The following is a 144,179-nucleotide window of genomic DNA, read 5'->3' on the forward strand; positions in this document are numbered from 1 at the left end:
CCGGGCCTCACCTGTAACACCTGGTAAAGAGAGGGTCACAGTGAATTTTCCAAGTAAGACATGTTCCTGGATCAACATTATTGTCCAAAACATAGACCTAACCCTACTCATAATGTATCCCTAAAATCAGAAGGATATGATAGTTGAATAACAAGGGTGTAGAAGCACCTAACTCTGGTTGTAAGGCTAAAACTGACATTTCCTGTAAACTTATCCCTCAATTCTGATTGGTTGCTTGGAATGTTGTTCCAGGATCAATAAACATGTTGATCCAGGAACATTTTGCACTTGGTGAAATTAGGGATGGGCGATATCTTATCGTTTGCGATATACCGGTAAAAATTTCCCCCACGATAAGAATTAGTCTTCCCGCGATAATAATGATAAAGTTTAGTTGTTGACATATTTCTGTGTGCGACAGTGATATCACGGAAGGCGGACATGAAATTGAGAAGGAGTTTATGGCTAAACGAGGAGCTCCTACACTGTAAAAAATTACTGTGATTTTAACGGTAAAAAACTGTGAAAATGCTACAATAAAAACCTGTTAAATGGTTAACGGTAAATTCCCCTAATACATACAGTGAAAAACTGTAATAGACATTTCAGACAATTTCACGGTGAAATACCGTATTTGGAAGTGAAAAATAATGTAAAATTTACCGTAAATTGATGATCCCAGAATTGTTTTTTCCCAGGAATTTTTTTTACAGTGTACAGTCTGGAACTGATTAGGGCTGTACAGTGCACACAAATCGGTCTGAATAAATGTACTACAGTAGCATGTGTGCGATACAGTTTTGCATGTGTATGAGCCTGTTTACAAACCTGTTGTCCAGCAAAGATATCATTTATTGACATGTTTTTTCTCCAAATTAACTTAATAACATTTAGTTAGTCTTTTTGTGACCAGACGTGGTTTCATATTACAGAGAATGATAGTATTATATACAGTGTGATAAAGGCTATGTTGATTAGCATTGCATTATAAATATACTTTCCTTATAAAAAGAAATACCCAAGATTGCTTGAATAACACAGATAAACCATATATTTCGTGCAATGGTATGTTTATTGTCTCATCAGGTTTCATCAGTTAAAAATCTCTCTATCTGCATTTTATTCAGCGATAACTGGGTACCTTTGTCCATATTAGGGATTTCATGGAGCGTTGTCAGTAGTATTACTTCTGCGATGCATGTGTGGAGTTTCTGTGCAAGGGTGCCCTCCGACTCTCAGTATGAATTAAACAGACATTACGTTATGTGTGTACTAATCAGTAATGCTCACAACACCCTATTTCGGGTAACCATAGGAAAGATAACACTTTTCTCTAAAGAAACAGGATTCCCTGAATTATCGTCATTGATATCGTTAGCGCAGTAAATACCAGAAATGATGGTGATATATTTTTAAGCCCATATCGCCCATCCCTAGGTGAAATCACGTTCACTGAAAGGGGAGAACGGGAATCTGGCCGTTTATGCGACTCTCTTCCTCACGGGCTGATATTATACCGAAGAGCCATTTAAAGGTCTATCTGTGTTGACAGTATCAATACGAGCACCGATATCATCGTAGCTCCGGCTGGGTGGTGAAATAAGGGAAAATGAAACATCCAGCTGACATCTGCACAGCCGCCAGCCTAAACAGGAGCATCCGTGCTCGCGACACCGGTAATCCAGCTGATGATGAGAAATGCTCCGAGAGGAAGGAGCTTATTGAATGAAGGGAATGTATATGGGCTCTTGGGTTCCCCTGACACCGTGATATATCTCCGGGAAAGGTGTGTTGTGATTGTGGCGAGTGTTCGCTTCTCATCTGATCGTGTTTAGAGCCGCTTCCACAGCCCTGGGGAAAAACCTTTCATCGCCAATCAGGACTCGCGGATACAGGCCGCGGCGGCTTTCTACACCGATTATTCGGCTTCGACACGTGCTAGAGTCTGCTTTATTATATGTGACCCTGGACACAAAACCAGTCATAAGGGTCAATTTTTTGAAATTGAGATTTATATCATCTGAAAGCTGAATAAATAAGCTTTCCATTGATGTATGGATATGACAATATTTCTATCTATCTATTATTTATTCATTCATATGCTAATTTATATGTTTAATTAATTAATTAATTTATTTATTTATCTACTCTTTTATTTTAAATTTTTTTGCTAAATCATCATATTAAAAATATTGGTTTGATGATATAGGAATTTAATTTATTCATTTATTTAGTCAGTCATGTAAGAATTTCAAATAAGTATATTTTTCTATATCATCAAGCCAGTACTCTTGTGCTAGGAAAGAAATGGATAGATAGAGTATTGACTTGATGATATAGAAAAATATAGACTTTTTGTTAATTAATTAATTAGTTTATTAGTTATAAATTAGTTTATTTATTTAGCTAATTATTTAGTCACACCAAGTGTGTGTGTGTATATATATATATATAAACCAGTCTTAAGTCGCTGGGGTATATTTGTAGCAATAGCCAAAAATGCATTGTATGGGTCAAAATTATACTTTTTTTTTTTAATGCCAAAAATCATTAGGATATTAAGTAAAGATCATGTTCCATGAAGATATTTTGTAAATTTCTTACCGTAAATGTATCAAAACTTAATTTTTGATTAGTAATATGCATTGCTAAGAACTTAATTTGAACAACTTTAAAGGCGATTTTATCAATATTTAGATTTTTTTGCTCCCTCAGATTCCAGATCTTCAAATAGTTGTATCTCAGCCAAATATTATCTGATTATAACAAACCATACATACACTTATTTATTCAGCTTTCAGTTGTTGTATGAATCTCAATTTCGGAAAATTTACACTTAAGACTGGTTTTGTCGTCCAGGGTCACACACACACACACACACACACACACATATATATATATATGTGTGTGTGTGTGTGTGTTTGAAATCACATACTGTATGAATGTGATTTGGGTCCACAAATACAACTTTTACATAAATTCATATTCAATTCATTATAATCTGAGTATACAAAAGGAATTCCTCAATATGAAGTCATTGTTGCAAATTTATGGTCTTCTGCTCTGAGCAAACATTTCTTGGCTTTAATAGCTCACATATGACCTCTGCTTCAGAGTCTTTTCATCATCTGTTCATAAAAGCTTCACCTTGAGAATTTCCACTGCTGTCGAAACACAGATTCATCATTATTCTTTAAAGAGCAACAGGACAGGTCTTAATGCAACGCCCACCTCGTTGAACGCCCATAAATAATTCAAAGTCAGCCCCGTTTTCTGATCACAATTGCGTGAAGCGAATACCGAGAATTCATCCACAGATAAGAGAAAAAAGATATTAATCAGCGTAACCTTTCTCAACTAACAACCTTGTTATTCCTCAAAGCCAAACAAAATGAGAATTTGACGGCATCGGGGTCTCGTTATTACGCCTGGCGTTATTGATCATGCCGCCGACGCCATAATGAAATGAAAAATGATGTTTTCTGTCCCTCTAGATACGTGCGTCCCCACTGAGACGCTTTTGAAAAGCCTGGCCTTTCCTCAACGTCTATCTTTGATTCTCGGTGGCGTCCGCTGCAGTTCTGGGCTCTCGGTCGCTGGAGTGAATCTCTGCGAAGCTCTTTAGTAGCTCTGACTCTCCTAATTGCTTGCATTGGGAGCTTTGGCTCCAGCGGTGCGGACGCTTTCCGCTCGGCTCTTCACTTTAAAAAGTCTGTGCTCCCGAAGCCCCGCGCCGGAGAATATGGATGTTTGTTGATAAATCGCAGTTGCGTCTCACACTGAGATATGAACAGCACTCGAGCGGCGAGAGAAACGGATATTGAAGCGAATCCTCGCTCTCTGCTGCAGGCCTGGTATTAAACACAAACCCAGTTTCTCATTCTTTACACGCAAAATGTGCTTTCTTCAGAGCGATTTCAGAGATTTCACTTCAAGGTTAGAAGGTCAATGCTGAGAGGGGCTTCATACATGATTAACTGAGAGATGTGATGTAAAATGATTTCATCAGTTTCATCTCAGCCCTCCATACTCCTTCAGGTTCACATCGCTGTGCTAAATTGAACCCAATTATGTCTGATTTTGTCTGCCTTGTGGTTTTGTGAAATGATGTTAGTCAGGATGCATGTATATCTTGAATGCACTGGAAGTTGCTTTGAATAAAAGTATCTGCCAAATGCATAAATAAAATCAAATTACAACAATGATAATCATTTGAATAATAAAACAAACATGCTGTGAGCTTTAGATAAAGTGTGATTTAAAATCCAAAACTAGAAGATTAGAAGGTGTGAATTCACTATATACACCGCTGTTCAAAATCAAATGAATGCTTTTATTTATCAAGGATGCATTAAATTGTTCAAAAGTGAAAGTAAAGACTTTTATAACGTAATCTGTGAATCCTAAAAAATAAAATGTATGTTTCCATGAAAATATTGTGCAGCACAACTGTTTTCAACATTGATAATAATCAGAAATGTTTCTTGAGCAGCAAATACTATATTAAAACATATTAGAAATATTAGAATGATTTCTGAAGGATCATGTGACACTGAAGACTGGAGTAATGATGCTGAAAATTCAGCTTTGATCACAGAAATCAATTACATTTTTAACATATATTAACGTAGAAAACAGTCATTTTAAATTGTAATAATATTTCAGAATTTGTACTGTATTTTTGACCAAATAAATGCAGCCTTGAATCAGATGCAAATGTAAATGAACTATGATCAGCAGTTTAGTTCATTCTTAGTCACTTCCACACACACACACGTCTGCTGGAGAGATGATTTCAAAGATTTAATCTCACATTCAGAAGGTCAGTGTTGTGAGAGATTCACTACATGAATACACAAGTGAACTAGCAGATATAAAAAACACAATGATTTAACCAGTCTCTCAGTGGCTGTCTATTGTTTTTTTTTTTTGGTTTTCTGACACAAATTCCTTAGCACTCATGGATTGTTTATAAATGATAAACAGATTCATGGATACACTGCGCACATGCAAAAATCAGCTGACCTACATACCACAGAATACATTTTACTGTGATCAACAACATGAATGTAAATGTGTCAGTCACAGGTGTCTGAAGAACTGACCTGTCAATCAAACCCTGTTTTATGTCATGGGAAATTTCCATCTACTCTAGGATTATTATAATTGTCAAGAGACAGACTTGTAGTGTTTAAAGGGAATATGACAGAAGAATGATTTAATATTTTAAAGATGATTTATTCAGCCAGTATGACATTTTTCACCAAAAATGACCAATATGCAATGTACACTATATTCAAAAGCTTGGGGTCGGTGAGATTTTTAATTTGTTAGAAAGTCTCTTCTACTTACCAAGGCTGCATTTATTTGGTCAAAAATACAGTAACATTTTTTAAATATTATTGCAATTTAAAACAGCTGTTTTCTATGTGAATATGTTGTAAAATGTAATTTATTTCTGTGATCAAAGCTGTATTTTCAGCATCATTACTCCAGTCTTCAGTGTCACATGATCTTCAGAAATCATTCTAATATGCTGATTTGCTGCTCAACAAACATTTCTGATTATTATCAATGTTGGAAACAGTTGTGCTGCACTATATTTTTTACGGAAACCATGATATATTTTATTTTTCAGGATTCACAGATGAAAGCATTTATTTGAAATATAAATGTTTGTAACATTATAAAGGTATTTACTGCCACTACTTTTGATCAATTTAATACATTCTTGCTGAAAAGAAGTATACATTTCTTTAACATATTATACGGAATATCTGCAGTCAAAAACAACTTCTAATTTCATTTAGACTTGAAATATTGATGTATAAATATGATTATATGGAAAACAGCACAAGCATCTGCTATACATTCTTTCTGTTATATTCAAGAAGGTGAGTAAAAGACAGAATGGTAATTTTTGGATGAACTATCCTTTATTTAATTGGCCTAAATGTGATTAGTATGGAAAATGTCTACATAAAAATAGAGTGATAAATTACCCTATTGTATCATGATGAGATTATTTCTCATTTACTATAATAGGTCTCGACACCTTGCCAGTGGGAATGTAAGATACAGGACAAAAGTGAGAGAGAAAGTGATGGGAAAGATTTCTCTTCAGGTTCCTCATCCCTGTTGCTCATAAGCCTGAGTAAACAGTGTAAACACAGAACAAAGACAAACATTTACTCTCATGTCACCTGGCTGCCTGTTCATCGCCACAGACAAATTACTCTGCGACACCCAGCGAGAGCCATTACCGTCAGGGGTCAACTCATATTTAGTGCTAACATCCAGCCGACAGCGTCTGTCCGTCCCGTGCCGTCTGAGACCCGTCTTTGATTTCTGCAGGGGTCTGATGGAAGGAGAAGGATTGGGTAGGAGATAGTCTGTCTAGCCTGAGGAATCCGCTTTAAACTGCATCATAATGTGGCACGTCGGAGAATACAGGAGACATAACACGAGTCGTCGCTCATATCTCTCCAGCGGCCCAGCGTGATAAATTATCCAGTGAAGGCAGGTGATCTGTATTAGGCAAAGACGATGCATCTCTCGCGGTCAGGGATGACCTTTGTGGAAATCTCTGGAAAGTGAAAGAGAAAGAAAGTGTTACGTGTGCATGCATTATGATCCTGTATAATACAGGACACATTCAATTAATCAAAAGTGACAGTAAAGACTATATACGGTATAAAAGACTATAATGTTCTATTTCAAATAAATGCTGTTCTTTTGAATTTTCTATTCATCTGTGAATGTATGACAGTTTCCACAAAAATATTGGGCAGCACAACTATTTTCAACAGAAATGTTTCTTGAGCAGCAAATCAGCATATTAGAATGATTTCTGAAGGATCATGTGACACTGAAGACTGGAGTAATGATGCTGAAAATACAGCTTTGATCACAGAAATAAATTACATTTTAACATATTCACATAGAAACCAGATACTGGGATTTGGATAAAAAACATTACTGTTTTCAAACAGGTTTCCTATTGTTTTTGCATATTAAACTGTGATGCGAGACAATATTTTAATGGAAAATGACAGCTTTAATTAGTCTGATTAAAGAGAAAGGAAACAGTCCAACAGTTCCTTTTGAAAGCATTGCATTATGGGATACAATACTGTATATATGCATACCAGGGTTATTATAGTTAACTAAAACTAGAAACTGAAACTAAAATTACTCAAATAAAATGATAAATTAAAATCAAATATAAAGCCTTATGTTAGCTAGTTGCCAAGGAAACATCTCATTTTCATTTAGTAAAACTCATACTAAAATAACTAAAACTGAACAAAATAACTAAAAATGACAAAAATGCACAACAAAATGTAAACAAAATTGAAAATGAAAACAGAAATATAAAAATAAAAACTGACCCAAAATATTAATAAAAACTAGTACCTCGACGATACTAAAATAACACTGATGCATACATAAAATTTGCATATGATATGCAAAGTACAAAACTAAGTAAGAATAGCACGCTATTGTGAACACAGCCGTTCTCTAATCTTTTTCCTCTGATTTCACTGAAGGACCCAAAAGGCTCATTCCATTCCCAATAATGCAGTGCGTGTCTTTAATTGCGGGATGCACATCAAAGTTTGAAAGGAGTTTAGGAGGGGTAATGGACTTTTCTTTAGAGAATAACGGAGGTGCGCAGATGGAAATGCTAGATGGAGCGTCGGTAATACAGAGGCTGCTACGTTCACAGCATTAGAGGCATTGTGTGGCCAATGATGTGCGGAGAAATTGCTTCTAACCTCCCCCAAAATTGCTTGCTCGGCTCAAATTAATCTTAATCGAATTTCTGTCTGGCGTCGTTAAAAAGCCCCAAAGTAATTCTGTCTTTCTGGGAGAGAGTTATTAATGTAAATGTGGGCTAAAACGCATGGCCAACACAGATGGAAACGCTGATAGATCACGGACGGCAAATCGGATCATCTCCCTCCATTACACAACGAGAGTTCAGGAAGGATATTACAGGAATATTCAAGCTGCTAAAGACACAGGTGAACGTTCACGAGCGTGCACGAGCATTCACAAGCATGCATGAGCGTGCACGAGCGTCCATGAGATATTATTACTCTTTCATTAGATGGTGCTTAAAAGACTTTATTGCGGTGCTTTTTTGTGTGAAGAGCTCCACATGCACAATTAAAGACATCTGCATTGATCTCAACAGATGGCAAATGGTTATAAAAGTTTAAATATTAATTAATTTTGCTTTGAATACTGCTTCATTCATTAAACATGGTTTCTAGTGTGTTTACTGCAGCTGTGTGAACCCTTGCGCTCACACACTTTAATTTATAGCCAGGAAAACAGGCAGCTAAACTTTATAGAATAATAATTAAATGTCTGTGCATCAGACTCGCAGCGCTGTCATATGCAGCAGGGCACTGGAAGAACGACTCTTACACTCCACAACTCAAAAGTCTTTCATCAAGAGCCTTAAAGGCATAGTTTACCTTGAAATAATATTAGTCAAAAGAGCATGCACAGATGCATACATCAAAAATACACCAAAAAACATAATCTGGGTGTCTTTGGTGACTAATTTCAACATACAAGCACTAAGTCTTACATGCTATTTATGACCATTAGGACACTATTAGGCACTTCATTAACCAATCAATGTCCTGAATATCCTGGTTCGCTCAGAAATGCATCACATTACAGAAGTACAATGTGTTGCAAATGCTGTTTTGGTGTAAATTGCAAACAAATGGACGGTATTAGAACACAAACATGCTTAGCAGTGTCTTTCTGCATCAAAACTTTCCTAGTAGGACCTTTAGTCAATAAGTTAAGGTAGCCTATAGATTCCTTTTTCTGTGGATGATGTTAACCATGAGAGCATGCACAGATGCACACTTTAAAAATCCACCAAAAAAGCAGATCATCTGGGAGTCTTTTGCATACTTTATTTAGACACTAAAATTTGTGAAGCACCCATTCTTGCATGCTTTTTACAACAATTAGGAGACAAACTGCTCACATGTACTTCATTAACCAATCAATGTCCAATTATTTACTCTCAAACTAATTACAAAAGGCATTTTGCCCAAATGCGTGGCTAAAACACCTGTAGACTAACATCCTGTTCTCATTGGGAATAATTCACCAGTGCATTTCATTCTACTTTTACCAGCATTAAATAGACTTGTGTTTTTTCTTCTAATAAAGACTGATCAGTCACATGACATTCACAGGTCATACCTCCAGTGCTGCATGTGCCAGATGAGCAACCACGTCGGAAAGCTTTCTAGACCTCAATTTCGGTACGTAACTGCCACTTTTTTACAACCAATCAGTCCTGACCTACATTTTGTCTAGTTGAATACCCTGTTTCGAAAGAAATGCATCACAGTTCAGAAGCACAGTGTGTTGCAAATGCTGTTTTGGTGTAAATTCCAAAGAAATTGACTGTATTAGAACCAAAACAAATAGCAGCAATAATTAACAGGTTTTTTGTTTTTGTTTTTTGTATCAAAACTGTCCTAGTAGAAACTTCAGTGCACAAAGAGTACAAATTGCAAATTATCCCAAAGAGCATGCACGCCTCAAATCCACCAAAAAACATAATCGGCAAGTCTTTTGCATACTATTTTCAGCACACTATGATTTAGGAAGCACTTATTCTTGCATGCTGTTTCTAACTATTAGGATGCAAACTTAAAAGTGCCTGCTCAAGGCACTTCATTAACCAATCAATTTCCTAAATATCACAATGCATCACATAACAGAAGTACAATGTGTTGCAAATGCTGTTTTAGTGTAACTTGCAAACAGATTGACTGCATTAGAACAAAAACATGCAGCAATTATGATTAATAGTCTTTTTACATCAAAATTGTCCTAGTAGAAACTTTAGTGCACAAACTGCACAGCTGTAGATTTCTTTTTCTGTGCATAATATTAGCCAATAGAGCATGTATGCTTTAAAAATTCACCAAAAATACCATATGGGAGTCTTTTCCATACTATTTAACACACCACGATTTAAGAAGCACTTATTCTTGCATGCTTTGTATTACTATTAGGATGCAAAGTTGAAGCACAGAGTGTTGCAAATAATTTAGTGTAAGTTGCAAACAAATTGACTATATTAGAACAAAAACATGCAGCATCATTGATTATCAGTGTCTTTTAACAACAACTGTCCTAGTAGAAATATTACAGGTATATATTTCTTCTCATAAAAAGTTTGCAAAGCAAAATGATCAAACAGCTCAACTCAATAATAGCAGAAAGGAATGTTTCTTGATGAACAAAACTGTTTTGATTTGAAACGAGGCCAATTAACGCTAAAGAAATGAGTCATCAGACAACAGTTAAACTTGAAAACGCACGCACGCCTGCCGAGACCCGTGTTACTATCACAACACCTGGCTCAACCCACGCGCCTGACTAACCCGCCCACCCAAGCCAGCTTCCCGCTAGTTAACGAGCCCTGCCTGTGAGCGCGTAACGCAATTTGTTCCCCGTGTGTCGCAGACCTCACAAATCCCTACATATCCCGAGCTAAATCTAAAGCGCTGCATCTCATCCGAATTGCATTGTCCGCTCCTCCATAAGCTGCAGCTGTACATGACAAACACCGGCTTTAACCTGCAGGAAATGAGCTCTTGTGGAAGCCCTCGAAGCCAAATGCATGCTTTCTCTGGCGCTGTTATTAAGAGCGTTTGATGTTCGCTGAGGGCGGTCTATGCTGTGAGCGAGCTCAAATTGAAGGTAATTAGTGCCGGGGCGTTTCCACGCCGGCCAGCTGTAACGCGGGATAAACAGCAGCGGAATTAAAGATGCGTTTGGTTTCTCGACCAAGAGAAACCACTCGCCCTGTGATCTCTCCGGCCTCCGCGCTTTCCCATGAGCCTCGTTTGTAATTCTGCCTCTGTGCTGCGCCGAACCTTGACTATGACCAGAGGAACTCCATATGCTGTGATGCACAATTCATCAAAAAACCATGAATTATTCAAAACCTGCAAATAAGGCTCAGCAGCATGCATGTACCTGTATGGGCATATATGTTCTCTCTCACACACACGAGGCATGTTGAGCGCATGTGTGCATTTAATGAGTGTATATATGCTGTGCAAGGCCAGTGTGGAAATGTCTGATTATATAGTAGGATGTTCGGATTGCATTGGGTTCAGTGCTTGAATGCTGAGCAGTGGGAGTTTGTACAAAAAGTACTTTACCATGGTACAGTGATGGTAATACTGTGGTACAATGGTATTTTCACTGTGGTACTTGTCAAAAACCAAGGCATTGCCATGGTTTGTGTACAAAAAAAAAAAAAAACAATGGTATTTATTTATATTATACTTCAAAAAAAATACTATGGTACTTACATATTTTTAGACATTTACCATAGTAATACCATGGTACTATCCTGAATACTTTAGTATGTGTCAAAACATGGTATTGCATGGTTCATATACAAAAAAAAAACAAACAAAAAAAAACATGGCATTACCGTTAAATGTCAAAATAAATACAATTGTTAAAATAGTTTTATCCCCCCCCCCCTCCAAAAAAAAGCTACTTGTATTTGTCAAAAGCCAAGGTATTGCCATGGTGTTTGCAAATCCATGGCATTTATGTGGTAGCTACTCCAGTGTGCTTCAAAGAATACCATGGTAATGTTTTCTTTTTTAAACATTTGCAGTACCATAGTAGTACTGTGGTATTCAAGGTAGTTCCATGGTTAATGTAGTAATGCCATGGGTTTTTGTACATATCCAAAGAAATACCACGATATTACCAAAAAAAAAAAAAACATGGTATAACCATTGTACTTGTCAAAAAAACAATGGTTTGTGTCCAAAAAACATGGTATTAATGTGGTATGTGTACAAAAAACATAGCAATACCAGTATACTACTTTTGGCCTATTTTTTGGGTAAAAAATGAATTAACTGTGCATTTATAATTAAAGCTTTATATTTAGTTATTTCTGTTTTAAATTATTTATCACTACAAGTGTTATTTTAGTATCATTGAGATTTATTATAGTTTTATTTTTGTATTTTCTAGTTTAATTTTAGCTTTTGTAATCTTTATTTTTTTTTGTCTATATAGTTTTTTTTTTTTTATTTCAATTTTAGTTTTAGTTATTTTAATACATCAAGTTAAACTAAATAAAAATGAGAAGTGTTTTGGCAACTAGCTGAAATAAAATTTCAACTAGTTTTTTTTTTTTCAGTTAAACATTTCAAGTATTTCAAGTAACAGAAATGTTCAGTTAAATATAATAATTCTGATTTCTTTCCTCGATGAGGTCTGCAGGGTGCAGACAAACGATGGACACTGTGGTGAAGCGGCTGTAATTAAGAGCAAATGACTCAGTCTGAGGCCACAAGATCACACTTTATCTTCTCATTTATCTCTCAAGGAAGCATAAAGTTATTTATAGCTCAAAGATTATGAAAACCTGAAAAAAAAAGTCACGATTAGTGCCTCCCGAGAGCGAAATGAGACATTAGCATCTCCTCAGTTCAGTGCTTTATACGTGAATTCCCAAACCTTTGAGAAGAAGGCGCTGAAGTTAACATGCACTACCTCCAGCTGCTAACAAAAGGCTGTGAGGGTGTTTCTTCCTTCAGCTCCAGATCTTAATTGTCGCATCACTTGAAAGGCTGCTGAGGCCGGTGATTAAGACTGCAGTCAGACTTCTCCACAGCGCTCCGGTCGGAGCGAGAGGCTCATCCGCCCCCGTCGGCTCCATTCACATGGCAAATTGCAGGCCAGCCGTATCAGAACAAGCGGCCTGAGCAGAAATAGCGCAGGAGAGAAGATAACACTCAATTAAAGAGGGGGAACAATCAACTTCTGTGATGCCAGAGACGTGAGGGAGGAAGAGAGGAACAGAGAAAGAATTCGAGGGAGTTTTGGACTGTCAGAAGAGTCGGATGCAGAAGTACATTTGTATATTTCCAGCAGAATTTTGCAAGCGGGGGTTTGCTTTCGCAAGGGAACTGCAGGGGGTTTGTGAGCTGAAGAAAAGATAATAATTAATTAAATCAAATGTAACATTAAAATAAACACATGGGGATCGAGAAAAAAAAAACACTGATTTAATTAAAGAAGTGTGTATTCTCGCTTCTCATGAACTCTGTGCAAGCGCTGACTTAGGTTTATTTACATTCACATTCGTATCATTTACAATATTTAGATTTTGTGAGTTTGACTTGTTAAAATCTTCAGGGTTTGAACATTTGAAAGTGAAGAATTGAATTTATTACATACATATTTGTATTATAACTTGTAGTAAGTTCTAAAGTATGAACTCAAGCATGAACACTCTTAAGTGTTTATATCTGTCGACACCAATAGACTGCTAGAGTTCTCTGGGTGGTTTCTAGATGGTTGCTAGGGTATTGCTATTTTGGTTGCTAGGTAGTAGGTGCTAGGTGGTTGCTACTTTGTTCCTAGGTAGTTCTTGTGCAAGCATGTTCTGGATGGTTGATAAGGTGTTGCCAGGGGTTTGCTAGGCCGTAACTATGGAGTTTCTAGGCAATTTCTAGAGTGTTGCTGTTCAGTTGCTAGGGTGTTCTGGATGGTTGCTAGAGTACTCTGGGGGGTTGCTCGGGTGTTCCTAGACAGTTGATATGCTAGGGTGTTCTGAGTGGTTGATAGGATGTTGCTAGGTGGTTGCTATGATAGGGTTTTCCTAAGGGGTTGCTATGCTAGGGTGTTCTGTGTGGTTGATCGGATGTTGCTAAGTGGTTGCTAAGAGTGTTCCTAGGTGGTTTCTAGGGTGTTGCTAGGTGATTGATATGCTAGGGTGTTCTGGTTGATGTGGTGTTGCTGTGCGGTTGCTACACTGTAAAAAATAAATCCATAAAATAACAGAAAAATACTGGCAGCTCATTACACATAACATTATCCATTAATTTTACAGACATTTCTGTTAACTCTAAATCACAATGCAATGAAGTGTAAAATTCAAAATACTGGTAAAACACCTGTAAAAAATAAATACGGAAACATTTCTTCAAATTATACAGTACATTGTGCCCTATTTTTACAGATGTTTTTTTTTTTAGATTGTAGAATATACTGGGTGGTTACTAGGGTGTTCCTATGCAGTTGCTATGCTAGGGCGTTCTGGGTGGTTGATAGGATTTTACTACATATGATATGGTGTTCCTAGGTGGTTGCTATGCTAGGTTGTTCCTAAGTGGTTACTATGCTAGAGTGTTTTGGGTGGTTAATCGGATGTTGCTAAGTGGTTGGTAGAGTGTTCCTAGGTGGTTTCTAGGGTATTGCTAGGCGATTGCTATGCTAGGGTGTTGTAAGTGGTTGATGTGGTATTGCTGTGCGGTTGCTAGGATATACTAGGTGGTTACTAGGGTGTTCCTAGTCATTTACTATGCTAGGGTGTTCTGGGTGGTTGATAGGATGTTGCTACATGGTTGCTATGCTAAGGTGTTGCTAGTGTGTTCCTAAGTGGTTGCTATTCAGGGGTAATTTGGGTGGTTGCTAGGGTGTTCTTAGGTGGTTGCTATACTAGGGTGTTGCTAGGCAGTTGCTATGCTATGGTGTTCTGGGTGGTTGCTATGACAGAGTGTTGCTAGGGTACTCTGGGTGGTTGCTAAGGTGTTCCTTAGTAGTTGCTATACTATGGTGTTCTGGGTGGTTGCTAGGGTGTTTCTATGTAACATTCCTATGAGATTCATGTGTCTACTGATGTTGACTAAAACTAGCAGCAGTCAAGTGTCTGGTCCATCAGGACAGCGGACGGAGGAACACTGATGTAACTGCTATCAGCTCTTGTGGATGTTCTTGTCTTACACGCACTGATAGCTCCGCTGGATGAATGACGAGCACATCAGCAGCCTCTGCGAAATGGTTTCACATGAGAGTGCAAACACTGATAATGGAATAATGGAACGTCTCCTGTGTGTGAAGTGCTTATTTCTGTTTGCGGCAAAGGCTTATTTTCCCCTTTAACCTTCTATTATTGCGAGAAGAAAACAGAGTGTGGCGTTTTTGGGTGATTTTTGTTATCTGATTAGAGCGCCATCCTCCTACGTATATTGATTTGTCTGTCTGTACACATGCCATATCCATTCCCAATTACAGGAAGACCCTTGGGTCCTCTACGCTTTCTACCTTATCGGCTGATATAGGATTGCAGCTTTGTGATGTTTCAGCATCTGCCAAGAGTCAAATAAGGGGAAAGAGGAAGAAAATGGGTCTAAAACAGAGTTGAATTATTTTTACAGTAGAATAAATCTACTAGGAAATCAACACAGCTACAATGTATGATGTTTCCTTGCCATTTTCACATAAACACAATGTTATGAGATAGGATTGCTATCTGAAAATATTAGTAAAAATAGTTAGTCTGATTAAATAGTTAAGCTTTTATACTATTTATACTATGCAATATAAGTAATAATATAGTGTGTGTGTGTGTGTGTGTGTGTAAAATGTTTTATTAAAATATTATATTTTATTGTTAATATAACTGTATAAACAAAGTTTAATATAAACTTTGTGTACTGTGTTTTTTTTTGTTTGTTTTTTTTTTGTCTTAGAGAATTACATCATTAGCTTAGCAACAAAGTTTAATGCCAAACTCTCTCTGAATGAATTATGAATCAAGTCTCCTGAGTGCTGTTTGTGTGCCGCCGGATTTGCTGTCTATGTAGGGCGCTTCAAATCAGTCAGTTATGAGGAGGTTCTATTTCAGTTGCGATGCAGCCCATGTAACAGCAAGGCTGCTCACTAGGTTTGGATCCGAGCGTATGTGTGACGTGACGTCTCGATCGGAGCGTGTCGTCTCCAGCTGGGCCGAGAGCGGCTGAAGTACCCTGCAAGAGTGTGTCCTACTTCAGACGTCAGCTCACAAATTATTCAGCTGCATTTCTGAGTGCATTCACACATCAGTGTCAGAGAGAGTTCATGACCCGCACATGTTCTGAGCAGGTGGATCATAACCTAGTTTCCATAAGAGAGCTCTACACATCTACTCCCTTCATTTGTGGGACCTGCGGATGACAAAAATATCAGAATGATCATGAAAATGCCCTGGTTTTGTGTATGTGCTATGGTGATACAATCAGGATTCTCAAGTTCATGGAAAAGCTGGAAATATCAGTGACATTTCCATCGTACAGTGGTTTTCAACCTTTTCCCAAAGGCCCCTCTCTGTATTATATAAGATACTGAATTAATTGACATGATTACATTTATTAGAAATATTATTAATTTTATAAATATATTTATTATACATATTTTTATTTACATATTTTACCTATATTCATAAATGTATAAATTAAAAATGTATTATCATTTGAAATTATTTTATTACATTTTTATATTATTGTTGTTATTATAATATGTATATATATTTAAAAATAAATGTATTTGTTCATTAACAGGGACAGTGCACATTAAATATATAATATAATATAATGAAGTGATTTTCTGTTTAATAGACATTTTAGATTTGGATTATATTATTTTGGTATATTAGTAATAATTTATTAATTTAATGCTTTTAAGACATCCTGGAGCCCTAAACTAATTATGCATTGACCAGTACATAATTGCTAATTGCTAATTGCTTTTTGTGAACATAATTTCCATAAAATGATTTTTAAAAATCCATATAGTAATTGATTTAACAGCACTTTATTTATTGATTTATTTATTTATTTTTTGCAGTGATAAACATTACTTAAGTAAAATTTACAAACAAAGAGTCAATAAAATTTACTGGGAATTCCCAAGTTAAGTTAACTTCTATTTAAAGCTACTAATAATCATGTTTAGGCTTTTACTTCTCAAATGTTTGTAAATTAACTAGCCTTTTCTGAGTGAAAATTGTTTCCAAACTTTTTTCAAGTAAATCCTATACTCCAAATGTTTTTCCGTGTGGGATGGGATTTTTTGTAAGTGATATGCCCCAAGTTAATGTGTATTGGGTTGAGATTTATGTCAATGTACAGTAGTGTGAGTGTCTATGTATTTTAACTGAGTGTGTTGAACACTGAGAACTAAGTTGCTGTATAAATATTTTGTGCTCAGTATTTATTGCCTAGTAAGACCCAGTTGTGTTTTTTATTAATTGACTGTTGATTGGATTGAGATTGATTGTTTACACTTGTGAATAATTGTCTATATACACCTCTCCCTACCATGCAAGAAATCGTACCTTGACAAAGGCTTCTTGCTGAAACGTTGGTGTTTAATTAAAGTAGTTTTATTTGCAAGTGAGTGTGCGGTCATATGTCCTCTCCACGCAAGATGGGATGGGAACCATGTACTATAGTATAAAGAATACATGTCCTAAACAAAAGTACTGTGGTGGTACCATGGTAATACTAGGGTACTTTGAAATATGCCACAATCCTGAAATCCATGTACCATAGTTTTTACTCCATGGTACTTCATAGAATACAATTGCACTAACATGTCCAAAATGTTATGGTAGTACTTCTCTATAAATGAAATTACAAATCAAAATAACATTATTTTTTCTCTCTGTGTTGCTAAGCAGTTGCTAGTGTGTTTTTTGATGGTTGCTATGTGGTTGTTAGGGTATCACTGTGGAATTGCTAGGGTTTTCTGGGTGGTTGCTAGTGTGTTGCTATGCAGTTACCACTATGTTTTCAGTGGTTGCTATGCTGTTGCTATGTGGTTGTTAAGGTGTCGCTGTGCAATTGCTAGTGTGTTCTGGGAGGTTGCTAGGGTCTTGTTGGTGTTTTCAATGGTTGTTAGGTTGTTGCTGTGCAATTGCTAGGATGTTGTGGGTGGTTGTTAGGCAGTTGCTTGGATGTTGTGGATGGCTTCTAGTGTGTTTCTAGGCAGTTGCTGGTGTTTTTTTTTTCATTGGTTGCTAGGGTGTTCTGTGTGGTTGTTAGGCAGTTGCTTGCATATTATGGATGGCTTCTAGTGTGTTTTTTCACTGATTGCTAGGGCATTGCTATATGGTTGCTAGTGTGTTGCTAGGCAGTTGCTGGTGTTTTTTCATTGGTTGCTAGGTTGTTTTGAGTGTTTGCTAGACAGTTACTACACATTTGCCTGTGTAATAACGTAGTATTACCATCTGATAACAACGTTATACCATGGTAGCACACAGTGTTTGCAGTTTCATCTGCATTAATCACCTGTATGTCTGTATCAGCGAGAGCTTGTACATTTTTATCCATTTGACAGTTAGCTGTTGTTGCATTTATCATCTAATAACGCTTTGAGAGACGGCGCTCTCAGACCTGTCACTGCCCCGTTCGTTTTCTACCTTGCGCTCTTTCCAAATTGCTCTGCTATGTCTTGATAGTGTTGATATCCATGTAAACGGTGTTGATGATTTCCAGTTGGACAGCTGTGTGCCGCCGTCTCTGTTTCCTTTGAACAACTGCCATCTGAAGAGCGTCTTATCCATCACGCCAAGAGTCCTCCCCACTAATTGCTCATTGTACGGATGGGCGGCGCTCATCGCCCGAAACTTTTCCCACTTTCAGACGTTTTCCGGGCGAGCCACTAAATACAGGCAAATTAGTAAGCTATGTGAGTTCATCTCTGCCAGCAGCTGCTCAACAACAACATCTGAATAATTCAGAGCAGCACAATACACAGCTATATGCCCTCCATACTGCGCAACAGCATACCGTCATTCGGCTACGCGTGCAGAGCTCGGACCTGGACTGGACTGATCTGCTGTGGAAAGAGCATATGAAAATAGTGGTGAAAACCAACGCGCATGCATGATCTGAATGCAGAATTGGTTGCTACTGGAATGAAACTACATAAATAAAGTTTGTCAGAACAAAGTTTATGTTGGCTTGAGAAAACCAACAGGTTGAAGTTTTAATATTTTACATTGAAGCATGTTTAAAAGTTTAAGTTTGAAGCAATTTTTAAATTAAGTTCTTTTAAAAGGTTAAAGGTCATGCAGTGTCTCAGATACATATGTGGTTGTTATGGTATTTTGGATGGTTTCTAGGGTGTTCCTAGGCAGAATCTAGTGTGTTTTCTGTGGTTGCTAGGGTGTTGCAGTGTGGTTTCTAGGGTATTCTGGTTGGTTGTTATGGCATTGCTGTGCAGTTGCTAGGGGGTTTCTAGGCAGATGCTAGTGTGTGTTTTTTAATCGTTGCTTGGGTTTTGCAATGTGGTTGTTAGAGTATTCTGGTGGAGTTTCTAGAGCGTTGCTAGGGTGTTTGCTAGGAAAATGTTAGGTACTTACTAGAGTTTTCTGGGTGGTTGCTTGGGTGTTGCTAGGCAGATGCAAGTGTACATTTCAGTGGTTGCTAGGGTGTTGCAATGTGATCTCTAGGGTATTCTGGCTGGTTGTTACAGTATTGCTGTACAGTTGCTAGGCTATTCTGGCTGGTTGCTAGGGTGTTGCAAGGCAGATGATAGTGTGTTTTTCAGTGGTTTCTTGGGTATAGTGGGTGTTTGTTAGGATGTTGTTAGGTTTTTCTGTGTGGCCGTAAGTGTGTTGCTATGCAGTTTCAGGTGTTGTGGGTGGTTGCTGGTGTGTTTTACATTGGTTGCTAGGGTGTTGCTATGTGGTTACTAGTTAGTTGCTAGGGCGTTGCTATGTGCCATGTTTGACCCCAAGTTCGGTAGTTGTAGCTTTAAAGCTCTTTAAAGAGTTAGGAGTCATAAATTTTGGTCTATAATAATATATATATAATAATAAAATATATAACAGTTATCATTTTAAAATAGCAATTACAATTTACAATTTTTACTTAAATTATAGTAAATTTAACAAATAATTTAATTAAACTTGATTTTTTTTTTTAAGTCGAAAGAACTACTGAAATAGTATTTTTTTTTGTAAAACAGGCGTTTTTTCTTTTTAAATTTTCTTTTTACTTTCTACAGTTTCCAGGTTAAAAACATGCATGCCAAAAGGTTAAAGCTCATGCATGTAAAAAAGCTGCATCATTTATACTGTACATGCATTTTACTTTTGGCAAACATCACTCTGATGTGATATTCAACTCCCAGCATGCTTTAGTGCATAAACTAAAGTGTATTTTCAGCATATTAGTCATGCGTAAAGTTTTGTCATCATCATAAACATGCAGCACATAGTTTGTGGACACCAATAAAATTCAGAGGATCACTCAAAATGATTCATAGAGATACGTGACTTCAATGTCTGTATCAATATGAGTTTCATTCTCTTTAAATGGTTGATATTTCAGTGTCAGTCCCCGATCTCGCCGCTGAACTCCCTGAGGCATGCGTGTGATCATCTCGTCTCAAACGTGCCACGTTCCTGTGAACTTCAGGATGCCTTGTGTTCTTCTGTGCATGTGAGGAAAAAGTTGCCATTTTCAGTACTTTTGCGACGCCTTAGGCCAGAAAAAACATCAAAAGCCTTGATATGCCAGAATGGAAACAAAAGACAGAGAATCACAATGCTGGAAAATGTAGGTTCGCAGCCACAGAATGAAAGCGTCACGGATAGATCTTTTGTTTTTTTTACAAAGATATCAGTTTAGTGGCATTGGCGGGCAGATTCAGAACTGTGAAGGTGATCAAAGCCGCGTGGATCGCCGCCAGACACCAGCAGATAACAGTTAGTTGGCAAGAATAATTTAGCATAGCAGCAGAATGCGTTTTGCTATGGAGACATTATTAATTCCATTGTGTGACAGCATGTGCGTTTGCGGGCAAGAAAGCGGCTAGCGTGCATAAAACATGCGAGATAGACACTAAAGCATGCTGGGGGTAGAATGTCACATCAAAGAGACATTAGCTGAGAGAGGAAAAAATGAAGATTATGCAGAAATAATAAAGCTTTAGGTTTGTGACAGGGATAGTCTATAGAAAAGAAAAATCACAGGTGTTTCCACCAGACAAACTCAACTTGACTCAATGAAGAGTGGAGACTTTTACTGGAGTCTCTTGAGAAAAAGACCCTAGTAGTCTCTCACATGTCTCTCTTCTGGAGTTTGTCATTGCCAAGATACCAAAGTCTCATTCAAATGTGAGAGATATCAATACACTCCGAAAGTATTTGGGCCTAAATTTAAGGTTTATGTATTTGAAGAGCATGTAAAATTGGATTACAAACCTAAAATCCATTTGGTTTTAAGAAAAGCAAATTAATAAATGTGATGCATATCTGTCAGTGATACATTAATGAAACAGGTCAGATTTCTGCACTCAAAATAATAATAATAATAATAATAATAACAATGGCATATTATGGGATTTATTATTAACTATTTGCATATATTTGTTTCTATTTAAATGAAATTTTCAAAATGAATTTATTCAAATTGCTTAGAATCAGCATACATCTGTTCATTCACTGTGAAAACAATTCAATTCATTCAGTTAAAAAGTATGAACATGGTTTAAATATGACTAGCTGTGGAACAAGCAATATTCAGTTAGTTAAAATAGGTTTTATAGATGACAAATATCCCTGCTTATTGTGTATCAATGTTATTTTAGTATTATTGATATACTATTAATATTTTCAATTAATAAAATTTCAAGTTTATTTAAAGTTTCTGTAATTTTGTTGTGTTTTTGTCCTGTTTATTGATTTTTGTGTTAAGTATGTCTATATAGTTTTTATTAAATTTATATTTCATTTTTTGGTGTCGTTATTCAAGATAAACTAAATAAAAACAAGAAATGATGCCTTGAAAACTAGGCAAAATAAAACAAGTTTAAGTTTGTTGTATTTAACTTTAATTCAGTTAACATTCATTCATTCATTATGTTTAATGGCTTTAGTTTTAGTTAACTATAATAACCCTGCATGTATCTTTTCATTCATGTATGATTGACAAATATGCATCACATTAAGTTTATAAGTTTATGTAAAAACTGTGTAATTCAAATAGATGAATCAAATACATTAATCTTAAATTTAGGCCTAAATATTTTAAGTGATGAACTCATCAAATTCGCCTAAAAGCAAATGTTCTGTTACGGTATGATTTGTCTATATATCTTAATACAATGTTTTTTAGGAGAAACGATTAGATTGATGTTGTAATGAAACGTATAAGAATCCCATTAATTTTCACTGAGCACTGAAGCTTTCCTCATGGAGGTCACATCTGGAGAATAATCTTCCGGCTGTCATGTTTCTGAAAAAGAACAAAGCAAGAAGAAATGTGATTAAAAAATAATGCAAAATATGTAACATAAAACAATGTTTGCCTCAAATGAATGAAGTGTAGATTTAAAAGCAATTTATCACCTCGGCTGCATGTTCTGAATGTGTCTAGCACATCCGTGAAATTATTTAAGAAGATGCACATTAAAATATTATGATACATTCATTCAGGGCTATAAAAATGGTACATTATGAAGGAACTCTCGCTCTGCCAGAGACAAAAACAACTGTATTATTATAATCAAGGGATGGTTTCTGTTGCACATGAACTCAAATGAACCTCACAACTGTTTTTACACGCTCATATCTTTTTATTTCTTTACCTGCTAAATACTTTATTACTTCATTGAAACAGAGTCTTTCATTATCCTCGGAGTGAAAACATGAACAGAGGACGATGGAGAAAATTCAAATCAGTTTTGAGTCTGATCTGCATGTTTGGATCCACAGATTTAAATCCATTATGCTGATCTTTCTTAAAACCACCACAGTATATGCAACAGGAAAAAACACTGTTATCTCAGCCTTCAGATGGATTGCACTGCCGCACAATTTTACATAATCGTAGCATTTATGTTGAATTGAAATTTGGTACAGTTTCACTTCATTGTTTTCCTCTTGCTTTAATCGCTTCCGCCTGTATTATTCTCATTTGTAAGTCGCTTTGGATAAAAGCATCAGCTAAATGATTAAATAAATAAATGTAAATGCAGGGATAAAGATCAAGCCAATATGACAGTGAAGTGCTTCCATCCTCTATAATATCCCTCATACGCTTCAGAATAAATGACTTCAGTATGAAATTCAAACAAATTTAGTCATTTAGAAGAGCTTTTATGTGCCTGCCTTTATTCAGTTGTTTATAAAGTACATTTAAAACTAGAACATCAAAGAAATAGTTCAGCTCCATTGTTTTCCCACTCTGTGTTTTTAATGAATTACTTCTGTTTTTTTTTTGTTTTTTTTTTTTTTTTTTAATATAGGGTGAGACGGAGATTGACCATAGATGGCATAAAATGTCATCTCAGCATTTTGATCGATGGCTATTTTGTGTGTGTGTGTGACTATTTGTTAATGAGGGAGTTGTAGGCACATTAATTTGTGGAGTAAAAATTATAGTTTTATGTTTTGAAATGAAAAGATAAAGCAGGGTAATTATAGTTAACTAAAACCACAAAAAATGTATCAGTTTAAATAAAAATATAGTATATGAATAAAATAAATAAATGAAATGAAATATAATATAAGTATACTTAAGCTTATTTTTTCAGCTAATTGCCAAGGTAACATTTCTAATTTTCATGTAGTTAACCGAATGTACTAAAATAACTAAAACTGAAATAAAATTAATGAAAACTATATAGACATAACAAAATGACAAAAACACAACAAAATGAAAATAAAAACTTTTTTGAAATATTAGTATAAAATACAATCTCAATTATACCGATTACTAGTGGTGTTATTTTTATTAATTTTTAATACTTATTGTAATTAATGGGGTTTTTATTCCATGTATTAAATGCACATTTCCCACACTTTTCATGAAAACCTATAGGCTAATTGAGTGAAATCAATAAATTTGCATTCATAGTGTTGCCATTATGTCTCATATTCATTTATAATATGGGTAATTAAACACATATGCAAATATTCATATGCCTGTAGATAAGTCATAAAATAAATGTACCTTTCAGATGAATCGCTTTTAATTACATTCTGCTTTGTCTGTGATCGTTATTCAATTTCTGAACTAAATTGTCAAAATGTATTTTAAATAGAATATATATATATATATATATATATATATAAGTCAGCACATAAACTTTCTTCTAAACTTCTGCTTTTGAAGAAAGAAAGTCATTATGTTCCTTTACGAATACATGCAGAAACGCTAGAAAACAAGACACTCGGAATGAAATGAAATCAGAATGAGTGACTCAATAATGGTCAGTAATGAAGGATGTTATCGTGACCTGCTTGACTTCCTCAGACTGTCATCTAGGATGAGTGCAATAGTCCATATAAAGCCTGGAAAAATATCTAATGTTACAAAAATACCTGCATTACTCAGGATTGTTCAGAAGATCGCAATGAGTCATTTGTTTATTGAAACAGGTGCACAAACTAATTGGTAGTTAGTAGAACTGAAGAGAACTTAATTACATGCGTTTTTGAGCTGCTGCTAAGTCTCCCTGAGCTCTATTACAGCAGTATTTATCAAAGTTAACTGGTCACGGTAGAGACGGCTGTTTAACCCTCGAATCATCCGGGAAACGGATCATAAAAGAATTGTTTCCCATCATACGTGTTTTAGTATGGAAATCACGCTTGCCAGGTTTCTTTTATCACAATATGACAAATACCTAAATATAGATTTACATTTAAAATAATTCTACTTTGGTTTAAGTGGAAGATCTGCATAACTAACAAAAATGTTACTTCCCTAATGACATCATCCTGCAGGAAGTGACATCATGTTTGGTGAAAACAGCAGCACAAGCAAACAATAAGTATTATCAATGGATTTGATCAAATAGTGTTTGATCACAAATCGGTTAAATAGTAGGTAAAACAAATATTTATAAAATGTTTAAAAATATAAAAATGAACCTCACGTTTACTGTCAATCCCTGTTGAATTATTAAATAAATAATTATATATCATAAGCAAGAGCGTAGGTTTGATTTTGACATTGGTGGGACGTAACAGCAGACAACACACCCCCACCATCCAACTACACCAACATTTCCACATTTATTTTTGGTAGGGACATGTCATAGCGTCTCTACTAAATTCTACACCCTCAAAAATCATAACAAGTGATGACCAACTTTGGAAACTAAATAGTTCTCTCCTTAAGTATGAAGAGGTCAAACAACAGATTATCGAGTTCATCCAAATTCCACAAAAAGCTTATGGACGTAGTTATTATATAAGTCAGACACTGAAGTGAGTTGCTGTTTTTGTTTCTCTTCATTCACTGGTTTTGTACCCAAACAGATACATTTTGGTCAGATGTTTTTTTATGTGTGCATTTATTTATTTTTTACATTTTTGTTAACCTTGCAACACATCCCTTATGAAAATTGACCATGGTTTTATTAAAACAACAACAACAAAAAAAAATGTTTACTATAGTTGTACCACAACTTAACCATGGTTTTGCTTCATCGTTCCTCCATTGTATTTGTAGTAAAACTGTGGTTATAAAAACATAGTTAATACACTTTTACTATAATAAAACCATGCTTAATTTTCTTCAGGGGTTTGCATTTTTGTATTCTTTCTTTCTTTTGTCTTTCTTTTGTTTTTAACTGTACTGCCTTAATGCTTTGTTTTGTACCGTTTCATAAAAAAAAAAAATTGCGATATGCGCTCCGAAGTCCCGATCTGAATAATGATTCGCAAACCATCATTCAGATCGGGGATTTCAAAGCGTGGATCATGAATCATTCAATTCACAAAATGATTTGTGAACCCACTCCGAAGTTCCTGTCTGAATCAAAAGATTCACAAACTCGTTCAGAAGTTACGATCTGAATCAGTTGATTCGCAATACGTAAAGTTCCAATCTAAATCAAATGATTTGCGAACCGGCTCCGAATTCCCGATAAAAACTCGCAATACCTGATTTGAAGTTCCGATATGAATAAAATGATCATCGATATGCAATCCGATTGGAAAGCTTCGAAACAGTGAATCATTTTGTGACGCAATGGTTTAACTAATTCAGAGGCCATTGCTGCGTCCCAATTCGCATACTATCCGTCCTAAATAGTATTTGAAAATAGAATTAGTATGTCCCAAATCATAGTATGTTTAAAGTATGCCAAAGATTCCCGGATGGTCTACTACTTCTGGTTAGAATTCGAAGTGCAGACCGATGCACAGTTGCACACTCTAACGGCTAATATTGCCCACAACTCGAGAATTCGATTAGAACTACAAACGCGCATACAAAGTGTTAAAAAACTACAAACATGGCAGATATGCGCGACTGACGGACAGGTAGAGAAAGGGATTTGAGTGATAAATAATCAATGAAAAAAATATTAATTTAATGTTATACACGATACACTTAATCTGCAGCAACACTGTGAACTTTTGATACGTTTAGTCATTAACTTTTAAATGCATATCAATTATGCAACACATGAGCAGAGTTCTCGGCATGAAAGACACGCGATGTGCCTCTTCATTTCTCTCCAATACGGTAGGAAATCTAATTAAACGAAATGTGGATGATGTTAACTGTGCCAAGATGATTGACAGCAGTTTAAACGGTTACAGGATGCATGTAACTAAGCAACAGAGCGTCCGTTAAAGAAGCAGCTATGAAGAAGTAGTCTGTCCCAAAGCTTGCCTACTATTCTGCTACATACTCAAAAGTATGTACTTTTTCTTCACAAAAAGAGTATGACTGATAGTTATTATTTTTTGCTCAGAAATTTTTTTAATAAAACAGGACTCATTCTAATGTAAAGAGAAAAAAAACACTAAATTTCAAACTATTAAACCTCTGCTGAACAGGAATGACACATGTATAAATTAATTTTTTAATTCTTATTTTATATTGTAAAGAAACTGATTTTCCTCACTGGTCTCACAGCATGCAAGCGGATGAAAGAGTAAATGAAAATTTCAGCATCTGCATTTACATATATTTACATATTTAGCATGATTCACACTTCTGGTCCGTGTTTCTTCTTCACATATGAATCTTGGTTTTGAAACATACTAAGAAGATTAACTTTTATCCCCATCTCTCTCTCCAACACAATTAGAACGGCATAAAGTTGCACTTAAAGTTAGTTTAAGCTCTCAAAACTGAGTTTAACTCATTTTAAATTGTTAAAGTGGCTTTCAGGAGGGCATTAGACTCTGAGTGCTTCAAATTACAGTCTTTTTTTGCTGAGTTTGACTCAGAAATAGCAAAACTGAGCTTATTTATTTGTTATGTAACTGAAGTGAGAGTAAATTTACTAAAGCTATAAGGACTGAATGAAACTTCAAAGGAAAAATGTATTGTTTGGATGTTGTGCTTTCAAACCTCATGAGACGCCTCCGATGCTTCATGCAGACATCAGATTTACTTCAGATGTTTCTCCTAAAACCCCTTTGGAGAAATAAAAATAGACGCAAAATGAGTCAATAGTTCATATACATTAAGGCAATAAAATTAATGCAGATAGAAGTGCAGATCACTATGGAAAAAAAATTGAATGAGCTCTTATTGAGATCTCATTTTTTTTGACTGCACATTTTGGGACCTTTGAGATCTTTTCTGAAACTCATGAGAAACATGAATGATTACTGAAATCTTTCTCAGAAGATCTGAGAAACAGGAGCCTTAAGCAAGTCTTAAATGTGCTCTCCAACTGAACTTATTTCTGTCTGAGAGCAATAGAGATATTAGAGGAACTGCACCGTAAAATAGGATTTTTCAAAGATTGTTGGATTGCGTTTTACTTGGCATTTCTTTTTAAGAATCTGAGAAACGTACTATTTTTGAGTGAAATTATTAAGTATGGATGAGCAAAACCTCTGTTCCAAGCTTCACATGACTATAAATGTACTACTGATGAACTCGATTCCTGTCCTCGAGTGCTTGTTGAAAACATTTTGAGTATACCTCACAAAGATAATTCAACATGTTATAGTTTGAAAAAATTTATTTTGTAAATAAATAGTTGTAATAAAACAAAGAATTGTATGTTTTACAAAAACAAAAAAAAACAAATTTTCAGTCTTCAAAATTGCATATTTAACCCAGTTTGTTACTTGCCATTTCTTTGTAATTATTTCAGAAAATTTACTAGCAATTTCCAAAAATAATAATAACAAAGTTTGTATGTTTTGCAAAAAAAGAGGTTTTAAAGATTTAAAATGACAATTAATTAGTTTCTGTGATCCTTACATTATACCAAGATTTTCTTTGGTATATACACTATTATTAAGCTGAATTATTCTAATGTAAATAAAAAAAGTACAAAATTTCAAACTATTAAACCTCTGCTGAACAGGAATGACGCCTACATGTATAAACTTATTTCTTATTTTTATTTTATATTGTAAAGAAACTGATTTTCCTCACTGGTCTCACAGCATTTCTTTGAAATTATTTCAGAAAATTTACTAGCAATTTCCAAAAATATTAATAACAAAGATTTGTATGTTTTGCGAGAAACACCATTTCAGTTTTTCGAATTTAAAAATTCATAAAAATGTGTAAATTTAAACATTTCTTCGTAAATATTTGTGAAATTTACTAGTAATTTCTAAAATAATAACAAAGATTTATATGTTGTACAAAAAAATAAAATTTCAGTCTTTCTACGTCAAAATGTTATTTAATTCAATGTGTTATCTGTCATTTTTCAAATAATTTGTTGTGAAATTTACTAGCAATTTCTGAGTGAAAATGTTTAGAATTAAATCCTACACCAGTTTTTTTTCTTCTTCAGGATACGTGACCATTAAAGTGAGAAAAAAAAGGAAATGAAGAGCGAGACAAGAGAAAAGCACAATAAATGAAAGTCTTGAAATGAGGGACAGACAGAAAAATCTATGTAAATATAGCTCAGGTCAGAGAAGAGAGGGGAAAATGAGGCGATGATTACATTCCTTCCCTGTCGAGAGGTTGATTCTCTGAGGCAGCCCATCGTTACAGACGAAACTAAATGAGTCTCCAGAGAGAGCAGCCATTACCTGACAAAATGACCCTCATTTGAGGCTGTAGGGCTGCTGCTGAAGGCTGCAGAAGCCAAATGCACCGTGTTTGGCATGACACTCGTGGCCACGGCTCAGGCTTTTATTTACTTTTCTCATTTTTTGACCCAACAGCATTCTTTGGGAAGCAGATATCCATAAAAAAGTTATATATTTAAAACACATTTATTTCACACTAAGTATAGTTCAAGGCCTGTATTCACAAAACATCTTAAGGCTGAAAGTAGCTCATAACTTGTCGATTTAGGAGAAAATCTTAAAAATAATGGGCGTGTCAGTCCTAAATTCAGGACTCCTACATTTTTGCTCTAAGAGTATTTCACAAAGTGTTTTAGCGCTAAAACTAGCTCCTAAATCTGTGAAACGTTGGGAGTAGTGAAGAGGACTCCTAAGTCACTGAGACCAAGCCAAACTATCCTAAAATAGCTGTTTCCGGCAATATAAACATTTTAGAAACATTTGATGATAATGAGCTTTTAACAAGGTTATCCCAACTCCAAATTTTCCTTTGATTATATACTTTTCATTAACCAGTTGGGCAAGAAGTAACAGCTGTTATTGGTTTTCTTTTGCGTTTGCATTTATTCTACTCTGTTGATTAAAAGGCTGTTTATATGCATATTCGCTAACTGTTTACGAGCAGCACACATGTAAGAGGCTGACAATTAGCTGAACATATACTTGTTTAATTAGTGACACTTAGCCTGCATTTTAAAATCTTTATTTAAATGCGGCAATTAACATTATTTTTAAACCTTTATTTGGATATGGCAACATAATATCATGCTCTACAATATTTCTATGAATAAATCTCTGACAGAGACTATCAGCCAATCACTGTGTGCATAGTTAATAAGCATGCTGACATCACCCATAGCAACGAGGTAAACCCCGCCCCCTTACTCTGAGCTTAAGACTTCTCTCTATTTCATAGTAAAAGTTAGTCTCAGCAGCTTTGTGGATAGGTTTTAAGAGAAAACTCTTAGCTAAAAGTGTCAACTTAAGGTTAAAATAAGTTGATTTTAAATTTCATGGCATCAACACATCTCAAAAAAGTTGGGACAAGGCCATGTTTACCACTGTGTGGCATCCCCTCTTCTTTTTATAACAGTCTGCAAACGTCTGGGGACTGAGGAGACAAGTTGCTCAAGTTTAGGAATAGGAATGTTGTCCCATTCTTGTCTAATACAGGCTTCTAGTTGCTCAACTGTCTTGGGTCGTCTTTGTCGCATCTTCCTCTTTATGATGCGCCAAATGTTTTCTATGGGTGAAAGATCTGGACTGCAGGCTGGCCATTTCAGTACCCGGATCCTTCTTCTACGCAGCCATGATGTTGTAATCGATGCAGTATGTGGTCTGGCATTGTCATGTTGGAAAATGCAAGGTCTTCCCTGAAAGAGACGACGTCTGGATGGGAGCATATGTTGTTCTAGAACTTGGATATACCTTTCAGCATTGATGGTGCCTTTCCAGATGTATAAGCTGCCCATGCCACACGCACTCATGCAACCCCATACCATCAGAGATGCAGGCTTCTGAACTGAGCGCTGATAACAACTTGGGTTGTCCTTGTCCTCTTTAGTCCGGATGACATGGTGTTACGGCCCATAACCAGTTTAAGGCTCATTAATTCCAACATGAAAATAAAAGGACAAAGGCCGAACATATTTGAAGAATCACAACACCTGATGTGAATTTCAAGACGCCTCTATTTAATGGTTTTACGGAGTTCAACTTAAACATTCCAGAAATAATACACAATTCACAAAGATACATGAACATCTCTACTAGATAGTAACAAAAAAAGAATCATTATGAATAAAGTACTCGCGGGTAGGAAAGCTAAGAAAACAGACTCCTAACTACACATGTCCTCGGGACAAAGTTCTTACCTGTCTCCCGAAATAAAAATAAGAACAGGTGAGTCTTCCGGGCAACTGCTTCCCTCGCTCAGTTCTGGCTAAATAAACAAAACGTGAACTAATAAATAAATACACTACCCGCTACTGATAAATAGAAAGACAAATATCACATATCAAACACAAATTTACAAGTTAAACCTAAGCGTAATAAAAAAAAAAAACATAGCCTCAAAGAGGCGATGAGAGAGACGCTAACGAGAACAATGGGAAGCGGAACCACAGAGAGAGAGAGAGACCGCCATTGTCGCCTCGCAGCCTTTTATCCGGAGTCCTTGCTGATGTCACGCGACTCTCGAAGAATGGGAATCTCCCCACAACGCCATCTATGGGCTTAGAATATAAATGTCACACAGATACACGTAACACATGGCGTCCCAGTTTTCCAAAATGAACTTCAAATTTTGATTCGTCTGACCACAGAACAGTTTTCCACTTTGCCACAGTCCATTTTAAATGAGCCTTGGCCCAGAGAAAACGCCTGCGCTTCTGGATCATGTTTAGATATGGCTTCTTTTTTGACCTATAGAGTTTTAGTCGGCAACGGCGAATGGCACGGTGGATTGTGTTCACGACAATGTTTTCTGGAAGTATTCCTGAGCCCATGTTGTGATTTCCATTACAGTAGCATTCCTGTATGTGATGCAGTGCCGTCTAAGGGCCCGAAGATCACGGGCATCCAGTATGGTTTTCCGGCCTTGACCCTTACACACAGAGATTGTTCCAGATTCTCTGAATCTTTGGATGATATTATGCACTGTAGATGATGATGATAACTTCAAACTCTTTGCAATTTTTCTCTGAGAAACTCCTTTCTGATATTGCTCCACTATTTTTCGCCGCAGCATTGGTGATCCTCTTCCCATCTTGACTTCTGAGAGACACTGCCGCTCTGAGAGGCTCTTTTTATACCCAATCATGTTGCTAATTGACCTAATAAGTTGCAAATTGGTCCTCCAGCTGTTCCTTATATGTACATTTAACTTTTCCGGCCTCTTATTGCTACCTGTCCCAACTTTTTTGGAGTGTGTAGCTCTCATGAAATCCAAAATGAGCCAATATTTGGCATGACATTTCAAAATGTCTCACTTTCAACATTTCATATGTTATCTATATTCTATTGTGAATAAAATATAAGTTTATGAGATTTGTAAATTATTGCATTCCTTTATTCACAATTTGTTCAGTGTCCCAACTTTTTTGGAATCGGGTTTGTACTTCAGCATTACTTCCACACAATTAAAGTGCGTTAAGTACAAAATTAGTTGTTCCAGTTTAGCAGACTTTAAGAATTAGTACAATTGCAGGACATTTTATTAAGTACATACATATAAAAATGTATTTGTAGTATACTTAGCATGGAATAAATGTATTTCAAATACATTTAAGCGTATTTATTTTTCACTATAGGATCACTGTAGAAAATAAAAAGTTGGGAAAACTTAAGTTTAAGGCAACCAGCTTCAGCAGATTTTTGAGTTTTCTCAACTTGTTTTTGTAGAAGATTTGAGTTTTCTTAAGTTTTTGTTGTATAAACTGAAAACAACAAGTTGAGAAAACTCAAAAATCTGCTGAAGCTGGTTGCCTTAAACTTTTAACTTTTCTCAACTTTTTATTTTTTACTGTAATAGTTCACTCAAAAATGAAAAATCAGTCATGTTGTGCTGAACACAAAAGAAGATATTTTGACGAATGTTTGTAACCAAACAGTTGCCGGTAGCCATTGACTTCCATAGTATTTTGGCTCCATATGAAAGTCAATGGGTACCAACGGTTTCATTTTTTTTCTGAACTATCCCTTTAAGGCCTACAGATGTGAAAATCACACCATTGAACGTCATCTTCACAGCAAGTGATATTTCCATATGAGGTTGATTGTTTGAATGACAAAGTATCGACTTACTCTTCATCTGTATTCGGCAGATGGAAAAACTGTCAGCTGCAAAATGTGCGAATGAAAACATAATTATACCTCTGGCACATTATTTGTTCAGACTGCAGTGTGCGATGGGTTAAAAAAAAAAAAACTTACATTAGCAACTTACAATAAAGAAAAACATATCTCAAATGAATTCATATTAGAAATCATGCAGAAAATGGTTTGTGTATCATAAGGTGCTTAAAAAATGAGACCTGCTTTGAGAAAAGCATTGAGAAACGAGCTTTTTATATGGTCTGAAAGTGAGAGGCAGTATTTTAGTATCACTGAGATACTATTATAGTTTTTATTATTATTTTGAATTACTTTTTATTTTTCTGTTTTCATTTTAATTTTTGTTTTAATTTTGTTGTGTATTTTTGTAATTTGTATAATTTTTAATGTCTATACATTTTTTTATTTATAATTTGTATATTTTTATTAATTATGATTTTAGTTTAAGTTATTTTAGTACATCAGGTTAAACTAAATGCAAATGAGAAATGTTGCCTTGGCAACCTGCTGAAATAAAATGTTTTTGTTTTTGTTTTTTTGTTACATTTGATTTGATTTAATTTATTTTTTTGATGATTGGATGGATGGATGGATGAATTAATTAATTATTTAATAAATAATTTTTAATTAATTAAATGGTTTTAGTTAACTTAGTTTTAGTGTTGCTTTTTAGTCTTTATTGATATTTTGAATTAGCTTTTTGGATTTTTTTATATTATATATTTATATTATATATTTTAATTTAAAGATTTAGTAATTTTCTTGTGTTTTGTTATTATTATTATTATTATTTTTTTATATTTATATATATATATATATATATATATATATATTATTTCTATTTATTTATTTTTATGCAAATAAATGTTTCCATGGGAACTAACAAAAATAAAGTTTTTTTTTTTTTTTTTTTTTACATTTATTTATTTGTTTGTTTGTTTGTTTTAGTTAACTTAGGTTTGGCTGTGCTTTTAACTTTTTATTAATATTTTGGTTTAGCTTTTTGTAAAAATTTTATATTTTCAATTTAAATTTTTTATAATTTTATTGTGTTTTGTTATTGTTTTAGGCGTTTTAGGTTTAATGAAAATCAATGTTGCCGAGGGAACTAGCTGAAAGATAATTTTTTAAAATATTTTATTTTATTTTATTTGAAATTCAATTTATTTAAATTTTTTATGGTTTTATTTTTTATTTTTAGGTTGCTATAATAACCCTGGTGAGTGGTTCTTGTCTGCTTAAAACTCACCATCAGGATGATCAGAATGGTTGTTAGTACGTTGCTATGTGGTTGCTAGGTGGTTTCTTATTGGTCTAAGTCAAAATACACCCAGGTTTATCAGTTCATGCATCCCCTTTACTCTCCTTTAAATGTCCTTATGCTTGATTTCATAAGCTAAGCCATAGTCAAGACAAGCTTTCTGTTGGTATAGCTTTCTAATCAAATCCGATTGGCTTTCCAATTGGCTTGCAAATGAAAATCTCTGTCTGTGATCTGCACTAAGACAAACTTCAAACACGGACCATGGTGTCATTCCTCCATTTGCATTTCCATTCACTGCATCTTTGGCTGAAACTCCACTAATCCATTATCTATTTTCAAAGTCTAGTGTTTATCTTTGACTCAAGTGTTTGTACAAAAGCTGGTTTCATCACGGTATCTCTGCACGCCACTGAAGTTTCATCTCACTCTTTCCTCGCTGCATTTGAGGTTTTTACAAGCATGTCAACTGTTGCACCTATAAAGCAAGTGCATATTGTGGCTCTCCTGGAGGACAGAAAGCTGGAGGAGCAGGTGTAAATGGGTCGTGTCGTGATGGAAGGTGTAAATGGGTCTGGAACTCAGATTTCATAGCACAGATCTCTTGCAGCAAGGCCAATATTCATCAAATATTCTCTCCTATGAAATCTTTGAACTCTTATGAGATTTATTTCCCATATAATAAATAAACAAATAAATAATAATAATAAGAATTTTTAAATAGAAAATCTATTTAGTTTCAACCTTCATATAACAAAATATATTTCAAAATACATATCAGAAGCAAGAGAATACATTTCCAATCTCTTAAACAAATAATGTTTTTCTCCAAATGCGACACATATGTGAATGTATTTTCATGGATTGAGGTATATGGAGGGCAAAATATATTTTTAAATGTTTGTAATTTTTTTTTTTTCAAAAGTATAAAAATAACTAAAAAAAAAAAAGAATTGATAGAAAATTTATTTGTGTAAATATATTTTGAATAATATTGAATAATAATATTTTTTGCTGTATGCGACATGTAACAATGCAAATTTATTTTCTTGGATTGAAATATATGGAGAGCAAAATATATTTTGAAAAATGTAATCATATTAAAAATAAGGCTAAAAATATATTGCCAGAAACATTTTTGCAAATATATTATTTGGCCATATTTTGTATATTTTGAAATCTATTTAAAAAATATATATTTATTTATTTTTTTTTTTTCAGTATGGGAAATGTGATATATATAATATATATTTAATATATCAAAAATAGCTACAAATATATTGGTAGGGATATATTCATGTAAATATTTTTTTTGTATATTTTGAAATATATTTTAGAGTATATTTTTTGCTGTATGTAACTAGACATCCATTAACAGAGTTTTATACACCACTTTGTGTGAAATAATCAGTACCTGCTGAGTTTAGATGGACAAATGTTTGTGGAGCTCAGCCACACAATATTCGATTACAGCCATTCCTTTAAGCCTAGTCACAATTTACCAATCCTGAAAATGACAACTAAAGCTGTATATAAACTATCCCCCAACATCAGTGAATTAAGATAGTAAAAACAAAGATGTGAATGACAAAAGAAATCCGCCGTGTTTCCCTGCAGGTACAAAAGAAGCAGAAGTAAATCTGTTTATGCAGATAAAACATTACTTTGAAGGTCTCTGACAACATTTATGTCCCATTTTGACTTCAGAGCCCATCGTACTGTGGGTTTCTTAGTCTATTTATGTTAAAGTCCTGAAAAATCGTCAAAGACCCTCAGTAGAGACGCGAGAGCGGCTTCTTCAAATCTAAAAGCTTCTGGAAACAAGAGGGAGACATAAAAACATTTGCCAGAATCTCCGAGGTCTTTTCATCCTCAGATATAAAGCATTAAATAAACATTCAATGTGGCCATTATCTGAGAGGAGCTTAAAGAAAAAAGTTGACTGCGGCCACAAACACCATCTATTTTTAATTGGCTTTTAATTAGACCTATATTTCAGCAGAGATTTACTGCTTAAAAACAAATGAAGAAAAGAAGGTTTAAAGAAATACAAGCTGATCTCTAAATGCATTTCATGGGAATAAAGAGATTGTGATTTACACCCGAGATCAACACGCGTAGATTGGAGTTAAAAGCATAATGACTGGAAATTACACTTTGCTTTTTATTTTCAATTAAGATAGCTTTAAGAAAGAGTGATTTAAAGCATAATTTAGTTACTAATTTTCATGGTATCAATGCACTCAAAAAATATTTAACAAACTAATAAACTTACCGATTCATTTTTTTTTTTTTTTCAGTCATGCATTAATAAAACAGGTAAGATTTACAGTATCTTATGTGTGTATAGACTGAATGGGTTAAATGCACCAGGTTTATATATTTATCATCAGTAAATTAAACATACATTTTAACTAAATAAATATAGCTTGTTCCACAGCCAAAAAAAGTAATTAATTGTGAGAAATAAACTTAGAATTAAGAGAAAATAAGTCTAAATTTTGAGAAGAAAAACAACAAAAAAAACTGAATTTTGAAAAATAAACTTTGAATTGCGCAAAAAAAGTCAAAATTGAGACATAAACTCTGAATTGTGAGTAAAATGTCAATTTCGAGAAATAAATTCTGAATTTTGAAAAAATAAACTAAATTGCGAGGAAAAAGTCAAAATTTTGAGAAATAAACTCAGAATTGTGAGAAATAAACTGAATTGTGAGAAAAGGTCTGAATATTGAGAAATAAACATAATTGTGAGGACAAAAGTCTAAATTTTGAGACATAAACTCTAAATTGAGTGAAAAGTCTACATTTCGAGAAATAAATTCTGAATTTTGAAAAATAAACTGAATTGTGAGGAAAAAGTCTGAAAAAAAAAAGTTTGTTTGTTTCTCTCTCTCGTGGCAGAAGTACGTTTCCATGGATTTATGCTGATTCTAAGCAATTTGAATACATACTTTTTGAAAAGACGATGACTTCAAATCAAATAGTTACAAATAGTTTAAACATTTTCATTTATGCATGACAGACAAATATGCATCCCATTAACATTAAATCTGTGTAATCCAAATGCATGTAAATTTGATATGCAATTCAAATACATAAACCTGAAATGTAGTGGTCAGACTCTGTAAAGACGTCTCACCTGGTTTCTAACATTGCCTTCCGTGCACTGCTTCTGGCCTGCTTCTCTCGTGTTTATGGTGAGCAGGTTTTCATTTCTGCGCTGTCAGTGTGACTCGCTCGCCGCGTCAGCTGTCATCTGTTTAGTTTCAGCCGAGCATCCAACTATTTATTTTGAGGGAGCTGAAATATGAAATGCTAAACAAAGCATGATTTATAGATTAATTATTTTTATGACTTATTTAGACGTCGAATGCATTGATTATATTGAATTGTAGGCCCACAGAATCATTCCCACCCACAAACTACAGCCTTGAGATTTCAACGAGGAACGGTGACATTCATCATGTTCTACATCAGTGCATGCTGACATCAGGCACACAGACAATATTCAATCAGATGATTGCTTTCTGAAAGGAATAGTTCATGTACTCGCCTTCTGAAATCAAACCTGATGCATAACATCTAGTTGCATCATCTTTGGTTTGAGAGCTGCATGTGGGAGAATATAAAGATAACAATATATACAGTATGTTGGCGTAGTATTTTGGATTGGAGTGGTGTCCTTTACAGGAGTTTAAAGGGATGCAAGTGCTGTCATCATTTACTCTTCCGTATGACTTTTCAGGCTTCATGAAAGCATCGAATGCTCAAAAGTGAACTAGAGCAGATGAATTATGATGTAAAAGACTTCAAAAAACTAGCTTGGACTAATATTATGCCAATTTTATGGTGATTTTGCTTCCTTTTTGAAGCTTTTGTCATTGCAATTTAATGGTAAAAAGGGACAATGTACAACTAAAAATATGAATAATAAAGCTGTAAAAAGAACAAACTTCACAAGAATATAAACACAGAACAAATCTGAAAGAGAGAAGCAAAATCCAATCTAACTTTTAAAAGAATTTAAAAGAAATGTGCATATTAAATAATCTCTGTTTTCTAAATTGTTTATTTTACAGTAGTTCTTTATTTTTATATGAGATGAAGTGTATATGACATTTAAAATCACAATATATGACAATAATAGTTTATTTTAATTATCAAATTAATTTAATAAAATATATTAATATAACAATATTATTAATAATAATTGCATATAACTTATTGGCCATATATATAACTTATATTTTTATTTATTTATCAAATTTAATATATATAATTAATTATATAAGAAAATACTGAGAAAGTTGTTAAATAGATGAAATATATAAAATGAATGACTTCAATTAGTTATTATTGATAATAATAATAGTTGTTGTTGTTATAAACTTTTGTTGTTATTATATATATATATATATATATTTTTTACGTCTTATTTTGTTTTTTTTTGCAAAAAAAGTATGGGAATCCCAGTTTTAGAATGTAAAAAGTGCCATAAAAAATATATATTTGAGATTGGACTGACATGACTGAGAGTAAATGATGAAATAACATTCATTTTTGCGTGAACAATTCACTTAAGACAGACTTATCAAGCCACGAGTGTCCAAAAGACGTTGTTCAGTTGCTTTGAACATGAAATACTCTTACGCAAACAGGTGGACCTCACTTTCACTTCGCTTGACGTTTTCCTGTCAGTATTTTCAAGAGGCAGCCATTAGAATGAGCAAATGTGTTCTCAGAGGTATTGCCAAACTCTGCCTGTCTGTCCGATGAAATATTGAGAAGAGCTGTGTGGAGCGAGGGGCTATCGCTCAAGACAGGGCCGGTCCTCCTGCTGCGACCACTGCGCCACGCCAGATCCGGTCACCGATCCATGCGAATCACATACAGCCGATGCATTTCATCAGCGATATCTCTGACAACAGCCTCGGGGAGGGAAAGACGCGTGCAGGAGGCCGTTATCTGCCTCCAGCGCTGCTGTCTGATGTGTGAGGCTATTACGGTTATCTGGGGTTTTCTTAATGCGTTCAGACCTCTGCGCGGCTGCTGCTTTGAGTATTTATGAAGCCTTCAAAGATTTGTATTTATCAGAGTGAATTATAACTGATCATCTCTGAACACTGAAATATTGTGGCATATAGTTCAGGCAAAAATTACATTTCTGTATCATTTACTCACCCTCGTGACAGTTCATAAACATAAGAGATGTTTAGCAGAATGTTCACGCTGCTCCTTTACACGCAACCAAAGCGTAGAGACCAGGAGCTATAAGAACAAACAAACTTCATAAGAATATCATAATAGTAGAACAAATCTGATCTACAAGAAATGTGTATATGAAATCATCTCTATTTTCTAAATTGTTTATTTAACAGTAAAACTGTAAACAGTAATACCTTTATTTTTTATTGAGTTAAAACTAATTAAAAATAATAATAAAGGTCCTGAAATAGGTCTTTCATACAGTATGAGATAAAATGTCATATCAGAGTAAAAATCATAATGTTTGAAAATATATATTTCTTTATTTAATTAATAATAAATGTAATATAATTTATTTTCCAAGTCATGCCACCCAAATAAAATAATTTTAAAATAAAAGCAATCAAAATAAAATATTTTATCAGATTACCTGCATTTGCCCAGTAGGACACAGCAATACAAATTAAATAAATATGGAATATAGTAATAAATATTGTCACATTCACAATATATAACAAAATAATTGCAATATAATTTATTGGCCAAGTTGTGCTACTGTATATAAATATTTACTTTAAAAAATATTTAATATTTGTTCACCTGCATGTTAAGTGACCATTAACCAACATCAGAGAATCATGAACGTGCATAAGTGTTAATTAATTAATTATTAATTATTAAATTCAAATAAATATTTTATGTCAAAGGGGTTCAGCTATCAAAAACGTTTGGAAATCCCGTTAGTAGGACACTGAAATGAAAATAAAACTGTTTTAGAGCATAAATATGGCCAGTAGGACAGAAATTAATATTGTCAATTTTTCTTATCACGGAACCTCGGTTCTCTATAGGACTCATTTCTGTCTGAAAAGCACTCTTACAACATTTATCTCAGCTCTAATATATTTTTCATTTGTATTCTCCTCTCCACTTGGCAGTCCCAGCTCTGAACGGGCATTTATAATGTACAAAATTTTCTCCCGTTGCACTCTGGTCCGCAGCGCCGACCATCCTCAGCTTTACAAACCTCGTACAATTTAAACCAATCAAAGTCTTTGTGATGTTACTTCCCTCGTGACAGCGGCGGTGTGCTGAAAAATGAATGTGGCCTCTGCATGGCCTCTCTCTGCCGCTCACCGCAGACGAACAGGCCGCCGTGTTTTATGACACACATTCCTTCCAACGCAGGGAACAAACACGGCTGAGGACGGGCAGCAAACAGCTGAGCTGGGCTTTAAGACAAGAAAGATGGAATATGTTATGAGATCACTCCCGGGTGCATTTGACCCCATTTGAAAGCTTTATTCACGGGCTTTAAAAAAAAAAAAGATGAATACAAATGCATTCATTCCGAAGAATATCTTTCACGTCCCTCCAGAGAGCATTTACAGTGCAAAAACCCTGGGATGGTTTTACTGTATGTGAATAAATGAATAAATGACAGTCAAAGACAGAAAGAAAGTACAGGTGCTTTGCTCGTTTATGATCGTAAACTACAGCCAAACTACAGAAAGAAAGACCAAATAAACTTACTGCAACTTTGCACTTGTTTATGATCATAAAACGAAAGAAAGAAAGAATGAAAGAACAAACAAACAGCTTTGCACTTGTTTGTGATCGTAAATAAATAAATAAAGAACAATTGTGATGATCATAATCTACATAAGAAAGAAAGAAAGAATGAAAGAATTAACAAAAGAACGAAAAGAACAAAATAATACAAACAAACAAACAAACAGCTACTTTGCACTTGTTTATGATTGTAAATAGAGAAATAAAGAACAATTGTGGTGATCATAATCTACATAAGAAAAAAAGAAAAAAACAGAAAGAAAGATCACAAACAAACAAACAGCTAATTTGCACCTGTTTATGAACATAAAGAACATTTATGATGATCATAATCTACATAAGAAAGAAAGAGAACATTCCACTACATTGCACTCGTTTGTTGATGTGTGGCGATGGAGATGAATAAAGGATTTGTGATGGGGTCTAAATTGGACAGGAAGGATATTGATCAATCGTATTGATTGATTTTGATATACACATAAAGGCTGAAGATTTTGTGTTCCTCAGATGTTAAATGAGATCCTGAATCTTGTTGATCTATTTTTACAGTCCGGGAGGCCTGTGTATCTCACAACGGCTTTACAAATTACAAACCATCCATGGAATGAATTTACAGATTCAATCTGCAGCCAGAGCTCACAGCATAATTCACAATAATCTGACGCGTGGATGATGACAGGGAATCTGTGTTTATTAATCTAGTCTAGTAAGTGTTTAGTTCTTGAATCAATAGTTTAAATTACTGGTGAATTATCCGTCTGTACAGCGGACAGTAATGCATCGATGCATGCTTTTTCCATCTATTTATTCTCTGGGTTTGCATTCGCTGCCACTAACTTCACATTTTAAAATTTGGCGCTATACTTTTCAGTTCTACAAAGAGCCAAATATGATAATTGTCAAGAAAGCATGACACTGGAATGCATTATTGCTGGAAAACGAATGTTTTAGTTTGAGTGACAGCTTGATTTGACTTGGTTTCATTGCTCTCCGTAGCCGATAATTGATTTTATGAGTGGCAACTTAAAATAGTTCAACTTTAATTTGTCCCATTGTGAGAGTGATTTGGATCAGTGTGGGGGAAATAAAGGAACTCTGACTATCAGCCCTGGTGATTTAACCAGATAACTCTAATAGTTTGTGAACTGTAATAGAATTGGATAAGTGGTTGGGTTAGTGAATATAACCTACCGTAGAAGGAAATAACATCCATTAACACGTCAATATATTACCCTTTACTGTCCACTGTAATATTCACCAGTCATTTAAACTGTCGATTTAATAAATATACACTTAGACATCCACATGTCAGTACATTTCATGGATGGTTTGTAATTTGTAAAGCAGTTGTGAGATAAGCAGGCCTCATGGACTGTAACAATTATAAACAAGATTCAGGATCTCATTTAACATCAAAATGTTCACATCACACTTTGTGTATCCAAGCAACAAATTTAGGTTACAAAAACGTTTCTAAAACACTGAAAACAACATTCCGCTAACTTTATTTTTAACCAAAATATAACGTATTTGAAATGTTCATTTTTAACATTCTAAAAACGTTAAAATGCCAATTTTTCTTGTCATGATTAGAATGTTATTTAAAGGTTACAAAATGTTTTTACAACATTCTACTAACATTTTAACCAAAAATCTAACATTATTTGAACATTTATTTTAAATATTCTAAAAAACGTTAAAATGTCCATTTAAAATTTAAATGTTACAAAAACGTTTCTTACAACATTCCACTAACTTTATTTTCACCCAAAATATAGCATTATTTGAATGTTTATTTATTTATTTTTTCTAAGAACATTAAAATAATGCAATAAGCCCCAAGAAGCCATGGTTTAGAGTGAATTTATAACAGCTAAGGGGCCTTAGGCATGACTCGAAGCGGAGTTTTGTGCTTTTGTAAAACAGTTATTCCATATATGTAACAAGGTTGCACAAAATAAAACAAGGTAAATAACATTTAATGATATTAAAAACATCATCCTTCCGCCAAACAATGTAGTTCCTCAGAAACGGTTGTGGTTGCAACAAAGTGGTTGCCGAGCAACACACAAACTCCAAACGCGACTCAACCAATCAGAATCAAACATTTCCTCTCAATGTTATGAGAATGTAGGCCCTATGCCAAATATTGATAAATTTGTTGAAACGTTCCTTAAACATTAGCCTACTTTAAGAACGTGTTGTTCTAAATTTATATAACGTAAAAAAAATTAAAAAAATAACCTTAGTGAGGATGTAACATTGTGAGCATGTTCCCGGTTAGCTAGGTAGATCGAAAACACCTGTTTAGTATCATTAAATAGCATCAGTTTATTCTAATCTCGTCAGAATTATTCTGTCAAGTTGAATATCAGGCTATAATAACAAATTACCAAGATCGTCGTCGTAGTTTTCACCTGGATATCTCGTTTTGCAATGTTTTAAGAAAGCGGTCATTAGTCCGAAAATTGGCGCGAAGGCGCATGCGCAGAGTGTGACATAGGCTACAGTTTGCGTTATATATATATAATATATATGGGTGATTCTTAGACTATGGACACTTATGTTCTTTGGTCATATTTTTAAAAATACATATAATTTTGGACAAATTCCTCTTTCTTTGTCAAACTAACAATAAAACCACCTTAAAAACTTTTTACTACCTTTCTATTATGATTTTTTCATGCTTTTCAACCTCCTTTTATAGGTGTCAAAATCACTGTTTTCTCCTTGTCGCACACCCAGACTTTTAAACTTCAACAATGAAAATACAGTTTAAAAATATGACTTATCTGGTAACTATTAATGTACCTGAATTAAGCACTAGTAAAACAATTAAAATACATTATAGTATTTAATGTGAGACCACTATCAATATTACTTTTTATACAAAATATAGCTGTCGCACAGTATTGGTGTCATTTCCACCACAACACTGTAATGTCCTTTTAAAAAGTTTGTGTGAAAGATTGTTTAGGTGATTTCTATGGAAATGTTCAGTGACATCAGAGCACATGTTGGACAAATTTTCATCAACAACAAATGAAAGGAAAATCAAGGTAAATATTGCTTGATCAGTTAATATATTTAGTCTACGTCATTTCCAAACATGCTGTACCTTCAAGGGTGTTTTTAAAAAGCTAAAAATTTTAAGTTACATAAGAGTATTTTGCCTAAATGAAATGCTAAGTATTAATTCAAAGCTAATCAGTGAAGCTATCTTCCATTTTTTTCACAAAAAACTACAGAAATGTCATTTCCATCACAGTCACAGAGGCAGTGTGGTGGAAATGACATTTATGGTTACAAAGTACAATTGATATGTTTAATGACTTTGTGAATTGAGTTTAATGAGTGTGAGTTTAAGACATTTTCTAATAAATATCTCTGCTGTTTCTCTACATTCAAGTTAATTCATTGTCATTTCCACAACACCCTGTCATTTCCATCACCACACATTTTTTAAAAAGTTCTCATCACACATTAAAAATGTATCCACAATTTATGAGATCATAAAAGATCATTCAAGTTATTTATTTTCTAATAAGCTCTTACCCAAACCAATATTAAATTTCAGAGTGTGACAGGTGTACAGTTCAGCATTTGGTCCTTAGGGCAGTTAATTTATCTAATTGACAAATGTATAATTATTGTACATTGTGCAAAAACTGGTAAAACTAGTTACAAAAATGATCTTAGACAATTCTTGAGTGGCATAAGTTATTCTATATTTAAATAACAGCTGTATATTGAGATGTGGTGGAAATGACATATTAACAATTTCTCTTGTAATCTAAGTTTGTCCTCTTATAGACCTTGAAACTAGACAAATTATTTAAACTTATGAGACTGTTACGTGAGTTTTTTTTTATTCAACCTCACAAGGCTAAAAGTGCCCCTAGTTGAAGAAACACCCATATATATATATATATATATATATATATATATATATATATATATATATATATATAGTGGGTACGGAAAGTATTCAGACCCCTTAAATTTTTCACTCTTTGTTATATTGCAGCCATTTGCTAAAATCATTTAAGTTCATTTTTTTCCTCATTAATGTACACACAGCACCCCATATTGACAGAAAAATACAGAATTGTTGACATTTTTGCAGATTTATTAAAAAAGAAAAACTGAAATATCACATGGTCCTAAGTATTCAGACCCTTTGCTGTGACACTCATATATTTAACTCAGGTGCTGTCCATTTCTTCTGATCATCCTTGAGATGGTTCTACACCTTGATTTGAGTCCAGCTGTGTTTGATTATACTGATTGGACTTGATTAGGAAAGCCACACACCTGTCTATATAAGACCTTACAGCTCACAGTGCATGTCAGAGCAAATGAGAATCATGAGGTCAAAGGAACTGCCTGAAGAGCTCAGAGACAGAATTGTGGCAAGGCACAGATCTGGCCAAGGTTACAAAAAATTTCTGCTGCACTTAAGGTTCCTAAGAGCACAGTGGCCTCCATAATCCTTAAATGGAAGACGTTTGGGACGACCAGAACCCTTCCTAGAGCTGGCCGTCCAGCCAAACTGAGCTATCGGGGGAGAAGAGCCTTGGTGAGAGAGGTAAAGAAGAACCCGACGGAAGCCTCTCCTCAGTGCAAGACACATGAAAGCCCGCATGGAGTTTGCTAAAAAACACCTGAATAAGATTCTCTGGTCTGATGAGACCAAGATAGAACTTTTTGGCCTTAATTCTAAGCGGTATGTGTGGAGAAAACCAGGCACTGCTCATCACCTGTCCAATACAGTCCCAACAGTGAAGCATGGTGGTGGCAGCATCATGCTGTGGGGGTGTTTTTCAGCTGCAGGGACAGGACGACTGGTTGCAATCGAGGGAAAGATGAATGCGGCCAAGTACAGGGATATCCTGGACGAAAACCTTCTCCAGAGTGCTCAGGACCTCAGACTGGGCCGAAGGTTTACCTTCCAACAAGACAATGACCCTAAGCACACAGCTAAAATAACGAAGGAGTGGCTTCACAACAACTCCGTGACTGTTCTTGAATGGCCCAGCCAGAGCCCTGACTTAAACCCAATTGAGCATCTCTGGAGAGACCTAAAAATGGCTGTCCACCAACGTTTACCATCCAACCTGACAGAACTGGAGAGGATCTGCAAGGAGGAATGGCAGAGGATCCCAAATCCAGGTGTGAAAAACTTGTTGCATCTTTCCCAAAAAGTCTTATGGCTGTATTAGATCAAAAGGGTGCTTCTACTAAATACTGAGCAAAGGGTCTGAATACTTAGGACCATGTGATATTTCAGTTTTTCTTTTTTAATAAATCTGCAAAAATGTCAACAATTCTGTGTTTTTCTGTCAATATGGGGTGCTGTGTGTACATTAATGAGGAAAAAAAATGAACTTAAATGATTTTAGCAAATGACTGCAATATAACAAAGAGTGCAAAATTTAAGGGGGTCTGAATACTTTCCGTGTGTGTGTATATATATACACACTGTGTGTGTATATATATATTCCACAACAATATATATATATATTCCACAACACTGTACCATGGTACTATTGATAGTACCGTGGTATTTCTTTACATACACTGAAGTACCATGCAAATGCCATTGTATTTCAGAACCATTATAACCAAGAAGCACAGGATTACGATGCCTTCTCTGTAGTGTACGTTACCACCTCGGTACTTTTAACAACGCTGTTTCTAGTATAAAACAAGTATATGTATATATATATATATATATATATATATATTTATTCTTTTTAAAAAAAAATTAAAATTTATTTTAGTTATTATTATTATTATTCATTTTTTTTAAATTATTTTGCGAAGGCCTAATCTACGCAATTGTTATCTAAATTCTGAATATTAGGTTTTTTTTTTAAATTAAGATTATTTATTATTTTTAATTTAGATAATTAATATTAAGCCACAATTATGTGTCTTTCTAAACTTGTGTGTTTTAACAAGGATAGTGAAATATTTAATTATACACTGAGATTTTTGGAGCTGTGCGCATCAAAATGACTCCTCCTTTAGACACAGAGAGAGAGAGAGAGAGTCTGTGAACTCCGCGCTGTGATCTTCAGTCTCGCGTTCAGCGCGTGCGGAGAAACAGCAGCTCCGCTCGTTTCCTCGAGGAGTGATGTGATTGACTTCAGCTCTTCTTCAGGAGGAACCGACACTTCGAGAGGAGACACGGCAGACAGTAGGAGAACCGGACCGAACCGAACCGGACCGATCTGAACAGTTCCTGCGCGCGGAGCGATGGATTCCTCAGCTCGGCGCTCGCGAGGAAACACAGGTGCGTTTCTGTCACCTGCACAACATTCATTATAGAGAGACGCGCGTGATTTTACTCTCATGTCTGAAAGAATTGCTTTAATTGTTTGTTTCATACTAGAACGAGCGTTGTTAAAAGTACTGAGGTGGTAACGTACACTACAGAGATGGCATCGTAATACTGTGCTTCTTGGTTATAATGGTTCTGAAATACAATGGCATTTGCATGGTACTTCAGTGTATGTAAAGAAATACTATGGTACTATCAATAGTACCATGGTACTGTATCCGAAAACCATTTTAAATCGCGCTGAGGTCATGTTTGCTATTACTTGTTAGAAGAAAGTAGAGTATTAGTGCTGTACTTTGATATATGTAATTATTTCCACATGTGTGCACCATGGTATTTGCATGGTTCTCCAATATATGTAAGGAAATGTCATAGTATGATATAATAAATATGGTAGTACCATGGCACAGTATCCAAAAACACTAAAGGTTTTTATCTATTTATTTTTTGCTGAGGTCATAGTTGTTTAGTATTAATACAAGAAAGTAGTGTACCATGGTGCAGTGATGGTATTACCATGGTACTTTGAAATGATTACCATGTCCATGTGCCTTTGTATTTGCATGGTAATTTAATCTATGTAAGGGAATTTTGCTGAGGTCATGATTGTTTTGAATTAATACTTACTGGAAAGGAGTGTAGGAGTATTATGACAATAATACCATGGTACTTTGGTATATTTGCTATGGTACTCCAATATATGTAAATAAATAAAGCGGCACTGGCAATGAAACATGGTAGTATCATGGTACAGTATCGGAAAACCATTGTAAATCACTTTCTTATAAAGGTAATGATTTTTTTTTCTTTTCTATTAATACTTAGTGTAGCAGTACCGTGGTACAGTGATGGTCATCCCATGGTACTTTTTGCTTACTATGTTTACGTATGGTATTTGCATGGTGTTCTAAGGTGCTTAAAATAATACATGTCCAATAAAACATGGTATTACCATGGTACCATGCCCAAAACAGCCATAGCCAATTATTGTTTTTTTCATGTTAGTCTTTTCTGTAAAAAGCACTTTGGCAGTACCATGGTACAGTACAGATGGTGTCAGGTGGTATGCTATTTTGATATATATGATGGTATGATTGTTATATATATATATACGTGCCATTGTACTCCAAAGTAACACAGAAATACTGTGGTAGAGCTCCTCTAAAAAGCATAGTATCGACTGCGTTGATTATTAAAAATAATGCTGAAAATAACATAACTTCACAACTATTTGCATATTAATTGCGGTAAATAAGTACAACGTTTACATTTTTTGTCTTTTGCATTTCTTTTCAATGCAAGTAAACATGTTTGGCATGAACCAATGACCTCCTTACATAAACGAGGATTTTCTCTCTATGGGAATTCACATCGATTCATGCAAGTACACTATCAATTGATTAGCAGTGAATGCTTTTTGTTTTGTTTGCCTTTGGTAGATGCAGTAGGGCACTTAAGCAATTTCTTATATGCCAGTTCAGCAAACCCGAGTAAGTGAAGTAAAACGCTTCATAAAGTAAGATTTGTATGTTTGTGCAAATGATTTGATATCCTGAGATATTGAACCTACAGTCTGGTATTGAGCATTGTGGTTTCAAGTGCGTGCTCAAGTTATTTTTAGATGTTTTTTTGTTGCTTAATTGTCTTTATTAATGTCTCTGGAATTCATCGGCATGTAATTGAAACCTGGACTGTTGTGGCGCTTTGTCTCGGGCTGCTATTTAAGGTCTAACAGGAAAGCGTGCACGAGCAGACGCAGTATTCCCGCGTCAATCCCTCACACCTCTGAGTCCATCCGATAGTTTACACAGAGCCATTCATCACACAGGTAGAGGCGATATGCACTGCATCAATTCTCATTTGTGGGTGCATTCGGTTTAGCCCTGTCTCATTGTTTAAGTCCAACTCGATTAGACGGGCTGCGATGTGACGGGAGCCGTGAAGTTTAACCGTTAGTGGCAAGGGTATTGAGAGGACAGGAACGGATGGTATGGACAACCCATTCAATACTCTTCTACAGGGACCCCGCGAGTCCTCTCCTGGCCCGTAACCCGCTGTCATCTTATATTGAGCTGTTTAAGAAAGGCTGAGTTTGGTTCGGGGCGTTTTTGCCACAGGCCAACTGATTCACCTTTAATTAAAAGAACGAGGTGCTGTTTATTTTTGGATTCCCTCTGGCTTGTCTCAGGAAGCCTGGCGGCTCGTGCAATTTTACTGAAGCAGGTTTTCAATTAAGTGCAAATGTTTTCGATTGCCTGGGCACTAGAGATCCCGATCAGGTGGCTGTAATGCGACTGTAATCGTATGGCTGTGTGGGTAGTAAATGTAAAGATTCCTGCCTGTGATTCATTTGTAGTTGAAAGTACTGGACTTGATCTGTCTCCGGGGGAAGCGTCAAACCGAGACGCGCGTCCCAGCGGTACAAGACGTCCACGAGTTGACTAAATGCTTAATGCACGCAGCTGTTGTGAATGCCGTAGGAATGCTTCAGATGTCCAACGCTTTGGCACAAAGAAACCAAACATGGCTGTGCTTCAAAGTCATGGCTTATCATCATACACAGCTGCTGATTTGACTAAACAAGACTATTGAGTACATAAAGGCTGTTTTTAGGGTTGTGGTTTACGGCATCAGTTATATCGAATCCTCGATTGCGTTAGACTAAATTTTGGCTGGGTTATTGCTTAAACGGCATGGGTTTCTGAACGCACGGCCAAGGATGTAGTTGTGCGGGCCAAGCGACAGACCGAACTGAGTAAACTTTACTCATTATTTTTATGCTTCACAGAGAGCTGAACGCTTCACAGTTTTGTAGGCAATCAAATGCCATTTCTCCTGTTTTGTTTACTTGGAGAGAATGAAAGAGTGCCAGAATTGACATCAGGGGAAAATGAATCGCATTTACTTTATTAGATTAAAAGTTTAGAGATTAGAAGCGCTAATTACCTAATTACAGAATGAAATTTGCTGCGTTTAAAAGAACACGCGGCGCTGAATTGAAAACGGCAACAAATGTATTTCTCTGTAAGACATGATTAGAGAGTGAAATGCATTAATAATGCCAGCCCGAACATAAAGATGCAAAGCTCTGCGCCCTTGATAAAATCAAATAATAATCCTTGTGAGTTCGTGTTCTGTTCTTTTGGATTCATTCAAATGGAGGCGTTTTTTGTTATTTGTTTTATTTTTTCATAATCGGCTCTCATTTTCTCTTCCATTCCGTCAGAGACAGCTCAAGAGCGATATTAATATTTGATGAGATTGTGTTAGTTGAATTAAAGGAGGAAAATTGCTAGCTGAGGGAATGGCACATTGTTAAGCATGTAAATGTATTCTGCTCTTTTTGGGAGAGAAAATCTAGACATGTTTCCCCTCAGGAGGTCCACGAGCTATCGTGGTAACGCGCGCGGCTTTAATGCGTGCCAGATTCAATCTGCAGGCCTTAATGTCTGCTGATAATTAATATTCTCCTGCTGGAGTTAGGACGTACAGACGTACAGTTGTTATAGGAGCAGATTGTGTTCGGAGGGTGTTGGGGAGTTCGCAGTCCAGATGTCTGCGGTTTTGGCAGAAATCTTGCCAGCCGTTTGTATTATTTCCACTGTTTTAGCTCGTATCTGCTTAGAAAATTGCAGGTAAGTTTCACTCTTGGGTGAAGCTAACAATCAAAGGTTGTAAAAATAGGCAATTGTATTTTGCATGAAGAAAATGCATAAATTAAATATTAACATGAAGGGTTTCTGCAGGTCTTAAAAAGTTTTAATTCGCCCTTCCACAAATTAAAGCCCTAAAAAAGTTCTTGCATTCATAGAATTGTGGGATTAAATGTTGCATGCATTGCAAAACAAATAATGTCTTTCTCAGTATTTTTTATTTTATTTTTTATAAATTATATATTGCATTAAGGAAATGCTTGTTTGTGGATAAATTAAATACTATCATGACGGATGCAGGGTTTCTACGGGTCTTAAAAAGTCTTAATTCGCCCTTACACAAATTAAAGCCCTAAAAAAAAGTCCTAAATCAGAGCAGAAAGTCTTGAATTCATACAATTGTGACATTAAATGTGACATTGCATGCACTGTAAAAAAAATATAAAAAATCTTTCTCAGCATTTTTGATGGAAAAAAAAAAGAGGCCTTAAAATTTAAGGCCTTAAAAAGGCCTTACATTAGAGCAGGAAGTCTTGAATTCATAACATTGTGGCATTAAATGTTGCATGCATGTTGTATTTTTATTTTCCAAAACAAATATCAAAACATCCTTAAATCAAGGTACATTTACTTGAGAATGCAAATGTAAAATCTTGAGAAATTGAACAAAATGAAGTTATTTTATGCTTAAAACAAGAACAAATATGTTAAGAGGATATAAATCCTATTTTGAATTAACATGATTTTTTTGGAGCCAATTGGCAGATATTCGTTCTTGTTTTAATCACAGACTCACTTGATTTTGAGTAATTCCAAAAAAAAAAACCGTCTTATTTTATGTAATTTTGCTTTTCAAGTAAATATATCTTGATTTAAGGATCTTTAGACATTTGCATTTTAGACATTTCAGTTTATTCCTCACATTTTCTTTACTTGGTCTTACAAACGTCTTTAAAAAGTCTTAAATGTACCTTCATCAAACCTGCAGAAACCCTGGTATCAATATTTTCTATTTGAAATAATAAATCATTATTTTATTTGCTTTGCAGTAATGAGAGTGATACTAAGAAGAATTGAGGGTGAAATATGCTCAACTGGCATGAAAATTAAAGAATATCACAATGCATGGTCCTAAAATAGGCTTCATTTTCTTTGTGCATAATATCATTTGGTATATTTTTCTTTTGAGTCGGGGTGAAATATGATCTGGACGTGTTTGACAGGTTTCGTGAGATTCGCCTCATTTAGCTCATTTTGCATTGGAACGAGAGGGAACACACCCTAAATGAATAATACATCAAAATATTCCAGAGCTAAAAGAATGAAATGTTCTCGCACCTGGCAGGCTTCTGGAAGGATTCTGCCGAGATGGGCACAGAGCATGGTAATATGCCATGACTAGAGGAGTCATTTGTCATGGCCATGTGAGCCGCTTGCTGCTGGCGATGTGTAACTCATGCGACGCCCGCAGGCCAGACACGTCAAGGCTCTCAGCTGAGTTTTGTTCTGCGACTTATTGAACTCTCTTTTATATGGTTAATGCTGAACTGGGCAAATACAGATTAGCCCCTGAGGGATGTGCTTTGCTTTTCCTCTCAGATCTAACAGTGCTTAAAGGCAGTCTTTGTCTGGGCCCAATTCTCTGACTTATGGACCCTTTCGAAATCCAAAAGAAGCTTTCAGTCGCAGATGGGAATCGAGTTTTGTGCACCTTGCTGTTTTTAGACAAAAAAAAAAACGCTGCAAGACTGTCAGAGCAATGGTAGATCATGGTAAATATACCCTACACCAGTGTTTTGGAAGTTAATTTTACATTGTACATCAAGTGATGGCCAGTGTTGCCAGATTGGGAGGATTTGAGTTTGATTTGAGAGGTTCAAAATCAGTTTGGTGGGTGGACAATATCTGGACCAGTTTGGGATCAGTTTGTTGTTTTTCAAACTGGTCATTTTATAGGTTAATCTGTTAACAAACAAAACCCAAGTGTGCATGTACTTCATCCAAACAGTCATCATGACGTTACTATCCAGGTAATACGTTTCGGTTATAAAAGCATTGTGGGAACATTGAAATTTTTATTAAAATGTCCAGATTTCTTTTCACAATTATAACGTTATCTTAATCAGAACGTTACTTAAAGGTTACAAAAACGTTACTCGGAACGTTCCTCACATACAAATAACATCATAAGGACAATCTGGGAATGTTGATCTCAGAACGTTTTCTCTCAATGTTATGAGAATGTATATCAAATATTAATAAAGTTTTAAGAACGTTCCATAACATTACTTTAAGAACATTTTGTCCTAAGATTTAAAAAAACATTAGTGAAACTTTGTTAGAATGTTCCCTGTTAGCTGGATAAACACACTGCAGATTCGTGTGGTGTTGGTGTTGATGCCAATGTTTTTATTGTGATAAGAGATCAGATTTTGAACTTATAGCTGTATATCCAAGTGATTGCTAAATCAAAGTGGTATAAATATAAAATAATGGTAGAGTGACTCAACTCTCAAACAGTGGATTGTTCTGTTTGGTAATAAAGCGCAGCACAAATTATTATTATCATTGTCATTTCATTTTTTGAATACGAAATGACATATTTTAGGTGGTTATAATATGTAGATGATTATAGCACTGCCAATCCTTTGCTTATTCCAATCACTTACACTGGGCTTTTTCGTCTGGACTTGAATTGGCTTGTTTTTGCTGTTGACATTGAACAAGAAATATGTTCATTTCTTGACTGCCGTTTGCAAATATATTACATACTTCAACCTGTTTGGGTAGAAATATATTTTTTTGTCATATTTGCTAATTTATTGTACTGTATTTGTCATGTTTTGACCAGTTTCCTGTTATATTGTTCTCCTGTCTGGGAAATTGATTAATTTTTGTAGTTTTATTTTGTCACTAGTTTTAAGGATGTAACAACTGTGCTTATCAACCTTGGTTGGCATGGAAATAGAATTCTGTCACATTCTTTTGGCAGTGAATATTTTGGGTTTTTCTTGGAGAGGAGAGCTTTTGGACTGTAAAATAATTGGCGCAATCTGGCAACACTCATGAAGACCCAACATGTAACCATTGCAACTTGCAAAAATTTAAATGTATTAATATTATCATGAATTGCATATGCCTAAAATATGCACATTATTAAAAACTCTTGAATTTCAATACTTTCAGCCTGTTGGGAACTCGAAACTGAAAGTTGCTGGCACTTGCGTGTGCTGGTGAAGATTTCCCTGCTTTTGCATGTTAAACCTTTTCCCTCCCCATCCCACATATTAACGAAGCCATACATGTCTTTAAAAGTTTGGCCTAGATTCGGCTCATTTGGTGCCCGCTGAGACTCCTCATGAACTCTTTCTGTTAAATTGGCTCAGATGTAGATGGATGGGATCAGTCGGAGCAGATTCCTGATTAGCCCTTTAGGGAAAATGGAAGGATTAGCTACAGCGCTACGCTTCGTCTCCGTCCGTCTCGCAAGCCTCCCGAACCTAACGACATCATTGTCTTTAATAGCTGCGAGACGTATCCGCGTACTACGAGCTAATTCCGTAAGTCTCCCAGGATGTCATTTATTAGTCAAGTAGACATTAGGATTTTGAAGCTGGTTCACAAGTTATCCAGCGTCTTTAGCACTGCGTGATTGTGCGTTAGCCAACTAGTCGTTCATTTCATGTCTTGTTCATATATAATAAATAACTCAATGTAAGTTACAGTACATGCATAACTAGGCTAATACATAGATTTGCATATTTGAGACTAACTGCATTATTCATGAGAGCACAGAGGTTTTTCTTTACCACCTTCACCTTTTGTAAACATAGTTGGGAATATTGTTTTAAAATACCAGAAGTGAATTATTTTGATGTTTGGTTTCATTACTGGTTTTTGTACATCTGTATACATGTGCTTCAGAATTATGTGAGTGAGGTTTTAGGCTATATTGAATGTGGTAAAAGAGAAAAGGCATAATAAAAAGACATCTTTGCAGGAACCTGAACTCTTATAAGCCGGTCACTTGCAGTGATTTAGTCAAAAATACTTGCTGTAGGTGACCAGAGGCTGTCAAATATCAAAAATACAGCATAAAACAGAGGTCCATATGGATCTAAATCCATTGTATTTTAAGTCTTCTGAAGCTGTTCAGTATCTTTGTCTGAGGAACAGACCCAAATTTAAGTTTTACTTTCTTAAAATCTCCTTTTGAAAATGTGCATATTTCAATAAAAATTGGTTATGTAAAAAGAACTAGCAATGTTTGGTATCACTGAAGTCAAACTAAGATTAAAATGTTCAACTTTTAAAGCCAAATCTCCAGATTGTAGATATGCTGGTTTTTGTGTGTGTGGGTTTTTAAGTGTTGCTTATATAAGACGCTGTGTCAAAGTTCAAATATTCAGCTTTTAAAGCCAAACCTCGAGACCACAATGGTTCTGGCTGCGTTTTGTTTCACTTTGTTCAGCTGTTTTTGAACGCAAGAACATGTTGTGTGATAACACCCCTAATAACTAAATTTTGTGTTTTACATTTACATTTATTTATGCATTTCTACATTTATTTATTTCTGTATGTCTGTGTCTGTATGTTAATAAGGTAGGCGGTCCTAACCTCTCTCAATGCAGGATTGGTTAAACAGGATCGTTATCGTTACGGCTGTACTACTGTGGATGCTACTCAATAATGATAATAATTTGCTGAGTGTGTTTTTGAGACCTTTGCTGGTTCAGGCCTGTCATGGATAAATAAATATGACACTAAAACCACCAGCAAGTGTCAGCAAGTCCCTATCTTAATGAGTTATTCATTGAATCATTCATTCAGATGAATTATTTAACACAGTTGATTCGTTTAGAAATAAATCAAGTGACTGTTTATTAATGGATCATTGAATCATTGACTCAAATGATTAGTTCAAAAACAGATTAATTTTGGAACGAAACACAGCAGTGTTGCTCTGAGACGCACAAATGTTCTGATCCGGGTTTGTTTGGAACTGTTTTCATTGGCAAAACAGAAAAAAAACAGACACTATTGTGTTTAAAATGTAACTCACTTAATATTAACTTCTTGTTTGTTGAACCGCTCTATAAAATCAGTATCACATTCGCGATCATACACTATATGAAATTTGGGAAAACGGCACTCTTGCTCTTACTATATCATATCTTATAATATAAAAAACAATAACCCATGCAGGGATATTTGTTGCGTTCATAACTTGAATTATAGGTGCATTTTAACTATATTCTAATACACCTCATTACACATTGAATGCATTTTAACTCTCAAAACGGGTTTTTGTTTGTTTTTTGCATATACTCATACTCTATAATGTCAGCTTGCATATCATTAAAACATCAATTATGATGTTATCTTATGCAAGATATTATTTGCTAATAATGTTAAAGTTAAATAAAGTCTGCTGCTTAATCTATATTAGACCATTCACTGTCATTGTACGTTAAAGAGCATCATGTCTCGTTTTCCAGAGAAGAAATACAGTCAAACTGGTTTAGAATGACACGAGAGCGAGTAAACAACGACAGAATGTTTATTTTTGGGTGAACTGTCCCTTTAAAGAACCAGTATTGAAATCAGAACCAGAATCATTACCTTCCCAACGATTCCCATCCCTAGTCTTACAGGCTGTGCAGTGCATCTGGATAAGTGTATTGATTGCGTTCCCTCGCATAATCCCCCTTAAACTTACATAGCGTCAGGTGATCGCACATGAGCCGTGCTGATGGGACAGGCTCATTAATGCTGTATGTATTCCCATGAGGCTTCCCGGATGTGCGCCTCGGAGTGACGGCTTTGTGCTTTCTTCTGTTCAATTTGCTGTCATTTTGGAATAATTGGACGCTGGTGCGTTTGGAGTGCAGTTTGAGAGGGAGTTGTTCAATATGAGGCTTTTGACACTTAATTTAAAATATTTTTTCATCATGAATTCCGAGGCAGATGCATTATGGGGTGAATTTATCATTCTACTTGATGAGCGAAAAGACATTTATTCATGGCTTTCGTTCTCTTCGGATCAGAGCGAAAGCCTCCTTTACCGCATGTTGTGTTGCTCTTTATTTCGCCCTACAAGCGCGAAGCTGGTGTTGTTATTCATCTACACAATTAAGACAATGGATGCGTGTTTAATGGCTCGGTTTCTCAAATACCTGCGAGAGGCAGGAGCCAAAATATTGTTCTAGTGTTGCAGTGTTTAGTACTGCGCAGTGTGAAATGAAATTACCCCAAGATTAAAGCTCATAGAAACAGCAGTCATTTGATTTCGCGGCTTACTTTATTATGCTCCACGTCTTAGATTTTCCATTCGGTGCTACTGGATTCATTATTTATTATTTTTTGTTTTGTTTCCAGGCTTTCATAAAGGTTTTTTTTTCATGCAACGGAGCAGAAAGTACAGCTCAGAAGTAGTTTTTTCCTCTGCCTCACCAGCAGTAGAGGTGGAGGTGCTTCACTCGAGAGGAAACTTTTAAAGTGCTCAAGTAAAAACTAATAAGGTTGTGCTTGAGCAGCGGCATTAGGGTCAAGTTTTTTATTAGAGGAGCTTGTACTTAAAGATTTGAATGAACCATTAACCAAAAGTATTACATTTTTTTCTAATGTGCAGTTCATTTTTGTACCACATCGTGTTTTCTACAGACATGCTGATTTTAGTAAGGGCTTGTTTAAGATGATGTGCCAAGTTTAAAATATTCAAGGGTCTCAAGACCTTTGTACAGCTGGTTTTGAACACAACAACGTGTTGTGTATGAAAACCCTTATCTGAACTGTATCTGAATGCTGAACCAGTCTAACTCTTAAAAATAAAGGTTTTTATTGGTATCAGTGGTTCCACGCAGAACCTTTAACATCTTTGGAAACTTTACATTGCACAAAAGATTTTTTAGGCTACATAAATATCAGGACAAATGTATTTGTACAGTAATGTTTATGGAATGCTCTTATAACTTTATTAATATTTGATGTACTATATGTTCTCATGTAGTTGAGAAAATGTTTTAGAACATAATTTCAAAATGTACTTGTGATGTTATTTGTACTTGATGAAACGTTTTTGCAAACTTTAAATAACGTTATAATCACAATAAGAAAACTGGACACTTAATATTTTTTAGAATTGTAAATATAAACGTAATGTTATGTTTTAGGTAAAACTACAGTTAGTAGAATGTTGTAAGAAGCGTTTTTGTAACCTTTAAGTAACGTTATAATCACAAGAAGAAAACTAGTCATTTTAACATTTTTCGAATATTAAAAATAAACATTGAAATAAAGTTATATTTTGGTTGAAAATAAAGTTAGTAGAAACATTTTTTGTAACATTTTAAGTAACGTTGTAATCATGACAAGAAAACATTTTAATGTTCTTAGCATATAACGTTACATTTTGGTTAAAAATAAAGTAGAATGTTGTAAGAAACTTTTTGTAACCTTTAAATAATGTTTTAATCACATCAAGAACACTGTTTTAGAAACATTTCAAAACATATTCCCACAATGTTTTTAAAACCTAAATGTGTTACCTGGATAGATGATTATTTGGCTGGTTGTTTTCATCAAACCATCGATTTCAATCCTCAGTTATTCTTTAGACTGACCCTTTGGTATTTTTGTTTGCTGTTTTGGCCTTTTTCCACTCCTAAAGCCAACATCCAAACTTTTTGATATTTGTTGTAACCAATAAACTTTATTGCATTTCACCCAGAATGAAAGTTTATTTTCTCTTTAAGTGTTTGTTTAGTGCTAATGTAATATTTCTTTCTCCAACCTAGAAATCAGCAAACCTTGACCCTTCGGCAAATGAAAGTTTCTGAACTTTACTTTACTCTTGATGAGGGATTGTGTTTTTGTCGTGTTTTTGAAGTATGCCCTGATTCTGCCTCTGTCCCCCAGAGTGGAATATATTAAGGTTTAATTTAGGGCCTTATTTTAATTTAAATTTATTTCATTGAAATGAGACTCCGCACAAAGATCTTATTTTTCGTCCTTAGAGATTTTAAGATAATGAAGGAGGTCGTTTGTCTGGCGCTTTGACAAGGTGACGTGTAAAGAACAGCCTTTGGACTGATTCCACTCACAAATATGATAGATATGAAATACCAACTGATGAAGGCCTCTGATAAAAGAGCCTCAAGTCTGCCCTTACGAAACAACCGACTGCAAATATCACAGGATAATGAATGTCTAAAATGCATAGTGATGCATTTATATGCAGTCTGATTGGTGCATGTGTTTATTCACATTTTAGGAAATGGTTTCCTGCTTCATTTGCAGTCACGAATTGAGTTTGTGTAATGGTGATTCAGAGTAAACAAAAGCTAAATCATCCTCGTTGGTCAGATTAAACCATTAGCTCACCGGCTGGAGTTAAATGTAGAGAAATGACTCATTTAATGTCTGATTACCAAATAATAGAGGGCCATAAACAATGGCCGACGCTCTGCACCAGATGCTAATTCACCTCGCTTTCCCAAGATAACAGCCTCTATCTTCACGCATAGGCGCCTAACGCATGCAGACGTGGACAGTTTTTTATTAAAATGCACAATACAGTGTCTGATTCGTTATTAAAAGGCTCTTCATTCTAGAGATGCGTCTTCATTATACTCGGGCACGCTCCGTGCAGATAACGCTGCCTCATTTGCTCACAAACCCCTCAATTTTCCCGCAGACGATAATGCAGCATCTTTCTCGCAGCCACTCGGATGACAAGAGCACACCGTCTTCCATGCGCTCACCGGATTACAAAGGTTAATCATCAATTTGAGGCTTATTATGGCCAAATAGTAGCAAGACTACTCTAACAGAATTGAGGCTGCCGGTAGATGGAACAGATATAATCGACCGGGCTGGGAACACGCAGTCCAGTGTAAATTGAAGTCCCTGTTGCATGATGATTAGAAGGTGTTTGATGGCTTAAACACATCTCTGTTGGATCATTGAAAATACACAGAGCAATCACGAGTCACTGGGCCGTATTGATCGCGTTTTACTCCGTGAGGAGGGAGTCTGGTGAATTCTGTAGTAGCTTGGCAGAGAGAAGCACTGTGGGATTGAATTTTAAATACTGAAGATGGTACCAAACGTTTGCACAATTACTAATGTGATTATTCAGGTTTAGTTTAATGAACTGCATAAATGTAATTCCATCCTTAGATTGTTATTTACTTTTTTGGTGCTTTTATGTGAGTTTATTATTGTTGGCGTTTGCTGTCAGCGACACCCAGAACAACTTAGTAACTGAACAGGTAAGCCCTGGCAACACCCTAGCAACCACATAGCAACATTCTAAACCATGCTCTGAACACATTAGTATCTAAAAAGGTAAGCCCTGGCAACACCTTAGCAACAGTTCTCTACACAGCCCTCTGAACACCTTAGTAACTGAAGAGGTAAGCCCTGGCAACACCATAGGCAATCACATAGCAACATTCTAAACACCACTGAGTAACACTTTAGTATCTGAATAGTTAATCCCTGGCAACCAAATAGCAACTCCATGGCAACAATCCAAACATCACTCAACATAGCAACACCCTAGCAACATGGCAGAAACTTTTTTACAGACAAACATCAGTGACATTCACTTGTATTTTCATGCTGGTTAATGCTGGTTAATGCCGGTTAATGATGGTTTATGCTTGTTAATGTTGGTTAATGCTGGTTAAAGTTGGCTAATGCCGGTTAATCTTGGTTAATGCTGGTTAATGTTGCTTTGTGTTGGTTAATGCCGGTTAATCTTGGTTAATGCTGGTTAATGTTGGGTAATGCTGCTTAATCTTGGCTAATCTTGGTTAATGCTGGTTAATGCTGCTTAATCTTGGCTAATGTTGGTTAATGCTGGTTAATGTTGGTTAATAATGATTTTCCAGCATGGCAGTGGTAGAAGTCTTGCTGGTTGAACTGATTAAAAACCTGCACAAAAAATACAAAATACATGCTGCTCATTTTAGTACGGAATGTATAAATTTAGTTTACATTTATATATATTTTTTCATCCACTGACTTGCAGTGCATTCAGCGTTTTTCATTTGATCTGTGTGTGTGTTTTCTGTGAATTAAACCCATGTCCTTGACATAACTAGCGCTGTGCTCTTCTCTATGAATAACTTCAAATTCTGTGTCCACTGCAAAGCTTCAATCCACAATCTCCTGCCTGGAAATAGTTTCACACCATCATCTGCTTTGCGTTTCACTTCCTCAGTCCGCACAAAGTGGCCAAAGCGAGTGCTTACTCATGGAAATGTAGTGGTTTAATCTGACGGATGTCAGTGTCAGAGTTAGCATTATGAAGAGATCGCAGCTGGAGGCTAACGCTTGCTTTGCACATGAGCACCTGTGTTCATTACATAAGAGTCTGAAGCGTTTTATCAAAGAGCCTGACGAAAAGTGGATGCAGCTGTTTGCCGCCCGTCTTCCTTCGCTGAGCCCGATCTGCACACGAGAACTCTTACAGTGATTTTCACTCACATTTTCCACAGCCTGGCTCTCAGCGAGGCACTTGAGAAGAGCTTTTGAAGTAAGTATTTGTCTCAGACTGAGTGGCACAGTGTCGCTTTCTAGATAATTCTAATTCAGGTGAAGTAGAGCTTCGTTTTATGGTGTGCATTGTTGGTCATGGAGGCTGTCTTTTCCTCATATTGCTTTCTAGTTGGTTTAGTCATTGTTTCTTCAAGATGTTTCTAAGAAAGCAAAGGTTTGAAAGGTTAAGGATATGCAAAGCTACAGCACTGCAAGTGATGTTCTTCCTCAGTTTTTTGTCTTTTGTAATGCAATGAAGATACTTGAGATGCAAAATGACAAGTTATTGAGCTTTTTTCTTTCTGAAAAATGTATCAGAATTCCATGAGTTTAAGCTTAAAACTTGAAGAAATATTTGCAAGTGGGGTCTATTCAAGTTTATTTTTATTGCCTTATTGGCAGATATTTTTACATTTAATATTTTTCAGAAAACAAGACTTTATGTAATTTTGCATCTCAAGTAAAAGTATCTTGATGTTTGTACTGGAAAACAAATACAGAGTAGGAAATTCACTTTTTTACAGTGAAATGATTAGAGTTAAATAAACAAAGATGCTGTAATTAAACTATTTGGGAGTAAAATGTAAATGGAGAAAGCGTTTATTTAAAGTTATCTGGTCTTTAATAAAATTCTCAAAACGATAGCACAGAAACATACTTTCTAAATCATTCCTGGAACATTTTTTCTGAAATGTTTTATTTGGATGTTCATCTAACATTTAGAGAACAGAGAATGTTCAGAGAACATTCAAAAGTAACGTTCCTGTAATGTTTGCAAAATTATACAATGGAATGTTTCCTTAATGTACGTATAACCAAGAAAAACATTAAAAATTCTGGACATTTTCAACATTCAGAGAACATTCAAAAATAACGTTTTATGGGAACATTAACAAAACGCTCTTGGAACATATTTTTGTTAGCTGGGACAGCCTATTGTAGTCATGAATATTTGTGGAATTTCATGATCGCATGTGAATTAAATGGCTAAGATGTTGAAGTTTTTGATTTTATGTTTGATTTTGATTATTTATCTTCAGTCCTGACAGAAAAAAAAATAAATACTGAAGAAGAATATATAAATCTTGTATTAGAAAACAAGACAAAAATACTGACCAAGAATGTAACTTTTTACCATGAAATTATTAAAATTGACTTTGTCAAGTTAGTTCTTACTGGTAGATGCTGTAACTAAACTATTTGGGAGTAAAAATGATCTTTTTACATTGATGGCCATTTAAAATAGCCCTGTATTCTGACTGAATAACAGTTTTTACAACATATAAATCATATTTTAGTCAGCGTTTGCCAGTGACGTATCCTTTTGAATTTTAAACGCTGAAAAATGTTATATGAAATATAGTTAATCTTTTAAAAAACACACCTGGAGACCAGATTCCACTCTGTTGAGCTCCGTCCAGCTGTTTTCAAACATAATATGTGACCCTGGATGACAAAACCAGTCTTAAGTGTCAATTTTTCGAAATTTCGAAAGCTGAATAAATAAGCTTTCCATTGATGTATGGGAATATATTTGTTAGGATATAGGACAATATTTGGCTGAGATACAACTATTTGAAAATCTGGAATCTGAGGGTGCAAAAAAATCAAAATATTGAAAAAAACGCCTTTAAAGTTGTCCAAATTAAGTTCATAGCAATGCATATTACTAATCAAAAATTAAGTTTTTATACATTTACGGTACGAAATTTACAAAATATCTTCATGGAACATGATCTTTACTTAATATCCTAATGATTTTTGGCATAAAAGAAAAATCGGTAACACTTTACAATAAGGTGTCATTTGTTAACTATTAACTAACATGAACAAACAATGAACAATGCATGTATTACACTATTTATTAATCTTTGTTAATGTTAGTTAATGAAAATACAGTTGTTCATTCATGTTAGTTCACAGTGCATTAACTAATGTTAACAAACACAACTTATGATTTTAATAATGCATTAGTAAATGCTGAAATTAACATTAACTAAGATTAATAAATGCTGTAGAAGTATTGTTCATTCTTAGTTCATGTTTACTAATGTTGTTAACTAATGAACCTTATTGTAAAGTTTTACCGAAAAATCTATAATTTTTACCCATACAATGTATTGTTGGCTATTGCTACAAATATACCCCAGCGACTTAAGACTGCTTTTGTGGTCCATGGTCACATATATGAACAACCCTTGATATTCGCTGTCTGGTAGATATATATGTAGCTTAGTTTTGCACATCCTCGCTGAGAATGCAAACAGAAAGCTGATCAAGGTCTTTCCATGCAAAGCAGAATCGGGGTAATGGGCAAACATTTAGAGGTGGGTTTTGCTTAAACCGTTTGCGACCTTCCCCTGATAAAAGAAAAGTGTATTTAGTGTAATCAGATTGTGCATCTATTCCTCTTTAGCATTCAGAACCTCTGTTGAAGTGTGTTCGTCTTGAAAGCAGCCTGGTGCAGTAAGCAGTGGCATTTGGTATAATGGATCCATGTTGTGTTTAAAGTGCCTGCAGTGTAATGATATTTGAAGTGAGATGTGTGCGCTGGCCTATTTATCCTGTCAGGGTCTGACTGATGAAGTCTTTGGGAGGAACTGCTGCTTTTCTGAGACTAATAGTTGGGAATATGAGCCGCCATCGCAGAGGTTGCCGCTTTAATTCCATGGACGGGTGACCCAGGAACCAGAGAGCCGCTGAGATCAAAATCACCTGCTCGATCACTGCCGGCCCTCGTGCAAAACACTTCCCAACAGAGTTAAAAAACCATGGCTGATTTTGGCACGTTTGCATGTAATTGGCTCATTAATGTCGTTGTTTTCAAGCACTGCTGAAGTAATTTGAACCGAGCTAACAGGGAACGTTCTCAGAACGTTGTCTCAAAGTTATAGTAACGTTAATAGAATGTTTGTGCAAAGTTATTTGGTCTTCAATAATGTTCTCAAAAATGTGATGTATGCATCGTTCACAGAACCATTTTAGATGGACATTCATTTGACGTTAGACGAACATGTTTAAATTAGTGTTGTCAAAAGATTAATCACGATTAATTGCATCCAAAATAAAAGTTTTTTTTACATAATAAATATACACAGTACACATATATTATGTATATATTAATGCACACACATGCATGTATATATTTAAGAAAAATATTTTCAAAGTATATGCTGTATGTCTTTTATATATACATATTAAATATACACAGTACACACGCATGTATTTTGTAAACAAAAACTTATTTTGGATGCGATTGATCGCGATTAAATACTTGTTTCAGAATTTAGAGAGAAAAGTAACATAATGCGGTAATATTGTAAAAAATAGTTTTCTACAACAAAATAGACATTCTTTCCCCCTGAGAAGGACCATGTATATTAATTCACTGATGGTATCTGTCTTTTTAATCGAAGATAAACTTTAAAAACTTTTCAAACGTTTGCATGTAGATTTGGCATTTAATCGTTGTTGAGTGTTTTGAATTGATCCATTAATGCTGTGGTTTTCAAGTACTGCTAAAGTAATTTAGGCTCAACTCCGCTAACAGGGAACTTTTGTCTCAAAGTTACAGTAATGTTAATAGAAGTTTCGTTCAGAGTTATTTGGTCTTTAATAATGTTCTAAAACATTCCTCTAATATTCTTTTTTTTTTTATGTTACTACTTATTTTAGAATGTTCAGAGAACACTCAAAAGTAACGTTTCCATAATGTTTGCAAAATAATCAAATTGAATGTTTCCTTAAAGGGACAGTCCCAGGTAACAAAACTTGGGTTATAAAAACGTTGTGGGAACATTGCTTTTGAAATTTTTCTAAAAATGTTGACGTTATGATTAAATATTTAAAGGTTGCAAAACCGTTTCTTACAGCATTCTACTAACTTTATTCTCACATTTGAATATTTATTTTTTTAATATTCTAAGAACTTTAAATGCCTAGTTTTGATTAAAATATTATTTAACCCTTAATCGGTCCTTGGGGTCCAGCTGACCCCACTGAGAGATTCCTTCATTTTTAAAAAGTGTTTCCTTCATCTCAGCAGCATGAGACTCTGTGACTTTTCCTAAATAATCTATCTAAACACACACAAAAAATCTGGGCTTGATTTGGTTGTTCTGAAGGTTCTAAAAAAATTACACACAAACACACACACACTCACAAACAATAGAGTGCATTTTTATAGAAATTGGCATATAAAATCAACAAATTTGGCATAAATCTGAAAATTTCCACTCATAAATGAAGGACTGGTACCAGAGCACAAATGCAACATAGAACAAGCATGTACGCACACACACTTACACACACACACACACACACACACACACACACAGGTGTGACATAGGTGTCCAGGGCGTTTTTTAGATTTTGGCAAATAAAATTCACAGAACATAGATGCACAACAATGTGAAGGGGTAGACATAACACACACACATAGAGAGAGAGAGAGAGATTTCTGCAAATTTGTGTAACATAATTTGCAAAAGCAGACAATTCAAAAGACATCAGACAACAACAAAAAATTCTAACCTTTGACAAAAAATATGGATTTTGAATATATTTTAGAATGTTTAAATATATATTCACAAAATATACATCATAATGTTGCGAGGAGAAGTTGAAACATGAAGAAAAATTGACTTGAAATTGAACTGAAATGAATGAGTCCCTATGGACCTCTGCTGGATATATGTGGTCATTGCGCTTTCTTTCTTTAACTGTAATTCCTAAAGTTTTTCCTCTAACCTGCAGATGGCAGTATTATATCCCTAACACATGGGCCAATATCTAGAAACCTTTTATATTTAATTTAGGTCATTTAAGTGATTTTTTTTTTTTTTCATTAAAAAAATAATTTTTCATGCAGTAAATAGGTAAAAAAACTATGAAATATCCACAAAAACACAGCATGAATGTATAGTTGAGAAGTAAATTTAAAAACGATATATACGATATATAGTTTGTCATATAAAAAAAATATATTTCCTTATGCAATCGCTCTGTAAAAGTTTGGGGTCTATCTGACCCCAAGGACTTTAACGTCGCTGTAATCAAGGGACGATTAAAGGGTAAACGTTATTTGTGGAATTAGATGATTGCAGGCACTCTATGTAAAAAAAAATGGTTAAAAAGATGAAGTTTCCATTTTTTGGTTCCGATTATGATTCTTCATCTTCAGCTCGACAGAGAAATGAAATATCCAGGTTGTGGTCTGGGTGAAAGTGCACTGATGGCTGTAGCGGGTCAGTGACTCGTATCGGTCCACTCCTGAATCCTAATCGCTCAACTCTGTCATTTTTATGTGCCGGGTGTTCCTGTAGCAAAGCAAATAAAAGAAGTCCAGTCTGTTCTCAGATTCAATGGAGATTACAGTGTTCTCTGCGTCTCGCTCTCCATTTCTTCAGCTGTACCTGAAGACATCGCTGTATTTACAATTACAGCTCCTCTTTGAGGATTAAAGGTTACAGCTTCCCCTTTGCGCAGCAGAGCTTTTACTGTATATCATACATAAATGTCAGAATCATACTTGGCTCTTTCTGGGAAAGAAATGTTGGCGTTCATGAGCTGTGTGTCTCCTCGTGACTTACTGCTGATATTATTAACACAATACCGATCCTAGTCACATTGTTTGCTAAATGGCTTTTTTCCCCCCTTGAAAATAAGGGTTTCAGCTTTCTGATTATTTTAAAATCTTCATAAGGAAGTGACATCATAATATTTTCAATCACATGGTTCAAAACAAAGGCTTTGTCATTATTCCATCATGTTTACACTCATATTAGCCTCATCAAGCTCTTTGCTATGTAAGTGTTTTTTTTTTTTTTTTAAAGAATAAAATATTGCTTTCAGTACGAAGCACTACAATGTCGGCTATAAATGATGTCAATTCTGTAAATAATAAATTGCAGCACAACATTCCACTCAAAGCATTTATGTGGTGCTCGCAAAACAAAAATATTGTTTTCTACGACAAATTAGACTTTCATCCCTGAAAATGACCCATGTGTATTAATTCAGTGATGATATTTGTCTTTTATAGTTGATGTAGTTCTATAGTATAATGAAATCGTAAAGATAAACATTACACCACATTACAACACTATTACTAAAAATATACTATATATAAATATGTACACACATACACAGTATATATTTCTAATTTTGTATATAACTAAATTAATAAATATAAAGTTACAAATCTTTTATTATTATTTTTAATTATTGTTTTAATATTTTTAAAATAGAAAAACAAAATAAATTAATTTAAATAAAATGCATTTTATAAATTTTATATATCAAAATGTCATTAAGATTTTTAAAATCAATGATAAACCCTTTGTAATTTTTTTTTAATGTATTTATTTTTGTTGTTGTTTGTTTGTTTGTTTGTTTGTTTGTTTGTTTATTTTATTATTTCCTTTACATATTTTTTTTATTTTATTTTAACCTGTGCAATTCCATGAAGATAACCAGTAATCAGTAATGGCTGGTAAGTTAAAATATTAAAAATGATAATAGTAAAAATGACAAAAACGCATAACAAAATTACAAAATAAAAATTTTTTGTGTGTATATGTATAATGTTGTGTTTTTATTATTAATATTTAAATATAATATGAATATTTAAATATAATTTTAATTATTAAACCAAATACACTGATTTAAATAAAACATTTATAAATTCATAAATAAACATTTTTCTCATTTAAACTTTAAAATGTAATGTACATTTTTCTTTTTTCTTTTTCTTTGGATATTTTGCTCCATTTAGCTTGTTTCTCGCCATAGTCATGGTCAAGTCTCGCCAAGTCATGGTGACTTGCATAGTGTTGAATTACAAACAAACAAACAAGCACAAATCTTTTATAGTTGAAGTGTTTGTAGTGTTTTAATGCTGCTGGTTAAACAGTAATGCATGTTGTGTAGTGAGTTTCCGAAACGACACCAATACTTCACCTGTGAGTTAGAGTCGCACACCACTCTTAAAGGTCATCACTGAGAATAGAAAAACAAATGAGACCATCTGAAGACATTTTTTGAGGAAGCAGCTATGAGTAAAGCTAAATGTCATCGTCTTTAAGGGCACAACAAACGGGACGCAACAGTACATCATCCCGAACCCAAGGGCCTCTATAGAGCTACACAATGAGTCACTCCACGTCTGAAGTGCTCTGAGATAACAAGAGCTTGTTTGTCTATAATACAGCTATTGGCAGTTTGATAGAAAGTGTCATTGTGGTGTATTCGTAGCAGATGTCTGGCTTCAAATGTGTCCTCTCTGCTGCAATCAGAAAAGAGCCAGAAACACCGCCACTAATTTGCGACGGCTGAGTCGCCATGATTACGCTGGGCTTTGGATTTTGGAGGTCAGTCTGTTCAATCAAACACAGCGACTTCCCACCATCACTAAAAAACGGAAATTAATGAGCACTTCTCTGCCCCTTTCACGTCCCGTCGGTATGTCTGGCTATGTGTCTTTCTGTCAGTAGACATGATTGTTGAAAATTGTTTCCACAGCTAATTAAAAACTGTCTAGGTTACCGTCACATCTTCACTGTTGCTTGTCATGATTTTGGGATTTTTAAGACTTTTAAAAGAATGTTTTGGGTTCAAAAATAACTTTGTCTTGTTCCTCAGTTTGTAAAAACAGAAAAAAAAAAAAAAGGTTTACAATACTGGACTTTTTTTTTAGACCTCTATAATGGACACGGTTTACAACAAAGTACAGTTTTGAAAGTACAGTTACTTGTTTTGATCCCAGGCAGTGTTGTTTTAGTATTGTTTATATACTGTTATAATATTTATTAATATTTAGAATCAGCTTTTTTATATATTTAGCATATTTTTGTTTTAATTTTAGTTACCAGTTACCAAGTCAACATTTCTAATTTAAGATTTCAAATTAATTTTAGTTTTAGTAATTTTGCTATGTGCTTTTGTGTTTTTCTTTGTTCATTTTTTCTTTTTCTTTTTTTTTTCTTTCCATTTTTAGTATTGGTAATTTTAGTAGGCTACTTTAACTTAAACTTATTTCAGTTATTAAATATAGTGGTGTGAAAAAGTGTTGGCCCCCTTCCTGATTTTTTTTTTTTGCATATTTGTCACACTTAAAAGGTTCAGATCATCAAACAAGTTTTAATATTACACAAAAATAATGTAAGTAAATACAAAATGCAGTTTTTAAGTGATGATTTCATTTATTAAGGGAAAAAAGCTGTCCAAACCTACCTGGCCCTACATGAAAAATGAATTGCCCCCTCCTATTAAATCATGACAGAACTGTGATTAACCACATTATTTTAGAAAGCTGAGTTAAATTTCACGAGCCAAACCCAGGCCTGATTACTGCCAGACCTGTTGAATCAAGAAATCACTTAAATAGAACCTGTCTGACAAAGTGAAGCATGTTTAAAGAGCAACACGTCATTCTGCGATCTTAAGAAATTCATAAACAGATGAGAAACAAAATAGTTTACATGTATCAGTCTGGAAAGGGTTATAAAGCCATTTCTAAGGCTTTGGGACTCCAGCAAACCATCATCCACAAATGGAGAAAACTTGGAGCAGTGGTGAACCTTCCCAGGAGTGGCCGGCCTACCAAAATTACTCCAAGAGCACAAAGACGACTCATCCAGGAGGTCATAAAAGAACCCAGAACAACATCTAAAGAACTGCAGGCCTCACTTGCCTCAATTAAGGTCAGTGTTCATGATTCAACAATAAGAAAGAGACTGGGCAAAAACAGCATCCATGGGAGAGTTCCAAGGCAAAAGCCATTGCTGACCAAAAAGAACACAAAGGCTCGTCTCACATTTGCCAAAAAATATCTTGATTATCCCCAAGACTTTTGGGCAAATATTCTGTGGACTGATGCGACAAAAGTTGAACTTTTTGGAAGGTGTGTGTCCAGTTACATCTGGCATAAAACCAACACAGCATTTCATAAAAAGAACATCATACTAACAGTCAAACATGGTGGTGGTAGTGTGATGGTCTGAGGCTGCTTTACAGCTTCAGAACCTGGATGACTTGCTATAATTGATGGAACCATGAATTCTGAAGGAGAATGTCCGGCCATCTGTTCGTGACCTCCAGCTGAAGCGCACTTGGGTTCTGCAGCAGGACAATGATCCCAAACACACCAGCAAGTCCACCTCTGAATGTCTCAAGAAAAACAAAATGAAGACTTTGGAGTGGCCAAATCAAAGTCTGGACTTAAATCCAATTGAAATGCTGTGGCATGACCTTAAACAGTCCGTTCATGCTCAAAAAACCCTACAATGTGGCTGAATTAAAACAATTCTGCAAAGAAGAGTGGGCCAAAATTCCTCCACAGCGATGTGAAAGACTCATTGCCAGTTATCATAAACGCTTGATTGCAGTTGCTGCTGCAAAGGGTGGCACAACCAGTTATTAGGTTTAGGGGGCAAGCACTTTTTCACACAGGGCCAAGCAGGTTTGGAGAGCTTTTTTTCCCTTAATAAATTAAATCATTATTTCAAAACTGCGTTAGTTTGATGATCTGAATCTTTTAAGTGTGACAAATATGCAAAAAATAAAAAAAAACAGGAAGGGGGCCAACATTTTTTCACACCACTGTGTTTATATATATATATATATGTGTGTGTGTGTGTGTGTGTGTGTGTGTGTATATATATATATATATATATGTATAAATATATGTATAAATATATATTTCTGCTTTATTACAATTACAGAAAACAATTTGAAACAGTTTTAGGTCTAGTTAAACCTGACACAAACGTTCCCACAGTGTCCTCCAGCTCAGAAAATCTCTTCCGTTTATGCCGTGTGAATTGCGTCTGTGTGCTGCGAACACCAAACGTGTCTGTTTTAGTGTGTCGGTTCATGCCGCTTTTGTTTGAGGTCCGGCAGTCAAGAAGGAAACTATCCTGAGATCATTCGGTGCATCGATCGTCTGAGTCTGACAGGAACTGATCAATGCGTTCTGGCAGATCGATCGCTGGTTTTAAGTTTCTGCTCCCCGGCCTCGATCCTGACGATAACCTCATCAGATGGGATGAAATCAAGCCCATCAGAAAGTGCTCATTTATATTTAACACAAGTGCAGTGTTTAGCGTCAGGTATTAAGCGTTAATGTCTCCCGGAATGACGGCGAAGGAGTGCGCCTCAGCAGATGGCTTTGTTTTGGCTCCTCTATCACGGCCGGGATGGTGTCGACTCCACAAACTCCCCTAATTATCCATTCTGCTGCCGTGGGTGTGCGTCGTAAAAGTCGATGCTCGGGGAGGACAAGGAGTGATAAAAAGCGTTATTGGGAAGGCAACCTCTGTGGCTCTTATCTGCCATAAACACTTCTCTGTGTTTTACAGGGTGCACGGCGCTCCGAGCCGAAGGGGGTACGGCCTTTATGATTTATTCATAAGATCAGTGGAACAAGTGCGTGAGATGAAAGTCACGGGAAGAGAAGTTTGTTGTCTGATAAGGCCTTGTTATGGTGATAAGGCTCTTTTCTTTTCGCCTTTTTAAAGTTGAAAAGCCATCGGCGCTCTCCGCACGCTTCGTGTCGCTCTGCTGATGTGGTGTGGATGTAGGTGGAGCTGCTTTCAGTTTTTGCTTTTAGTTTTTCAGGGGTTAATGAGCGAGCTTTATTTTACTTTTATAGTAAAATGTGATAATGATCTGAATGTCACAAGGTGAATCTTTCCAGAACATGTCTGTCTGGTTTTTTTTTTTTTTTTTTTTTTTTTTTTAATCCTAAAATCACACGAAGGAAGTAGCCTACGAAATTGTTTTGCACAAAGATAATGAAGCATTATTTTGCATTATGGCGATTTTCATGACATTTAACCCTCTTTTGCTCCTTTCTCATGGCTTTAATGAGAAAAACGTGATTAATTAAGTAAACATGTATTGCTGTGCACAACCTATTTTCCTTAATGTGGTGAAGAGTGAATAATCTTAATGAGAATAAATATATATTATTATATATATACATACATACATACAGGTGCTGGTCATATAATTAGAATATCATCAAAAAGTTGATTTATTTCACTAATTCCATTCAAAAAGTGAAACTTGTATATTATATTCATTCATTACACACACACTGATATATTTCAAATGTTTATTTCTTTTAATTTTGATGATTAGAGCTTACAGCTCATGAAAGTCAAAAATCAGTAGCTCAAAATATTAGAATATTACTTAAGACCAATACAAAGAAAGGATTTTTAGAAATCTTGGCTAACTGAAAAGTATGAAAATGAAAAGTAGGAGCATGTACAGCACTCAATACTTAGTTGGGGCTCCTTTTGCCTGAATTACTGCAGCAATGCGGCGTGGCATGGAGTCGATCAGTCTGTGGCACTGCTCAGGTGTTATGAGAGCCCAGGTTGCTCTGATAGTGGCCTTCAGCTCTTCTGCATTGTTGGGTCTGGTGTCTCTCATCTTCCTCTTGACAATACCCCATAGATTCTCTATGGGGTTCAGGTCAGGCGAGTTTGCTGGCCAATCAAGCACAGTAACACTATGGTCATTGAACCAGCTTTTGGTACCTTTGGCAGTGTGGGCAGGTGCCAAGTCCTGCTGGAAAATGAAATCAGCATCTCCATAAAGCTTGTCAACAGAAGGAAGCATGAAGTGCTCTAAAATTTCCTGGTAGATGGCTGCGTTGACTGTGGACATCAGAAAACACAGTAGACCAACACCAGCAGATGACATGGCAGCCCAAATCAGACTGTGGAAACTTCACACTGGACTTCAAGCAACATGGATTCTGTGCCTCTCCACTCTTCCATCAGACTCTGGGACCTTGATTTCCAATGAAATGTAAAATTTACTTTTATCTGAAAAGAGGACTTTGGACCACTGAGCAACAGTCCAGTTCTTTTTCTCCACAGCCCAGTTAAGACGCTTCTGACGTTGTCTCTGGTTCAGAAGTGGCTTGGTAGCCCTTTTCCTGAAGACGTCTGAGCGTGGTGACTCTTGAAGCACTGACTCCAGCTTCAGTTCTCTCCTTGTGAAGCTCTCCCAAGTGTTTGAATCGGCTTTGCTTGACAGTATTCTCAAGCTTGTGGTCATCCCTGTTGCTTGTGCACCTTTTCCTACCCAAATTCTTCCTTCCAGTCAACTTTGCATTTAATATGCTTTGATACAGCACTCTGTAAACAGCCACACCTTTCAGTAATGACCTTCTGTGACTTACCCTCTTTGTGGAGGGTGTCAATGTTCGTCTTCTGGATCATTGCCAAGTCAGCAGTCTTCCCCATTATTGTGGTTTCAAAGAACAAGAGATACCCAGAATTTATACTGTAGGGATGGTCATTTATTCAAACTCAAATGTAAATATTCTAATATTTTGAGATACTGATTTTTGACTTTCATGAGCTATAAGCTCTAATCATCAAAATTAAAATAAATAAACATTTGAAATATATCAGTCTGTGTGTAATGAATGAATATAATATACAAGTTTCACTTTTGAATGGAATTAGTGAAATAAATCAACTTTTGATGATATTCTAATTATATGACCAGCACCTGTATATATATATATATATATATATGTATGTATATGTGTGTGTGTGTGTATGTGTATGTACATACATACATGCATACATACATGCATACATGCATACATACATACATACATACATACATACATATGCACACGTGTGTGTGTGTGTGTGTGTGTATATATATATATATATATCTCACACACACACACACACACAAATATGTGTGTCTGTGTGTATATGTGTATGCATATATGGGTGTGTGTGTGTGTATATATGTATATGTACGTATTTGATGATAATATATATATATTTTTTTATTTTGCATTGATATGTCATGTTTTCCTGTGGTTCGTTTAGTGATGAATGAACACACGGATTTCTTCATATTTGATTCTGAATAGAAACTTCGTTGTGGATTTGAATCTCATTTGAATTCTGCCATCATAGATTTGAATGTGAAGTGCTGGACGCGTGTCGAGCAGGTGCTTCAGAAGCGGCTGTGTTTTGCTGAGAGAGCTCATCTCTGTGAGAATCAGTGGCCTGACGCTCTCAAATCTGTTCTCGTCAAGGGACGCCGCCAATGCTTTCAGGCATTTATGCAAATGTGCAACAGCAGCAGCAGCCAAACAGACTGAACTCGACACACCTCCTCATACTCTATTTCTGCTTTCTTTAGCATTTGTGCTTTTCCTTTTTCCCCATCTGCTCTCATTGCGTTTTTTATTAGCTCTGTTTACGCCACTCTGACTGTTGCTTGTACTAAAGGAAGGGATTTTTTTAAACTCTTACTGTAAGCATTAAACTTCAGTGTGTAACTAATCCCACACAGTTTGTGCTGCAGACGTGGAGATGTATAAGTGATTAGGACAGTGAAACATATCTTGCATTTAAAGACCTTTATTAATTAAAGATAATACAATCCTCATCAGTAGTGACATTAAAACACATTTTAGGCTTAATATTAAGAAATGTGCATTGTGCACAAGTAGTACTCCAAATAAAGTTTAATTATAATTTAAATAAGCAAGTCTTGAGCGATATGTCAATATGTTAATAGATTTTAACTAAACTTAAGTATGAAATGGATGCATTTTAAATGTATTACTTTTTTGTTTTTTAACAAAGGTTTACAGCACAGTTTCTCACAGTCCCTCAGGAAATAGCATCCCTGAAAGCATCTTTCTCTCTCGCTCTTCATAACCTCAGCATCACCTCCAGCGGGAAGCAGCAGCGCAGCATCTGATCGTCATTATAGATAAGCTGCTGGCTGAGATCTGCTTCACTCACGGCATAAAATTACAGTGAGTCACGTGAAGGTTAGTTACCGCTCCGATGCCTTGCTCTCTCGGGATGGGACGTGTCCCGCTAAACAGCGCTCGCTATCTCACATGCAGACACACACACACACACACGCACACGCACACGCTCACACTCACACGCAGACACACACACACACACACACACACACACACACGTACGTACTTTTGTATCCAGAATGACATTTAGCACAAGTTCAGTTTCTCTGAAGTGACCTGATCGTGTTGAACCTACAATTTATTGATTACCAGGCTAGACAGGGTTAATTCACACAAAATTATTTAATTTGATCATTTAATTCATAAAATATAATTATTATTATTATTTTGTATATATTTTATATTGTATTTTTATTATATAAATTTATTATATAAATTGTTTTTTTTATATGTACAATAAAATATTATTATTATTATTATTATTATATTACATTTTACATTTATTTTTTTTATAATATATACAATATATTCATGATGATGATGATGGTGATTATTATTTATTATAAATAATTGTATTTTGTAAACATATATGTAATGACATATTTATATATTGTTATTGTTCTTATAAATAATAATTGTATATTTTCTATAAAAAGTACAATATAATGATGAAAGTAGTATTTTTATATTTATTTTGTATTACATTTGTATATGTATATAATCTATTTTTAATATATAGTCATATCATAATCATCATCATCGTCGTTATTATTATTATTATTATTATTATGGTTTTGTTGTTTTATAATATAAACAATAATTTAAAATTTTCTAAAAATGTATGCAATGTAATGATATATTTATCCACATAAGTAATATTATTGTTGTTATTATTTATAATTATATATACAATAATTTATATAGCCTATAATGATGTTTATAAGTATTATTATTGTCATTATTTTATATTACATTTTTAAATAAACAATACTTAAAATTTTGTAAAAATTTTTTATAGTATGCGATATGTGACCCTGGAGCACAAAAGCAGTATTTGTAGAAATGGCCAACAATAAATCGTATGGGTCAACATTATCGATTTTTCTTTTTCTTTTATGACAAAAATTGTTAGAATATTAAGTAAAGATCATGTTTCATGAAGATATTTTGTAACTTAATTTTTGATTAGTAATATGCATTGCTAAGAACTTCATTTGGACAACTTTAAAGGCGTTTTTCTCAAGATTTTTTCAAGATTTTCAAATACTTGTATCTCAGCTAAATATTGTCCTATCATAACAAACCATACATCAATGGAAAGCTTATGTATTTAAAATAAATGTATCCTTATGATTGGTTTTGTGGTCCAGGGTCACATATATTTAATCAATACATTATTATTATTATTATTGCATGCATATAATATTTTTTTAATAAAAAAAATGATGCAAAATGCAGTTTGTTGGCCTGAACTACTTGCGGTCTGTAGATTTAGTCACCACTGGCAGGTGAAACAAACTCAATTTGCTGCCCTACACTCCCTCACAGCTCAAATACTGAACACATCCCGTCTCTTTTCCTCCGAGGCACAGCTTTGTTTACAGCACTGATGAATTCAGAGCGCCAGTGATGGATCCGTCCCATCAGCTGGCAGTCGCGTCCCTCACAGACGGCTCTGGCTCTGCTAGCTTTATCTGTAGCGTTTACTGAGTACATATTTACGAGCGCACGGCTCCTGCTAGAATAGAGGTGGGTTTGTGGGACGCCTGAGCAAACATGGGCGGCGGAAACTGGATTAGTGACACATTAATGCCTGTATCTGTGTGATCCCAGCTGCAAAGATGTACACAATATCAAACAATCGCGTCTCGCGGGACTCTGCTCCAAAACGCATTCATCCTCCTCTAACGCTGTGTCTTCACTTAAGCGTAATTGCATCCTCTGAGCAAATATTTCACACAATTATGACTTCATTTGCCAGTATCCCTTGAAATTTGGCACTTTTAATGTGCCATTAATGGCGAATGTAAACACAGCGTTGCCAAAAACTGAGGCCAAAAGTTTACATTCCCCTTTCAGAAGCTAAATGTTAATTTTACCAAAATAAGAGGGATCATACAAAATGCATGTTATTGTTTATTTAGTACTGACCTGAATAAGATATTTCGGGAACACTTTACAAAAAGGTGTCATTTGTTAACATTAGTTAATGTATTAACTAACATGAACAAACAATGAACAATGCATGTATTACACTATTTATTAATCTTTGTTGATGTTAGTTAATAAAAATACAGTTGTTCATTGTTTATTCATGTTAGTTCACAGTGCATTAACTAATGTTAACAAACACAACTTGTGATTTTAATAATGCATAATAATGCTGAAATTAACATTTAAGATTAATGAATGCTGTAGAACTATTGTTCATTCTTAGTTCATGTTTACTAATGTTGTTAACTAATTAACCTTATTGTAAAGTGTTACCGATATTTCACATAAAAGATGTTTACATATAGTCCACAAGAGAAAATAATAGTTGAATTTATAAAAATGACCTTGTTCAAAAGTTTACATCCCCTTGATTCTTAATACTGTTTTGTTCACTGAATGATCCACTGCTGTGTTTTTTTTTAGTTGAGTGATAGTTGTTAATGAATCCCTTGTTTGGTTAAACAGTTAAACATATATCGCATACTATAAAATATCCGTGTATTTGAACCCTTTCCAACAATGACTGTATGATTTTGAAATCCATCTTTTCACACTGAGCACAACTCAGGGACTCATATGCAGTTATTACAGAAGGTTCAAACGCTCACCGATGCTCCAGAAGGAAAAAACATGCATTAAGAGCTGGGGCGTGAAAACTTTTGAACAGAATGGAGATGTGTACATTTTTCTTATTTTGCCTAAATATCATCTTTTTTTTTCTTCATTTAGTACTGCTCTTCAGAGGCTACAGAAGATACTTGCATGTTTCCCAGAAGACAAAATAAGTTACATTTATCCTGATCTTCAAATTCAAAAGGTTTTCATCCCCCAGCTCTTAATGCATGTTTTTTCTTTCTGGAGAATCAGTGAGCGTTTGAACCTTCTGTAATAGTTTCATACGAGTCCCTCAGTTGTCCTCAGTGTTAAACAATGGATCTGAAAATCATACAACTGTATGTATTATCAGCCTCATTAATGATCTGATGGTCCTCATCAAAAATTTACACCTCACAGCCATTTATCTGAAGCAGCTCTAGTTTTTATTCAATCAAGTCATTCATTCATTATGCATGTGTGTGTGTGTGTGTGTGTGTGTCTTGGGCTGAATGAGAAGGAGAAACGGGCTGAATGAGTGAGAGAACGATAAGAAACGACTGTTTAAAGAGAGACGAGAACGAGATGCTAAATGTGCAATTACGCAAACCTGAGCAGCGTAATTATCATTTTCTTCTGAACTAGAGGCGATTCAAAGACGAACCGTGTTTTCTGAAGATAATGTGAGCAGCATGAGCCTGAAGAATAACTCTCCTGCGCAAGTGGAAAAGTGTGAATTTCAGGAAAACACAATATTACTTAAACCAATTTGCAGTCTGGTAGTTTTAAGTGGTTGCTATGCTGTTGCTAAGGTGTTCAGAATGGTTTTTGGTGCATTGCTCTTCAGTTGCTAATGCATTCTTAGTTTCTTTTGAAACATTGGTATGTGGTTTCTAGGGTATCTGGGGTGGTTGCTAGGGTTTTTTGTGGGTGGCCCAGGTGAAAATTTTTCAGTGTTTTAGATGCTACAGACCCCCAAATTTAATCATCCTTTTGCAAAGACTCTCGTCTTAAAATTTGAGAAGTCAGCTGTATATTTTCATTTACATTCGGTGTAGAAATAATTTTTACTTAGAAATTGCTAGTAAATTTGACAAATAAACAGAGAGAAATGGCAAGTCACACTGAATTAAACAACACATTTTGAGGTAGAAAGAATGAAATGGTATTTTCTTATGAAACGTACTGCAATAATCTGTTTTATTTACAATTTTGAAAAATCATTTTCATGGTGAATAAAGACAAAAGTATTTGATAAATATCTCTAAAGTATTATTGTAAAATATTTATTCATTTATTTGTTAAACTAATCATTTTAAATGTATTATTTATATTTATATTTTTGTATTTAAACATTTTCTAAACTTTATTTAGTTTAATTATATTTTTGTAATTTATTTATATTTAATTTTGATGTTTTTCAAACTTTTTTTTTGTCTGTAGCACAAACGTTATATAAATTATGTGCAGAAGTTTAGTACTTTGCAATGAGGGTTTGTTCAGTAATAATAATAATAATAATAATAATAATAAAAATATGAATATTGCAAAATGCCAAAATACAGTTTCATGGTGAGAAATATTTTATTTATTTATTTATTGTTAATTCGTCTACCATTGGTAGGTATGGCAAACATATTTTAGACAGTGATTTTAAAGTGATGATGATGATGATGATGATAATATGAAAAACTGAAAAATAAGTGTTTATGATTTAATTTAATTTTAGTTAATCAGTTTAATTAATTAGAATTAGTCTCTTTTTCCAATTCAACTCCCATTGGTAGGTGTGGCAAAAAATAACAATTATATTTAATGTAGTATAATAATATATAATGAAGTATAATAGTATTTTCCTGTAGTAGTAGTAGTAGTAGTAGTAGTAGTAGTAGTAGTAGTAGTAGTAGTAGTAATTAGTTCAATATTTTTTAACAATATTTTTTTTAGTTAATTACTCCTTTAATTTATTTTTGCATTTTTTAAACCTTGTCTTTCTATAAACTTGTTGGTTTATAGGAAACATTTATTTCTAGAGCACAAACGCTGCAGGATAAATTAGGTGCACAAGAGGTTTTGTTCAAATCATTAACACTAACTATGAGCAATCATAATAGTGATGTTTGCATATTGAGGGGAGATAATGTAATTTCCTAGTGCACTCGGGGTAATTAAACGACAGAGAATCATCAACACTTTCAGACATTGACCACAGAAGCAGGCTGTCTGAAAGAGACATGTTTTAATCACAAAGCAAAGAGCGCCGAGGCATTTTCTGATGTTTGCAGATGCTGGCGTTTGTTTTTCCTCATGCAGATAATCGTTTGGGCTCCAGCGCAGCAGAGATGCTGTTAAACGAGCAGGAGTGTTGTGTTTCGAGGCGGCTTCTTCTCTTCAGATCTGACCAGGAAAAGCACTAGGAGATGTTTCCAGTGCAGACGGTTTAATTGATTTCTCTGGCTTTTTGGACGGCCGTGTGTAAATGCATGCGATCGCGCTGCCATATGGAGACGAGCGGAGGTGTTTTGTTTGAGTGTTTTCACTTGACTTCCTGTGGGGAAACGGCCCGTCGCTCAAGATTAGCCTCATGTGCGGCGTGTCGGAAATGATGCTGAAGTGATGGAATCGTTCTGTTCCCAAACCTTGCTCTCTGCCACCTTCACAGACTGCACTAGATAAGCTGTTATTGCATTATATAGATTGAAAGATTTAGTGTTTAATGAAATGTAAGTATATTTGTATTCAGTGTTGTGTTCAGACGCCATAAGTGTCTAATTTGAAACACCCTGCATTGGCATCAACCTTCAAACGTTGAGTATAATAATACATTTTAGTCTTACCGTATTGTCCCGAATATAAGACGACCCTGATTATAAGACGACCCCCCTTTTTCCAGATGTACCTGTTGGAAAAAGGCTTTTTGAAAACCAAATCTTGTTTTTTTCTCTCTCTCTCATTTATTCTTAAATTATTTTCATATTGCATATTTTTCCAATTCTAATTTTTGTTTTGAAAGTATGGTAAATACTGGTAAAATGTACCAACAATGACATTGGAAAATTTTGATATACCATTGAAATAACAGGTAGCCCATCTGAATTATATAACAATTAGGCTATCCAACTCATAGTAGCCTACCAAAATGTTATTATCAGTAGACGTGAAATCTTATTGTAGTCTTCAAATCTGGATACTGTCTTATGTTTTAAAATCACTTACAGAGGAATTTTGGTCCCATCAAGCTAACATGACAGTCACGATCATGCTGCTGTAAGCTTTTCTTTTTCATTTGTTTTCACTCGCGATCTTTACAACACACATTACATTACATATTTCATGGCACACTCGTTTTATGCGTTTTTGGCGCCACCTATTGTTGTGGGTGTATTATTGACATGTCAAAGTCTAGACCCTGAATATAAGACGAACGCGTTTTTTCAGATGTATTTCCAAGGAAAAATCATCGTCTTATATTCGGGTCAATACGGTATATCAGTATTTGTTCATATTAAGGAAAATCTAACTTTTTTTTTTCTTTTCTGTTTCAGGGTTATTATAGTTGTTTTTGTTGGTTATTATAATAAAACTGTAACTAAAATTAAAACAATAAATTATTTACATGAAATCAAATTAACGGTAACTGAAATAAAATAAAATAATGTGTGTGTGTGTGTGTGTGTACAATAAAACAAAGTAAAACAATTACTAAATTAAATTCAAATAAAAAAATATTTAAAAATTATTAATTTTATTTTAAAAAACTATAATAGTATCTCAGTGATAGTAAAATATCAGAAGCTTTGAAAGAAGTCTCTTCTGCTTATCAAGGTTGCATTTATTTGATCAAAAATACTGTAAAAATAGTGAAATATTATTACAATTTAAAATAGCTGTTTTCTATGTGAATATGTATTAAAATGTAATTTATTTCTGTGATCAAAGCTGAATTTTCAGCATCATTACTCCAGTCTTCAGTGTCATATGATCTTCAGAAATCATTCTAATATGCTGATTTGCTGCTCAAGAAACTGTGGAAACTGTGATGCATTTTATTTTTCAGGATTCTTTGATGAACAGAATGTTCAAAAGAACAGCGTTCATTTGAAATATAAATATTTTGTAACATTATAAATGTCTTTACTGGCACTTTTCATCAATTTAATGCATGCCTGATGAGTATTAATCTTAAGTATTAATCTTACTGACCCCAAATGGTAGTTTACATGCAATAGTGTCTTGGCCAAAACAAGGCATCTCATCTATGAAGTCTTGAAATGCTGTCTAGATAGAGAGCTCAATGGGTTTTGACAGAATATATCACATTAGTTTATAGTTGCTCATGAATGCTTGGAGATTCTGACACACAGCCTTCCTGTCACTGGTGGTGGCATTACTGGGGTTTAACGCAGGAGTTTTTGGATTATGTTATGCCACATCCTGAGTGTTTGGATCCTGCCGGGTCGATGACTGTCATACAGAAGATCCGCTCATCTGCCGTGAGAACATACAGGCGTATTGTCGCGCTGCTGGAGTCACAGAGGGAGGTTTGACCGTCTGCTTAATTAACAGAGCAGCCCTCGTGATCAGGTCTAGTGATAAACCAGCAGCTAACATCTTCATAAACCTAAATGAGGAGCAGAATACGGTTTGAACCCATTAGAAACATTACAAGCAGGGTTCAAAATTAACCACTGAAAAAGCCATTTTACAAAAAAAAAAAACTAATTTTAATTAATTAAGAATAATAATAATAATTCATCTCAAGGACAAAAATATATATTTTTGATTAATAATAATAATAAGGAAAATTGCAAAATACAGTTTCATGGTGAGTAATAAATATTACACATAATTTAATGTTTTTTTTTTTTAATTCAAAGTTTATTTGTATAGCGCTTTTCACGATACAAATCATTGCAAGCTTTACAGAAAATTTACATTTCTATTTTAAAGTTTCTACAATATATTTAGCAGTAGCTTATCAGTTGTGACTATGTCAAGTTGATGTACATATGTCAGAAATGTACAGTAAAATGTATGCAGTTAGTTAATGACATGAAATCAAACAGACGGTGAACACCATTAACTGCAATCGCAATATGTTGCGATTTAAACTTATAGCAAAATTTGGTAGTTTTGTATGTTGTTTGAGGGTTGGCATCATCTGAGGTCTTCCGAGGGGTTGGCATCATCTCTTCTCAGGTGTTCGGTCATCTCAGATCTTCATTAGGGCTGGATCCAGACTGAAGCTTAATTCCTAGTTGCCTCGGGATGCCAATCCCTTGGCAGAAACAGAGAAGCAAATAGAGAAAAATTGCGGAGCTGCTGTTCCAACTAAGCAAAAGAATCATAATGTGCATTTGATCAGGTGTAGCTGAAGTACAAGGTTATGAGATGCATTATGTGAATGCTTGGCTAAAGAGATGTGTCTTTTAATCTAGTTTTAATCAGAGAGAGTGTGTCTGAACCCTGAACGTTATCAGGAAGGCTATTCCAGAGTTTGGGAAACAAATGTGAAAAAGCTCTACCTCTTTTAGTGGTCTTTGCCATCCTAGGAACTATGGAAAAAATATTCTTTGTCATGTTGGTTTTACTATTTTGCAAGTTGTTTGAGCATTACAGCCAAACTAATTTCCCTATTATAAAGACAAAGCCTTTCAAGGTAACGAAAAAAAAGAAAAGAATGGCAGATATTTAGGCCAAAGTGGGCGACGATAAAAAAGCTTTGTCATTATTTTATCTTTCTTATTAAAACTAAGAACAAAGATACACATTACAAATAGCCTACACATAATATACAGATAAAACAAACCGTGCTTTTTTTTTCAGGTACAATAGGTGTATTTAGCAGGAGCATTCAAGAAATTGAATGAACAAATATAAAAATAAAAAACTATATAGACTGATTCCTAAAGCAACTGTGTTAACGTTTTTCAGTCAAGAGTAGTGAGTGATTTTTCTCTTTGTGTTTTTTGTTGTTTTATTAATGTTAAAGGAATAGTTATAGGTAGAAGGTAAAAATTCTGTCATCTGTCTGTCAATTCTGTCATAGTGTTTTATTTTTATACCATCATTTACTCAAAAGTTGTTTTAAACCTGAGTGAGTTTCTTTCTTCTGCTGAACATAAATGCTATTTTGAAGAACATGGAAAACCAAACAGTTGCTGATCCACAGTGACTTCCATATGTAACCCTGGACCACAAAACCAGTCTTAAGTCTCTGGGGTATATTTGTAGAAATAGCCAAAAATACATTGTGTGGGTCAAAATTATCCATTTTTCTTTTATGCCAAAAATCATTAGGATATTAGGTAACACTTTACAATAAGGTTCATTAGTTAACTACATTAGTTAACATTAATATTAACAAAGATTAATAAACGCTGTATAAGTGCAGTTTATTATTAGTTAATTTCAACATTTACTAATACATTATTAAAATCTTGTTAACATTAGTTAATGCACTGTGAGCTAACATGAACTAACAATGAACATCTGTATTTTTATTAACTAATGTTAGCGAAGATTAGTAAATACAGTAACAAATGTATTGCTCATGGTTAGTTCATGTTAGTTAATACATTAACTAATGTTTAACTAATGAACCTTATTGTAAAGTGTTACTGGATATTAAGTAAAGATCATGTTCCATGAAGATATTTTCTAAATTTCGTACCGTAAATGTATAAAAACTAAATTTTTGATTAGTAATATGCATTGCTAAGAACTTCATTTGGACAACTTTAAAGGTGATTTTCTCAATATTTTGATTTTTTTTCAATGTTAGAAAAACAGCATTCTTCCATCTTAGAAACACTGTCAAGCTACAGAACATGTTACCTGTTTCTGATGCAGAAAATGATGCATTCATGACCTCAAGACTGGACAAATGTAGTGCACTGCTAGCTGGTTGTCCTGCATCTTCAATAAACAAGCTACAGGTAGTTCAAAATGCAGCGGCTAGAGTCCTTACCAGGTCAAGAAAATATAACCATATCTTCCCAATTTTACATTCTCTGCACTGGCTACCTATTAAGTTATCAGTTCCAAAATATTACTTCTCACTTATAAGGCCCTTAATGGTTTAGCTCCTGCATACCTAACTAGTCTTCTACCACGCTACAATCCAACCTGCTCCTAAGGTCACAAAATTCTGGACTCTTGGTAGTTCCTAGTAGGGGTGTGCGATATGACGATTTTTGATCGTGGATCTGCTTTTGAAGTAATATCGTAGTATCGTGCTACAGCGCACATTCTATCAGTTACAGTTCTGGCACCTTCCGTCTCTATATACTGTCCAACACGACATACAGCGGTAGAGTTACTCTGACAGGACACTGCACTTATTCGCGATCGCAAAAGTACATTATTTGAATACAAGCCTCGCCGGTTAAATGTTTCATTTGCAGGTGCACTAAAACCCTTTCAAACAGCGCCTGATTACTGAACAAAGTTATCTTTTGAGCATATACTGTCAAAACACACAAGGTTTACATATAGACTCAGTTGGTTATGTCTAAAATGAAAGTAAACCGTTGAGAGAAAAATGGATTCGTGCCTTTATATTAGATGCGTGCAGGTCTTAAAAGGGACAGAACTAAACATGCTGTCGACTGTCATTAAAGGGATAGTTCACCCTAAAATTTAGTTTCTGTCATTATTTACTCATTCACATGTTGTCCCAAACCTGTATTAATTTCTTTCTTGTGCTGAACACAAAAGATGATATTTTGAAAAATGTGGGTAACCAAACACTTGCTGGTCCACATTGAATTTGACAGTAAGAAAAAAAATCATGTGTGACCCTGGACCACAAAACCAATCTTAATATATATATTTTTTTTGCAGGAAGGAGCACAATTGAGCAGACAAAACTTTTTTTCTAAAATTTTAGACATAAACGGAAGATTTGAAATGGGTCTGTAATTTGCCAGTTCATTAGGATCTAGGGTTACACTTTATTTTGATAGTCCACTTTAGACATTCTACTAACTATAAGTAACTTTGTAGCTACATGTCAACTTATTCTCATTAATTTGCAACTACGTGTCTACTAACTCTCAACTGATGTTGTATGTTGTGGACCCATCAAAATAAAGTGTTAGAAGATATTAAGCAGACTGTCTACTAATACTCTAATGACTGCTAGTTGACATGTAGTTGCCAAGTTACTTACTGTTAGTAGGATGTCTAAAGTGGACTAGCGAAATAGTATTATTAATAGTTAATAATAACCGCCAGCTTGGTTTTGGGACGTGACCTAGAGATAACGGCGAGTTAATAATATTGAGAAGAGAATCTTCTGCTACAGGTAACAACTCTTTCAGTAATTTAGTGGGTACAGGATCTAATAGGCATGTTGTTGGTTTAGATGCAGTGATAAGTTTATAATAAGTTTGTAAATCACTGCATGAAATGAATGAAACTGAATTAGATGCTTTAGATTCTACATTTGTTATTGTATTTCTGATGCTATCTATTTTATCAGTGAAGAAATTCATAAAGTCATTACTACTAAGCTGTGAGGGAATATTTAGTTCGGGTGATGTCTGTTTATTTGTTAATCTAGCCACTGTGCTAAATAAAAACCTTGAATTGTTTTGGTTATTTGTGATGAGTTTGCGGATATGCCCGGTCCTGGCATTTTTTTTTAGAGCCTGTCTATAGTTCGTGTGTATTTATGGGTACACAGAGCAGTTGAGATAAATCAGGCAGGTTATTTGTGAATCTATCTTTAGTGGTTGGAACAATAGTTCTGCCCGGACGATAACGCGGAGCCATATAGTTAATATCAGTAATACGCAGCATACACGATACAAGGTAGTGGTCAGTAACATCATCACTTTGAGGTACTATATCTATATCATTAAGATCAATTCCATGCGATATAATTAAATCTAGCGTATGATTAAAATGATCTGGTTATGTTTTGCTTGACTCCAAAAGAGTTTAATAAGTCTGTAAACGCAAGTCCTAATGTATCATTTGTATTATCAACGTGAATGTTAAAGTCTCCGACAATTAGTGCTTTATCAACATTAACCAATGTTGATAAACCAATGATTATCATTGCTTGTAACATTTGTCTGTTTGGCCTAACAGAAGTGCTTTCTCTAATATTGCCCTTTTTTATTATCTATCGACAGCTTTTGCTGTAGTTATCAATTGGCTTTCATTTACTTTAAAATGCATGAATTTGATAAAAGTTGATTTTGGTAAGTTTTTAAGAGAATTAGAGAATAGTGATCTAAAAATACACATCTTAAAAGCCTTACTTTGACTTATTTCCGAGTGACGTACATCGAGACTCGAGACTTTTTTTTTTATAACATGAATTGATAAATTACTCACAGTACGACCAGGAAGATGAATTAAGTTAAATGAGGTCTATTTTGATGCCTTTAAAGCAACAAAACAGCTTAACAAGCTGGATGAATTTCATCTCATGTCCTTTCCTTTTCTTTTCTTTGTCTTCCTCCATATAATGCAGGCAGCGGGATTGGATCCCATGTCTTTTTACTCACTTATTCCCAAAATAGCTGAATATCCATCTCTTTTCACCATCTCTAACTTTCACACATTTCCTGGCTCGTACCTGCCTGATTCTTCATCAGCGCTCGCAGACTCATCCCCAGCCTCAGACAGCCTTATTGCTTGCACATCTCTTGTGCATTTCTTCGTTTTTAAGTGTGTTATTGCCCACGTGAGCCTGATAACTGCTTTTATGAAATGACACGTTCTTTGTATTGTTCTGACACGTCGCTTCGAATGCAACAGTATTTGATTTGCCTCCTAAAAACTTGAGCGTCGGTACGAAGAGTTTCATATGTGCAGCATATAGATGCACATATATTGTCTCAGCAGGTGCATAAATATTTTTGGGTGCATTTCTTCATAATATTAAATGTAATATTTTGGCTTGAACTTCTCGCCACCTGGGGGCGTCACTATGGCAATTACAGAGCATCTGGAGATGAGGCTTGCTAACAGGTCTCACATTCTCCACACACACACACACACACACACACACTCACACTTCAGCACATTTTAATACGTTACGTCCCTCCCAAGTGTGGCAATGCAGAATAGACGGTTTGCAATTCAAATGAAAAATGCTATTTTCAACACTGAGCTGTGTTTTATATTCGCCCTCAAACCATTTCAGCAGAGAAAAACCAATTACATGAGCTGCTGAAAAATAATGCAAAGCCTAATAAAAAATGCAAATTCATTTGGCAGGTTTGCCGCCTAAGTGGAGCTTTTTCCTGTAAAAAGATTTCTGTTTGCTCCTGTACACCGTTTCAGTCACTGGACTGTTTGTTGTTGCAATTGCTCTGAGTCAAATCTAGCATTTACAGACATCAAATGCACGCTTGCAACATGAAGGCTGTTAGAGCCAAACTGTAATGCTGCATTCACAATATGTTGGAATTAACATAATTATAACATAATTATGCATTTGCATTCATGCATTTAGCAAATATTTTTATTCAAAGTGAATTTCAAGCTATATTTTTTCATTAAATTCATGCATACCTGTGATCTCAGCATTGCTTCTACTCTCCGTAATGCCATATATGATATGATGAATCTATATTGATACTAAAATACTAGTTCTCATGCATGCAATGTCTTCTTATGCTTATTAAGATTGTTCAATTGTTAGATTATCTGCATCCTAATGTCAACCGTCTATTGAAATCTGGTGTTATGAAGACAAACTTTAACAAATTTTGATGTCTTTAACACTAACAGATAACAAAGAAGCCACAAATATTTCATGGTTACTTTTAATGTTTTAAATAACCTTTAAGTTCCATGCATGCAGTGTCTTTTTGTGCTCATTAAAGATGTGTTGTTAAATTAGCAACATCCTGATGTCAAACGTCTATTCCAATCAGTTTTAAGCTAGAAGTAGTTTAGCAATCCATAATGCACTGCAATGATGAAAATATTCTATGAAAGAGAATATAAATATGATTATATTTCATTCAATATTGAAAAAGTCATTTCTAGTTGTTTAATCTAATTATATTTATTTGACAGTATTTTCTATGGAATCCCATTTCTGCCCCTGAATAAAAAATAAAACAAGGTAATTGCTAGTTTATATCTCACAATTCTGACTTTTTTCAGAATTGAACAATTCTGAGAAATAAAGTAACATTTGTGAGATATAAGCATGCAATTCTGACTTTATAACATGCAATTTATATATACGGTTCTGAGAAAAGAAGTCAGAATTGCAAAATGAACTCGCAATTGTGAGGAAAAAAAAATTGGGATTTGTTTTATTTTTTTATTCACTAGCAGAATGGGCTTCCATGATAAAGAGATATCAACGTGGACAACGTGGTTCATATTTCTGTTCTGCAAGTTTATAGTGCATGTTTAATTGGACATGGTTTTCAGAGAAGTTGTAATACAAAAAAAAATATATATATATTTGCAATTATTAATGTAATCAATCTGCTGTATGGTGAAATCAGTTAAGTAGTTATTTTTTGCCCTATTCACCTGTGGTCTCTTGCCTTAATCAAATTACAAATGAACTATTTTACTCAATATTCATGTCCAAATTGGAGTCAATAGTAATCCGAGTCTCCCTTGAACTCTGAGAGTTTTCCGTGTTGTTTATTGTGAGGAAGTTCACTTGTTTTTGAAGCAGAGGTTTGGTCTCTGTCCTGCTGTCCTGAAAAGCCCTTCAGCCTCTGTAGAGGAATCTTCTGGGATTGTTTGAAAGCCTGTTTCCCCAAAGCACTGTTTTCTTCCTCAAACGAAGCAACATGGGTGCAGTTTTCTCGCAGGAAACCTCCAAACACTTGAGCTGCATTACACAGACCTGCTGCCGCAATCCTCTCAGCCTTTCTCTCAGGATACGCTTTTTATCGCTGTTTCAAGGTGAGGTGTGAATTGTTGCGATGTTGGTTTCATGCGGTCAGATATTTGTTATGAATGAGGCGTTTAACTGGCCTTCTGTGCTGATGTGAGCGAGAAAGAGAGAAACAGGCTGTCTTATGAGGGAAAAATGCACCATGGGAAGCGTTAGAGAATTTGAAGGCTGCGAAAGTGTGAACTACAACTGTCCAGAAAGACAAAGAACAGAGCAGACAAGTGTGAGAATCTCACAGCGCCTGTCAAGAACGGGTCCGAGTCATATTCACCCCAAAATCAAAGAAGTGAGAGACTTTTTTTTTGCATAAAGAATGTGAATTGTAGCCTACAGGGATTACAGTTCTTTCCAAAGTTGCTCGCTGTTACAAGATTAAAAAATGCAGGCACTGAAGAGTTATGTAGATGGTTGATTATCTGCATAAAAAACTGTCAAGCATTGCAAAATATATCAGTTATATTTCATAGATTAAAAACAGCTTTGAAATATACAAGTTGGCAATAGAAAAACTGTTCTAAAACATTGTCTTCCCATAAAAGACTATTAGTCTTGAATATTTAAATAAAGCAATGGTTAAAGGCATATGACGTAGCCTGAAAAATGTTTTCAGTCACTTTTTTTTTTTTTTTTTTTTTTTGTGGCTTTTATTACTTGCATTTATGGATCATTGTGACATTATTTTACACATTTTTTTTAAATACATTTTCATGAATTTTAATTTAATTTATTGAAACATTTAATGATAGTATGTGTATATATCATTTAATTTCTGGTGGATTTAATTTCTAGTATATAATCAACATAGTTTTGCACCAAATTAGGTTTCTTTTTTGTTCAATAATTTGTAATTAATTTTACTATTTAATCATTTTCTTTCTTTTGTTTGTAGTTGAAATGTAACCTCGTAGGCTTATTTTTTGTGCAAATTAGATTTTTATTATTATTTAATAATGTTCTTTTTTTTGTTTTAGTTGAAATGTGACCTCAAAATGGCCTGTTTTCAATATCAGTTTAGCTTCAAAATGGCTTCATTTTTGTGCTGAACAATATCTTCTTATTATTTAAAAAATATATATTTTGTTTTTAATTGAAATTTGACCTCAACATATGAACAGAAATGTTACGAAAAAGAGAAAAGCATGAGAGCCGCTCTGTTAGTGTGACTGACAGAAAGAGTGCATGAGTAAACAGGGAGCAGAGAGGCGAAAGGGCTTTAGAAAGAAAACGCGAGCGAGAGCGAGTACATGTGAGGATTGATTTCACAGAGGCCTGACCTGCGAGAGGATATCCCATCATCCCTTCTGATCAGGATTAGTTCACTGCATCGCTGCAGACAGGCCAAACTCCAGCAGCCGGATAATCTACCGCCGGATCCTTCAGCTGCTTCTCACACGGCTGGAGTAACGAACCCCAGCAGCCTCGCCGCAGGGCGTCTAACACACATGTGTCATGCTCTCAAAACTGTGTTTTGTTTACAGCTTGTGTTAGAGTGAACACACTACTAACACTCCACCGCAGTAAACACACCGGTCGAGTTAGGAATCGAGAAGTGCTCAATGACTGATCAGCATCTGCTTTCCTTTGAATTTCATCACACTCTTTATTTTAAAAAAATAAATCAACTCTGAGGAATGAAGTTCAGAACCCAGATTCAGAATCATTGTTCATTTCAAATTAGTGTTTTTTTTATTATTTTTTGTTTTTAAAGATTGGAGTAACATGTTCACCTAATCTCACTGTGACTGTGGCTTGCCACCTTTAAACTTCAAATTTGCTGAAACATTTAGATAATCTAAAAAAAAACTTTTTTTAGCGAGCAACTTAGAGTCCATTTACTTTTATGGAATCAATTCCAGCCTTTGGAATCGATTCTTGATTAGCAATGCCTCAGAATCGACTGTTTTTGATGGAATTGAATAAACCTTTGGAATCACTTCTCAATTCCAAATGCCATGGAATCGATTCTTTTTGAAGTTGATTCTCAACCCAAAGAAGAACTGTTTTTGGTTCTCAAAACAACTTTTCTGTGGTCAGTTCTTAAAAGAACCATTTTATTTCTTGGTGTGAAGAACGTTTCCCTTTGATGGAGTCATTTCCAGCCCTTGGAATCGATTCATTTTGGAATCAGTTCCCAACCCTAAAAAGAGCCATTTTGGTACCCCAAAGAATATTTTAGGTCAACAATTTGTTCTTGGTGTAAAGAACATTTAAATAATCTAAAAAAAAAAAAAACATTTTCCAAAATTAAATGTCTCATCACTATTAGCATGTGATTCAAAGGAGTTGATTCACTTTGCTGGGATTGATTCCCAACCCTAAGAAGAACTGTTTATGGTTCCAAAAAGAACCTTCAGTGATCGGTTCTTAAAATACCTATTTTTTTTCCTGTGTGTGAAAAATATTTAAATAATCTAAAAAAAAAATCCTTTTTCAAGAGTCGATTCACTTTGATGGAATTGATTCCAACCTTTGGAATCGATTCTTGATTCCTAATGCCTCAAAATTTATTATTTTTGGAATTGATTCAAAGCCCTACAAAGAAACATTTTTGGTTATTAAGAGAACCTTTTAGTGATCAATTCTTAAAAGACTAATTTTTTTCTTGGTGTAAAGAACATTTGGAGCTTTTCCTCCACAGACGTCTCATCACTATTAGCGAGTGACTCAGAGGAGTCAGTTTCCTTGATGGAATCAATTCCGGCCTGTGCAGTTGATTCTTGATTCCCAATGCCTTGGAACTGATGCTTTTTGGAATTGATTCCCTGCCCCAAAGAACCTTTCAGTGCACAGTTCTTAAAATAATATTTTTTCTCAGTGTGAAGAAAATTTCATCATCTAAAAAACCTTTCTTGATCAGAGGCGGACAGTAGTGAAGTATTTTTACTCTGCTTTAAAAGTACTTTTCAAGTGTCTGTATTTTATCAGAGTGTTTTTCTTTAGAAAACCGTACTTCACAACATTCCAAAGCATAATATTGTACTTTTTACTGCACTACGTTTCATATTAAATATCATTTAATACTTAATTACATTAGAAATCTATTACTTTTACTCAAGTAAAAGTAACTCAAAGATTTACTTGAGTAAAAGAAACAAACAACACATTTTATTTATGAAATGAATTTATGAATTGTATTTATTTTATCATAAAAAGCACAATATTATGCTTTGGAATGCTGTGAAGTAAAGTTTTCCAAAGAAAAACACTTTGATAGACTACAGATACTTTTTAAATTTACTTGAGTAAAGTAAAAATGCTTCACTACTGTCCGGATCTTGGTTGATTGGTTGGAATCGATTCCCGGCTCAACAAAAGGGCCATTTTTGTTTCCCCAAAGAGTCTTTCAGTGATCATTTCTTAAAAGAACCTCTTTTTCTTACTGTGAAGAACATTTTAATTGTCTAAAGAGTTATTTTTCACTATAAGGAATCTTTTGTGCAGTGGAAAGATTCATGGGATGTTAAAGGTCTAGTGCCAATAAAGAAAACCTCAAAGAGTGCAAAATCTTCATAATGACTAAAACAATCATGGACTGGATTCCCATCAGACCGTCACGTTTTCCTCACCTGTGTCACGCTCGAGTGTGAGAACTGTGATGTTTCGGCGCGTCTCGCGCCAAAATCTTGTTATCGGCTGTAAAAACAGTTGTGATACTGTGGGAAAAGAGCACTGTAATATCAGGCTTCATTGGATTAATTATTGTTTTATGCTAATCGCTCTCAAATGAGGCTCTGCTAAGCATCACGCTGCCTGCTGTTTCCATCTCGTCTTGAAGAAAGACGGAGACCCGGAATAAGAATGAGACGCAGAAACAGGCGCTTTGGGTAATTAGTGGCTCTTTGTGTCCCGTGGAGAGACCTGGAGCTCAACACATGCGTGTGCATGTGCATTTATCATGACTAAACTTTAGATAGAGACTCGTAGTGTGCGCAGACAGAGGAATATATCATCTGCCAACATACTGCTTCTGTAAATAGATGCAGCTGACAGAAGCAGACTGCGGGAGAGAGGAGAAATCATAGTATTTTAGGACTGTAATGCATGTTTAACACTGAATATCTGGAAATGTAATTGTATTAGAAGTCAAACTGTGTGTACTAATGTTGAATACTAAGCGTAGCTCTATGAATGATGCCTTAAATTGTGTGTATTGTTGAGACTTTTTGATTTGAAATGGAAAAAAACCTGGCAACACAATGCATCTTAATGAAAACTTTCTGCTGATTTGCAAAAAGAATCTAATATTACTTAATTTGTTGATGCTCAGTTCAAAAATATCAATAAAAAATGTCCATCACAGTTTTTTCTCAAAATAAGAATTAAGATCTTTCAGATTACATATAAATTATATATATATTATAATGCACTTGTATGTGTCAAAATGTTTCATTTAATGTATCGTTAAAATGTATCATTTAACTTACATTTTTAAAATGGAGTATTTTTTATTTATTTATTTTTTTAAATACTCCATTTAATGTCAGAGAACATAGCAACCACCTTAATCACTCAGAACACCCTAGCAACCGTGTGGCCAAAAAAAAAAAAATTACAACCGTATCATCTGCAAAGGAGTGGAAACATATGTTCAAATATTCCATTTAATGTCAAAGAATTTTACATCGTTTATAAGTCAGTCAGCTTTTCTGACAAAATCTAATTTTCAGTCAGTGTTTGGATGCAGTAAAAGCAGAAAACATCAGGCTCACGTTTGCATTTTCTTCAGTCTCTGGCCGTAATTCCGGATCAGGCATCTAATAGTGTCATGCATGTGAAAATATTCTGAGAATGGGTCAAATAGTCAGACAGAATCATGTGTTTGTGCAAATTCTGCTGATTAAGGGAGAATTCCAGACTAATTGACCACACAAATGATTCTCAAAAGCAAAAAAGCTACGAAATGCATCATATTTAGTGAGAAAGCGTGACACTGTTTTTGGAATCAGATCAAAATGAGTAAGAAACAAGTATTGGATTTGATTCATTCTTTGCATTAGGTTGCAAATTAGTAAAGGCAGTGGCATTTTTTTGTGTAGAAGATAGCGGAAAGCACATTTGTTTGGTCTGAAATAATGCATCAGTAGACAGCAGTGGTTCTCAGACGTACTCCGAGTCTCTGTTGTCGACTGTCAGAACTAAATTGCCTCCATTATAATCATCTGAGGCGTCTACACTGCGAGCAGTCAGTGGCTGCAGCTGACGGACGGTTTCTATTTCTGAGACTGCACACACTTCTTCTTCAGACACTTCATTTTATCTGTCCAAATGACTGATTGTATTAACAAATATCTTGAGATGTTGTTTTTTGACCGAATATTCAGAAATAACAGTCAGGTTATGATGTTATTTGTTTGTTTGTTTGTAGTAATATATACATTATACATATACATATATAATTATTATGTAATTATATTAATTATCTATTATATAATTATTATGTTATCAGTTGAAATATGACCTCAAAATATGTCCCATGTCTGTTTTCAAATATATGTTTTAAATATATATATTTTATTTATTTATTTTATTTAAATATATATAATTTATGTATTTATTGGCTATTTTACTTTATTTATTTATCTATTTAGGTATTAATTTTATTTATTATATATGAGGGACTGTAATATGACAGTCAGCTTGTCCTTTTTTATTTTGTCTGTTTATCCTTTTTTTAGCTATGCATTTTATTTATTATATAGTTCTGACCATTACATGACAGTAACTAACTATAATGTGATGGTAAGCTTTTATTTTATTTATTTATTTATTTATTGCCATTTTATTTTATTTAAGAATTTTATTTATTATTGTGCATTGCAAAAGTATTCATACTCCATTTTTTTTTTTTTCCTTATGTTAAACTGCTTTAAATTACTTTCCCCCCCCCCCATATCAATCTACACTCCATACACCATAATAGTAAAGCAAAAAACTGGTTTTTAACATCTTTGCAAATTTATTAAAAATAAAAAACGTAAATGATTCCATTGCATAAGTATTCATACCTTTATCTGGGACAGCTGAAGTTTAGCTCATGGGCATTCATATTGCTTGTAGATGTTACTACGCTTTGAATGAAGTTAACCTGTGGCAAATTCAATTGAATGGGTATGATTTGGAAAGGCACACACGTCTTAATAAAATATCTAACAGCTGAAAATGCATAGTAGAGCAAAGACCAAGCCCTGAGGTAAAACAAAACTTGGTTTGCATCAAGCCACACATCTGGGGAAGAGTTCAGAAAAAAATTCTGCTTTGTAGCATGTAGTCTCTGTTACCCTTAATGGAAGAAGTTTGAAACAACCAGGACTCTTCCTAGAGCTGGACTCCTGGCCAAACTGAGCAACTGATGGAGAAGGGCTTTGGTTAGAGTGATGACCAAGAACCTGATGGTCACTCTAGTTAAGCTCCATGATCATATGTGGAGATGAGAGAAACCTACAGAAGGACAAACATCACTGCATCACCCCACCGATCTGGGCTTTATGACTGTGTCAAGACTCAATCCTGTCCTCGGTGAAGACACATGAAAACACACTTGAAATTTGCAGAAAAGCACCTAAAGGACCCTCAGACTGTGAGAAACAAGATTCTCTGGTCTGATGAACCTCAATTCTAAGCATCATGTTTGAAGGAAACCAGGCATTGCTCATCACCTGCAGAGTAGCATCCCAAAAGTAAAGTGTGCTGGTATCAGTCTCATGCTGTGGAGCTGTTTTTCAGTGGCAGGGACTGAGGGACTCATCAGAGTAGAAGAAAAGCTCAATGCACCAAAATATAGAGATAGCCGTAATGAAAACCCAGTCCAGAGCATTCAGATCCTCAGACTGGACATAAGGTCCACCTTTCAACAGGACAATGACCCTAAACACACAGCAAGAGTGGCTTATAGACAACTATGTGAATGTCCTTGAGTGGCCCGGCCACAGCCTGAGCTTGAACCCAATCAAATATTTCTGGAGAAACCTGAAAATGTGCGTCTGCTCCCATCCAACCTGACAGAGCTTGAGAGGTGAAGAGGTGAGGAGAAGAATGGCAGATAATTGCCAAATGATGATGAACAAAGATTGTCGCATCAAACAAAAAAGACTTGAGGCTGTAAAGGTGCTTCAGCTAAATATTTAGTTAAGGGTATGAATACTTAAGCAATGTACTTATTTCAGTTTTTTTATTTTTAATACATTTACAAAGTTGGGACAAGTTTAACATAAGGCAGCAACATAACAAAACATGAAAAAAATTAAGGGGTATGGATACTTTCACAAGGCACTTTATATTACAGTCAGCTTTTTTTTTTTTTTTTTTTTCCTTTTTTTTTAGCTATGCATTTTATTTATTATATACTTCTGACTATTATATGACAGCCAGCTTGTGATGTTTTTTTTCTTTGTTTTTTTTTCTTTCTTAGACCTGCTCAGTAAAGTCACAATTTGTTTCTAACCATAGTTCAGTATACATAGTTATGCATAGTAATATTAGGCATACAATAGTCCATACAAAAGTCAGTCTCATACTTGTATAATGTACATTTACATTTATGCATTTGGCAGACGCTTTTATCCAAAGAAACTTGCATTGCATTAAGCTTTTATCAACTCCCTGGAAATGCATTTACATTGAAAGTGAAGGTTAATCACCAGTGTGGACTTGAAAGAAATGTTATTGCAAAGAAACGCTGGTTTGCTCTTTGCATAGGTCACTTGCTTTAGTATTTGTTATCTAATGCAATGATATTCAGACATTTTTAAGTGTAGTTAAGGAACTACATGCTTCTGTACTGCCCAGAAACTACTTGCGTGCTCCAGCGCTTGCGAACACTGGTTTCAGAGGTTTTGTTGCATACAGCGCTGCTGTGAGCCGGATTGGTTTGGACAGCAGTCTTGGCCGCGCGTCTTGCTGTTAGCATCAGGCCTGGCAGCTCTTCTACTGTCTGAGTGCTGACAGGCAGACAGAAACGCCACATCAGTTCATCTGAAGCTCCTTCACTGCACTCTGCTCCTCATCCCTCCGTCCGTCCCAGCGCACAGATTACAGCAGTGTCACTTTCTGAGCTCACAGGAAGAAGATGTGAATAAGAGAGAGAGAGAAATGGGAAGCAGTTTGTGGCAGTGGAAGAGGGAAAATAAAGTTTTCACTGTCATAGAGCTGAGCTGCATTTATAAAGCCCTAAAGCTAAGAAACCTATAAAAACTCTTTTATTTTTCCCAAAGTTCCATTTCTTTTTTTTTTTCTTTTTTCAAAAATCCATGTTTTCTGTTTTCATTTTATCTGGACTCTGTTTATTTTTCTGATAAACTTTAACAATTTATTTCATATTTCAACAATAATAGGGCCTTTTTCTAAATTTCATTTTATTTTTGCCCTATTTTGATGTTTTCTGCTGAATTTTTCCTAATTCCATTTTTTTAATGGTTTAATTACATCTTAATAATCAAAAGGGATGTTTAATCAATTGATTTCATAAAACTTTAACTATTTAATAATTTATTACAATTTTAACAAAAAAACAAATAATTATGTTTAATTAAATGTTATTACTCAAAAGGGATGATGTCTGATCAATTGTTATTCATAAAACTTTATTTAAAAAATAAACTTATGCAATTTTTAACAACATTAGGGCTCTATGAAATGTTTTTTTTTTCTGAATTCCATGTTTTCTGTTTTAATTTCCTTTTTTTTTTTCACTTACTTACTTTTAATAAACAAAACAATTAATAATGAAAAAGGATGTTTAATCAATTGAATTTATAAAAACAAACATTTAATAATTTATTAAAGATTTAACAATAATAATTTTATTTTCCAAATTCCATTTTATTTTTTCTGTTTACTTTTTTTTTTTTTTTTTTTTTCTGGTTTACATTTTTTTTAATGGTTTAATTAATTAATTTACATTTTTCATTAATAAGGATGTCCAATCAATTTAATTCATAAAACCTTATAGCTATTTAATAATTTATTTTAACAAAATAATTTTAACAATAATATGGCCCTTTTGAATTTTTTTTTCTTTTTTTTTCCATAAATTCTGTGTCCGTTTTATTTTTTCTGGATTCTGTGTTTTATGATTGAATACACGTCTTATCAAACAGGGTATGAATCAAATGAATGCATAAAACTGTAACAATTTAATGAATCGTTTAATATGTAATCAAATGAAATTGGAACAATTCCTTTTCTTTTCTTTTTTTTTTGGCCAAAGTGCTGAACAATATGTTTAGTTTAAATTAAAAGTTGATTAAAAAAAAAAAAAAAGTTGTGATACTGCAAAAAAAAGTACTATCCAAGAAAAATCATCCTAGTTTGTAATTATCAAGGGTTTTCTTGCAGGTCACAGTCTTGAGAGGAAACCAGCGTGACCAGCCAAGAAGTGGCTAATCATAGTAAATGTAATGATTAATATGTGATGAATATCTACTTGACTGGAGCGAGTGGAGTTTGGATAAAGTGTTCTGAGAGCTGAAATCAAGTCATGTAATCGTGTCTCATGAAAGCGTGCAGATGGCTGTAATCTGTAATAGAGTTATACGCTTTAATCAGTTTGTAGAGCGGCGGTAAATGCCACCGAAGTGACCTTTAACTGGAGGAATATTGTGACTGGAGGCTCAGCTGTTTGGTCTGAGTAAGAGGCTCTGTTAACTGTGTCTCTGTTTGCTCCGCTCGGGAATTTGATGAAGCGTAAAGGTCAGAAGATGTTTGCGAATTCACACATTTGCATGGGATACTTGAGGATCCTTTGAACTCAATCAGCGAGGATCTTTCCGCTCTCGTTGGCGGCTTTGACCTGGGCTCTTCTTTAAATCTGCTGAAGCGATAAAAGAATCACATTTAGTGAACAGAAACACAGTTGGTATTGTATAGTTAGTGCTTTATCTCCTATATATCACAGCCGTGTAGGTTTTGAATGTGACCTAAGAAAGGACGGCAGTGGATTGAATTCAAGGTACGACTGTGGATTGCTGGGTAACTTTGCGCCAAGTGTTTTTCCTGAGTAGAAATACAATGCATTTTTATAAACATAGCAACATTTTTCATATAATTGAATTGCTTGCTGTGTTCTGAGGGTTTTTAGCAGCCATTATGACTGGAATTCAATAATATTGCATGCAGTGTCTGGCCACACATGAAACCAATTTAACTGGCATGGATTTATGAAATATTTGGAGGAATCGCAGTTATTTATTTTCTCAGTTGGAGCTTTAGATGATTTATGCCAATTTTTGTGGATCAGCAGCCTGGGATGAGATTGAAAAACTAGGTTTTATTGGGAAATGGCGTAAAAACATTGAAAAATGATTTTGACATCAACAACAAACATCATTGTGATTTAGCACAGGATTATTATATTTGACTGAAAAGAAATCAAATATACCCAAAAAAACTTAAATACAAATAATAAAAACTATATATGAATTAGCATTTATTTTTACATTTTCAGTTTTGATTTTAATTGTAGTTTTATTAATTATTTAGTTAATATTTTTATATAGCTTTATTTTTATTTCATTTCTGGATTTAGTACTTAAAATTTATTTATTTCAGTTGATTGCCGAAACATTTCAAATTGTTGTATTTTAAGTTTTTCATCTAATATTTTATTTTATTCAGCTTCATTTCAATTCGATTTAGTTAAATTTGTAGTCATATTATTATGTGCTTTTGTCATACAAATATTTATATAGTTAGAATTTAATTTAATTTTTATTTCAATTAATCAATTAATTTCAACTAATAATTGTAGTACTTAAACTTACTTCAATTAGTTACTAAGGCAACATGTCAAGTTTTCCATGTAACATTTAGCTATAAATTATTTTATTTAAGCTTTATTTCAATTTAGTTAATTTTTTTAGTAAGTTTATGTGCTTTTATGTTTATTAGTTTAAAAAATATATATTTATAATTTATTTTGATTTTACTTTTATTTCAATTAGTCATTTTAGTACTAATTTTAATTACAAGGCAACATTTAAATATTTTTCATTTAATATTTATATTTTAATTTATTTCAGCTTTTTTGAAAATGAGTTTTAATAGGTTTAGTTTCATTATTAGTTATCAATAACAACACTTGGTGGAAATGGGATCAACAACATTTGCATCATCAAAAAGAGAAAAGGGAAAGTTTGGCGACTTATAATATACCCTTTAATCTGAATAGTGAGTCAAGTAAACTGATTATTCCTTCTTTTCTCTTGTGTTTTCCAGATGCGCTGTGGACCGGTGGCTTCGCCTCGTCCTTGAGCTCTTCCAGCTTGTGTTTGTGAAACTCCTTCAACACCGACCTGCCGCCGTTCTTCTCTATCTCTTCTCACGCTCTCCATGGCTAATCTTCTGAGCTATGTTTTGTTCCTGGCGCTCCGGACGTACGCCGCTCCGCCGGAGTACATCCAAGTGTGGCCCGGCAGCTCGACGCCAGCCCCGGGAGATCTGGGCAACGGTACGATCGGCCCTTCTTTAGTTCCTCCTCCAGGAACCAGCAAACACGCGCCACACAGCATCATCATCGGCGTGCGAAAAGGAGGCACCAGAGCATTGCTGGAAATGCTGGATATCCATCCCGATGTAGCAGCGGCGGCCACCGAACTTCACTTCTTCGACTGGGACGAGAACTATGCCAAAGGCTTCGAATGGTACCGGGACCAAATGCCATATTCGTATCCAAATCAGATCACCGTGGAAAAGACGCCGGGGTATTTCACGTCTCCGGTGGCGCCTGCGCGGATCCACGCCATGAACTCTTCCATCAGACTCTTGCTGATTTTGAGAGACCCGACGGAGAGAGTCATATCGGACTATACGCAAGTCTACTTCAACCGCTTGGAGAACCACAAACCCGTACAGGCCATCGAGAACATGCTAGTCAAGAACGGTGCTCTAAACACGCGCTACAAAGCCATCCAGCGCAGTCTTTACGATGTCCACATGAGGAACTGGCTGCAGCACTTTCCTCTGGAGCAGATCCACATTGTGGATGGGGATACGCTGATCCACGATCCGTTACCGGAGCTCCAGCGAGTCGAACGCTTCTTGCATCTGCCGCCGCGGATCGTGGCGTCCAACTTCTATTTTAACCAGACCAAAGGCTTCTACTGCATTCGCAGCGACGGCCATGAGCGATGCCTGCACGAGTCCAAAGGACGGCCGCATCCGCCCGTTAACAGCACTGTGCTGCGACAGCTGCGCTCGTATTTGCGCCAACACAATCGGAACTTCTATCGGCTCATTGGACGTACTTTTAACTGGCAGTAGTGGGAGGGGCTGGAATTAGTCAATCACAGCCCAGCTGGGGGGCTGATTGACAGCTGATTGATAGCTGATGGACTGAACAAACCACTCCCCCTCGGACACGTCTCTTAAATGCCTTCGAGCTGCTTTTAAAGGGATAGTGCACCAAAAAATAGCAAATTCGCTTTTAAGTTACTCACCCTCAGGCTATACGAGATGTATGCAAGTTTGTTTCTTCAGTAGAACAGTGAGAAGATTTTTAGCTGAAAGTGTGATTCTTGGTGATTCATAAAATGCATGTCAATGGCTACCGTTATTTTGAGAGTCAAAAAAGCATATACAGGCAACACAAAATTAATCCCCGTGGCTCCTGATGATATATTGAGGTCTTATGAAGCGAAAAGATTGGTCTGTGCAAGAAACTGAACATTATTTACAACATTAAGTGTAAACCAGAGCCTCAGGCAAATGGGTAAATACTATTCTTTTCCATGAACTGATTCAATTCACTAGTTTATGTAATCACACAATGATGTAACACATACACAATTATGTTATTAAAGCACCCAGTAATGATGTGAAACATGGATGTTTTACATGTCTAAAGCATATAAAGTGAATAAACTAGTCTTCAGCAACTAACCTTTTTACATAAACCATGAGAAAACATAAAAACTTTAATTTGGCTTCTTTATTCAAGTGTTCGGTTCATGCATGTGCATATCAGCGAGACAAACTGTTTCCTCAGTTAAATGGTTCATTCATCATAGGATCAGATACACTGGTATTTTGGCTCATTTCGAGTCGGAGTGACTGTCAGGCGTCTGAAAGTGAGTTATTATTGACTAACTTGTAGATCTGTGCTTCTCGAGCCACAAACTGTTTCAGACGGTTCGGTCCGATTTGGTGAACTGATTCAACTAGTTCACTAAAAAGAATAATTTCAAAAGAACCGGACATCACTTCGGACCGTTTGCCTGAGGCCCTGGATTACAGGTAATAATGTTGTAAATAATGTTCAGTTTCTTGCACAGACTGATTGTTTCGCTTCATAAGACCTCAATATATCATCAGGAGCCACGGGGATTAATTCTGTGTTGCCTGTGTATGCTTTTTTGACTCTCAAAGTGCTGGTAGCCATTGACTTGCATTTTATAATCAAGGAGCATGGTTTCAGCGAAAAATCTTCTGTACTGTTTTACTGAAGAAAAAACTCACCTACATCTTGGCTAGCCTGAAGGTGAATAACTTAACAGCAAATTTTCAATTTTGAGTGAACTATCCTTTTAAGACTTCAGAACGATCATGTTTTCAATCTGAAATTGTAAGGAATACGATATTAAAACTCAACTGTGGGGGAAGATCTTTGCTGTCAAGTGTCTTTGTCGTAACAAGGTTACCCGAGACAAATCCGAGTCTTTTTTTCTCTTTCTCTCTGTTTGTTTGATATTCTTGTACTTGATAATAAATGGTTCTGCTTCCAAAATGGGCCCTGAATATCTTGTCTGTTTTTTTTTTCAGCTCTGGTTTTGAAACATACAATAAAATGTATTTACAAGCTCTAATGTCATATAAACTGTCTGAATCTGAAGTAAGGGATAGAGTACAGAAATCTCAATCAGGACTCGTCTTTTATCATCCTGAAAGGGTTTATTTTGTGACGGTGTCTGTTGAACTGTACATGATCCTTATTAAATGACTATTTGTCAAATGCACATAGCATATTGATTTGAGAAGAAGTTATGATATTAAGGGCTACGTGAAGAAAGAAATTAGACCAAGTAGAGGACTGGGACTGGGGAAACTAACATTCTGCATTAATTTGGGGCCTCATTATGTAAATATATTTATGATTGTAAGTTTTCATCACACTGTAATAATAGTCCATGTAGGAAATTAAATTAATAATGCTGCAGTCTTTGCACACTGCTGTACAGATTATATTTTTAATACAATTTATATAATATTATAGAATTTATTAATATCTTGAATTAGCTTTTATTTTTATATTATCAGTTTTCATTTTAATTTTAGTTTAAATTTTAGCAATTTTGTTGTTTTTGTCTTTTTTATATATATTCCTAAATAGTTTTAATTTATTTTAATTTAATTCATTTCAGTTAGTAATTTTAGTACTTAAACTTATTTAACTTATTGCTAAAGCAACATTTCTAATTTTCTCATTTAGTTTAAATTTTTCATCTAATCTTTATATTTCATTCTTTCAGCTTTTTTCAGTTCAATTCAGTTCAATTTTTCTTTTCTTTTCTTTCTTTTCATTTTTATTTTTAAATTTTTTATTTATTTACTTATTTGAAATGTTGTGCTTTTATCATGTTTATTCGTTTTTTTTTTTTTTTTTTTTTTTTTTTAAATGTTTCTAAATGGTTTTAATTTTTTTGTTTGTTTGTTTTTTATTTCAGTTTTAATACTAGAGTTTAAACTTTTTTCAGTTAATTACCAACATTTAAAATTTTAATTTTAAGTTTTTCTTCTATTATTTATATTTTATTCAATTTCAACTTTATTTAAATTCATTTATAGTAATTTTGTTATATGCTTCTCTATTATTATTCTAATATTTATTAGTTTTCGTTTTTTGAATTAATTTATTCAGTCATTCATTCTAATTAGCAATTTTAGAACTTCAACTTCAACTTATTTCAATTAGTTGCCAAGGTGACATTTAAAGTTTTTCATCTAATATGTGTGTTATTTTATTTTAATGAACAAAAATTTTTTTGTTGTTGTTTTTAAGTTTTAGTTAATAATAACGACACTGGCACACAGAAATACCCCCAAAAATAAGTCTGTGATCTGCAGCACTTGTCATTTTTGAGTGCAAAGTGCAGCAGGCGGTCAGTGAACAAACTGTGGTCAGAATGTGAATCTGTCCCGACAGATAGCAGTTAAACTGAAGACCCAGACGGTGCTGGAGAGGTCGGTCAGGAAATTGGAGTAAGAAAGCAGAGCGAGAGCATCCGCTGCTTATCTTCCCCATCTATTTCCCTTCTCCTCTAACATCCTATCGCTGCTTCCATCTCCATTTCCTTCCAACTCATCATTTTCCCCATTCTCCTGATTTTTGAGAGCCGCTCTTTAGCATGTGTGTGTGTCTGTGTGATCGGAGTTACGAAGCTGCTGAGTTCTGTGGTGAAGCTTCAGGAGCTCAGACACGGACTGAACCCTGCTCTGTTCTGACTTCACATCACATCTGAACACGCTTTGTCACATGCACGTTCATCAATAACGTGAATATTATGAACACAGCATAGAGAGGATCATATTCATACGCAAGACAAAGTTAAAAACTGCTAAAAGTTTGACGAAAAAAACAAAACATTTTTATACAAAATATTGTACAAAAGTGCAAAACAGACAGTTTTTGTTTTTATTTCCAAATTGACTGAAAGCTGATTTATATAAGATATAAGATTGATTGATTGATTTTTTTAAAGAAATCAAAAGTTTTATTCAGCAAGGTTGGCAGTAAATGAACTATTCAATAATATTTTGAATTAGCTTTATTTTTGTTTTTTCAGTTTTCATTGTATTTTTTTATTTTTATTTTAAGTAATGTTTTTAGTAATTCAGTAATTTTCTCTTGTTTGTTAGTTTTTCAAATATTTCAATTAGTATTTTTAGTAGCTTATTTCATTTAGTTTTTCATCTAATATATTTTATTCTATTTCAGCTTTCAATTCAGTTTAGTTTAGTAATTTTATGCCTTCTAAGGTTTGTTTCATTAATTAATTTTCCAATTTTAGTTGTATGTCAGTTAGTTATTTCTAATTTATAGTAATTTTGTAACACGCTTTTCTCATGTTTATTAGTTTATATATGTTTCTAATATTCCAATTACTTTCATGTAAGTTTTCCATTCAATAGTTATATTTTATTTCTATTTCAGATTATTTTATAATAATAAAATAAAAAATGTAAAATGTTTTCTTGAAACGAAACAAAGGCACTGATATTTTTTAAGATCAGTCAGTGCAGGTTTCTTTCAGTTGAACCTGCTCAGATTTACATCTTAGTCTGGGACTAGGCTTAAGCCTTGTCTGTGAAACCGGGGGTTAGTGTAGTTATAGTTTTTGGTCTTAAAAAAAAAAGTTTTAATTCATGTTTATTTTAGTTTGACGTCAGTGCATCATCTTCATTGATGTTTACACCTGCAGATCTTCATGAATAAACGTGATTGTGAAGTGAATGTTAGAGAGGATCAGATATTCATATCTGGTGCTCGGTGAACCTAAAACACTGTCGGTACTGAACTTGAATATGTTCTCTAGAGTTTTCCAGGCTTTGAAGGTTCATCTGAAGTGTTTCCCTGTGTTTTCTGAAGCGGAGTACAGTATCACATCTTCAGGGAGGAAAACAGCGTTTGGGTGAGGAACTGAAAGCAGCGATTCGACAGACTCAACTGCATTATTCAGCTGTTTTCAGACACATGAACTGTGCTGTGTTTGGAGTAACATACAGCTCATACTATTTCTGCAGAATGCATGGAATACACTACAGCATTGTAACATCATAGCACACAATGCAATGTGTTTGCCGTGACCTTCTATTTACAGAATGTGATGTTTTTTTTTTTTTATATAACAGATTCTTCTGTCGATATTTAGACAGAAGTTTGAAGAACAAAAAAGTAGTGCAAATGTTTAGACAAAATAGTGTACAAAAACGGAAAACTACCATTTTTTTATTTCCAAGACAATAACTGAATGCCATATTAACTTTTTTTTTATATATTTATTCATCAAGCATGCATTAAATTGATCAAAAGTGGCAGTAAAGACATTTATAATGTTACAAATGATTTCCATTTCACAGCTCTTCTTTTAAACTTTCTATTCATCTGTGAACCCTGAAAAATAAAATGCATCATAAAAATATTGTGCAGCACGACTGTTTTCAATATTTATAATAATCAGAAATGTTTCTTGAGCAGCAAATCAGCATATTAGAATGATTTCTGAAGATCATGTGACACTGAAGACTGGAGTAATGATGCTGAAAATTCAGCTTTGATCACAGAAATAAATTACAGTTTAACAGATATTCACATAGAAAACAGCTGTTTTAAATTGTAATAATATTTCACAATTTTTACTGTATTTTTGAGCAAATAAATCCAGCCTTGATGAGCAGACGTCTTAACACATCTGAAAGGTAGTGTAACTGAATATATCTGCTTTATCACATACTGTGCATGTAATAATAGTAGCATGCAGTGTAGGGTAGAGCAGGCGATTGCCTGGGGCCTCGGACTTTGGAGGGGCCTCCAAAACCGTACCATCCCCTATATCCCCTGTACCAGAGGTCTTCAACCCTGCTCCTGGGGACCCACTCTCCTGGAAAGTTTATTTCCAACCGGCTTCAGCACACCTGCCTGCAATTTTCAAGCAGTCTTGAGGAGCTTGATTGGCCGCTTCAGGTGTGTTTGATTAGGGTTGTAGCTAAACTCTTCAGGATAGTGGGTCCCCAGGAACAGGGTTGAAGACCTCTGACCTATATGCCGGTCCGTGCAAAATACTAGCCTCATTGTTCATTGGATATTGTTGAATTGTCACTCACCTGCAATTAAACCAGTTAATGTTGCCGTTTCAAAGCGGGTCCCGCCTTCTGAATGTTTGCCGTAACGAACGCATCCTTCAGGTGCCGAAGCAAAAGGCTAAATAGGCACTCAAAGAAGCACAGCTCCTAATGCAGGTGTGTGAGTTGTCATCATTTATTTAAATTTAATTTTCTAAATATAAACTTGTTCTGTCTATCAGAGTCATTTCTGTACCGATCATTCACCAATTTATTACGAGTTTAAAAGAGTGCGAGCGCCGCTTTGAATTTGCTCGTAGCCTACATTAAATGACATCATGTCGGGAGCTGACTAGCAAAATAGCTACAAAAGTAAAAACAAAGAACTTTGTATTCATATTCAAAAAGCAAACACACTAGACCATATGTTTAATGTTTCAAAAAAGTACCTCAGATGTATGTAACTTCTAAATTGTGCTGATGTATAGGCTATTTAAGGTAGCAATACAATACATAGGCTAAAATCATATTAATATTAAGAATATGACAATACCATAGTTAATATTGGTTAAATGGGAGGGAGTAACCCTGTCCATACCCAGCTAGGAAAAAAATATAAAAGCACTGATGTTCATTTACTGAAGTGATATTCAGGAACTGTGAATAAATTACAGAACAAATTACTGCAAAATAATCATAATTTTATCATGGCTATAATAACATCCTCAACAAACAAAAAATAGATTACCTTAGATAAAGTTTGATTAATATGCATGTACAGTACTGGTCAAAATTTTGGACACATTACAGTTTTTAATGTTTTTGAAATAAGTCTCAAATGCTCATCAAACTATACATTTATTTGATCAAAAATACAGAAAAAAAAACAATAATATTGTGCAATAGAAAAGTTTAAAAAAATAAAACAAAAAATAACAGCATTTATTTAAAATAGAAATCTGTTGTAACAATACCATTCAAAAGTTTGGAATTCAATGGGTCAGTATTTTTTTTCAAAGAAATTCACAAGGATGTGTTAAAGTGAAAGTGACGTGAGGCCAAGTATGGTTACCCATACTTGCAATTTGTGTTCTGCATTTAACCCATCCTAAGTGCACACACACACACCCAGAGCAGTGTGTGTAGCCAATGCTGCGGCGCCCAGGGAGCAGTTGGGGGTTCGGTGCCTTACTCAAGGGCACCTCAGTCGTGGTATTGAAGGTGGAAGAGAGCACTGTGCATTCACTCCCCCCACCTACAATTACTGCCGGACCTGAGACTCAAACCTGCAACCTTTTGATTACAAGTCCGACTCTCTAACCATTAGGCCACGAATGATGCCAAAAACTCAGCTATGACTCACAGAAATAGATATTTTAAAGTAGGGTAAAAATAGAACACCATTATTTAAAGTTTCATAATATTATAGTTCTTTCTGTATTTCTGATCAAATAAATGCAGACTTGATGATCATAAGTGACTTCTTTCAAAAACATTAAAAATAGTAATGTGTCCAAACTTTGTTACTAAGTAAAAATATACAAATTTAAAATTAAATGTTGTATAAATAAAAAGGTTAGGAATCACATTTGTTTCAAGCGCTTTTTATTGGGTGTGGGGGGCCTCCAACATGAATTTTGCCTAGGGCCTCCTAATGTCTAGAACTGGCCCTGGGGTCGAGAGCGGTAACCCCCCACACACACACACACCACTCAACATTGACAAGAGTGGTGTAGGAGTATTCACTAGGAAGCTTACTGTGGAATGATTGAGGACTGAAATCACTGTCTAAAAGGCTTTGAGTTTGTCTGTCTCAATCAGCCGCTGAAAGCGGAGCGTTTGACCTGAGCGTCGTCCCTCCGTGCCGCCGACTGCGTTCACTTCCGGGTGAGCGAGCGCGAAACACAGAGCAGAGCGGACGGATCGCGCCAGGGGTCAGAAGATCACGACCACAACCGCAAACACCTTCCGTCACTTACACCAGCGCCCTGGGACAGAGACAAGAGAGACCAACAGAGACACAGACACAGACTGACATTCAAACCAGAGCTTTCCGAGCTGCCTATATGGTGACTGTATTTTTAACACATACCGTACCTGACAGAGATCACTCCGATGCCTGGAAGGAAATAGCAGTGCACTATATAGGGTAGAGTGGGGGAAACGCCCCCCCTTAAGGACAGTGTAATATTTTCTGTGAAAAAATAAAACAAATAAAAAATAATAAAATGTGCCCAGAATAGTTATCATAGTTTTAGTGACAATGACATAAATTCTAAACCAAGTATCAAAAATGTTTAGCAAAAATTAAATATGTACCAAGGGGGTGTTTTGCAATTGCACCACGGGTGGGGTAAAACGCCCCCCAGTCTGACAAAGCTATTTCGTTTATACATTTACCGCAAAATTAGAGTACAGGCAGTTTTAGCTTAAAATTAAAAAGAATATAATCAATAATTATGAATTACAACATTATAATTGCCTATTTGAAAAATAGCTACTAGCTACCTGATGCTAACCTGAGGTCATTTTTAAATATAAAGTCCAAATATTTTTATTCAACCACCTAGTTTGCATGCGTTTGATGGAACAAACAAAGGATTTGATGTTCAGAACAGAATAACTACAGTAATGGCTCATTTCCTCCTGGGGGCGTTTTACCCCCCACACACTAGATTTGAAAAAACATTTCTGTCATTCTTAAAATATAATCATATTTTTCTTAAATACCACATACTCTCTATCTACAGGCCCTACTGTTCTCATATCATACTGTATATAACTGTGATGTTCTACAAAACAACAAGCTTTAAAACACTTTTTTTTCTTACTGCTGAATATTAGATCATTTACTGTGAAATCCGTTTTCTCTCCGGTAGTACATCACCAGTGTAAAGTGTGCTTTCGTTCTGTACTGACACCTTTCTTATTAGTAAGCAGTTAGGTAACAGTCACACGTGACATAGAAAGCAGATTAGGCTATGTAATAGGCCAGTTCTTTTTATTTTTTATTCTCTGTTATGATTATTTTAAAATATGTAAAGCACTTATGAATGAAATGTGTTATAGGCCTAAGTTAACTTGCCTTGCTTATAATAGCCTATGCTGAGAATGGCTAGTGTAGTATCAGCATCAGATATGATTCTCACCATAATTAATTACTTTTGTTTATTTATATACATAATTTTGTAATTATTCACTTTTCTCTTTTATCCGAAGCAACTTACAGAAGAGGAACAAAAGCAATTCATCAAGAGCCGACTATACTGTATTCGTAATAGCCTACACAATGCTTGGTTTATTTGACGAGTTCATCACATTATTTAATAATCACATTAAGAAACGAGTGTCTTTCCCATTTTGTGAAAGTTTTGAAAAGTGCGTTTCTAAAGATTAGAAATTCTATCAGGTGAATAATGTGTTTAAGTGCTAATGAATGAATAAAAATAGTTGTTGTTGTGATATTCTGAAGTTGTGATTGACTAGCATCATGTTTATTAGCATTCTATATAAACATTTGAAAGAAGTCTTCTGCTCACCAAGGCTGCATGTAATTGGTCAAAAATCCAGTAAAAATTGTGAAATATTATTGCAAATTAAAACAGCTGTTTTCTATGTGAATATCTGTTCAAATGTAATTTATTTTTATGATCAAAGTTGAATTTTCAGCATCATTACTCCAGTCTTCAGTGTCACATGATCCTTCAGAAATCATTCTAATATGCTAATTTGCTGCTCAAGAAACATTTCTGATTATCATCAATGTTAAAAACAGTTTTGCTACCCAATATTTTTGTGGAAACCGTGATGCATTTTATTTTTCAGGATTCACAGATGAATAGAAAGTTCAAAAGAACAGCATTTATTTGGAATAGAAATCTTTTGTAACGTTAGAAATGTCTTTACTGTCACCTTTGAACAATATAATGCGTTCTTGATGAATAAAAGTATTTATAATTTCTTTCAAAAACCCAAACTTTTGCACTGTAGATAAATGTGCCTGACCTTAATAAAAACAGCAATTCTAAACTGGCTTTAATCAGTACATGTAGTTTAAAAAATATATATTTTAAAAAATGAATCGTGTCTGAATGGTGCTTTAAAGACACAAACACACGCTGCTGCTCCTCCTCCTCATGTCTTTGAGGAAGATGCACAGACTGTCTTCTTCCTTGTTGCTCTGATTAGTTTTCATTTTGTCTGTTTTATTAAGAGCTGTTGTAATATTGGAGTTTTAATGAGGGCCTCTCGCTGACCTGTTCACATTAATGCTGTTCATTATAGAGATCAGAGATATTTTAGTCCACTTTCTCTCATATTCTCCTTCAGTCCTCAGGGCTTTTACATTCCTACAAGCAAATTCATGCTGTGAACGCTGAGCTCTACATAGTACGGGCTTTTCATTGGTTAGCATTAATTATTGAAATGTTTGTTGATTTATTTTTTATAGCTGGGAGCGCTGACTTTTGATGTGATCCGGAGCACGGTTTCAGCGAGGTGGGAAACAATTGCCTGCAATCATTTCTGGATCTGAAAGCAGAAACAAACTTTTAATGAACTGTTTCAGTGCTTAAAATCAGGCCGGGTGTTCAGAACATCAATGCAGTGAAAAAAATAAAATCCCAAACAGCTACAGCTTCTCCAGAAGGTTTTGGTTTATTCGAATGCTTTAAAGTTTAATGAATGCTCCCATACCTTTACAGTCTTTGTCTAAGGACTAAAATGATGCATTTATTCTTCATCTCAATGTCTTTACATGCACAAAAAGACAAGTCGTATGTAAGGAATAATTGAATAATTGACTCTGCTTTGCTTCGTGGCCGCATCACCACCTCGGGTGTGCATTATTTTTCTAATAATTCAACGGACCGAAGTCAATTATTCCGCTTATACTACGGTTGCCACACCTCAAGACATCGATCAGATGATATATTTCATGGCATTAATCCGCTATTTCTACTTAAATCGCTATTGTGAGTAGGATTATTTCTTCCGCATCTCATCCAACGCCTCTGTTGCTAATTCCAAAACGTCGTTTTAAACCTAGTAACGGAGGCTTGAGCCGAGCAGACTATTAATGCAGTTAATACAGTTAATAACTAAGTTATGAGAGAGACAGAGAGAGAGAGAGAGAGATTACCTCTGTGCATCTCTCAATAGTGTTCGGCAGCAATGTCTCTAGTTATAGTGAAACTTAGTTCCTTTTTTTCACGAACAGCGCCGTTGTTGTTACCTCGCTTTTGAGAAGTCATGTAGTTTTTAAGTTGTTTACTGATAAAATCGTCAGAGTAGCGCTAACGACATTAGCACGATGTATGCTAGTGTGTGTGCAAACTGTTATGTGTGTGCGGTCTGTGAGGGAGAGAGAGAGTATGTGCTTTCCGTTCATAATAAAGCGTAATTTTGTGGCAAAAACATGGACATGATCTGTCATTTTTATCCATTTGTTTACTATATTTATTTATTTGGCCAGTGTCGTTGTGGGTCTTGGTTATTTTGCTGTTGTAAGACCTTTGAAATAACAGAAATCATTTGGCGAAGTGATATGGTCATGTAATGCGGTCAAGAGCTGCCTGGAACTACGTTCGCCGTGCGTTTCCCTGAAAATAATTGCACACCTCAGAACGTTCGTCAGCCAATCAGATTCAAGCATTCAACGGCCCCGTGGTATAATTATTCATATTGCACTTTATGTAATACAGATTGTTTCAAAGCAGCTTAATAATAGTAAAATATCAGTGTTAATGGGTAAATGTTCGATCAATTATTAAACTAATTACATTTCAGCTGTAAAGCAGCTCTAAAACTGTCATTCAGCTCAATTGAGTTCAGTGCAGTTATTGTAGTTTAATTGAGATGCTATTATAGTTTTTATTAATATTTTGAATTAGTTCAGTTCAGTCAATAACTGTGTAAAGTTCATCAATTATGAAATTAATTCAATTCAGCTATGGAAGCAGCTCTACAGAGGACAACAGTGTCATTATTCAGATCAATTCAGATCAAGTTTTGTTCTCATCCGGCAGTGTCAGTATACAATCAAATCAGAATAATATTACTGAGTATGAAGTGTCTTTAAATCTCATTTCAATAACTCATGTTTACAGGGTACTGGGTTAATATTAGAAAGAATGATTCACTGGATGTGCCATATAGTTTACCAGGTTTAAAGCATGCAATCTTAGAGAAGTGCATAGTTTTGTTTGAAAATAATTATTTAGTACCAAAAGAACTTTTATTTGAAAGTTTTGTCTTTGATTTGAACAGAAATTCTGATCACAAAGTCTACACACACGTTTCACTAAGTTGCACAACTGTTCACTACAGAAGCTTATTTCAACCACAGACTATAAATATAAAAAATGTATTCGTGATTTTTTGTCTAATAATTCTGACTTTTCCCCCTCACAATTGCAAGTTTATATCTTCCAATTTTTTTTCTCAGGATCCTGAATTAATTTTTCACAATACTTTTTTTTTCTTTTCTTTTTTCCACCATAAAATAAAAAAAATTGAAAGCATAATTGCTATTTGCCGTTATCTCACAATTCTGTTTATATCTTGCATTTCTGAATTTATATCTCACAATTCCAATTTTGTCTCGCAATTCCAAGTTCATATTTTTCAATTCCAAGTTCATATTTCACAATTCCTAGTTCATTTCACAATTCCGAGAATATATTTCGCAATTCCAAGTTCATATTTTGCAATTTCGAGTATATATTTTGCAATTCCAAGTTCATATTTTGCAATTCCAAGTTCATATTTCGCAATTCCAAGTTCATATTTCACAATTCTTAGTTCATTTCTCAATTCCGAGAATATATTTTGCAATTCCAAGATCATATTTCACAATTCCGAGTTCATATTTCACAATTCCGAGAATATATTTTGCAATTCCGAGAATATATTTTGCAATTCCAAGATCATATTTCACAATTCCAAGTTCATATTTCACAATTCTTAGTTCATTTCTCAATTCCGAGTATATATTTCGCAATTCCAAGTTCATATTTCACAATTCCAAGTTCATACTTCGCAATTCAGAGTATATATTTCGCATTTCCTCTGAATCCTGAATTTATATCTCGTATTTGTCTTTTTGTTTCTGCCATAAAAAAAGGTAATTGTGTCTTTTTATCTTGCAATTCGATTTTATGTCTCGCAGTTCTGATTTTATAAATCACAATTCTGATTTTAATTCCAAATTCATATTTTGCAATTCTGAGTTTATATTTCTTAATTCTCAATTCCAATTTTATGTCTTGCAATTTTGGTTTTACATGTATCACTATTCAGAGGTAATTGTGACTTTTTATCTCACAATTCTGACTTAATACCTCACAGCTGCAAGTTTGCATCTTTTTTTCTCTCAGATTTGTGAGCAAAAAGTTAGAACTGAGAGATATAAAGTTGCATCTACTTTTATATTTTTATTTCATGGTGAAAACAAGCTTCCATATAGCTCACAGATAGGCTCTGATGACATTATATTAATGTTTTTATTTATTTTTTCTCCAAGTCACCATGTCTGTTATTGTGTAGTCAGTTTCAACTGATGCCTGTAAACCCCATATAAAAATCAGATGTGGTTTTGGCTCTATCTGGGTGGTTCTTGGCCTGAATAAAAACTCAAGCATCTGACTAACACATGTATCCAGACTCTCTGAGGTAAACAGACTGAAGTGATGAATGATGCATGTGAACATCATGAGATCAGAGGAGCTTCAGCTGTCCTGACAGTCAGACCATCAGCTGAAGGTCAAGGAAAAGGTGTAAGAAAATAGGACAGTGAAAAATCCGGCCGTTATCTTTCCATCTCAGTCTCTCCATCTCTGTTTCCCTCTATCTCTCTCATCTCCATCCCTCGTTCCCTGTGTAACCGTATTCTGAGCATCTCTCTGCCTTCGGCTGCGTTTCGCTCTCAGTAATTGAGCTGATGATTATGATGATGATATCTGATGTGTATCTCCTCTTCAGGACGCTAAATCCATCCTGTCAGTTCATTTAGGATTCACCCAGCTCATTGTTTCCCAAGCTGTCAAGAAGAGAAGCACGACTGACTTCGGTTTGCAGGTATGGAAATGCAACGCTCCAGGCATTTGTTATTGCGCATGCGTAAATTCATGACTGCCGAGGTAACACATGTAGGTAAAAAAAAAAAAAAAACTCTATTCAAACGGTTATTTTTAATATTCTAAGAATGTTACAATTTTATTTGAACATTTATTTATTTTTTTAATTCTGATAATATTAAAATATCTAGTTTTGCGAGTATTATGTTGTTTAAAGGTTACAAAAACATTTCTTCTGATTTCCCCTAAAATATGTTATTTTTTAAATTCTAAAAATGTTAAAATGTCTAGTTTTTAATAATTATAACATTATTTAAAGGTTACAGAAATGATTGTTACATCATTCTACTAACTTTATTTTCACCCAAAATATAACGTTATTTTAACGGCTATTTTTAATATTCTAAGAATGTTACAATGTCCAGTTTTCTTGTTTTGATTATAATGTTGTTTAAAGGTTGCAGAAACATTTCTTAGAACATCAAGTACAAATATCATCATGAGGACATTTTGAGAATGTTGTTCTAAGAACGTTTTCCCAACGTTATGAGAGCGTATCAAAATGATTAAAGTTATAAGAACGTTCCATAAACATGACTTTAAGAACATTTGGTCCTAACATTTCTATATAATTTTCAAAAAAACATTAGTGAAAGTTGTGAAAATGTTCCCTGTCAGCTGGGTATTTATTTTAATTGTGTTAACTCTATACACGATCATAATGGATTATGTTTTCATGCACGTTTGTTTAATAGCTGTTACCTTTTGTACTTTGAGTCTGTGCAGACATTCATCACCGATTTTGTGTTTGTTTATGCAATGTTTTGATTAATTTAATGATGCTTTTACCAATTAGTGTTGCACTTTCAGCTCCGTTTCACACATTTTACCATGTTTACATGCAGATTTTACTCTTCAAATGCACTAGAAACATCCACATATTCAGTCTGGATCTGTTCATTAGTCAGCAGTACATTCATATGCTGTTATTGTCAGCAACGTCAGAACTACAGTACTGTGTATGCATAAATAATTCACAACAGTAGAGTTTGTATGCAGCCCGCTTATTTAACTCAACAATATGTGTGAATCATAAAAGACACAATGCATGGAGTTAACTCCACAATTTAGTTGCATTAATACTATTTAGTGCGATTAAGTCAGTATGCATTGACATACAGTGACTTCTAGTTCTTGGACGCTATAAGGCAACTCTTCTCTTCTTCGGGAAACTAAATCCATTTTGTCATTTCATTTAGGATTCACCAAGCTCATTATATTGACGCCGTTGAAAAGAAAAGCAAGACTAACTTAAGTTTGCAGGTATGTAAACTCACACTGCACACTGCATACACTGTATCCAACAATTATCAGCCAAAATTTAAACAACATCTTGCCTCTGCACATGATCAGACTTTATTTAAAATATTAATATCAAATTTAAAATAACCCTTTTCCTGAGAAGATAACCACAATGACGTGCGCTACTGCTTAAAAACATATTGTTGCATGCTGCTTCAATATTTATTTATGTGTGTATTTATTTATTCATTCAATTATTATTATTTTTTTAATTGCATTTTTACATTATTTTTGATGAAAATTAAGGACATTTCCATGCAAAATTCTCATTACTGTAGTGCACTATTTTTTTGTACTGTATTCCAGTAAAATACAATGTATTATCATAATATATACATAATAATAAAACACAATAAATACATTAATTAATTAATCAAAAACCATAAGATTGATTGATTTATTTACTTATTTATTGCATTTTGACATTATGACAATCAAGGACATTTCCATCCTATATGCAGTATTTTTTATGTAATTTGTAAGTTATAGGATAAATTAAAGCCAGAAATATGTGTAATAAGGTGTAAATATATTATTTAATATTTTTCGATGACCAATAAGGACAATTAACCCTAAAATCTTCATTACTGTAATTCTGTATTTTTTGTAATGAATTACAGTAAAAACAATAATGAAATTATTAATTAAAGCCAGAAAACTAAATAATATCATGATGTATGAACACATTATGTATTGTCAAATAATTTTGCATTAAAAAATAAGACTTAGACTTATGACTTAAACATTTTCATTTAAACAATTTTTTTAAAGGTGTTTAGACAGCTATGCTGAACAGAACTCCCTGTCTGAGCGGTTCGATGGTCACAGCTGTATATAAGGCCTGCATGTTTATGAACACACGCCTCATTAACACCTCAACAGAAATGCATCTTCTCAGCCTGTTAAACATCTGCTGCATCCGACCATCTCACACACCACAAACTCACACTCTCACGCTCGCATTCAATGCATCTGTGATGAACGACAGAAAATATGTGTCTAGTTTTCACTTTCAGATGCTCATGACTAACATTTTTCCATCGATCCATAACATGCCGTTGAAGGCCGCTCTTTTAGACCTGTAAAGCAAACGGCGCAGGAAACAATATTCACCCTCCCCGTCTTTGTTTCCTATTAATTGACTTTTTAACGAGGTAACGAAGCGGCGAGGCAGATAGTGAATGAATGGAAGCATCCTCTACTTTATCACTCTGTCTGAGAGAGCGACGACTGAGCACAGAGACATTCATTAACTCACTTATTGTGTTTCTGTACATCCAGAGAGAAAACAATGAAGCTGAAGCATTGCATGAGTGCCTCGTCTTACAGCAAACCACACACGGATCCCGTATCCTAATGCTCTCCGCGTGTGTAGAACCTGAAGAAATGAGACGAGATTGGCATTGATTTAGTGCTGCATGCCTTTTTCCTTCAGAGTTTTGTCTTCCTTTATGTGTCTTTATATGTGTGCAACCATGCATCGATTTACTGCTGCAGCTGCGTCAGACATACAGTGAACAAACTCTGTAAAATTCTGAACGTGACTGCATTAGATAGAAAATCAAAGTGTCAGTTATTGTAAAGAAACAAGCACAAACGTACACTCAAAACATCTGACAAAAACAAGTCTGAATTGCTAAAACAATAGATCTAGTGTTGAAAATGAAGGCTAAAGGTATCGTGTCTTGTTCTGGTGGTAACGTTTAAAAAACATTAGATGAACATCTGAGAAAAAAAAATATATATAAGTGAATGTTCCATTATTTTTCAGACATTATAGGAATGTTACTTTTTAAATGTTTTCTCAACCATCTGAAACTTTTACTTAAAAAAAAGAAAGAAAATTTTAGTTTTAGGAAATGTTTTAGAAAAACATTCCTTATGTAGTGTTTTTATATGCCTATGTAGTTTTTATTAATTTTATAAGTTTGCAAGCTATGCACAATATGAATATTGTAGAAATATAGTAGTACAGTAGCACACTTTATTTTGGTCACATTAACTGATTATTGGTGAGCTGCATGAAGTTATATTGGGGAAAACATTGCATGGAAAAATTGTAAAAAAAAGAATTTATTTAAAAATTAAATTACATTAAATAAAAAAAATAAAAAAATAAATAAATACATATATACCTAAAAGTAATTTCTTACTATTTGCTTTACTCATTAAGGGCTGTTTTCAGATTATTCTTCTTCTTCTTATTATTATTATTATTGTTATAATAATTATTATTATTTATTTATTTTTAACTAAAGAGTAAGAATACAGAAAAGAAAAACTGTCATTTTACATTTTTATTCCAATTTCATTCCTGATAGTTGTGGAATACAATATGTGCAGTTTGCAATGTTAAACTATTGACTACTGACCCAACTTTTCATGCATAAAGACAGTTTGCAAGAGATTTACAATGAGCATAGTGTGGAAATAGTAGTACAGTCCAAATAAATTAATAAATAAATAAAGGTCCATTATTTTACATTTGTGTTCCACTTTTCTGTAAATATATCTGCACTGTGGACAGTCTGATCACATGCATAGGCGAGATGTTGTTTATATTCTGGCTGATAATTGTGGGATACAGTATGTGCATTGTGCAATGTGACTTTTGACCCGATTTTGCATGCATAACATTAATTTGCAAGTTATGCACATCATGCATACTGAAGAAATAATATTGCAGTACTCTGCATCCAAGCAGAGATGAATGAGCCAGCAGGCGGCGCTCTGCATCAAACAGACAGCGTGACCTCAGTGTCTGCGGTCAGAATACGCTCACAAAAAATAAATAAATAAAAATGCACATATGTATATCAGACACACACAGGGTAAGTGAGACGTGAGCATGGGGGCCTGGACTTTGCACTGGGCTGGTTCCACGCTGCACGTCACGCTTTTTCAATGCATCATACACTCAACAATACATATACATATGTGAGGTAAGCGTGGCATGTGAGTGGGACTTTGGGCCTTGTGCCCCGCAGCACCTCTCCTTGACGGCTCGTTTTGGGCCTAATTTATGCCTTACGCACGGAGGGCCCAGAGGCAGCCTTAAAATATCTTACTATTTATAGCTTTATTATTATTATTACTATTATTATTTCGTCATTACTATTACTACCATTATTATTTTTATTATTATTATTATTACTATTTGTCCTCTTCCTGATTCTCCAACCACCCCCCGTCTCGGATGAATAAGTTTATTATCGTTATTGTTGCTACTATTACTAATTACTATTTAATACAATTATTATTGATATTTGTCATCCTCCTCACCCTCCAACTTTCCCCTCACTTCTGATTAATTTAATTACTATTATTATTATTATTACTGTTATTATTTATTATTGCTGCTACTATTACTATTATTACTTATCACCTCATCCTCCATCCTCTAATTTTTGTTATTAATGCTATTATTACTATTATTATTATTATTATTACTGTTATCATTACTATTATGTTTTTTTTTTTTTTTACTATTATCATGTCTGTTGTACTTTCTTTTATTTATATACTTCCACCCCCAACACCCAGTCACACACACACACACACACACACACACTCACACAAATCATGTTGGCTGTCATGTATGTTTTGTTGACCTTGGTTATTTTGTATTTGATTTGTTACCTGTAAATAATATGTTTGTTTGCATAAAAAAAAAAAGAATACGCTCACATCAGTTAACCATTACTCAAATGAAACAAAACAACAAAAAGTCGCTGTCCACATTCATCTGTCCGTTTGCAGGCGCAGAAGCGTCTTTTAGCCAGCGTTACAGTAACCGTCCTCTGAGTCATGATTCACATGTCAGGACGGATAACGCAGATGATCAGTGTGTTCTCATGCTGTCGTCTCCGCTCAGTGTTTCAAACAGGCCCACGCTGTGATTGACAGCTCATTACCTTCAGCCAAACACAAACAATAACCTTCAATGAAGTGTGACCTTCAGAAATCTCAGTGCCTGACTGCTACCTGTTCCCTGTGTGAGTCAGAGCCACTGTAATATGCTTTATATATGCATTTCTGCATGATTTCTGCTGGTTGTTGGACGATGCCTCTTTCACACGGGAGCGTTTACTGTTTCTGCAGGTCGTTCTGACCCATGAATAACTTCATCTCTCAAAAGCTGCTCAAATGTTCATGTTATTTTTAGCAGATGAACTGGGAGCTGTTCTGTTTCATGTTTATGTACTTCAATATGAATTTGGGCACTTAAAAATATCTGAACATCAGTGCTTTAGATATTAAACTGTCTACCTGTCTGAAACCCCTTCAACTTTTGTCCTTTTTTAAATTGTCAGAGAGAAAGATCTCAGATATTTCAGTGGATGTATATTGTTGGATATTTTTAATCAACATCAAGTGTTTAGGTTGGACTGTATCTGAAAGTGCATTGTGTTAGTTTTGAAGTTTTATCCATTTTTTAATAACCTTCAGGAGTTCATAGTAAATAAATGGTCTTTTTGTGAAGTACAAATGATTTTATGTAGCCAATTAAAATAGCTGTCAAACTCCCAAAACTGTTTCCCGTCCAGAACTCCCCACATTCCCTGCAGTGATTCATGCTTTATGCTTTAGTAGAGACACATCACCGCGTCCGCTCAAGCGTCTAAGTAATCACAGACGCCGCTGACCTCTGACCTCTGACCTCTCGCCTGTCCTGCTCCTGCGCTCGACCTTCAGTGGAACTCAGCGCTCTCCTCCCTTCACACACACTCTCACACACACACACACACACACACACACACACACACACACACACACACACACACACACACACACACACACACACACACACACACACACACACACACACACACACACACACACACACACACACACACACACACACACACACACACTTACACACACACACACACACTCTCACACGCACGCACACACAAACACACTTACACATGTTCGTTTTTGTGAAAAGTGGGGACATCCCATAGGCGTAATGGTTTTTATACTGTACTTACTGTATGTGCTATTGTCCTACACCACGGTTCCTCAAATCTTTCCCTGGAGGGCCGATCTGCTGCAGAGTTTAGCTCCAACCCTGATCAAACTCACCTACCTGTGATTTTCTAATGATCTTGAAGACTCTGATTAGCATGCTCAGGTGTGTTTGATTAGGCTTAGAGCTGAACTCTGCAGGAGTGGGCCAGATTTGAGGATACCTGTCCTACACCAACCCTACACCTAAACCTACCTCTTACAGGAGACTGTCTGCTATTTCAGATTTTCAATACACTCCATTCTGTGTGATTTATAAGCGTTTTGAAAAGTGGGGACATGGAGTAATGTCCTGAAAAGTCACCTTCTCCTTGTAATACCTGTCATACCCTTGTCATTATACACATCTATGTCCTCATGTCTGTACTGGTTTTTGTGGTTTACGGGGACAAAATTTGTATAATGATATGGGTATGACAGAGGTATTACAATTTGAAGGTGGTTTATGAGGACACTGCCTATGTCCCGTAACTCAAAAGGCTTAAAAAAACATACTAAATGGTGTTTTTTTGAAAATCAAAAAAAAAAAAAAGAAAGTTTCCTGTAAGGGGTAGGTTTAGGTGTAGGGTTGATGTAGGGCGATAGAATATACAGTTTGTACAGTAGAAAAACCATTACACCTATGGAATGAACCCACAAGGATAGCAAACCACACTCACTCACACACACACACACACACACACACACACACACACACACACACTCTCTCTCTCTCTCTCACACACACACACACACACACACACACACACACACACTCTCACACTCTCTCTCTCTCACACACACACACACACACACACCACACACACACACACACACACACACTCTCTCACACACACACACACACACACACACACACTCTCACTCTCTCTCGCTCTCTCACACACACACTCACACACACACACACACACTCTCACACTCTCTCTCGCTCTCTCACACACACACTCACACACACACACACACACACACACACTCTCTCGCTCTCTCACACACACACACACACACACACACACTCTCACACTCTCTCTCGCTCTCTCACACACACTCACACACACACACACACACACACACACACACACACACACACACACACACACACACTCTCTCTCTCGCTCTCACACACACACACACACACACACACACACACTCTCACACTCTCACTCTCTCTCGCTCTCTCTCACACACACACACACACACACACACACACTCTCACACTCTCTCTCTCTCTCTCTCTCACACACACACACACACACACACACACACACACACACACACTCTCACACTCTCTCTCTCGCTCTCTCTCACACACACACTCACACACACACACACACACTCTCACACTCTCTCTCTCTCTCTCACACACACACACACACACACACACACACACACTCACACTCTCTCTCTGCTCTCTCACACACACACTCACACACACACACACACACACTCTCACACTCTCTCTCGCTCTCTCACACACACACACACACACACACACACACACTCACACTCTCTCGCTCTCTCTCACACACACACACACACACACACACACTCACACTCTCTCGCTCTCTCACACACACACACACACACACACTCACACTCTCTCTCGCCTCTCTCACACACACACTCACACACACACACACACTCTCACACTCTCTCTCTCGCTCTCTCTCGCTCTCTCTCACACACACACACACACACACACACAAACTCGTCGCTCTCGTTCTCTCCCCCAGTGTTTCTCATGCAGCGCTGCTTTCAGGGAGTCGCTGTGACCCTGAGCCTCGCTCACCTGCTCCCGCTGACGTCTGCTCTTATCGGCCGCTCGCTGCTCTAATCAAAACTCCCATATCACGTCTAGTTTAATCAGCTGACCATTTTAAAACAAGCCGAAGTTACCCTGGTAAAAGATGCAGGAAAAAAGGCTCATTCCTGTTCTGCAAAAATGCTTAAATGATATAATGTTATAACATTGGTTAATATTTTTAGTAGCTTTTATATTTTCACTTTTCACTTTTAGCTTGAGATTTAGTAAGTTTTCTGTCATTTGTATTATTTTATATTTAGCATTATTTTTACTACAGTTTTAGTTGCAGTAATTTAAATATTTTAACTTAGTCATATTATTTATTTCAGTTAGTTTCAGTACAACATTTCTAAAAATTTTAAATGTATAAAAAATGTCATTAATAATAATAATAGCATTATTATTAATAATAATCAAATAATTTAGCTTAGTTATTATTATTATTATTATTATATTTCTATTTAGGTTTACTTTTGTCATAGTTCTAGGTGCAGTAATGTAATACTTTAACTTAATTAGTTCCCAGTACAACATTTCTACATTTATTTCTTTAATTTCTTTAAAAAAAAAAAAAAAAAGTTTTTATAAATAACAATATAATTTCGTTTAGTTTAATTGTTTATTAGGGTTTTATACTTCTATTTAGTTTTACTCCTCTAGTTTGCAGTACTTTAACACTTTAACCTAATTGTATTTTTATTTCAGTTAGTTTCTAATACAGTTTTCTACGTGTTTTTTTAAGTTAATAATTACTATTTTTAAGTTTTTTGAATTTTCAAGATTTTTATTTTCAGTTTTATTTCACCTAATGAAAATTATTTTTAATAGTTTTAGTTTTAGTTAACAACAACACTAGCACTCCAATTTTATTCATTTTAACTTTATTTGTTTTCATTTATAACTATTTCCAAAGTGACAAAAAATGAACAGGTTGTTCATTGAGGAGAATTTTAGTTTACGTTTTAGGAACTTTTTTAGAAGCTTTTGTCATTTTTATTACATTTGTCTTTATTATTTAGTTTTATTTTTGTTTCCATTTTAGTTTTAGTCATTTTAATACTTGAACCTAAACTTATTTCATTTCAGTTAGTCTTCAAGGCATTATTACTTATAATATTAGCTTTTTAGTTTAATATTTTTATTTTTTTTATTTTTTACATTTGTTCTAATATTTATGTATTTTCAATTAATGGTGATTCTTAATAGTTTTAGTTTGCAACGACAATGCTGGCTAAACCACTTCAACTTGATTTATTATAGCATGATTATTTACACAATTTATTTATTATTTTATATATTTATATTTTTACTAATGGGACGGAAAGTGATATTGAGGGCACAGGGAAACCATATATAAATATATTAGCAGCTTAATCAATTTTCCCCCAAAAAACAATCTTTTAGTTTGAAATCATTTTGATTAGATGTAAAAATGATTAAATATTTCTTATTAAATTTTCAGTTTTTTATTGTCGAAGTTAGTACAGCACCTGGAGACATGAACATCCACTCCAACCGAATAATTTATAATTCAGTTTAATATTTTATCCATTATAGGACCTGAAGATGCAGCACATGCAGGAATGACCCGAGAAAGCAATAAATTAACAAGAGGAAATGAGCTAGATGATTAATAGTTAATTAATTAAATAAATGAATTAAACAAAGACGAACATGAAGAACAGAAGGAACGAGCCCTTCCTGAACGCACTGCGAGTCTTCAATATTTGATTCATTAGCGTTTGATCTTTAATTGTAGAATTACACTGTAATTAGCGGAGATCAAACCTGCACATCATGTCTGTTTAATATGAGATGTTCTGTGGGAGTAACACAATAGAGCTCTGAATTCAGCATTAATTGATTCATAATTGCTGTCAAGAGGGTTTAACTCATTTCTGATCTTTAATGCAAGTAATCGGCATGAATAAGCTGTCATTTCTGTTCATTTCCCCAGCCAATTATTATTATTATTATTATCAGTAAACATGTCAGTCTCTGTCAGAGAGAAGTCTCTGCAGATGATCTGCTGATTTAAACAGTCATTAGAACCATACAGTAAAAATATATATCAAAATATACAAAAAATATATTTGCTAAAATTTTTCAAAATATATTTAAAAATCAAAAGAATACGAAATTACATTTTTCTCAAAGAAAATGAAGCCATAAGGACCATATTATGTGAATATATCTTCTACCAATATAAGACATTTTTTGTATATTTCTGAAAAAAAAAAAAAATTATACAAAAACATAAAATTACGAAAACTAAACCTGTAGTAAAAATGAATAATATGACTTAAGTTATGTGTTTTGCAGTTTTTTTGAAGACTCTATACAATACAGTTGCCATTTATTATATGAAAGTACAAAATATACAAACAGAAAAGGCCACAGAAGAATAAAATCTAAATAAAAAAGTCATCTAATCTGCCGGGTCTTCTGCATTTGACTATAAATGCACACATTTATAAATGTGATTAAAATCTCACATTTATGCAGGAATGCACTTTTCCTCACAAGATCAGCCCAAAGAGGTCCTCTTTTGCTATATATCATATGGTCATGCGATTGAAAGAACCCCAACACCTGAGTGTGTTTCCTAGATGGGAATCAGCTGTAATTTATATATTTGCATAACATTATATATTTGCAAGCAGCTGTTTCTCATTGATGAATAAAAAACAGGATGTATTTGTGTTTCAAATTCACAATATGAACAGCTGTTCACTTTGACTTTAGCCTATAAGCTTTAGAACGTGATGTTGTCTGTTCTGACATACAGTGTGAAAGCATTTGAAAATTTGGCAGTAAAATTACATTGTTTTGGTCTTGGTTGAGCTTGTGTGTAAAAGAAGTTCAAGCATCTTAAATGTGTGTTAACTGTTAGCATTTTGTGTCAAAGCAACAAGAAATGCGTTAATTGTATAGCCTATACCAGCGGTTCTCAATTCCAGTCCTGGGGGCCCCCTGCTCTGCACATTTTGCATGTCTCCCTTAACACACCTGATTGAGATCATCAGCTCGTTAGGAGAGAGATCATGAACTGAACTAACGAGCTGATGATCTCAATCAGGTGTGTCCACTCCCAGGACTGGAATTGAGAACCGCTGGCCTATACAAACGGATGTTGTGCTAACTGCGTTAAGAGTTTAGGAAAACTGTTAAAAGTATTATTTAACAATTATTAAAAAAATTGTCGTAGCGTTTGTAAAAAACTGTAATTAATGAAAATTATTTTTAATACTTTTAGTTAATAACAACAACACCGGTTCAGACACTTTAATTTCATTATTTCATAACTTAATTATTTACACAGTGACAAAAAATAATAAAAACTTGAAGTTTACTCATTGAGTAAATCATTTAAGTTTTGTTTTAATCATTTTATGGGCTTTTGTGATTTTTATTATTACTGTTGTTTTGTTGTTGTTGGGTTTTTTTTTTTTTTTTTTTTTTGTATTTTACTTGATTTTTATTATGTTTTCGTAATTTTAACTTTAACATAAACATTCTTCATTTAAATTAGTGTCCAAATAAGCATTTCCATTTTTTTTAATTTTTTTTTTATATTAAATATGTAATGTTCATTCATTCATTCTGGCCTGATTTCTATTTTATTTTATTTATTTTTTGCCCTAAAATACATTTTTAAATATATTTTGGTATATGGAGGTTGAAACTAAATATATTTTCTATTAAAAAATATATATTTCATTGAGCTTCTCTGTTTACTACATATATTTAAAATATATTTTGTCCATGTTTTGCTCCTCAAATACATTTATATATATATATATATATATATATATATATATATATATATATATATATATATATAAATGTATTTGAGGAGCAAAACATGGACAAAATATATTTTAAATATATATATTTAGTAGTTTCAACCTCCAATATATATATATATATATATATATATATATATATTGGAGGTTGAAACTACTTTTTTCCTTTTTTTTCTAATAAATATTTTTAATATTTTATTGAGCTTATTATTTACTTGTCCAGAATATACATATATGTGATACTAAATATATTTTCTATTTTAAAAATATATTTCTTTGAACTTCACTGTAAACTATATACTGTATATTTAGAATAGATTTAAATTTATTTATTTATTTGCCATATGGGAATTAATTCATTAATGCACTGGCCTTGTAATCATGATCTTTTAGCAACGCCCTAGCAACCACCCACAGTGCTTTTCCCTCTGAATACTAATGTGTTTCAGAGATTTAAGATGACTCCAAGGAGTCTCCTGCGCCTCTCTATTATCATCAGCTGTCTGTTCTCCAGCCGACGTCCATCACCTCTACTCGCTCAGCCGAATTCATTACAGCAGCTAAAAACGCTCAACTACACAAAAATATCATAATTAATATGCTAACTATGTTGTCGGTTATGTGTCTCTGAGGGAGTCCCGGGGCCCGGCTCACGGGGACGCCTCCATCCACACTGACTTTGAAGTGGTAATTCAGTCCAGGACCTGAGGGAGAACCTCGAACTGAAATGTCTTTGACAAGCCTGACAGGTTTAGAGATTTGTGCTGTACCTGCAGGCTGAGAGACACACAGAGAGAGAGAGAGATGGACGCATGAAGCCACAGAGAACGCCACTAATTCTGATCGTCTGGATGATTTCAGCCCACAGTGAATGAAGAAATATCCAGCACGTGTTTCCTAAAAATGAATGATGCAATGGTTTTAATGAGCAAAAATTAAGCAAATATTAACATAGTTTTTTTGCCCTGAAAAAAAAAAAATAATAATAATAATAATAGTAATATATTCAAATGTATTATATATAAATATAGTATTATGAAAATATATAGTATTTCATATTTAATTGACATATTAACATATTTAATATTTAACATATTAAAAATATATTTAAAATATATTTTGGCCAGATTTTAAATTTTTTTTGTTTGTTTGTTTTTTTGTAGATGAAATGTATTTGAATATATTAGTATTTTTGTATATTTTAGTATATGAAGGTTGACACTAAATATATTTCCTAATTTAAAAAAAAAAAATATATATATATATATATATATATATATATATATATTTTTTTTTTTTTTTATTTTATTTATTTATTTTTTTTATTGAACTTCACAGATTACACAGACAGCATATACTTGGAGAACATTTAAAATATATTTTGTCCAGGAAGAAAATAAAATTGCCGCAGAAATAAATTTTAGAATATATTTTGGTAGAATGTTGCTAAATAAATAAGGAACTGAATATTTTTTTTTATTTTTTTATATATATTAAAATGTATTTTCATTGAACTTCACTGTTTACAACATTAATTTAGAATACATTTAAACTATATTTTGTCCAGAAATAAATATATTTTTTGCACCTGATATTAATTTTGAATTCTGACCAATACATTTTGGCCAGAATTTAAAAAAAAAAAAAATTATTTGAGAAATTTGAGAAAGAAAGCCTTTTTAGGACCATAATATCCCTAAAAATGAATGCTGCAATGATTTCACTGAGCAAAAAATTTTAAATAATGTATTTCTTATTATATTCCATAATGATCCTAAATATTTTTTCTGTGCAATTTTTTTTCTTTTGATTTTGTTTGAATTTTGACTTGCTCTTGACAAGTCAGCATGAGATTCACTCGTGGAGAGACGCTGCTGTCTCCGTTTAGCACATGACAACATCAGGCCCTGAATTACTGTGAGCGAGCAACAGTTTCTCATCTCAGAGATGTTTAAGAGAACGTGTGATTATTGTCTAGACGCTGGTGTACAAATGAAATCAAGAACAAGATCATGCAGCCGCCGAGAAAATATGGGAGCGTTTAAGAGACGCTTATGAAAGCGATTCATCAGATCAGGTTTCTGAATCTGCATCGTTTTCTCTTCAATAATGTCTCTTTACTTCATCATGCTTCAAGTCTCAATGTGTAAAAAAAAAAAAAAAAACTACACTGTAAAACATATGACCAATAATTTATGATTGTACATTCATTTTAAGGCAGCAACTTATAATTAATTTTTTTTACTGTGAATGCATGCCTGTAAAAAGTTAAAAAATTATATTTTTCTGTGTGTGTGTGTGTATATATATATATATGTGTGTGTGTGTGTGTGTGTGTGTGTGTGTGTACATATAATTTTTCTCAAAAGTGGTGTCTGTCATGAAAATGTCTCAAATATAAATAGATAGATAGAAGTTAATACTTTTTGATAACTCTGATAGTCTAATCTATTTTTTATAGATTTTGATCCATATAAAATGTATACATTTAACATGAAAATATTAATTATAATATTTCTTAATATTTTCAAATTTATAATATATAAATTTTTTTTTATCAAACCTTTAAAATGTATTACATATGTAAGTATATTATTAAATTTATATGATTTTATATTTTAAAATGTACAGTATATAATTAAATATATTTTCTGGGATGTGCAATGTTTGTCATGCAATTGTCTCAATGAAAAAAAATCTTAATGGTCCTAAAAATAGTTGTTTTTTTCTTCAAGAATAAAATTATTCCAACATACTTTCTTGTGATTTTGGGTGAATGTCATGAAACCTGTCAAAAACACAAATCACTGATATACTGATAATGAAAGCGTTGAGAATCATTTCTGGTGTCGTTGTGAATCTTTCCAATCACTCTTCTGTCAGACGGGATGTTTGTTGTCTCAACAGATGTCATCTACTTTACCATACCTTGTGACTGACTCGCAGACACACACACACGCACACGCACGCGCGCACACACACACACAGAGAGAACCGTGGCCTCGTTCTGTCAGCCTCCCACGGCTGCTGCTGATTGGCTGTTGTGAGGCGAGTCCTGGGACTCTTCATCTCCTGAAGCTCCAAACACATCCGGATACGAACGTAAAACTCTGCACCTCCTGCAGCCTGAGACAGACGAGAACGAGAGAGCACTCCAGCACTGCACTGTGTTCAATATATACAGCAGCTCGGGGCTAGTTGTCACATGGGGAAGTTGTCAGGTCTATATATTTATAACTTTACAAATAAAAGTCCAGTTACAAAACAAATAGCACTTTATATGTTCATATGAGCGTATATGTGTTGCTCCAAATGTTTTTATTCATTTATTTATTTGAGAGTTCTGTCCAGAAAAGTTATATATAAAAAGTATATATATAAACACACATATATACATACATGCATACATACAATAAACGCACACTGACATACACTAATACTATATAATGAAGGTCTGTGATGTATATAATTGAACTGTTCTCAGGAAAAAAGTATTTTTAACCAATGTCAGGTTGGGGGCAAATTATCACCTTTAAAAGGTTTTAATTTTATAAAATTCATTTAAATTTATGTTGGCCAAAAGATGTTTGTTACCAAATCATTTACATAAAAATTTGACTTTTCCCAAAAAGCCATAAAATAGCCCATAATAGCAGGTTTTATTCATAGCTCAGAAAGAGAGAAATATATTGCGGACAGATGTTAAAATATATTTTTCAAAAAGTGTATTTATATTATATATCCTCATATATTTGGGGGCATTTTTAAATATATTTTCAATGTTAATATATTTGCATTGTCCAAAAATATATTTTAATATTCATTCCAAATCCACTTTAAGATTACAAATCGGCATTTGAAGGGTTAAATGTTTTTTTTTTTTTAAACCATGCTGTTTATTTAGCATGTACATGTAATTTGGACAGATTTTTAAGATATATATTATTATTATTATTATTATTTTTTTTTTTTAATTTACTTTATTTTTTTCCACACATATATATATATATATATATATATATATTTGTATTATTATTTTACGATTGAAAAAGTCGTATTTGCCTGTCCCTTGAAGTACATTTTATAATGTATTTCAGCATTTGAAGGGTTAAATGTAATTTATTTTATTTTATAATATATAATAACAATTATATTATATTATATTATATTATATTATATTATATTATATTATATTATATTATATTATATTATATTATATTATATTATATTATATTATATTATATTATATTATATTATATTATATTATATTATATTATATTTTACTAAGTTGAGTTGTGCTGTTTATTTAGCATATATTCCACTTTTATTTCATTTTGCCATAATGAAACAAATCAGTCACAATCACTTTTTTTTCATGGTTCAGAAAAATGAAAAAAATATTGCTGTTACAGATATTGTGACAACTTACCCCATACAGTCAGCATGCCCTTATGCCCCTGTTCAACGTGTCTTGAACAGCTTCCTATTTCCCTGAAAAGTAATGATGGAGATATTAGCAGTTTTGTATGTTAAACTTTTATGTCAAAACAGAAATAATAATTGGAGTTAAAAAAAAGTGTGACAACTAGCTCTGGTTTCTCTTATTATACATACAGACAGTATCCATATATACACAGAATATAAATACAACAAACTGATGAAAATTCTGACTTCATTTTTGAGAAGAAACATTTCTGATTGTTTCAAGCACATGATACAAAAGTAGCATCTGAACATTCCTAACAGTGTTACACAGTAACATGAGCGACTCTGAATGTTACAGTAATGCGTGAATGTGACTTTAGTAACATTTGTGCTTGAGAAACAGACGAGTCTGATGCTCCTAATGAAGACTGTCTTTTGTTTTTTTCTGTTTATCTGTTATTGTTGCCTCTAAATGAGCAAAAGTGAAGCGTGAGCTTAATGAAGCCTGATGAAGGTTTGATGCTCAGCGCTGATGAAAGCTTTTAGTCCATCATCAGGACAGTCCCGTAACGCTGAGGATCTGTGGGTGTAAATGCACCTGACAACCTCCAATCATGCACATTTCACCGAACAAACATCTCACAATGACTGAGGCGGCAAAAACATGTTTTCAGCGGCTGAAGGAGGCCTGACCTTGAGCAACGGAGATAATCAGAGTCAGACTAAACACAGGCCTGTCCTGCTCTATAATGACAAACACATGGACATCATCACAACATACACTCACGCACATCAACGTATAGTACATAAATGATGATGAATGATTTCCTGACAGTCATTGCAGTTTGAGAGAAGAAGGAGTTTGAGATGATCGAGAAAAAAACAGCTATCGTCTAAAAATGGTGGAAGTATGAACTATTTCTCATCAAATGATCAGAGCTTCATTTTTAATTGCCCGGCAACTGTCATAACTGACATAACCTGTCATTGATGGTGCAAAAAAAATCAATAAATCTGGCTAAAATATATATATGTATAATATGTACTAAATAAACAGGATGGCTTAAGAAAGAATATATTCACATTAAAAAAACATAACAATAAATAAAAAACACATTTAGCTCTTCAAATGCCAAAATATATTATAAAATTGACTCCAAGAGTCAACATAATAAAATAAAATAAAATGTATTTTGGAGAATATAAATACATTTACATTATATATATATATATAATTTATTTTATTTAAAAAAATAAAATAAAATGTATTTTGGAGAATATAAATACATTTACATTATATATATATATATATATATATATATATATATATATATATATATATATATATATATATATATATATATATATAATTTATTTTATTTTTTCTGTCCAAAATACATGCATAGTCATTTCCAATCATTAAATACATTTTGGAAGGATTTTCAAATATATTTTGGACAATACATATATTCACATTACAATTTAATTAAAATGCCCCATTTTTTGTCCAAATAAATATATACTATATGCTAAATAAACAGTAAGGTTTAAGAAATATATATATGTATGTGTATGTATGTCAGTGTTGAGATATATAAAATATACTTCAAGGGGCATGAAAATAGCCATTTCCGAATATTTTAACAAAGGTAAATCTTAAAATGTATTTTGGAGAATATAAATATAATTACATTAAAATGTATTTAATCTATAAATATATTTGAATAGCTGTATCAATATTTTGTCCACTCTTCTGAACTATGGAAGCGAAAAAAATAAGCAGCATTTTCCTCGAGGTGACTGAAAACAGAAGTAAAGTGGGATAAAAGTGAAAGTGATCTTCCTGAACACACAGTTTAAAGAGTTTAATGACGGATGAGAGTGAAGTGCTTTGCTGCTTGTGGATGTTGACTTCAGACGGCAGTATTTATTGCAAAGCCGCAGAAAAACAGACATTCCTGCTGCGCTCGGCATATCTGTACTTCTGTTGTGAAATCTGGCAAAACACTGACGGGGAATAAAAAACTGCCCAGAGCTCAAAAACTGAGGTTAGATAGAGAGAGAGTTCACAGCTATATGAGTGTAAAAATCTGTACTTTTAATACTTTCATTCAGCAAGGACACATTTGATTGATCAAAAGTGACAGTAAAGACATGTATAATGTTACAAAAGATTTCTATTTCAAATAAATGCAGTTCTTTTGAACTTTCTATTCATCTGTGAATCCTGAAAAATGAAGTGTATCAAAGTTTCCACAAAAATATTGTGCAGCACGACTGTTTTCAACATTGATAATAATCAGAAATGTTTGTTGAGCAGCAAATCAACATATTAGAATGATTTCTGAAGATCATGTGACTCTGAAGACTGGAGTAATGATGCTGAAAATACAGCTGCGCATCACAGAAATAAATTACATTTTGAACAGATATTCACATAGAAAACAGCTGTTTTAAATTGTAATAATATTTCATAATTTTTACTGTATTTTTTTATCAAATGAATACAGCCTTGTTGAGCAGAAGAGACTCTTTCAAAAACATTAAAAATCTTACCGTCCACAAACCTTTGAATGGTAGTATATATTTAAATGATCTACAAAGATAATAAAATAAAATAGAATTAAACTATATTAAGTAAAACGTTATTGCTCAAATGTTACTCTTATGTCTTTCGAGTGTTAAAGCAGTTCTCATTTGTTTCTCCGTGTCATCTTTGTCTCGGATGTGTCACCTAAGAGTAGGAGAGAGAAAAAAACAGACAAATAAGTCAAACGGTAAGAGTGTGAATAGCATCTCAGATCATCACTTCTGAAAATGGGAATAAAAAATAAATAAAATAAAATAAAAAGTGGAACAGCATTTAGTGAAAAAATGTGCTGAATTGTTATAAAATAAATGCATAAATGCATACATAAATATATAATGCATAAAAACAAATATAAACAAATAAACAAGTCAGTAAGTAAATTAGTAAATAAATGCATAAAAGCATAAAAAACAAACAAATTGATTAAATAATTCATTTATGAATTAATTCATTAATATGATATTTTGACTTTGGGGTAATACCTGGACGTGAACATGTTTTTGTCCTGTTCTTCTATAGGCTCATGATTTAAAATAATATATAGCACTTGTCACACTTACAACTTAATAAAAGCACATCATGTTCCATCAACAACAATAAATATCTGACTAAAGAGTATTTGCAGTCATCTTTTATGAAAAGCATCAGCTATAACGCATGAACGCCGAGACCCGGGTCAAAACACTCCAACACTCGCTCGTATTTCTCCCTGTTGAGCTCAGTGTTAACCTTGACATGCCTGAGCACTCTGAGTGAGTGTGTGTGTGTGTGCGTGTGTGTCCTCATCCCCCTCCAGCAGGCCTTGTCTTGGTCCTTGAGAGTGTTGAATCATGGGAGACGGAGCTTCTCTCCTCTGAGACCCTGACAGATAAGAAACACTGGATCCGTCAGGAACGCTGCGTCCCAAACCTCTGCAGATAGCGACCATCTGCGGGACAAACGCAGCCCTGCCAGCCAATGCCAGCCCTCACACGCTTCACAATGCCTTGTTTTTGTGCCGAGCTGAAGATTACAGGAGCCGGATGAGGAGGAGGAGGAGGAGGAGGAGAGGAGGGCCGAGACTCGGTTACTGTGTCTTCCTCAAACATCTTCAAGGTCTCGCCTGAGGAATAAAATCCCAGAGGAACAGTTTTCCGGAGGAGACGCTCCTGCTGCGGCGGCGGGTAAGACATGCTTCATTTCAGCCTCAATATGTGCAGCTTCATTCACTTTCTGATGCATTTAGTTTGACCATTGCAGTAAACTTCGTGAACGAGGGAAGCAAATGCACAACTATATTATAATGCTTTGGCAATATAAAACCTTTTTACAGCACAATTAATGAAATAAACAGTTAAATAGTTGGATTACAACAAAACTGATTAGCAAAAGCTTATGTCATATGATTTTTAAATTAAATTAAATGTTTATAGTTTGTTGCTCATGCTCATTGGCATTAATGGTTCCTTTTCTATTAAACTTTTCTATTGCACAAAAATTTCAGTTTAATAAAATAAAGTAAAATAATAACATAAACAATATTATTAACAATATAATTATTCTTAGTCAAAAGTTTGTTGCTAGTTTATTATTTAATTATTTACTACACTCTAAAAAACTAAAGGTTATTTAAAATAAAATATAAAAAATAGTTTGTTGTTCATGAGTTTACTATTATGGTACAAATAAAATAAAATATTATCATTAATATAATTATCATTAGTCAAAAGTTTGTTGCTAGTTTATTATTTAATTATTTAAAACACTAAAAAATAAAGGTTATTTAAAATAAAATAAAATATAAAATAAAAAAGTCAAAAGTTTGCTGTTCATGAGTTTACTATTATTTACAACTCTCAAATAAAATAAAATAAAATAAAATAAAGTAATTTTAGTGGTAAAATGTTCTTTAGGTTTTTAAAATGTTTTGCACACTAAGAAAAATGTTCTTTTAAGAATTGATCACTGAAACATTCTTTTGGGAACCAGAAACTGTTCTTGTATGGCATTGGGCATAATTTGTAATGTTGCACTGTATGTTTTTCTCATGTTGAGCGCTGTAATGTTGTTTTACTAATGTGTTTCTCACTGTCTCTCTCGTCCGAGGTCTCCCGTCCGGCCGATTCCACTCGCTGTTCCTTTTTCCTATGCATATACCTCTTTGAGATGTAGCTTTAAAGAGGCATAGGGCATGGGAAAATGGGGCGGCAGAGGTTTTCCACCTGCCATCGGCGTTCAGCGCACCGTGGGATCATTAAAATTAATGATGCTGACATCCACTGAAAATGTGTTTAATCTTCGGTTTTAGATGCAAAATAAAAGTCAATGTGAGTTCCACTGGTGTGTTTAATTGAATAAAGTGGGTTGGATGGATCCTCAAGTGTGTTTGGCCTTCATTTTCTGTGCCTGACTTGTTTGGTTTGCATGATTACAGTCTTCTTTTGACATAATGTCTAAATGAAAAGATCCCTTTTCTGCTCTCAGATCTATCAAAATTCATTACATGAAATCATAATAAACACATATAAAATTTTAAAAACTTGATGCACCACATAAGACTGGTTTATGTGCATATATGTATAAATGCATTACTATATAGAACCTCATATATTGACCAACATGGTAAAAATAAAATAAAATAAAATAAAATAAAATAAAATAAAATAAAATAAAATAAAATGAAATGAAATGAAATGAAATGAAATGAAATGAAATGAAATAAAATAAAATAAAATAAAATAAAATAAAATAAAATAAAATAAAATAAAATAAAATAAAATAAAATAAATATAAATAAAATAAAATAAAATAAAATAAAATAAAATAAAATAAAATAAAATAAAATAAAATAAAATAAAATAAAATAAAATAAAATAAAATAAAATAAAATAAAATAAAAAAATAAAATAAAATAAAATAAAATAAAATAAAATAAAATAAAATAAAATAAAAAGCCCCTTACCACACTATTACATCATCATTTAATTGGATAAAGTGGTTTAGCATGATTACGGTCTTCTTGTGACATATTGTCTAAATAAAAATATAATTTTTTCTTGCTCTCAGATTTAAAAAAAAAAAATTAATTAACTAAGAATCATGCATAAAAATATTGCAAACCTGAAGAAATGTGATAAAATGATAAATACATACAATATATTTTAAAACTTGATACACCACATAACAGTGGTTTAGTTTGCACTTTTAATATACTTATTTCATATAAATAATACATTGACATTATATATTTTTATTTATTAAATAATACAATTAAAATATAATATAATATAATGTATTTTTAATATATTATTAAAAAGATACACAGTTAAATGTTTAATTGTTGACATTTGAGTCAAAGGTTGTTCATTCAGTCAATTTATGTTCATTTTTAAATATTTAATAGTATTTATTACACTCTTAAAAATAAAGGTTCTTTGTTTATATGTTGTTTATATGTTTATGATTTATATATATTGTTTATATATTGGTCAACAGTGTAAAATTGGTAAAATACAAATTCAAAGAAAAATCAACAAGCTTATGTTTATAATTTATACATAAAATAAAATAAATAAATCCTTTTAACACAGCATTAAAAAGGTCTATACGTCATTAAATGTTTGCTCCATAATTTTGCATCCTGATAAATCTCTACAAACACAAATGAGCTTCAGATGTTTATGTCATTCAGTCTCTCTTTCTGTCTAAATTAAGTACTCTGGAGCTTTTCATGCAGTCAACTAGAAAATCCGTCTGTCTAACAGAGTAAAGAGATGATGAATGGAGAGCTCACAACGGTATCATGGGAATGGGCCGAGGAAATCATTACATCAAATCAAAGACAGCAAAAGAGCCCACTCACAGATGCTCGTTACAGACGCTGCGTGAGACGAGATGATCGTTAGACCGCAGCGCTCAGAGCAAACGCCCGACCATCAGAACCTCAGCCTGACCATAAAACACAACCACAATCTGCTATTCTGGAGCTGGAAAAAATCATTCTGGCTGTATTTTCAGTGATATATCAAGGATGTTTTTTGGTTTTCAAAACACAAACTACCTCATATATTGGTCAAAATGATGTTATATATTTATGATTAATAAATAACAACAACATATAACATAACAACATAACAGTAATCAAAAGTTTGTTGCTCATGAGTTTACTATTATTTACTACACTCTAAATAAATAAATAAAAATAAAAAATAAATAAATATATAAAATTTTGTTTTTTTTGTTAACCATTCCATTGCACAAAATTTTCTGTTGAAAAACGAAATAAATAAATAAAATAAATATCAATACATAAAAGCTGATGTAATATGTTTGTTTAAAATAAAATAAATAAATAAAATGAAATAAAATAATATAAAGTTAAAAGTACAGTAAAAGCTGATGTAATATGTTTGTTTAAAATAAAATAAATAAATAAATAAATAAAATGAAATAAAATAATATAAAGTTAAAAGTACAGTAAAAGCTGATGTAATATGTTTGTTTAAAATAAAATAAAGTAAATTAAAACACCACAGCCAATCACCCTGCAGCCCAAGACTGGTCACTCACTGAAGCTAAGCAGGGTTGAGCTGGTCAGTAGCTGGATGGGAGACTCCTGGGAAAACTAGGTTTCTGCTGGAAGAGGTGTTAGTGAGGCCAGCAGGGGGCGCTCACCCTGTGTTCTGTGTGGGTCCTAGCGCCCCAGTATAGTGACGGGGACACTATACTGTCAACAAGCACCGTCCTTCAAATGAGATGTTAAACCGAGGTCCTGACTCTCTGGTCATTAAAAATCCCATGACACTCATCGTAAAGAGTAGAGGTGTAACTCCGGTGTCCTGGCCAGATTCCCTCCACTGGCCCTCATCAATCATGCCCTCCTAATAATCCCCATCCACTTGATTGGCTCTATCTCTCTCTCCTCTCCACCTGTAGCTGGTGTGGATGCTGCACACTGGCGCTGGTTGAGGAGAGACCCCTCGCATGACTAAAGCGCTTTGGGTGTACAGCTATACACACAATAAAGTGCTAAAAAAATGCTTCATTCATTCAAAATAAAATTAGCATGGAAGTAAACTTAATGAATGGGGGAAGCATTTGCACAAGTTTAATATTATTTACTATGCTTAAAAATAAAGGTTTTTGTTTGTATATTGTTTCATGTTATGATTTTTTTTAATGTGTTTTATTTTGTATATATGGTATTTTTTATAAAATAAAATAATGACCTTTTTACATTTACATTTGGTCATTTTGCAGATGTTTTTATCCAAAGCAACTTACAATTGGGGAATACATAAAGCGATTCTTCTCAAAGAGGCAAACAGACACAGGAAGTGCTCATAACACCAAGTTTCAGGCATTGGTCAAATAAGTACCAGCTAAGGTAAGGAATAAATAAAGTTATTTTTTTCTTTTCTTTAATTTAGGATGAAGTCAAGTAGCGTCAAAAGAGATGTGTTTACCACAGTATTAAAAAGCTCTATACACCATTAAATGTTTTCCTCATAATCTGTGGGTCCTGATAAATTGCTATAAACACAAATGACATATCACCCAGCATTTGTAAAGCTGTTTTTGCTTTCATGCAGTGCACACTTTCTAAACGTGCATAATGGCATGACAGTGTAACAGCAGCATCAACACCTGCTCATTCATCACAACACCACTGAATAATTAAAGAATCATCCAGATGAACTGTGAAAGAGCATTAGATCTGTTCAGATCTTCATATAGACTGAGCTGAAGAATCATCCCACTCACACAGAAATGAAGCTGATGTTTATATTCATACAGTAGGAGAGCACTGCCTCCCTGTGGACACACACACTTCTGCTCACACTCACACACACACACACACACACATCTACAGAAACTATGACTGAGACTCTGGGTTATGAACTTCTAACGAGAGAAAAACACTTTTAATGAGAGTTCCATCATGCATGAGATCTGTTACTGCCTTCATTTGAAAACAATTTTTAAAACTTTACAAGTTTCCTTGTCAAGATGTCAATATAAGGCTTGAAAGTATAAAATAATATTTGTTTTTACCTTTATCATCTGAGCTGGTGAAGATGAATTTCCAGACCAACCAAACCTTGAAGTCCTCGAGTGTAGAGTTAAACACATCTGCCTGAAAGCAAACAAACTAATAAATAAATAAATACTACTACTGCTAATAGATTATTATTATTATTAGCTTTAGAAAAGTTCACTAGCAACAATCATTCTATATTTTCAGATTTTTAAATATTTGAATGGTGGAGAAGGAGTACGGAGATGAAGAGGCTTTCGAACATCTTTCTGCCTGCATACTCTCCCTTTCTAAACACTATAGAGGAGTTTTTTTCGGCATGGTGGAGGAAAGTATATGACCGAGAACCTTACATCCGTGTTCACCTCCTCCAGGCCGTGGAAGAAGCCTGCCTGCGTGCCAGTATAGCCTGTGATGTTGACGAGTTTCTCAGCCCTGTCCCAGACCAAAGATGGGATGCTGGGGCTGAATACAGCAACTATTTTTGCTGTTGTTTGCTGTATTGTACGGTACTCTGTCTACAGTACATTAAATTAAGGAATAAAACGTGCAAATGCATACATGTTGTGTTAATCATGTGATTTTTTTTTTTTTGTGAACGAAAAATGACATTATTAACACAAGCAACATAACTTATTACTGGTTTTTGTAGTATTGTTTTGAATTGATCTGATCTGTGTGTAAGACTGTTGTAGTGAGTGTGTTTTTGAGGGTTTGTGTGTCATGTCTGAGAGCAAAGTTTGGTTTTTCAGCAAGATTGAGTTGTTTTGAGTGGAGAGCTTCATTTTGACCTGAATATAGGAAGTTTGGGGAATTGAGTTAGAAGTTATGGATTTGTGTTTTGAGTTTCACAAAAAAGAGGCATAATTTCAAGAAATGTGTTTAAACAATCAAGAAAAAATAAAATAAAATAAAATAAAATAAAATAAAATAAAATAAAATAAAATAAAATAAAATAAAATAAAATAAAATAAAATAAAATAAAATAAAATAAAATAAAATAAAATAAAATAAAATAAAATAAAATAAAATAAAATTAAATTAAATTAAATTAAATTAAATTAAATTAAATTAAATAGTTATCAGGAGGGGGGAAATCATTGCTTTCCATTAAAAAAGGCTGGCCAATTCAGCAATGAGATGGACAAAATAATAATAATAAAATAAAGTCATTGAATTTATGGAAATAAATAAATAAATATCCACAATCTTTTAACATTTTCTGATTTTTAAATAGTTTATACTTAAACCTTCAAAACACTTCAGACTACCTCATGTATTAGTTAACATTGTGTGAGATGGTAAAAATGCAAATATCATCATGCTTATGATTTAAAATAAAATAAATGATTCAGATAAAAATAATTCAATTAAATTACAAAAATGAACATATAATGAATAAGTGAGCAAACGTACAGTGTTTGACAGTGTGTGTGTTTGAGGTCTGACTCAGGATCAGGATCAGGACAGACTTCAAGGCGCCTGCTGCGGGTGTGAACTTCTCCATTCATCTCCACGGGGCTCAGAGGATCTCCATCATCTGCTCCTTACAGGCGCTTTGATGTTCTGTGAAGGTGCTGATGACCCGGAGCGAATCTACACACCACACCAGACCAGACCCCACATACAGACGGAGGATCTGAGAATCAAAAACAAGAACACTGTCATTTTCTGGCCACTGTACATACCATGACATTAATAATGTAGCAATTCAGTAGCTATCAAATACAATGATAGGTTTTATGATATTCACACATAACAAGAAAAAAGATGATGTTATATTTTGTCTTAAAGAAAAGGAATCCTGTTTTTAGGACCATTACGCTTTTTATTTATTTATTTATTTTTATTGAGACACTTTTATGACAGACATTGCATATCTCAGAAAAGAAAGAAATATAAATTTAATTAATTATACAAATAAAATTACATTTGCTTTTATCAAACTTGTTTAACTGCTTTTAACTTTATAAAAATAAAACAAAATAAATAAAAATGTTATGGTTATAGACATATAAAATTATGGTATAGACATGACTGATACATAAAAGGCTAAGAGGCTTGATTCAAAGCATTTTTTTATTTCATACGATTTTTCAGATTTTGCCAAAGACAATATTTATTTATGTACATACATATAAAATTTGTTTATAGAACTACATACAGTGCTTGCTTCTATATTTTACTTATTAAAAACCCTGTTTTAGGGGCTTTTTTTAAATACATTTTTTTATATTACTTCTAGATTATAAATATTCGATCATTAAAAAAATAAAAAATAAAATAAAAAAAAGATCAATGAGGAGGTTTAAAAGTAGCAGGGCGGGAACAGCATCGGTGGCGGGAAATAGAGGCGCGTGCGCTGTTCGCTCACGGGGAGGTGCTGAAATGACGTCACCGGCGGAAGCACTGTCGGGACAAAAAACTCGGCAGCGCGCGCGTCCTGAACTTCCCGTTTCAGCTTCATCCGTCTGTTCTGGAACCACGTTTTCACCTTAAATAAATAAATAAATAAATAACATGAATATCCACTTTCAACATAGGGTTTACATTGTGAATGTAGTGAAACGTAAAGATATTCATGTGTTAAGAACAATTTTAAGTAATGAATCTGATTCAGTTGCTTGCAAAGTTCCACATACAGATCGCAATAATTAAACTAAGAACAAAAAAATAAACAAAATAAATAATACAAAAAATAAGCAAAATAAATATAAATAAATCAAAGATTTACTATAGACCTGTTTATCTGTTTGCAATTCTTTTCCTGCTTTTAGTTATTTATTTATGCATTTATTTATTTACTGAAGAATTAATGAATTCAGAAAACAAAATACGAATCTGAAGAATGCACCTATAATGCAACATAAATAAATCATTAATTAAATACTTTACAATTTAAACGAATACTTTATTTATTTGTTTGTTTGTTTATTCATTTATAATGAACCTATAATGCAACATAAATAAATAAATGAATGAATGAATGAATGAATGAATAAATAAAGCATTGATTTAAATTATAAAGTGTTTAATTAACTATTTATTTATGTTGCATTATAGGTTCATTATAAATAAATAAATAAATAGTGCATTATATGTTCTGCATAGAAAATACTAATTTTATTTTAAGATATCTTGCAGTTCACATTACAGTAATAGCCCAGATGTGTGACAAATGCAAACGACTCTTTTACTCTTTATTAATATAAGTTCAACAAACAAAATATCTGCTGTCACGGATAGAAATGTCATCTCACACACACCTGTGTTTCAGACAGCTGCAGCTTGTCCGCTGTTCTGCGTCGTTGTGTGGCGCCGAGGTACTTGTGTTTGCTGAAGGTTTTCTCCAGACGCGAGATCTGATCCGAGCTGAACTTGGTTCTGACGCGCCGCTGCGGAGCGGACTCTCCTTCACTCTCATCGCTCTCAGAGGCCGAGGTGTAGCCACAGCTGTCTGATGCGAGAGAGACGACCCGTCAGATCCATTACAAACACTGAATACCACAGCGAGAAGGTCATACTTACTTGCAGGAGAAGACGGGGCCT

General features: G+C 34.2%; 2 protein-coding genes across 5 annotated transcripts in view; one reads left to right on the forward strand and one right to left on the reverse strand.

Annotated features, from left to right (window-relative positions):
- Window positions 1–9,116: 9,116 nt before the first annotated feature.
- hs3st1l1 (heparan sulfate (glucosamine) 3-O-sulfotransferase 1-like1) lies at window positions 9,117–102,290 on the forward strand. 4 transcript variants are annotated; one of them, XM_058795979.1, is made up of 3 exons: window positions 9,117–9,299; window positions 46,921–47,052; window positions 100,973–102,290. In XM_058795979.1, exon 3 carries the CDS (start codon window positions 101,087–101,089, stop codon window positions 102,014–102,016), a length of 930 nt encoding a protein of 309 aa, XP_058651962.1. In that variant the 5' UTR covers window positions 9,117–9,299; window positions 46,921–47,052; window positions 100,973–101,086; the 3' UTR covers window positions 102,017–102,290. The 4 variants fall into 4 exon arrangements, with proteins under 4 accessions (XP_058651962.1, XP_058651963.1, XP_058651961.1 ...); XM_058795980.1 differs by lacking the exon at window positions 46,921–47,052; XM_058795978.1 differs by lacking the exon at window positions 9,117–9,299 and having other exon boundaries at window positions 46,810–47,052.
- Window positions 102,291–142,152: 39,862 nt separating this feature from the next.
- The window catches only part of vent (ventral expressed homeobox), a 2,181-nt gene continuing 154 nt past the window's right edge, over window positions 142,153–144,179 (reverse strand). The window contains exons 2-5 of the mRNA XM_058795199.1: window positions 144,159–144,179; window positions 143,897–144,087; window positions 143,005–143,124; window positions 142,153–142,269 (exon numbers count right to left, since the gene is read on the reverse strand). The exon at window positions 144,159–144,179 is cut by the window's right edge and continues 12 nt beyond it. Of these exons, the coding sequence (XP_058651182.1) occupies window positions 142,153–142,269; window positions 143,005–143,124; window positions 143,897–144,087; window positions 144,159–144,179 (449 nt within the window). The remainder of the gene's footprint in view (window positions 142,270–143,004; window positions 143,125–143,896; window positions 144,088–144,158) is intronic.

The sequence above is a fragment of the Onychostoma macrolepis genome, chromosome 13, assembly GCF_012432095.1.
Source record: "Onychostoma macrolepis isolate SWU-2019 chromosome 13, ASM1243209v1, whole genome shotgun sequence".
NCBI classification, from domain to species: domain Eukaryota; kingdom Metazoa; phylum Chordata; class Actinopteri; order Cypriniformes; family Cyprinidae; genus Onychostoma; species Onychostoma macrolepis.

Coding starts and splice junctions, on each gene's coding strand:
- hs3st1l1 (XM_058795979.1), top strand. CDS start 101,087: ATGGCTAATCTTCTGAGCTATGTTTTGTTCCTGGCGCTCCGGACGTAC.